General features: G+C 40.2%; 2 protein-coding genes and 1 long non-coding RNA gene across 6 annotated transcripts; all 3 read left to right on the forward strand.

The window, feature by feature from the left end:
• Nucleotides 1–22,753: 22,753 nt before the first annotated feature.
• Nucleotides 22,754–45,638, forward strand: OBI1 (ORC ubiquitin ligase 1). 2 transcript variants are annotated; one of them, XM_069008558.1, is made up of 6 exons: nucleotides 22,754–22,884; nucleotides 27,394–27,529; nucleotides 28,507–28,598; nucleotides 30,243–30,491; nucleotides 33,654–33,742; nucleotides 43,295–45,638. In XM_069008558.1, exons 1-6 carry the CDS (start codon nucleotides 22,813–22,815, stop codon nucleotides 44,796–44,798), a joined length of 2,142 nt encoding a protein of 713 aa, XP_068864659.1. In that variant the 5' UTR covers nucleotides 22,754–22,812; the 3' UTR covers nucleotides 44,799–45,638. The 2 variants fall into 2 exon arrangements, with proteins under 2 accessions (XP_068864659.1, XP_068864652.1); XM_069008551.1 differs by lacking the exon at nucleotides 22,754–22,884 and adding an exon at nucleotides 26,961–27,114.
• Nucleotides 45,639–54,642: 9,004 nt separating this feature from the next.
• On the forward strand, nucleotides 54,643–56,665 carry POU4F1 (POU class 4 homeobox 1). Of its 3 annotated transcripts, none has more exons than XM_069029704.1 (3): nucleotides 54,643–54,765; nucleotides 55,616–55,877; nucleotides 55,971–56,665. In XM_069029704.1, exons 1-3 carry the CDS (start codon nucleotides 54,643–54,645, stop codon nucleotides 56,663–56,665), a joined length of 1,080 nt encoding a protein of 359 aa, XP_068885805.1. The 3 variants fall into 3 exon arrangements, with proteins under 3 accessions (XP_068885805.1, XP_068885813.1, XP_068885796.1); XM_069029712.1 differs by having other exon boundaries at nucleotides 55,616–55,875; nucleotides 55,975–56,665; XM_069029695.1 differs by having other exon boundaries at nucleotides 55,616–56,665.
• A 19,438-nt stretch (nucleotides 56,666–76,103) lies between these two features.
• LOC138118612 (uncharacterized) lies at nucleotides 76,104–90,933 on the forward strand. Its single transcript, XR_011155228.1, has 3 exons — nucleotides 76,104–76,211; nucleotides 86,147–86,210; nucleotides 90,575–90,933. It is a non-coding gene; the product is annotated as an uncharacterized lncRNA (long non-coding RNA).
• Nucleotides 90,934–144,179: the final 53,246 nt, after the last annotated feature.

Genomic DNA, 144,179 nt, shown 5'->3' on the forward strand with positions numbered 1-144,179 from the left:
TTAAGTAACATAGGGAAAAGGAATAAAGTTATTAAAATATAAATGACTTCCTCTATAATGGTATATGCAAGGGGGTCTCCACTGTATTAAAGCATATAAAAATAATGGAGAAGAAAATTGAGCTGTGAGTACTGAGGTTTTCTACATTTGATTATTTTTAATGTAGAAATCAGGCAGGTGTATAAGGCAATATACTACAGCTTCATATATAAATGAAGCAATAAGTTTCAGTAACTTGAAAATAACTTAGCTTAAAATTGAAGTTAGCTCCAAATGGAATCAAGTTGTGAAAGAGTCTTGTCAAAAATGAACAGAGATCTAAATTTAAAGTTACTATTGGCTAACAGAATAGTGGAATATTGGTTAAAGACAGTGATTTGAAGCCCATACTTACTTAAAAAATAAACAAAATCAAGTCTTTAAGGAAAAGCATCTGGCCCAAGTAAGACATAATTTCAACTTGTTGCCAAGTTAGCAATATTTACTTTCCTTATTAGTTTTATAAATAAAAAATCACCTTTAAAATGCAACCATAAAAACTTTAATCTGATTTTTATAGTAATGTTTTGAAAAAAGGTCAAAAAATTAAATATTTCTTTATCTACCAGTAATGTTTTAAACTCTTTTTCATTTAAAAACAAGCAAGTCAAGAACCCCTCAGTTTCCTTATGACAGTAGTCACCAAATCATTTGGCTATTTTATTAAAATATACATCAATAAGAAATGTTAAAAATCAGAAGTGACATTGTTTTGGAGGGTGAATTGCTAATAAAGCAACACAGATTTTCATCCTGTGTGAAACAGCTGGACCATGACGAGATCACATTAGCACTAATTAAAATGATATTTTTTTGTGCAGTTTTTGTTAATCCAGCTTCATTGGACTCAAAAGGATTTCTGAAATCTGTAATAAAAGCTATTATGTAATCTTACTCCAGTTCTCTTGCATCAGGTTACTGTGTGAAATTTCCCTATAATAAACAATATTTTTTTAAAACTCTCACTCAATAAAATCAATATTAACTTTTTACTATTATAGCTGGTTTTTCCCAATATATGAGCCTCATTTAATTAAAAAAAATTAAAGCTCTAATTTATTTTTGCTTGATGAACAAGAAAAATATCATATTAAAGGCAACATTTTGCCATGTTTCTCTTTCTCCCTCACTTTCCCAGGTCCCTGTTGTTCCCAATGTATAATTTGCAAAACATATTGCTTCAATACTTACAATGAGAGAGGCGGCCCAGCTGTGGGAGGGAAAGGACAGCAGTCTCCAATATTACCATAATAATCTGCCTAAGGTCCCATGAGCCCTCTGGAGTATACAATTCTCTATACTGCAGGCCCCAGCTGGAGAATGTTCTCTTGACATGTATGCCAACCTTTGCCTGCAGGCAAAATAAAAAAAGGCAGAGAAGTAATCATGAAAATAAAAAATCTTGTCAACTGTGGTAGGATGCAGTTTCCATGTTTTTTTTGCTCACGTAGGCAGTCATTGTGCTAACAAAATGATAGGAGACTTTAAAAGACTGCAGCTGGTATGTGTTTTGCTGGAGAGGGGAGAACATCATATGCCACACTAATTCTGCAACTCTAACTTTGGGGGGAAAAATGAGCAGTGATATTGTATTACTGTCAATATGCATGACAGCTTTATTTACCTCCTTTTCTGATAGCTGCTCATTACAGGATTTAAGCAGGAAAGTGAAACCCTGACAGTGTTGAGCTAATTGCAAAGGGCCAGATTGTGATCTCATTGTTTTGTGTTGGGTGGTTGGGGTTTTTTCATGGTGATGAGGGCTCTCAGGCAAATAGTCCTGCTGGCTTAGTGGGACTAATTGGGAAGTAAATATCCATCACTGTGAAAAGCATGCAATTGGCTCAGCAAACTTTCTAAGAAAAAAAAAGCATGACTTTAAGACAAATAATGAAATAAAGGGAAAAGGTGGTTGGAAGACACATGTATAAGATCAAAGACCTAATATATAATTTTGTCCTTCAGTTTCAACCTCAATTTGTACCAAAGAACCCAAGACCTTTCTTCTGATTTCATTCAAACAGAAGTAAGAGGAACACCAGCACCACAGAGCTCAAAACAAGTCCAATGTTGTGATAGATTTCTAAAACATTAAAAATAGTCTTCTCTAAAGAAAGACAAAATCTGTGTGCACCAGTCATGGGTCAGAGGCTGCATTTTCAAAACAAAGTAGGACAAAGAGCTATTTACCATTTTAATTCTAATTAACACCTAAACAAGATTTCCTTTTACTTTCTTTTCCTGCTAGAGAACATATTCCCACTCAAATGCATGGTATTTCATCCCACAATAAGATCATGGATTTTACAGGTTGTACTCAAGATGGAAGATCTTTGGTACTAAACCAGTATTCAAACTGCTAATGTCACCCCTCCTGCCTGAATGAGTTCAGAATGTACCATCCACCAAAGAGAGTCAGACATTTTTTAATCTAAACTATTTTGGACAGAGCAGATTTGTGTAACCATAAACCATTATGTAACTGGAGTGAAAATGACTGTGGTAAGTTAACAGATCAGAAGAGAGCTGCTCCAGGCTGAGAGGACACAGGCATGGGAGACACCCAGAGACAGGAATTGCTCCAAGCAGGAGAATTTTTAATGCAGTCACCATCTCATTCCTTTCTTCCTGCTCCCCACTAACCCACAGTTTTTCTTTATGCGATGAACAATAACATGCCTGTTAATTTAAAAGTACTTCTTTTCCAAGCTGCCTGCTGGGAATCAGAGGTGCCCTTCATAATCTCCCATATCATCCCCAGGAGCAGTTTGAGAAAGCGTAACTCAACATGGGGCAGAACCATGGGCAGAAAGATGTCCAATGCTATTTACCAGCACAGATGTAGCATGAACACAACTTGCTCATATTTTAAATAAATGCAAAGAATTTTTTCAGGTTAGTGAAACCTCCATGAACATTTTTTAATGTAAAAACAGTTATCATCCTGCAAAGCTACTGTAAGTAGTTCAAAAAAGTAGTTTGTAACTGGGTTACAGATCTCTGCAAAGCATTCATGCTTTATTTGCTGGCTCAATCATCTAAAAATAAATAAAGTTTGATATTATATGTCATTGTGAAATAAAAGAAAAAAAAGAGTTTTCACAAAATGTAACTTGAATATATGCTAGCTTTAGAAAAAATGTGTTTGGTTTATGTCTGAAACTGTTTTATGAATCCAACTCAAAAAAAACATGAAATGTATTTGCATTTTCCTTCAACTAGAAGTACTCATTGATATTAGGAATGGCAGTAAGTATTTTGGTTGATAAGCAATAGGAGTAGAACAGGAGGCCAGTCAATAGCCACAAAAAAAACAGTCTGGCAGAAAATGTTTTTTAACAAGTTTAGCCGTCCCTAATCTCCAAATGGCAAAATTGCACAATTGCATGGTTTTGTCTTGATAGTAGTAATACAAGAAGGGTTTTTGCAAATTAACTTTCTCTTACTTTTGTCACCTAGTGGGATATGAGAGACTTGTCTAATCCCAGCTATTTTTGCTTGGGATGAAATCTGGAATTTCTTGTCTCTTGTTAAGATACAATTAGTGAGACATGCCTCTGCCCAAATAAAGATGCAAACAAGACCATAGACCAAAGTCTATAGTATGGATTTAATTTAACCATGAATGTGAGGTAGAGAGATAGAAAGAAAAAGAAAAGAGAGGAGAGAGAAAGAGAAATTAAGCAGAAGATAGTCATGACACATGGAGGCAGCTGCATCCCACGAGTTCTTCTCCACCGTGGGCTTCTTGGTGGTGGAGGGTCCAAGGTTGTTCAAAACTTTTCACTATTTATACATTTTAGCAAACAAAGGAATTAATGCTCATTGCCTACACAGTTCTCCCATGCCATTGGTTAAATTATTTCCTTGACTCTAATGCTAATCAATTTGCACGTTCAGTCTTTTACTTCTTTTGAGTTGGTGGGTTTCTTGGGTAGATGGGTTGAGAGTTGGTGATCATGGTCTCCCCCTGCTGGAATTACCTTTCACCCAGTCTGATCTGATTTCAGCACAGTTGCAGAGTTGACTTTCCTTGTGGCCCATAAATTCTCATTCTTTGTGTCCATTATCAGTGATGCATTCTTCTCCCCAAGCTTTGTTATCCTCCCCCTAGGTCTGAGATAACACTCAGACAATTGTATCACCTTTTTCTTATCTGTGGTATCTTATCTTACAGTCCAAGTTCCAGGTATCCACAGAGGTATATTTGAAGGGGTGGGGAGATGGGGGACAGTTCAGTGGTTGTTGGTGGTCACAGATGCCATCTGTCCCATAATTTGGGGTGATATTTGCTTGATTGGTGATGTGTGTGCAAGCAGCTGCTTCTCTACAAATTTTCCACAGTGGGAATTTTTGTCCGGATGAAGTACCCAGTATATGCTAACCAGATCTCACCTCTGCCAGGCCTGTAATCAGCACCACCCAGTCATTCTCTTCTGTGCTTAAATCATGACAAAGTCCTTCTGTGGCCTTAACAGTGTTTGAGACAAGCAATCTTTCAAGTCCTTACATTTCTCTGCAGAGAAAGTCTAGTCAGCCAGCTGATTAGACAGCCAAAGTTAGGTAAAACAAATGGCCTGCTTCTGTTGCTTCGAGTTGATTTGGAAAATCTCTCTATGCAAGAGATAGGACAAGTGCCTTAAAAAATCCAGCTCCAAGTCTCTGCAAAATCCCAACCACATGTGTTATGAGCTCAGTCTGCAAGTACTTTTTTGCAAGTACTTTTCCATGCTTACCAAAGTCCCTTGGCTCATGTCAGCAGAAAACATTTGCCACCAACCCAAACAGTTCAAACTGCAGATGCTGCTGAGAAGCTGGCTCACCCCTGCAGGAGGAGGTCAGATGACACAATAGCGCAGGACACTGACAAAAACATGTACATATGCAGCCAAGAGTTACCCAACAGCCCTGTGATGAAAGGAACATACTGCTCAAGCCTTCCCAGCACATGGGATTGGGTAGTCCACAGTGGCTACAGACCTGATGCTGAAAAGCTTTCTGTTGAGTGTCGTGGAATCATAGAATGCTCTGAGTTGCAAGAGACCTTAAAGATTATCTAGTTCTAACCTCCCTGCCATGGGCAGGGACACTCTTCATTAGATCAGGTTGCTCAGAGCTCCATCCAGCTTGCCCTCAAACACCTCCCAGGATAGGGCAGACACAGTTTCTTTGGAAAACCTGTTCCACTGTCTTACCACCTCATAGTAAAGAATTTTTTCCTACTATCTCATTTAAACCTACTCTCTTTCAGTTTGAATCCATTCCCCCTTGTCCTATCTCTACATGACCTTGTTAATCATCCCTCTCCATCTTCCTTGTAGGCTCTCTTCAGGTATTGGAAGGCTGCAATTAAGTCACCACAAAGCCTTTCCTTTTCCAGGCTGAACAATTCCAATTTTCTCAGTGTTTCCTCATAGGAGAGCTGCTCCATCTCTCTAATCATGCTGGTGGCCCACCTCTGGACTCTGCTCCATCTCTCTAATTATGCTGGTGGCCCACCTCTGGACTCTGCTCCATCTCTCTAATCATGCTGGTGGCCCACCTCTGGACTCACTCCAACAGCTCCATGTCCTTCCTGTGCTGGGGACCCCACAGCTGGGTACAGCACTCCAGGTGGGGTCTCACCAGAGCAGAGCAGAGGGGCAGAATCCCCTCCCTGGCCCTGCTGCCCACACTGCTTTGGATGCAGCCCAGGACACATTTGGCTCCCCGGGCTGCAAGTGAACATTGACAGATCATGTCCAGCCTCTCATCCTCCAGCATCCCCAAGTCCTTCTCGGCAGGGCTGCTCTCCATCTGTTCACCCCCAGCCTGTGTTGATACTGGGGATTGCCCCAGAGCCAGGTGCAGCACCTTGCACTTGGACTTGAACCTCAAGAGATTTCCATGGGCCCACTTCTCAAGCTTTTCCAGATGTCTGCCTAAGGAAGGAATAGGAGACCTGAACATCCACACAAACAGAAAGATGAAAAAACCTCAAGCATTTCTGAAAGCGAGAATAAATATTTCTACCCTGCATTGAGAAAGAATCTGAGATCTGTTACTTTTCCCACTGCAATGGGCCTTCAAACACCTGAGCTCAGCCACACAACATAGCTGTCCAACAAATCCAGTTGCTGCTTTGGGGATAGCTAGCTTACCGCTTTTACTCAGAGAGAAAGTAGCAGACAACTATGTACTCATCCTGGAAGAATAAAAGCTTTGTTCCCTACATTATTTTGGATATAGCTCAGGACCAATCACTAAGCCTTAGCAGGTTAAAAAGAAAAAACAAAACCAAAATACAATTAATATCTTCAGTATTTGCACTGCCAAATATTCCCCTGTCCTCTCACAAACTTTTGGATGACTCTGAAACCGCTCTAAATCTCTGTTACGATGCATATCCCACATCAAGGGACTATATTTGCTGAACACAACACACCATTCAACACATGACTAGGAAAATTAGATTTTTGAGTTGCTACTCACAAGTTAGAAACTTAGCAATAGGATTTTAAAAGTACACTTCATATAAAGAGGAAAATAAGCATTAACTGCCAGGAAGAACTGACATAACAGAGACACTCCAAAGATGCAGAGATCTTTGTTTGGATAAAAGAGAACTTGGACAATTGAAGAAAGCAGGATTATGATGTTAATACCTAGGTGAAAAGAAAGCTGTGTCAGGTCTTACCGTCTTTTCTGTTTCTGTATTGTCTAGTATCAGTACATTTTATTCTCTCCTTCTCTAGGTTTCCTAATGCTGTCACCATGCTGTGCTCAGTTCACCTCCAGTTCAAGAATGAGATCATGATGCTGTGATTGAGCTGGTTACAAAAGGAAAACTGACTGTGATAATTCAGATTAATGTACAGGCATCAGCTTCCTTGGCAAGCTGTTAACACAGATGCAGGTCTTTACAGTTGCTCAGTTCTCTTTTTTGCTTCCAGAGTTTTCCCTTCTCTGATTCCCTGTCTCCCAGTGAAAATGAAAGGGACAGTGCCATTGCAGGTGATTTTGCTTCTTAGTTGTTTTCCTTGACATCCACTTACAAGCCTAAAAGCATATTTATTCACTATTTGTTTTGCTGTCACAACTAAAGCCTTCCATCAGATACAAGAACCTCACTATGAAATACACCAGAAGATTACCTCTGTCTCAGAAAGCTCTAGGGGGCAAGTCTAATTTACTTTTGTAGAGTCAAAGGCAGGGAAGAAGCTAGTAATGGAAATGTCATTCACTGGAGGGCCAAAACTAATAAAATTCCACAGGAATGGAAATATAAGTCTTTCCAAACAGGAAACATAGGAATGCAACTCATACAACCATAATTCAAAACCAAAAAATGACAGATCTGGGAGTAGAACAATGTGGGGTCAATTTACTACTTTGTCTGAGAGATACGACAAAAACAGTGGCAGGTCCTAGGTAAGTTATTAATAAAATAATTTCTAGTGGCACAGAAGGCTGAACCAAACAGCTGAATTTACAGCATCCCAAACACAGGTTTGTAGAATCCACTAATTCAAATCAGGGCTGTTATTTTGGTATATGGAACAGTGCTTCTATGATGGAGTCAAGGTTAGGAAACCATGGCTACAGAGTCAAATCCAGAAAGACACTTGAGGAACTCTGTGACAACCAACACTGAATTAAAATTCTTCATAAAAAGATCATTAATTCCGAATACCAAATTCAAAGGCTGAAATATCAAGTTCAAAATATGTGCAATGTTCTGCTATCAGGAAAATTCCAGAATTGAGAGTCACTGGGATTCATGTTGTACACAAGAAAGTGTAAGAGTTTTCAATTTCAATTTCCATGCTTTAGAACTCCTTACAAAGCAATGTGCAAAGACAGCAAGTAGCATAAGGGAGTTGGAGCCACAGAAAAAAGCATGCTCAGGTTGTTTGCCCTTACACTGCTTAAGCCAGAACTTACAGGAAGAAATCACTACCCATAATAGCAATGTCTATTATTAAAGTCCAGGGACATGTTCTGGCTGTATCTCAACTACACACTGGGAGCACTAGGCCACTGCATGCAGCAGTCTTATACATTTTTATGCTGCTATTATTACCTTGAGTTCAATATAAGGAATCCCAGACTGCTGCCCAGGCAGGATGTACTTGGATCCAAACTATAATCATAGAATCATTGAATCATTTAGGTTCACAAAGACCTTTAAGTTCTTCAAGTCCAACCATTAACCCCGCACTGCTGAGAGCACCACTAAATCATGGCCCTAAGTGTCACATCTACACACCTTTTAAATACCTTCAGGTGACTCAACCAGTTCCCTGGGCAGCCTATTCCAATGATTGACAACCCTTTCATTGAAGAAATATCCAATCTAAGGCGCAACTTGAGGATGTTTCCTCTTGAGCTGTCCTTTGTTACCTGGCAGTATTAACTTGCACAACCATGTAATAGGGAATAGTCATGTCATATTTGCCTTTAAAAAAATTTTCACCAAAAGTGGACTTCTACCACAATTGCAAATGTCCATAAGTCAAATGCAAAAAATTCATCTTAAAGTGATAACATTTTTTTGTGCATAAAAATGTTAGAGTTTTAAGCACCATTTCCCAACCTGCTCATGCTAGAAATGGTAGTTTTCAGAGAACGAGAACCTCGACTTTTCAAGGGAACATTTCACACATTTCTCACCCTGTATTGTGATGTGGTGACATAGTCATAAATGAAGTGGTGACATAGTCATAATCACGCAATGATACATATTCACAGAAGAGCTACTGAAGGTGACCTCACAAAGGGAAAAATTTCAAACATACTGTCAATAATGTTTCATAAAACACTCTAAAATATTGAATTCCCCTAAAATAACTTGATTTAAACTCTTTCCCAATATGTGACTGCTTGGTGTGCTCCAAACATTTCATTGTTATTCATTTGCAGGTGACCTGCACACCTTATTTTGAGGTTTTGCTACCTGCTGACTCTGCACCTACACTAAACGCAGGTTGACAAAATTCCCCACTAGATCATCCTGCAGTTTGTATATATAATAACTGACAGAAGAACTTCCTTCAGGACAGATGTAGTTGTTGGCTTCCTCACCTGGGGCATGTTTGCTCACAATCAACAGCATTTCACTCTCTAATGGCACACCACTATTTCAGTTGTTCACTGCAGTCAAAGAAATTGGAACATCAGCATTGAGGGGGGGTGCTTTAATCCTTGACAACTGATCTCTAAAATAGATACACTGAGGCACAAAAGTGTTCCAAACGTGATAGCTGGCATCAGTTCCTACTTATTTACTGACTGGATTATTTTTCCAGAGAAGGTTATTAGTTTTCTTTTCAATGAATATCACCTTCCTAATGAACACCTGAATACAGCATGCTACTTCCCCGAAGAAATAAAACTTTTCTCAGTGCTATTTCATGGATTGCAGGGTTTTGTCCACAGTTTCTAAAGTCTCAACAGAAACATTTTAAATTATATAAACCGGACTGAGACCCAAACTGAGCAAAACACTAATTTTTCTTGCTTAAGGTCACCCTCAAAACAAATGAATGGGTCTTTCTTGACTGAAGTGCTATAGAAATAGTACAACCACTTCTTTATTCTTCAGACTAGGCACCCTACTACCCATTGTAAACTTATCCTACTTATATGGGAAAATTTTGGCATTTGATTTTTTTGCTATTTCCCTGTTAAAATGATAATGAAAAATATCTTCTTATTAAAATGGTAGGTACATATGTTGGAAAAAATGACTATGTGAAATATGAGCAGTGACAAACTTGAAAAGTGGTCTCAAAACATGGCTATTAACATATGGCACCCTTGGCAGCATAAGTGGTCATTTAATGAAGCCCATTGTAGGCTGTGCATGTAACTTATGCTTTAACTTTTGTAAACAGCACCTAGTTGCTATGGCTTGAGGCTCTGTATAAATCATTAAACAAATATATTCAACAATTTATACGAAATCAAGAAGCAGGAAATCTCCATTTCCATATTTAAATCTGCCTGTATGGACATCATTATTTTATTAACTTCTCAATAGATGCCCTCCATCTGCATACTGCATTGACAACAGTTGGCTTTTTTTTAGCCTATACTTACAGAATTTTGTATGGAACTGTAGAAGAATAAGTTATACTGCAGTTTTTAACCTTTGTTTAAGTAATCAAGCCAAAAGGGGTCCATGACCAGATTAATAAGACGGCTACTTATAAGGAGATGAGCTATGGCTGCCAGTCACCATCAAATCAAGAATTACAGAGCAAGTATGTACAATCTTTTCCAAGCTCACATTGGGCCTCTTCCAGAAATTGAAAGAGACAGTCCTACAGAGGCTCAAGTGCAGTCTTTAAACTTAATATGAGTTATTGCATTAGCATCAGTTCAACTTCTCTTGTGCTTAAACACGTCTCAGTCTTTGTAGTATTGATATCTAAATTCATGTGGTTAGATTTTTATGGAATACAGAAAGTACAGAGTGCATAACTCTAAAAAAAAATGTACTTCTATCATTGATTTTACACCCAAACAGTTCAGAGTTCTAATAAAAGGCACACAGAATAATGGTATAAAATTATTCTTATCCCTTATTCTCAGTAGCATCAGTCAATGAGAAGCAAAGACTATAGCCTATCCATATTTAATTATAAAGAAGGTTTCTCTCTGATTAATTGAATCATTAAACATGCACAGATACATTTCATGGTATTAAATATTAGTTACCTTCCAGTATATTAAGAAGTAAAAATCAGAGTGGATTAAATGGGAAGAATTATTCTTAGTGTATGTCTTGTAGTGCATACCACCCCTTACTTGTTTCCCAGGAAACCAAAAGAAAGCATAGACATGCACACAGAACAAGAAAATGCACATAGGCTACAGAACAAGTGGCAAAAATCTTGACTTCTTTTTAATTTATTTATGGTTTTAGCTATTGTGCTGTTTATTCTAGCCTTTACAAAAGAACAAATCCAGCACTACTCATGATCTGGTGCTGGCAGTTAGTCTCCATTAAAAATACAATAAAAACACTACTTTAGGTATTAGGAGATACAGAAAAACATACTTAACCAAAATTTCTGCAGCATATGTTCTTAGTAACAGAAGATTTATCAAAACATTTTATCTGAGAACCCATGTTTTAAGTGGAAAGTAATTGTTAGCAAATGCTATGACTCAGTTCACAGGTTTATATATATATATATATATACAATTTACACACAGAGAATTAATTTCTGTCCAATAACTTCATTAAAAGAGAGTATAAAGGGGAAGATTAAAAAAAAGGAAAGGGAAATTAAACATCACTCAAAGAAATGACAAGGCTGAGAGAATAGTTTGGAGCAGAGGCTTTAAGCTGCCATGCTGTGCCTTTCACAGCTGCCTACACTTCATGTCATTAATAACCAGTAAATAAGATCTGCAGGTGGGCATATAGGGCACCCTGAGCCAAGAAGCTGTAGCTAGGGCTTCTGTCTCTAAGATGGGTGGCCAGGCTCATTTGCACAAGGCTGCTTATGTTTCCATACAGAAGTGTAACCCTACTTAGCATAGCTTCAGGGAAGCTGCTACAATACAGAGAATGCTAATTACTGTAACCAACTGGCAATGATGCATCCAAAATTAAATGGCCTGTAACTGAGCAGATGAACAATTTTTATAGCCCTAAGTTCAGGGAACATGGATATTTTGTCAAATTAACACACAGTCTATTTGGCCTTAATAGGTAAATTGAAGTCTTTTAAAACACATTAAGATGTGCTATTGAGTTATCAGTTATTAAATACAGTTCTCCTTTCAGCTTAAAGGTGTACAATTTGAATCTAAAATACCTGTAGCCTATTACATTTAAAAAAAACCCCAAACCACAAAACCAACCAAACAAAAATAAGCCTGCAACATTTTATAGCCCCTATAAGCTTAATTTTCTGGTGGAACTGCAACATTGCCTCTGCTCCCACTCTTAGTTCCTTCTCATTTCTTTGTACTTAGGCAAAATTCCCACTGAAGTCAGTAGCAGCTCTGAGCACAGAGGTCTTCAGGTACAGACACTGGAGGCTGCCTCCTCAGTCTTCAATTCCAGGGAAAGTTAGAATTTTTTTTTTTCAGAACACTGTAAGATCAAAGTTCTCACTTGACTTCCTAAAATGAACATTAACAAGTAAATCAAAACCAAGGCCAGACATAACCAGTCCTTGATTTTTCCTCATTGCACTTAGCAAATTAATTATCCATATATTTCAGCAGAGATGATACAGCAGTCCAGCTTTCCTACAAGCATTTTCAACAAATTCATGTATTCATCAACTAACTTTATTATACTCTTTAAAGTTACCAAAGATCTTTCTCTGAATGCTAGAAAATACTTGCTAAGATGAAAAAAAAACCTATGTATAAAAAAGTTCCAGAAGAGAAATTTTATTGCCAGAGTACAGTCCTTTTTAAAGGGTGTTTTGTAGCAAGTAAGATTCACAAAGAAATCTATTGGTGCAGTACACCTGGTGAAATGGTTCATTTATAGATTTGTCAGTAAGCAAGACTGATTGCTCTCAGGAAAAAGGAATAGTAAGAAAGTCTGCCTTAGTGTCTCCCCAGATAATAAACAGCTGGATCTAAAACCCACTGCCCTTAAGATATGAGTACAGAAATGTCACTGAAATCAAGATCTTTAGTTACTGGTCAGAATTCCCTTTTTTTGTCAGTCAAATTGAAACACAGATGTTTCTTCACCCAGCTTTCTAATACCAAAGTGTGGGATTCACCTTGTCAGCCCTAAGACAAATCTATGAAGTCTGGCCAACTCAGTCTAGCATCCCTTTATAGGCCCTGGATTAAAACTAGGCACTTGTAGAATACAATTCATCAAATTTATTTAGGATGTTTATCTGAAGATGTGATATATCATATCTTAGAAAGCTCTGTTTCTTGGCAGTGACTCCCAGGCATGGTTGGTGACATCTGCTAATATGTAGATACCTCCATCTTTTTGTTGGGTGAAGAGGAATCTAAAAAAATTTCTTACTCCTTTTTCAGATAGCCAAGATGGAAGTTGTGCACCCTGCACTCCCTTCAAAGGGCTCTTTATGGGTTCCTTGAAAAGAGCACACACACCAAGAGATCCCCCCTCTCATGGCTACTGGGACACCTCCTCCTTCACCCCCATGAGCACGGAGGGGTGAGGGGAGCTGTGCAGAGACGAGCTGTAAGGAGCAAAGCTGGCAAGAACAGCTGTAGCCATCATTCAAGCCAGAATTGATGGATATTGATAACATCATCACAGTATCTACAGTTTTCTCACTGGCCCCTCTCTCCGCCTATTGGTTGTTCATTCCAATTACTTCTCTCTTTACTCTTCCGTTTCTCCATTTCCCTCCTAACATAACTCCCCCCCCCCCCCCCCCGACAGATGTGAAAAACAACAGCACAAAGCTTAAAAAACTCCAGCAGTTCCTGGATATATGTTACATCCTTCCCTCTCTTCTTCTTTTGTCAGATCTGTACAGCAGTCTACTTCTTACTTATGTTTTTCCTGAAACTAGCCTCACAGGCTAAGTCTACATTTACCTGAACTGTGGTGTCCCAGGAGCACTCTGAAGTCTCTGAAGTCATGTCTGACAAGCTATCATCAAATACCAAAAACAGGGTGGGAGATTTCTGATTTAATCTGGTGACATTACCATGACAGACAAGAAGAAAAATTACTTGAATATTGAACATCTTTGTTAAACATTCTTGCAATGAAGAGATGGAGAAACTGGGATTACAGATTTCAGAGGTAAGTAAAGAAGGAAAGATCTGGGACTGATGGATCAATAGCATCTTTTATATCTTTCTGGCAAATGCCTAGTTCTGCAAGGAGACATGTACAATGCCCCGGTTGTCACTTCACTTCAGAGGTCTCTGAGCCGAGGATAACCATACATATATTAATAAAATGCAAAACTAAACTTTTTTACATTTTTAACAAAAAAAGCTTTCAAAGATCAATTGAATTTAATAAATTCAATCCAATTAATGCAAAATTGAGTGAAACATATCTACTGCATATACTCACAGGAAATACATTGTTTTTCTCTTACATTATTCTGAAGTTCAAACAATTTCATTAAAATGCACAGCTTTTCATATTCTAGACTAAAAGAATGCTGCATGTTTAGGGAAAGATTGAATTTTTAAAAAAAAGATGCAATTTCATAAGCTGGTAGCTTATATTCAACTACCAGATTCATTCTCAGAAGTGCTGAAGTTGTTGAGCAGTGAATTAGTGATACAATACTTCAGTGGGAAAACACCAATTGGGCCATTTTGCAGGTGTCTGCAGCAAAAAGCCAGGAAGAGCTGGGGCACTGTTACAATCATCTCTCTCTATTGCTTTGCAGCTTTTCTTTTCTTCTTTTCTGCCAAGAAAGATTGTCCAGGATTACCGAACTCGGTACAACTTAAAACACTGCTCAAATTCACAGTAGCATCTGTCAAACCACTGAATAAACTGGATAACCTGGATAACCTGGTTCCAGCCATCACACAATTGAAAAGAACTGGTCAGAGGGTGATATATTTATTGGATCTCCTTGGCATCCCTCCTGTTTGAAGATGTTAGCTGCAACTGGCCTGAGAATCCACTTCTGATAATACAATACAGAGAAGAGACAAACATTTTTTAAGGTTACAGCTGGAGCAATTCAATATGTCCCCCATCACATACACTTGCTAGCATTTCTCTGCTAGAAATGACTGTGCCATAGCAGACAATGCCCTTCTAGATTTTCCATAATGCAAAACAAACAAATTATGTCCAGCAAGTTGATAGCCCATGGATAATGAAGGCAAAATCAAGTCTAACTGCAGCAAACAGATAAGAACGGAAGGAGCAAACAGCTCAGAGGTGGAAACATCTTAAATCTTCACAGCTATTCATAAAACAAATGAGTTATCTGAATGCCCCCTGCACGTGTTTCTGACATGATACTTACAGGCTGACTTTTCTGAAAGTGCAGAGAAGCACTGTGTGTGACTGAGATTTAAAGGAAGGGGTCTCATAACTTGCTGCAGCGTGATTTCATTTTTTATGGTAAATGAGTAGTATATTCGGTTGGGGAATAGGACTCTGGAAATTACATCAGCTTTTTGCAACTTTAGATAAATGGATAGTCACAAAAATGATCCATTCTCTGTCAGCAAAAATAAGGAATGCTCACAGGGGTCCACAGGACTCCATACTGATGCTGAAGAGCACACCAGGACACTCTGCTGCTCATGATTTGAAGCTGTATTTCAGAGCCTCTCAGAAGAGCTGTGCCAGAATAAATAAGAGTTTTGGAGTGACAACAATGGGCAACAAGTTTTGATGTCAGACATTAAAGATGAATCATTGGATTTTTCAGAGTTGTAAAAGATAATAGTTGCTACATGATCCCATTACTCCAAAGTCCTCAGTCAAGTGAGATTTTAGGGAACATTGACTTTGACATGCTTTTTTACCAGAGCATAGGACAAAGAACCAAATGTACTGCAGAAGCCAACCAAGAAATTTGTCATTCTCAGCGTGAAGTATAGCATTCATAGTAAAATACAAAGTATGGGGTAGAAAATGATGCATCCTGTGTGGGGAATGCTTCAGGTCACTCTTCAGATATGTGTTCTTACCCCTAATATGTCTATATCTCTGTTTCTTAAACTACAAGATCAAGCATAACCACAAACACACACACAAAAATATATATTTAATTGTCAAGATGGAGATTATTAGCTGCAACTGGATCAGAAACGTTAATAAAGATTGCTTGCATTGCTTCAGTATTGCTTCAGGTGTGATGAACATGCTAGAGGAAGGACTGTGCTCCCTCCAAATGCTTGGGATCAAAGAACCCTTCCTCTTCCTTGCAGCATCTCACTTCAAAAATTCCTAGAATTTCTGTTTTCAAGCACAACTTCTTCATAAGTAAGTACTGGATTTTTTCCTAGGCAGAAGAGAGGCAGTAGCAGGCCCTGCAAGAGCGCTCCCAGGTACCCTCACCATCCTAGTATGAGTCACCAGGTCATGTATTGTCGCAGTTGTTAAGTCCACTTTACACCCCCCAAGTTACCCTAAAAGTGATCTCTCCCTACAACACTGTCCTAGAAAGTTCTCCCTTTGTCTGCATTCTGCTGGTCACTTTCCCTTTCCTCCCTCCCATCTCTTTTCCCAATGGTCCCTGTTATGTCACTCAACCTTGCCTGTGCCCCCTAGCCCTCAGACTATTGGTTTTGGATGCTCTGCCCAGCTTCGGGAGTTTTCGGGATAAAACCGGTGCGGGCTTTCAGTTCTGGGTTCTTCTTGCCTCTGCCCCCTTCAGGTGTGTTGCCATTAAACACCTCGGAGCTGCAGCAGAGAGCCCCTCTCGCCTCTTTGCCTCCGGCTCGTGCCTGGGCTGTGTGTGTGAGCGGCTGTTCGCCACCACCTGCGCAGGTGAGATCGTGTGCACGCGTGGGTGCTGCCAGAGCGCCGCCCGAGCGTCTCCACCAGGGACCCTGTGGAATGAACGCGGCATCGATCCACCGAAGCTCTCATTCAAAAATGTATGACCTCCGTGACAGGGACTGCAGCAGGGCTGAGGACATTCAACCTATGTACCCACAAACACACCCCTCACATGGCTTGTGGGATGTCTGGCAGAGGCCAAGGGGCAGCCAAGTGCTGTATGACAATCAGGAGGACACCACCATCTGTGATGAACTACCAGGAATCAGGACATGGTCACTGAGGGTGGGAAGAGAAACATCAGAGCCCTCTTTGTTCCTCTCAGAAAAATCCACACTTAGTCACAAATTACTCCTGCTGGGATGAGTGGTGTGTATCTTCCACATGAAGAGGTTTATGGGTGACAGATGCCAGTCAGTAAGCCCTACAGGATGACTCGTGGGCACTCAAGACCTTTCAGGAGGAGGTGAAAAACCTGCCAAAAGGTGGCACAATGTGCAGTGCACTGTTGGCTGGCTGCTCAAATTAAATTTTAATAGAACTTTTAAAAATAATTTCAGCGTAAACCACATTGTATGTGAGTGAGCCTAAATTAATAAAAAACTATCTTTCAAGAATGAAGAATAAACGTAATCTGAGATCAATATTTATGAAGCTGTGATTAATTGACTGATGACCAAATGATTACAAACTTCTGTCTGAGGCAGCTACTCAAATGTATTAGCTTTGACAAAAAAAAAAATTAAAAAAATACAAACTGGGTCAATGAAAAAATGCATTCCTAATCAATTTTTAATAGCACTTAAGATTTTATGATTTTTTAAACTTTCCTTTTAATAATTAATCAGAAAAATGAATCTAATTTAAACAAGGTGGTGTAAGGTGTTCTGTATCTGTTTGATGGTGTTCTTAATGAAGAAATTCAATTAGGGCTGACTTTTCACTATAAATCTCTGGTTTTAAGGAATGCTCTGATTGGCTGGTAAACATTTGAGAGTGGGAGAATAACGGAGGTGAACCGCACTGCTCAGCACAATCTGCTCATTAAGATTTTACACTGTTAATTCCAGCCTCCACTTGCTTAACAGAAAAGGGAAGGGAAGGGAAGGGAAGGGAAGGGAAGGGAAGGGAAGGGAAGGGAAGGGAAGGGAAGGGAAGGGAAGGGAAGGGAAGGGAAGGGAAGGGAAGGGAAGGGAAGGGAAGGGAAGGGAAGGGAAGGGAAGGGAAGGGAAACCATGATTTCTGTAATCTCTGCAACTTTATCAAACTTTTCTGATGTTTTACAGTGTTTTGCCTCATTCTTCACTACATCCTGAGGGGACAGATCCTCTGCTGGCAGTAGGCACCCACCACAAGGTGTTCTGAAAGGCTTTCGTAATTACGATTTAAATCAAGGCCTGTTGCATCAAACACTAGGAGCAATGCTAGAGATAAAATAGCAACGAAAATTTTCAGAATAATGGCCCTTGAATATATTCCCTGCAGAAGCACTGTCTCCTAAGTCAGTTAAATCTATGCAGATGGGTTAGAGAGAGACCTTATATACATAAAAGGTAGCTAAAATTCACCCCTCTTTGCTGTTATATTGCCTATTTCACAATGGCTCTGTATGTACTAGCAAATAAAATAAGATTAAAAAGTCTGCTTATCCATACCTCTTGATGGTCAGCACCGCACCTGGTACATCTGTGGCTCATTGCAACCAGCCCTCACCCAGACAGTCTCCTGTCTGGTGAAAAGTCCGTGCAGACATCCTTAGGCTTAGACATATGGGTGGGGTAGAGAGTGCCTGTACCGCACAATACTTGTGGAGCTTCTTCCTGCCCTCAGATGTCATTCTAGTATAATACAGTTTGTTTAGATAAAATATCTGAACAAGGGTCTAAAGAGAAATCAACCTCTTTCATGACCCTCAAAAAGAAAAAATGGTACAGCATAATGTCCTAAGTATAAAATCTGCACTGACTTCAGGAATAACCCAGCATCATCTATTTACTTGCTTGGCTCCTTGCTGACATGTCAATAAAAATGGAAAACACTAGAAGCACGAGATCAAAAAATCTAAGAGAGATAACGAAGAATGACGTTTTTCTTACTGAACTTTGGATGCCTCGGAGCAAGATGTCTACATCTGAGCTAGTCGCATTGAATTCCTTTGTGGGTCACAGAACTTGAGAGCAGGTATATTCTTCTTTAAGAGGATAAACTTACAGTGGTTAAACTCAAAATAAAAACTATCTTTGAAAGTGATTTGTCATCTTTTGCTATTTCTTGTGAAGAAGACTAATTGCACCGAGTTTCCACAAGACTGTCGATCTCAAACATTATTAAATCAACAAAGTTATTCTCTTTCTCTGTCCCAGTTCGCTTACCCAATAGCCAGAGATTAAACTTCTGGCCCCTAGCATTCCTTTTATTTCCTTTCTGGAAATACCAAATTATTTTCACAGCCAAACCCCAAAACACTGTTTTAAAGAGAGAGATGAAATTTACTTACATTTTAAAATGAAAGCCCACATGTGAACTCCCAAAGAGCAGGTGGCAAAAGCAGCCTACGGTCCTCAGGCAGCATAGGCAGGGGTATCTGAGAGCCACATATTTCCACTGAATGGCCTCAGAATGGCAGCCAGTGAAACCCCAAGACAGTGTCTCACAACAGGAGCCAGCGAGGCCACCACTCTGCAGGGCTCATCAACAGTAAAATCCTGAGCAGGGGGAACCTGTTTTCACCATTTAATGACCACAGGTCTGATTTTAGGCACCTAGATAGAATCCAATGCTTCTTTACTCAGTTTTAGGCAAATTTCACTCTGTATTCCCCTAAATCACACAAAACCAGCTGGGAAACCCTTTTATAAAAGTTGAAGATCCAGCCAGTCTTGTTCTTGAACAGGAAGCTCTTCAGGGCCAACTTGAATAGACTTCACTGTTGCAGAAGTGGCCATTGAATTATTGGAAGCAATGCAACTGCATTATTTATCACTGGGCTAATCAGCCAAGAAGACAGATATTTTATACCTTCACCTGCTCCTTCCTCTCTCTGCACACTGCAGGAAACATGTACAGATCCAAGATATAGGAACTTATGTACTTTAAGCTAAAAATATGGTAACTTTATTCATCTTTATGAATCAAACAATATATGTCTCAAGCAGAAAATACTTAATTGTCTCAATTTAGTACTCTGACCACTTTTTCTTTTCCGATACTGGTTCAAGCTCTCATCAAAGAACTTTTCACATTTTGTGACAGATGCTATTTTCGTATTTTCACTATTAATCCTCTCATATTTCTGAGATTTCGGGAGCAGGTAGTGAAGTGGCTGAAGTGTTTCACAAATGAAGCCCTAATCCTAGGAGATCATTCATGGTTGGAGTCTCGACTTTTAACCCATCCTTTCTCTATAGATTTACCAGCAGTGGCCAGATTGCTGGAAAATTCCCTGACTGTTTGATCCTTATGTCCCAGTGCCTCAGCAGAGGCATGCCAGGCATTCCAGGAATTTTTTATCTGTTTCATCCTGGCTCCAGCCCTCTTGCAAAAGTATCCTTCATGCTACGTGGACTGTGGTGTTCAATAGCCTGGACCTGTTAAACATTTGTTACATCCTGCATTTACATGGTATTTCTCAGCTCCCCTCAGCTGCAGCAGATTGTTACCCCTCCAGCTCCTTTCTCCTTGCTCTCTGAGGTCTCTCTTTCAGTACTACAGAATTAAGTATTTTCCATACCCCTGAAGAGTTGGTAACATCAACCCATAAATTTCAACAAAACCTGAGGCACTACTAGATCACAAATAATTTTTTAAGTATTCCTTCACTGACTAGGCATACAACTGCAGCAGAAATCCGCTAAACAAATACGTTTAACCTCCTTAAGAGAAAACACGTTCCTTTTAGCAGCTTATTCAGAAAAATAAACTCCTTTACACGTTATTTTCAGTTGAGAGAAAATATATTCATCCCAACAGACCTTGTTCTCTAACAGGTCACTTTCCAGTTACATACACTTTTTTGAAGCAGTGAAAGTCATGTCTTTGAAAGGGTTCCTGCTTTATCCCAGATTCATTTAAAAGAGTTTCACATGTCAAATGTAAGATGCATTTCCTTGCTTTTGATTTCTCTTTCATGCATTTACCCTTTCTACTCTCTGTATTGTCTAGTCACATTTTTTCAATAAAAGTCAATATAAAAATAAAGCTAAGAAAGATAAATAACAGGGATTCATTGCATTCCCATGTAGTTTGCTGGCTGCACAATAAACTCACTCAATGAATTTCAGGCTCCAGTGGTTCTCTTTAAAGCTCAAAAACTCAAAAATTTTACACTTCTCTTGAAAAAATTTCTCTGAGCACCATTCTACCTAAGAGGCACATCAGTAGTGCCAGGACTAAAAGAATCTCCTCACAGCAGATGCCCACTCACTCCAGCCTATATTAATTAACCTATAAGGTTAATTAATTAATTAATTAACCATTAATTAATGGTATGTCCATTATGTTGGTAAATGGTTCTTTTCTTATTTGACAATAAGTAATTTTTCCTGAAGCTTACTAAAAAGTGTTGTAACATGCAGGCATGTAATTTTTATCAAGCACACCTTATTCAAACCCGTCCTTTCCTACCCAAGCATTGCATCACCACCAAAGGCCTTGTCTATGCTGGAATGTCACCATGCATTAGTTTCCTTGCTTTATTTGCAGTGACTTACCTATATCAAATTGAAATGCATCTGTACAACTCTGCTATGTCGGTCTAAGATACTTTCCTTGTTAATCATTGCATCCACAACTTTACGCTTGTTTGAATTAGCTGCTCAGCATCATGAACATTTATCTTGTGGTGCAATGTTAAATCACTCAGGTCTATAATTTCCAGCATGCTGTGGCACATTTACAAGAAACTACAGGAATCCTGGGACTGAGGTCAAGCGAGAAGACTCCTAGGAGCCTCATATCCCACCAGCACTGCTTCCCAGATGCTCTCCAGCAGCCCAGAAAGTGCAACACAAAGGCTTCACGATTTGGAGAGTCATTGGCACAAGCTGGGCAGGAGATGCAAAACCTTCATCCTTGAATTTGGCTCCTTGGTTTCCATGGATCAGCATCTTCCACTAGGCATCATCAAGCATCATCACACACAGCACCTTTCAGGGCTTGGGGGCTTATCCCAGTCCTCATTTTCTTGTTGCCCTCAAAGCCACATGGGCTGTGCAAATCCCACCTGAGCTGACCAGCAATGCTGTGGGCCAAGAAGCAAAGGCTGGCCCGAGCTGCCTGTGCAATGAGAGGGCAGCGTGGGGACCCAGCAGTGATGCCAGGTGTGAGACTACAGCCGGGTTTGGGCTGCTGCAGGTGGATTGGAGATGATGAGGAAGGGGGGCTCATGCCCTGGGAGTTTCCTGCAGAACATATTCTGGGAGAACATGTTCCCATGTCCCAGGAAGGACAATGACTTGTGGAAGTGAGACCAGAGGAGGCCACCAAGTTGATCAGAGGGATGGAGCACCTCTCCTATGAGGAAAAGCTAGGAGAATTGGGATTGTTCAGGCTGGAAAAGGCTTCAGGGCGACCTAATTGTGGCCTTCAGTACCTGAAGGGGACTTACAGGAAAGATGGGGCAAGACTACTTACAAGGGCATGTAGTGACAGGATAAGGAGGAACGGATTCAATCAGAAATAGGGTAGGTTTAGATTAGATATAGGGTGTTGAGGACCTGGAACCGGTTACCCAAAGAAGTTGTGGATGCCACATCCCTGGGAGTGTTCAAGGCCAGGCTGGATGGAGTTCTGAGGAACCTGCTCTAGTGAATGGTGTCCCTGCCCACGGCACGGGGGTTGCTGGACCAAGATGATCTTTAAAGTCCCTTCCATCCCGAGTCATTCTATGATTCTGTAATTCTATGATTCTGTGATTCAGGGCAATTAACAGAATTAGAACAGCCGTTTATTTAATTCAACATGATGAAACCTGAACACAGCATAGGTTTTGCAGGGGAAAGATCACCCTTGCTACCGCGTCGGCCGCCTCATGCGCGGACACTGCCTGCCCTCCCCAGGGTGCTCTGCTTCCCCGCATGAGTGCTGTGCGTAGGCTGAGACCTCCATGGGCCCCTGGGCCACCTCCTCGGGGGGCAGCGGCGGCAGAGCAGAGCCGTGAGGGGCCGCGGCTCCCGCCCGCCCTCCAGGGGAGCGTTGCCAGAGCGCGCGGCGCTTCCCTCCGCCGGGCGGCGGCTTGGCCTCGCCGGCTGCCGTAGCGGGGCTGGCGGGGAGCCGGGGCCGCCCGCCCGCGGGACTTCCGTGCTGCTGGCGCCGGGCCGCGCCGCTCGGGGCCCGCCATGGCGCAGCACGGCCCGAGCGTCACACTGTCCCTCACGCTGCCCATCACCTGCCACATCTGCCTGGGCAAGGTAACGGCGCCGCCGCCGCCCGGCCGCCGCGGACCGGGGGTGGGTGCGGGGAGCTCCGGCCGGTGGCGGCAGCTGAGAGGCCCCGCCGCGGCTCGACGCTCTGACCCCCACCGGCGTTATGTCTTCTAAGGTTCTGCGGCTCCGTGCGGGGAAGGAAATTGGTGGGGCAGGCCGTTCCCGGCGGTGGCTGAGGTTTGCTGGCACCCTTGGGATGTTGGGAACAGCGCGCTGTCCCGGAGCGTCCCGGGAGGTGTTGAAGGGGCCTGGGGGGCCCGAGGTCGCTGAAAGGCGAGTATGCGGCTCCCGAAGTGCAGGTTTTGAGGTTTGGGGGGTTTCTCCCGGTACCAGTGGGATAGTCTGTTATAAAATGCGCGGGGAGCTTGTGTTTAAGCGTGGTGCTGTATCGCGGAGGACAAGTGAAACAAAGACGGGGTGTATAACCAAGTGGATTTAAAAAGTATTGAGCAAAACTGCAGCAGTCTGGAGAAAAAGTTTCCGTTTCCTCTCTCAGACCCTTTCTCAGCTCCTTTCTCTTCTCCCTCGGGAAGCAGAGGGCTCTTGCTAGTCTGTTCATCTCTAAAAGCCCCAGAGCTAATTTCATGGCTGTCACTAATTGCTTCTCAGATTCTTTGCTCGTTCTTACTACTCTTATTTTTCTTTCCCTTGTTTTCTTTTCTTAAAGCACAACAATAATTACAAGGGGAGAAATAGCATTTTATGTTTGTACTCTGGCATTTATTGTCTGGTTTGTTTCTACCTCACCTGGCCTTTACTCCCAGACCTTCTCTGCTGGAGTGATAACAAAAGAGCACATTTGATGTCTGAAGTAGGTGTGTCGCATTGATAGTGAAACTAGTCAGACATCTCCCTTTTCTCAAGTCTCATAATTCTGACAGTGTGTTACTTTTAGCAACCATGCTTACTCATTTCTTGGCTTTTTTGTGGAAGCCTAGCAAGACTTCCTGGCTGTTGTCCTGTTACTTTTTCTGTTTGTCTGTCTAATGGAAATGGAGGAGAACCCAAGTGTACCGTGTCTGTAATGCAGAGTGGAAAGAGTGAAAAGAAGAGAGTGAAATCAAACTGACAAAGATATTTGCTATTTTAATCCAATCCTAGTTACTTTCTGATCTAAGCCCTTAAAAGGTTGATTAGGTATTCGTTCATATCTTGCTATAAAGCCACTGAGTTCTTTCAAGCCACTGTTTCATACTTCCACTTCCTTTCTAGATGTTCCTGAGTTTGTACTGGAAGAGGTTTCCACACTCTTTCTTGCTCTCTTGCACTGAGATAATACATTAACATTATGTAAGTGAATCTTTTGGTGAGACATGTGATAAAGATATTTGAATGCGCTCATTTTTACACATGTAAAGCTGTTTAAATGTTGGCAAAGCTGACAGCTCTGACTGTCCTTTCTTTTTAATGCGCATCTTTGTCTCTAGCTTGGAACTTCATTGAAAAACTTCCATCAGAAAAACCAATCTTCTCAGGATTAAGGTTGGAGGAAGGAAGTTATTTAGTTTAAATTAAGGAAGAAGTCTTGTCAATTTTTACTATCTTTTAATGGGAAGCAGGGAGTATCATGGAGGGTTGACATAATCTGATACCCCTGTGGTTTGTAGCATAGACTTCAAATCAAGTAGAAGGCCCACCCTAAACTCATAATGTATCTCTTGCTATCCCTGCAAAATTTGCAGAGGTGTGACTGCAAAATACAAACTATTCACTGTGCATAATGGTAAGGGGGTAAAAAAGGAGATATTGCAGAGAAATTCATTCAATGAGTTGGCCACTCATTGTTTTTAATGAAGCTGAAATCTTGGGCAGCAGGGGCATGTTAGCCCATTTTGTTAATTGAACAGTGTCAGAAAGTATATCGGCAAAATGTACAGATAACCCTTTAAAATAGGAGTGAATTGCTTGGATCAATTTCATGTTTGTTACCTGAATATTCTTTTAGCACAGTCTGGGCTGTCTTCTAACATACCTGTATTTTTTAATTAGGTAACATATCAGAAGCCATCTGCTTCAGACTGTTAGGTTTACTTGTCCCAGGATGTCTGCAGGTCCCTCTTGTTGGTTTTGGTGTAGACAGGTTGCTTGGACTTGAGACAAAGTTCTGTGTTGGCTGAAACAGTGTAGGATGTCTGGGGATTGGTTCACTGGAGTGTGTCTGATTTTCCATGTGCCTGCTCCTCTGTTAGGGCTGTGTGAAGGCCCAGAAGTGCCTTCAAAGTGACAGAGATGTGTACAGGATTGGATTTTGATTTGCATAGGAATGGGATTATGTGGGAGGGGAAAAATTAGGAAATTGCTCAAAATCACCTAGCTGATCAAGCCTTCTGAAATAAACTATAGCCTTTCTAGACATTATGGTCATTTAAGGAACTGAAACTGTGCTGTAATTCAAGTGTGTGTCCTGATCCCCCACCCCCTGGGCTTGTCACAGTCGGTGAGAAGGGCAGTGGCAGCCCCAGCTATTGTGTGACATTTCAATAGCAGCTTCTGCTGGTGTGGCATGGGTTGCTTTGTGTGGATCCTGAGCCAACAAAAGTGTAAAACCCCAGCCCTGAAATGAAACTTGTAAAGGTGTGTAAATCAGAAGCACTGTACCCTGGAGAGTAATAAATGTGACTTACTATTTTGCTAGAGATATGGAGTAATCATTCATGTGCAAGAAGTGTGCTTCTATGTCAGGTTTGGGGTAACTGAGGGTCTCTTGCTCCCCAGGGGGGAAAACCTGCACTCATGAAATGTCTTTTCCTGTTTGGATTATTTTATGTTATTCTGCTCTGTATCTTATCATCGCCATCCATATAACTATTCTCGGGCTGCTTCAGAGTAAGAAAGAGGTATGGCTAGAGAAAAACTCGTTTATTTTTTTTTTTCCTGCTAGCTGCAGGTGAGAAAGCTCTTTTTCTTGTAAAGGAAAGCAATAAGTAGCAAGATTTTTTAGATTAAAAGTAATGGAAATTGTAATATTTAAATGTTTCCAAAGCATTGGTGTGCTAATGCTTGCAATAATCATAAAAAATCCTCCTTAATTAGAGGTGAAAGTTCAGTCTCTCTCTCTTCATACCTTCAGTAACTTGAGTTTCTGTTTATGTATAAATAATTTGTTTGAATCCCAGGACTGTCTTATTGAAGGTCTTAAAAATACTGTGAATCCTGTAAGGTAACAGAGGCACAGATAGTGAATTGGAGAAGAAGCTCACAGATCTGGACCTTAATTCATATCCATGAATATTTCAGTGGTAAAACACTTGGGTTTTAGTTCATGCAATGCTGATGTATGGGTACGATTGCTACAGGACACGTCTTACCTGTTGGCCCAAGTGATTATTGACTGTCCTTTTGAGGTGCTTGCTTCTCGCTGCTAACATTTCCTTTTTCCTTTTTAGTTTGACTACTTTACTAATAGAATGGAAGAGGAATATCTTGGAGATGATGAGGCCTTCCATTTAAAGATGAAGATTCTCTTGAACTTGTGTTTTAAGTGCAGTACAGTAGAATCTAAAGTAATACATATTCTGACACTTCTGTATCTTAAAATACATTTCTAGGAAAAGGAAGGAGTGGAGGAAAAACAAATAATTATTTTAACACCCCTAACACAAATACTAATTTTAACAAGTAAGAGATTTGAGAGTGTGTATTGCAGTAAGCTGTAACAAGCTGCAATAAGGCATAAAGTCTTTTTCTTCTTCATCATATTTAGTCCCTCTGTGCACATTTACTTTCAAACAGGGTTTATAGTTAAATGACAGGAGAGAATAATGCATTGTCATTAATATTTTCTAAAAGTTTGTTTACCCTGCCGTTTTGGAAGGGGAGGGAAAGCTTGAAAGAATCTGTGTCTGATTGGAATATTTAATCCTTCAGTTAGCTGCCCCATTCTTGGGTAATGACTTATTTAGTAGCAATGCATATCTAGCAGGAGACTTGAATTAGTGATTGCTGGTTCATGTTTCAGCCCTGTGGTTTTGGCCCTGATCCTTTTTAAAGCTGATTTCTTTGAAGCTGATTATCTGCAGGCTAAAGTTAATCTGTAACACTTTATGTTCCAATGATACCTCTTCCACAGGGAAGTGCTGGATGTTGCCAGTAGAAATCCCTCCTTGCCTCACTTTTGAAAATGCACATACATTGGTTGTCTTCTACCTTGGAAGTCAAATGCACTTCACTGGAGTGGTTGGCTGTAGTTCTTGGAGGTTGTGGGGTAAAGGAAAGGTACTGCTGCTGCTCTGGTTATTAACAAGGAAAGAAGGACCTCTGTTCTGCAGAAATGGTTATAGCTTTGGTGCCTTCAATAAGAGGGAAATTCAGTGTTGTGAGTCAGGAGGCTGCTCTTAGCTAGCCCTGTGAAACAACAGTGTCACTTTCCTGCAAGACCAGACTTGCACTGAGAAATGGAATTGTATATTTTCATATTTTGCTACTTGAAGGAGTTTTAAGGTATTCATAGAGTCTGTTTTTTTTTTCTTTTTATTTCCTCTTTAATGCTTAAAGGTCCGTCATCCAGTTATCTGTGTGAACAACCATGTTTTCTGTTCCATTTGTATTGAAGTGTGGCTGAAGAACAATAATCAGTGCCCAGCTTGCAGGATTCCCATCACACCTGAAAATCCCTGCAAGGAAATTATAGGTAAGGACAAGTTTAGGCTTTGAAATAACCTTCTGGTATTTACTGCTAGAGGAGATTGCTTTGAGTCCAGAAATGTCTGGATGCCTTTTCCTCTGTGTGTTTTTTACCAGCATCTAAGGAACAATTAACTAAATCTTTAACCTTGTAGCTATTAGGTGTGTTACTGGAAAGTTCCAAAGACATTGTGTATATTAATGGCTAGATTATTCAAACACAATAAGTACCCCATGGCTCTAATGATTGTTTTTAAATCTTGGTTGGATGGTGCATTTAACTGAAAAAAATGCATTAAAAATGCATTCTTATCTGTGCATTGCAACCTGTTGACCTAAGAGAAGAGCATTCAGCTGAGAATTAGTGTACTTCAATCCAGAACCTTGAATGAGTATGTGGTATTTTTTGTGTTTGTTTTGTTTTGTTCATCAGTTCCTTCTGGTTTTTTTATTTTTAAGAAAATTACTCTTAGCACAGAAATAAGACAAAGCTACAACACCTGCATGACAATCTTAACTTCCTCAGAGCTGGGTGATACTGCTGTCTTTATTTGACATAAAATATCAGCTCTGCTATTTTATTCTAAGAGAAAAATATATCTGAATAATCTCACTTCAAAAACTTACACTAACTTGTACTAGTTACATGTATGCTTGATACCCTGCCCCTTCCCTTCAGCTCTGTTTTATTAGCATGGTCTTAAATAACGTAGGATTCTGTTAAGGAAAAAAAAAGTTGAAAAATGTAGAAGTTTTCTTCCTGTTGTGAATCAAGATTTTGACTTCTAAATATCACTAGTAGGTACTCAAGTTGAACCTGTTCTGAAAGTGAAAGGACTTTAAATCTTCCATGGTAGCCAGTTGGTCCAATATTAGCTGCATTTGTAGTTGATAATATGAAAAGTGCTGTAAGGTGGATAACTAGTATTGAATTGAATGAAAAAGAAACAATATCAGTGCTTCTTTCATCCTATGTTGCCTTAGGAGGAGCAAGTGAAAGTGATGCTATATTTAGTCCAACAGTCAGAAAACACCTGCGTAAAACAAGGCTTGAATTGCTCCACAATGAATATGAGGTAAGGACAGGGGGAGTGTTGTGACTTTCCAGATGAACTGCAGATGTTAAATTACAACATACAAATGGTCCTTTTGCTTTGAGTCCTGCTATTTTTAATTTGAATAAAGGTGTATACTGTATCTACATGAAACTCAGTTGCATTAAAATGCCACCTTTTGACTAAGGTTACAAGAGAGCATTTGCTGCTGCTTGAAGTGGTCCCACTGATTTCACAGTAATAGTCTTTCTAGACAACAGGTAGCCAAGTATAGCCAATTATTTAGTTTTGTGGGAATTCCACCCCCAGGTGGTATGGGAGTATTTGCTTTATGCATATTAGGTGTAGGGAGCTTTTTGTTTTGTCTTCAGTACAAACACAAACATTTTCTGAGGTAAATCCCTGTTACTCAGGGAGACTAAATTCCTTGTTAAAGAATATTGCCCGCTGTAACCTGGCATAGGTTAATTTTTAGCATTATTGTTTTATTGTTTTTTGAAAGTGAGTAAATGCTTGAAGGTGGAGCTGAATGCTCCAGTATCCTGCTGGAAAAATACTCTCTTGGGAAGAAGATGAAAAGCTGTTAATAAGGAATGTGCTTAGTTTGTTTTCTCAGCTGTTGTTTCCTCAGTAGCAGCAGTGTGAAGACATCACATATTTTTTGGAGGAAACCTGTTGTGGGAAGGAGAATGAGGGAAAGGAACTGGACTCTATATATCCTTAACACTGGGGAAGTAAGAGCTATCTTTTATGACAAACTTGCCTATAGCTCAGGTTCTATTACTCTCTCTGAGAGAAGGAATCAGGAAAAAGAGGCTTCCTGCCTTCCTGTTGAATCAACTCAAAATTCATAGAGTTAGTTATAGGATAACGTAAATTTCTTTTAAAAAAGCCCTTAATTCAAAATGTTTGTTCCCATGCCAGGTGCAGGGGTGGGCATGATTATTTGTGAAAATATGCTTATGTAAATGCTGTGTATGGCCTCCCTAAGTAGTCTGACCACAAACAACTCATATACTTTAATTGGTGAACAGTGTAGAAGACATGTTTTCAGGATAAATTATTTCTTTTATCCCTTTAACAACAAGCTTTGGAAGGTTTTTGCTTCCCTGTGGCTTCAGGCTGATGCAGCTAAGAGCTTTATTCTTTGCATTTTGAGTCTTTCCTTAGATGTTGCTGCTTTGGTGTAGCTGGAGCAGCCTTTTCCAGGCAGTGTTCTGTCTGTTTTGAATTTGAAGACTTTCAGCATCCTAACATGTGACGTTTCAGAATGATATGAGAGAATCACTCTTAAATAACAGCAAATGAGTCAGCAGAGGATGACCTTAACACTCTTGATACAGGAAATCCTCCCACAGAGTGCCCTAATAATAGATTCATGTTGCTGAATGCTTTATAGCTTTTGGTCTGCCCAACAGTTTGTTCAGGGTCCTTTATGTAGTCAAGAGATTCCCTGCACTAAAACCTTCAGTATGCTTGAGTGTGCAGGTTGGTTAAAATCCTGCCTAAAGCACAATACATAAGCATACTTAGATATATGTGTAAGTGAAGGCATGCATCTGGGCTTGCCAGAACCCATGTTTCTAAGTGCTGTGGGAACTTGCCAGTATTATTTAATTAATCTCACAATTTATTTTAATTCCTCTGAATTTCTGACACCTTTAGGATGAAATAGAATCACTGCAAAAAGAAATAGAAGATCTGAAAGGTAAAAACCTCAGTTTGCAGATACAGGTGAAATCTCTTCTGGATCCTGCAGCATCAGCTTTGTCTTGCCAAAATGAGGAAACTAGCCAGTCAGCAAACGAAGCAAGTACCAGTGGCCCAGAAACCCCAGAGGAATGGAGCAAAAAGCTGAAAACTGCCAATGATATGTGCGAAAAATTGATGGATAATGTGGAAAAGCTAAGGGAGGTAATAAATGCAACAAAGACATTTCTTCAGCTATTTTGTAGCATAACTGTTTTGTGTTAGCTAAATGGGAGTGAGAGCTACCATGACCTTTGGGTACTTCATAGATCTAGAAGAAAGAGGAAAAAAATTGAATTCCAGTGGCTGTTGGTGTATCATAGTATTTCCATATAGCCCTTGCAAGTGTCAGATGTTATTGCTTGTTCTAGTGAGTCCTGTATGTGACTCTTCTTCAACTCCTCTGTCACTCTATGACTGGGTAATTGGATTATAGTAGCACTTGTCGACAGTATTGATGACCAGATTTTTCAGGCTTGCAATAATCTATATAATATATCTATTTTACAACATTCAGTGGGCAGACACAGTACAGTTGGCTGAGGCAGATTTTGCACTACTGCCCTCCCTGCTAGCCGATATTTTTGGTGCAATTTGCTGAGACAGAGTAACTTGACCCTTTGACCAAAAATAGGCGAACTTCAGCATTTTATGACCAGAAGATCCTTTACTGGAAATCTGCGGCCTTTTTATACATCTTGGTGTAATATAAAAGTAAATCTGATACTGCAGAAGCAAGGATGAAGGAGACAGGCATGTGAAAATACATCTGAATAAAATTATCTTGCAAAATATACCTGCAGGCACAAGTAAGATCACCTTAAACATTGAAGAATGAAATTTCAGATTAATTTGAAATCAGAGTGGAAAAAACTGGACTTGTATTTATTCAAAATGCTGCCTTTATTTCTTCTGTTAACAATCCTGGGTTACTTCCTGCAAAACTGAAGTGTGATGTGTTTAGGACTTTTTTTTTTTTTTTTTTTTAACTTTTTAAGCATTAATAGTGTTCACACTTTTTCTGTGCTATAGACTTGGAGGCACACGTTGTACTCGTCTGCCATTTTGTTAATGGGACGCCTCTAGGACCCCAGGAGCTTCAGATTCATTTGTAGATGGCAAAAGAGGAGTTGCAGCAGGAAGTTCTTGTCTGCCTTTTTTTTTGTTAGGTTTTTTTTCGTGAAGTTAAGCTGTACTGCCTCTTTTTTTTTTTTGTGATGACTAAGTTTTTTAACATTTTCCTAGGTAAGTAAAAAGAAGAATTTACAGGAACTGAAGAAGGGATTTGCTTGAGTATTTTTTCAGTATAACTTTAGCCTTAGCAAGAAAAGAGGTCCAAGTGTAGGCAATCTCTGAATTTGGTGAAGAGTTACAAAAAAATAGAGGCTTTGATAGGTTTTAGGGAAGAAATCTTAAACTGGTGTCATAGAATCATTTAGGCTGGAAAAGGGCTTTAAGATCATTGAGTCCAACCCTTTTTTCCCATCCGTTCCCTGGTTGACAGCTGCTCAATTCCGTACGTACCTAAAGTCAGTTGGCTGGTTTAGGCCTTGTCTCACTTGTAAGCATGCACTGCCCATCCCCGTTCTGAACAGCAAGACCTCTTCCCCATGCACACACTATCTGGAACCAGAAACCTTCTTATGCCTGAAAGTACCTGACCCAAGAGTTTCAACCAGACATCACTTCCCAGTGAGACAAGATCCCTCAGCAAATGTGGTTGCCACCACTTTTTCGAAACTAGACTGAATTAGGAAGTAGCAACCACCTTTATCATTTAATGTTCTAGAGCAGACAAATACAGGAATGCACAAAGTAGGCATTAATACTTTGAGTGGAGTCATAAAAAGTATGGGAGTGGTAAACGAACTCCAGAGGAGAAAGCCTAGACTAAGTATACTCATTAAAAATGCAGTTACATGAACTCATTAATGTAGACATTGTGCTGCAAGTAGGGATCCCTTGCAGATTACTGACTTGTAGAGTAGAGCACTCTCTGGAAGGATACCAGAGGGGTTCAGTCCTTGCCGTGTGCCACATGGATGCCCTGCCTACCTGGGCTATGCAAGTAAAGAAATCTTTTACTTGGTTATGTAGCTGGGGGAGATGTGTCTTTGGAAAGAGAGAAAGGTCTTGGCCGTGTTGTCAAGTGGTTTGATGATGCTTTGAAACTGAGCTTTCCTGAATTCTCATTCATTGCTTTCAGGATAGTTTTTTGTGCTTTTATTTTTTGAATACCAAGTAGTTGACAGTCAGCCCTGAGCTCACCCTTCAGTTGTTTGCCACAGGTCTCTAGTTATTATTTTTGTCCTTAGGAATATTGTGGTGTTGGGAGTGGGGGTGTTTGTTTATTTTTTTCTGTTCCTTTTCCCCTCCTCCTCACCTGGCAAGGTTGCTAGGGATTTTTGTATGAGCATTTAAAGTTCTCTGCCTCTCTTCTTGCATTGTTTGATGCTTCTGAAAAAGTACATTTCACTCCTGAGCCCAGTTGCATAGCTCTTTCTTCAGATCTAGCTCTAGATCATACTTTTATTATGCAGTGGAAGCATTACCTAATTGAGGCTATGAATTACGAGTCCTGGACTGGTGCTGCTGTTTTTAGCATAGGGAGGTTGAGCAGACTATGAAGTGCAAGGAGCATATTCTGCTTGTTAGGATAGTGGCATTCATTGTTCTGAAACACGTGTGCAGGAAAACTTCTTTTTATATGAAGTGTCTTGTTAACGAGAGTGTCTCCTGAACTAAGAAGAAGGAATTGACCTCAATTCAAAGAGTAGGAAGGGTTGTGAATCAGGAATCTTAATCACAATGTCTTGGAAGAAAGTGAAGAAAGACTGCAAATAGCTTGTCGTAATGGATTTACATCCACAGGATAACTATGCTTTAAAAACAAGCCAAAAACCCACAAAGTAACCTTGCTCTAATTTGGAATGGGGGAAGCTGTTCAACATTAGTTTTGCTGATACCTGCACATTGTAATGTTAATGTACTTAACGTATTTAGTCATGTAGAAAAAAAAACATGGAATTGCCATTAGTACATCTCCTTAATGACTTTCTGTGCTAACTAACATAGCTGTGTTTATTTCCCTAGATAGGACACTTGCAATGTATTTTGGGAATATAAATAAAAAATGTCTGTTCACTATTCAGTTTTGCAAACCATTTCCCATGGTGATTTTTAAGTGGTGTCCCTGTCTGAAGGCTGTTTCCTGCCTGCACATTTCTAGTTCTGTCTCTTTAAAAAGGAGAAACAGCTTGTCCTATAAATATTAGAAGTCATTTCTGTTTCACTGTATACTTATTTCTTTCCTTTTCTTTTCCTTAGGCAAATAAGAAACTGAGCGTGGAAAACAATAGCCTTTTAAGAGAGAATTTGCGACTAAAAGCTGAAGTCGATAGTAGATCACCCCAAAAGTATGTGAATATTTTAAAAGCTACTATCTTTTATTTATAGACTGTTTAACTGTTGTAGGACTGTTTAACCTAAAACTGTGGTGGTGTGCATGGTGTTGCGTATGTGTCTCCAGGTAGACTTTGGAATTTTTATCCTCATGGACTTAGGTGAAGAATGAAACTTAGAGAATAGCGGCAAGTGGGTGAGAAATGCAACTTAGAGAATTGCAGCAAGTCCACAGTGAAGGAATATGACTTTGCTACAAGTGCTGTGCCTTGTGTTACGTGGTACTTTGGAAGTACTGGATTCATTAGTAGAATTCTACAGCTGTTACTGGGAAATTTCTAAATCTGGTATATGGTCAAAGTAGAAGGTCCATTACTAAGTGCTGGTGTTGCTGGTATTTGTGTTTTTGTTCTTCCTTTTGCTGCCTTCAAGGTGTATTTTGTGGGCTTGGGCTCCTTGTTCAAGGAAAGCACCTGATAGCTTTGTGCCTGGGCCACGTATGTAGAATTGAGCTTCTGCAGCATGAGAATATCATTCCCAGAACTGACGTCTGTGTTTAATACTCTGTCTTAAACAGTTAAAACACCAATGACAATACCCTCAAACAGAAACTTTGCCATACTCATTAGAGCTGTGTTCTAAAGTACCTCTTCTTGGGAGTACTTTATGAAGCAATATACTGATATTTTTAAAATTATTTTCCTTTCTTTCATTGGTTTTCTACCTTTGTTCTCTCGTTTGTTTAGATATTAAAAAGCTAATAGCAATATTGGCCAAAGGTTTATACAGAGGTTTTGAGGAAGGGGGTTGGGAGACACCTGTGTAATGTGAGAAGAAAGCTCTCTGGATTTTTTTCTAGTTCTGGCAACACACCTGCTGCAAGAGAAAATTCATACTTATAGAAGAGCTTACTTGCCAGACTGCTTGTCATTAGAGACAACAGGAAAGAAGATGCATGATCCTTGTGCTGTGGGTACATGAAAGCACGTTCTGCCCTCAAGTCCTCTAATAAGATAGAGCCCAGTTTAAGGTCTTGGCAATGGCTTTTATGGCATGGATTATGTTTTCCCGTAAGACTCAAGAGTGACTTGGCAAGGATGGCAAACTTAAAAAGTAAATAGATATAACTAAATAAATCCTAGAAAAGAAGAGCTAGAAGAGACCAGATAAACTAAATTGATTTTTACTTTTCTGATATCAGGTAAACTCCGCACTGGAGACAATTTCCCTTTCTTCTAGCTTGTTCATGCTTTACCATGGTCAGAAAAAAATATATGTCAGAGGGACAGGGGCGTGAAGAACTCGTCTTTGTTGCAAGCCAGTTACTTTCCCATCTTTTGACAGTGTTGCCTAAAACAATAGCTTGTCACTTTCTTCTTTAGAAGCCCAGATATAGCCAAATGTTATTACAAATTGGACAGTGCTGGGGTCTGTCTTGCAATCCAGATGCCCACTAGATTGGCCTGTCTGTATCTCTCCTATTATTTTTTTATTATTATTTTTTTAGTCTCCTGAACAAATACCACATCCTGCCTGCCTATTGGGAATTATCTTTGGCCCATACTAACTCCAGAGCTGTGCATGGGATTTAGGACATGAATTGAATCAGGCTTAAACTGGGCTAGGAACAGTTCAAGCACTTCAGGAGTTTGTGTGTCTGTACCCTGATTCTCCTATACTGAATTTTTCCTTTTCTTTGAGCCCAGTGGTGTGCTACAAGAATTTAGGTATGTGCAAGGAAAAACTTGTCCTGGAAGAAACCCTTCAGCACATTAAATTTAGCAATTTTGGTTCATCCAGCCTATACCCATTCATTCCTCATCATGTCTGAAATACTGAATTTGTCCAGGTCTTCTAGGTACGTGCGACTTGAGAGAGAAAGTAAACTTGTGTTTATTTGGTTTTGCTCTGCATTCAAGAATCTCCAGTGTCGTTGGTTTTCTGAAGTCATAATGCTTAGAACTGGTACTAGACTACAAGTGAAGTCTTGGTAGCACTAACTAGAGCAGAAAAACTGTCTTCTGTCTTCTATAACATCTTATATTTGCAATACCTTTTTTTGTTGCTTCCTTTTACCTGACACTTCTGCCACAAATGGCCACTTCTGCCAAATTGCTGTTTAGAAAGTTACCTTCCTACCTCATTTTGCATTTGTGGTTTTAATGTCCCCTTTCAAAGTGTGGGAATTAACCCATTTATTGGCTTTCTTCAGGTTGATGTTTTGATGAATATAAAGTTTCATTCTTTCAAATCCCAGGTACATCCTTCAGATGGTGAGAAGTCTCTCCAGTGTTAATGTTGGTAGCAGAATTTTTAAATTAGCTTTCATCCTTGTGGTCACTAGTCTGGTCAATATCCAAATCAGACCTAACATCAAGACATTTTTTAAATGTTGTTTCAGCTCTGATGGCAAACTTTGATAACATTTAAAAGGTCTTTCAGCTAGGCTTCACACTTTGAACAGGGCTTGCAATAAATGGGTTTTTTCACTTGCTTATGAAATCAGAATTGAAGGCATAAATATCAGAGCCCAACAATGTCACTAGAATGAAATGTTTCTGTGCAAGTACATGGATTTGACAGTATAGTTATGCCAGTGGGCTTTATTCAGAAGTTTTCAGAAGGTAATTTTTGGAAAAGTTTTTGAATGAGTCTCTAGCGCAATTTAAAATAGCTACTGAATTGGATCTTTGTAATTTAATGTCACCACCGTTGTTTCATTTTTCATACGTTCCTTACCTTCAGATTCTCAGGTATGGATTCATGCTTAAACAACTAACTAAAGTAACTGAATAAAACTGGTATCAAAGTATTTTGTAAAGGTTTTGTCAGTATTCAGTCCCCGTGTCCCAAGTGTAGTGCATTTTGCGCATGATGACATTGGAGCTAAATAGTACAACATAAATTGTTTTAGTGGACTTAGCTTTAGAGAAGAGGGAACACTAATGGCAGGTGAATGATCCCTTTGTAACACAAACTACCTCCTGCATCACAGGGAAAAGTATAATTAGCCTTCTTCAGTGGTCAATAAAAAACTTTCCTTTTATCATAGACTTGAATTGTTTTTTCTTTGTTCTTATCCATTAAAACCTGAATGTCATGTATGTCAATAAAATCAATATTTCAGCCATGTCAGGAATTTTTATACATGTTTTAAACTGATGATGCTGATTTATTGATTAGCTTTTCTTTTTTTCCTTGAAACATTTTTGAGACTAGACTTTCACCAGAATACCATACCATCATATAGTTGGGACACAGGTCTGAAAGACAAACAAGGGTAAGTTTCTTGCTCTGATTCTTACCGAAGACCTGCATTAGTCTTCCATTTCTCAGGCAAATCAGACTGATTTGTGGTTGGTGTGTGTTCTTTCTTTACCTTTTCTCCTGATGAACTTTCAACTACTTCCGTGTTCCCGATACAGAACAAAAAAACTTCTAAAACTTAAGTTTTGCCGGATAATAAAGCCCTGTTACTTCCAGCTCTACTTGAAATAGAAAACTGTTAGGTCTGTTGGCAGGACACAGTGGATCTAAAAGCGTTTTTGGCAAAGGGATGTTTGCTTTTTACCTGAAGGAAAATAACTAGCAAGTCCATCTACTCCCGGGTATAGTGTATTTTATGAATGGTTAGATTCAGATTGGCTTGAACCAGACTTCTAGGCTTCCTAGGAGTCTTTTACCTAAATATTTAATTCCTTCTGCCAGTTAAAATCCCAGTCTGAAACTATCTGTAACATGCATAAAATTGTTGCATTATCTCTTTTCTCTGGTTTTGTGAGTTGTTTTATTGTTGCAGTTTAGGGGGGGAGGAGCAGTCCTTCTTCACTTTTACTGTTTATCTTGTCTAGATTTGTGATTTCAAGTACACTGAAATTTAAAGCTGTTGACTTTCTAGGCCATTCTGTACAACGTTCAATTTTCACCTAACTCAAATACATTTCTGCACATACCAGGCTATTAAATTCAGTCTGCATTTCACTGGGCCTACAAATAGATTTCTAAAAACTTGTGTCCAGGGTGCAGAGGGTAAAAGTATTAGTGTCTTCCCTGATAGAAAACTGGGCTATGGTCTCCCCTCTGTGCAAGTTTGCTGGTCCAGAGGAGTGACCATTTTTGAAGACTAGCTGCAGTGTGGCCTTAGAAGTAAAGTAAGGGAAAGTACTATATAATAGCCTTCAAAATAACTCTGAGTTCTTGAGCATTAAATCCTGAGAAAGTGCCCACTTCAGGCATGAAGATCTAAACCTTAGTCAGGTGGGCAAGGACATTCAGATCACACTCTGGTTTTGTGGGTTTTCCAGTAGGGATTTTTTTTCAGTAGTTCTGAAGTAATTCTTTCTAGCTTGTGCTGTTTGCTGACCCTGGTGATAATCTGCCTTTCTTACATGGAAGACCAGGGATGATTCACTGAAAGATGTTAAAATGCTTGGAGAGGCTTTGCATATTTGTCTAAATTCAGCCAATTCCCTAAGTGAAAGGAGAAGCTCATTTCAAACAATGCACCTGACTTGCCTGTTCCCAGTGGATGGTATGTCTTGACTTCTTGTGTTTGGGTTTTTTTTTTTGCTTGTTAGGAAAAGGCCCTCATCTGACAGTAACTGGTTTTTAGTTCTGATGTCTATGCAAATATGACATACTTTTAAGGCAGTTGTGTAAAACCTGGGATTTCTGCAGATCACCTTTCATAGGTAATGTAGAGGAGAATTGCAGAACTTGTACAGCTGGTACATTACATCACCAAAGAACTGGAGAAACTAATAGGTCTTTCAGCTGGTTTGTTCTTGAATATCCTGCCTTTCTTCCCATCTAACTGCAGAACCCAAGGGAAAATCTGTATTGAAATGATGGGACTGGGTTTGGTTATACACTCTGGCATTGCCCTTATCTCAAACTGTAATAAGCCCTGACTGTACCTTGTTGTTTTCCACTTTCCACCCTTTGTTTCCTTTGGGGGATGGATCATGCTCATGCATCCTGAACTTCCGGGTGGTCCCCAGCCTGGGCCATCAGGTGATTAGAACTGGAGAGTCAATTTCCATAGCACCTATGCAGCCCCAGTCTTCAGGAAGTGGTTATACAAGAAAATTGTTTGTTGCAGCTGCTTGCTGTCCAGAAAGAGAAGAGTTTGTATGAGGTTGTGTGGTTTAAACTGACTTAAGGACTCAACCTGACAGACAATGCTGCAGTTAGTGGTCACTGATGTGTTATTTTATGTGTAAAATAAAACTCTAAAGCTGAATTTGGAGAACTGATAGGTAAGAAGAGAAGAAACAACTTAAAAATTGGTTCAACTTCCCAAACAGTTTCTAAATGGACTTCTTCAGAAGTTGTCATGGTTTAACCCACGCAGCAACTAAGTCCCACATAGCCTCTCACTCCCCTCTCAGGGCAGAGAAGCAGAGAAGTAAAAGTGAAAAAACACATGGGTTAAAATAAAGACAGTTAAGTGGAGAAAGAAAAGCTGTGCACAAGCACAGCAAACCAAGGAATTTATTCACCACTTCCCAGAGGCAGGCAGGTGTTTAGACATCTCCAGGAAAGCAGGTCTCCATCTGTGCCTAACAGTGACTCAGGAAACAAACACCATCATTTAGAACATCCCACCTTTACTTCTTCTTTTCCCAGCTTTATATTCTGAGCATAATGAGTTGTGGTCTGGAATATACCTTTGGTGCGTTGGGATCAGCTGCCCCAGCTGTGTCCCTTCCCAACTTCTTGTACACCCCCAGCCTCCTCACTGGTGGGTTGAGAGGCAGAAAATGCCTCAGTTGTAAGAACTGCACAGGAGCAACTAAAACATCCCTGTGTTATCAGCATTGTTTCCATCACAAATCCAAAACATAACCCCATACTAGCTACTGTGAAGAAGAGTAACTGTATCCCAGCTAAAAGCAGGATAGGAGTACTCAAATATAACTGAGGGAGCAGTTGTGGAATAATGCAAAGGAGGATGACTCCCACAATATTAGTTCTTGCTCACTGTAGATGAGAGATGACTGCAGCTTTCTGATTCGTGTCAAGTTAGAATCATGCTGGGACAAGAAAAAGGACTCTGACTGAGGAAAGGTCCTGAAATATGAGCTTCAAATATTCACCTAGACATCCAGTGTCACCTCAGACACTGTAACATACTCACTACGCATTCCTGGGGCTGGTAGCTGTGATACAGGATCTGTAGATTCGTCCTTCCAGGGTGATATCTGGGGGCCAACAGTCATATAAAAGACTTTAAGCGATGTAAAATACTGTTAGATGTGTTGAAGGATCCAAATCCCACCTGAAATGTGTTCTTGTTCACTTTATGAGGGACAATTTGTTTTTCTGAGCTTGCAGTTTTCTGTATGAAGGATGTACTTGAAATAAATGCAGTGAGATCCAAAGTTATTGTTTCAGTGATATGACTAAAGAACAAGACCCTAACACTCAAAAGTCTTTGTCCATGTGTGAGTAAATGGCTTTCCTTTTGGTATATATATGCTTTTTATTGCATGTATACTAAATACATTAAGTTCTACTGAAGAATTTAATCACCTTGTTACCAAGCGTGACATAATTCAGATGCTTCAGGAAATAAAATTTATCTAGATTGTCAGGCGAAACTTAAATTTATTTTCATGTAACTGTATTGCATTCTGGTGTTACTATCATAAGTCCATAATTTTTTGGCTATAGAGCAGCTCACTGTGTATCTGTAGGGAAAAGAAGAAATCTCTTATGGGGGGTTTGGTTTGGGGAAATGGGGAGGGTTCTGGTTTCTTTAACCAAAATATGAATGTTTTAAACTCTCTTCTGACTTGCTCGGTCAGGCACTAAAGCACCTATATCTGGAGTAATTGGCTGTCATAAAATCTATGTCCTTGAAAATTTGGGAAATAAATATATGCAAGTCTTAAAGCAGGAACAGAAAGCAACTGCTATTCTAATGCCTAACTGCAGAAGTAACTTTATAGGCAGCTTGTCATATGTTACATTTCTGAAAACCAAAATTCCCAAGCACATCCCTCTGCAACAATTAACATATTAGTGATGCTGTTTGCCTTTGAACAACATACTGTATTTTTTTAACCTGAGGACACTTGTTATAAAAGTTACACTTGAGAATACAGTGCTTCTTCCTCATAAGCAAATCTCAGGCTGTCACTAATGCTATTTGCATTAAATAAACATATTACACCATTCTTCCATTAAAAAGGAATTACCAGGTATGCATATAAATGTAAACATGTTTTAATTTTTATGTCAGAGTGTCTGCTACAGCAGACTCCAGAAAATCTTGCTTATTTTACAGAAGCATTTTTCGCTTTCTCTCACTTGGCTATTCAGCTAAACTGTATTTTTGCATCTTCTGTCTTTTATTAAGGAGTGTAGGATTTACTCCTGTAAGACTGTGTGAATGTCTGTTAGAGAAAGGCAAAATAAATACGTCTGGATCACCTTAGGAAGTGGAAAAGGTCTTGCTTGGACCCTGCTGCGCTACAGTGACTCCTTCTGTATCTTAAACCAAAATCTGTGTTCCTTTAACTGAAGGAGGAAGTAAGCCAAAACGTGTTGTATGTAAGGATGCTTAGTTCATGTAATCCCCTTCCCCTGAAAATATGGTAGAAACATTCTTGAGCTGAGATTCTGCATTTACCTAGTTTCATAGGGGAGAGAGAAAGTCTTCTGTGCCTTTTCTCCTATTTCCCTCTGGTGTGCAGCTAGAAATGGGCCAACTGCTATAAGCAATTGGGAAAATTTGTTTTCCAGAGAGTAAGCAAATTAAAAACAGTCTGTCTTCTTTTTTTTATGAAGGTGAAGATAATTGGGTAGAGGTACTGTGGAGGTGAGGGGGTCCTTGCCTCGACTGAACTGCAGTCCAGATAGCTTCTTTTAAGGGAAAAAAGAAATCTTACTAAATATAAAACTTCTACTTTGCCATTTCTTGTCTACAAGGAAGTGAGTGGCATACACCAAAACTGTGTGAAGCTTAGGCTGATCAGATTTAAAAAGTGGTCTGCTAGATGTGGCAGAAGTGACTTAGGCTGTTGTGTGAATCTTACCCATCCCTAAACCATCTATACCAAAGTCTTCAGAGTTCTTTAAATATGCAGAAGCAGTTGAACAGTGAAATATATCAGTAGATCTGGTCACTCCTGCCCGATTCATTTCGGGTTTATAATAGCCCTCACTGCTTTCCCCAGCTGTCCAGTTAATTGTATTGCAATTGTTAATGCACAACAGCTTTCTACTGCTTTGGGCTCATGACTTGAAGAAGCAGAATATGGTTTGATTGCTGGAAATACATGCGTGGATCCATGGCTATTTTGCCATCATAGTTGCAGGCCACAGATAACACCACCTTCAGATTTCACTGGTCCAAGAGTTGCAGTGGGAGCATTTTGTGAAGAGCGGAGGTGACAGAATGGGGAAAATGGAATATGAATTCAGTGTGACTCTGAGGGAGGGACAGGCAGACAGACAAACAAGGTAGAAATTTCAGGCAGTGTTTGTGTGGAAAGAGTAAATATAAACCTGTGCTGTAACATGGAGATGCAAGATGGAAAATGGAAATTCAGTGTAAGCCCACATACAGAATTGTCCTTTCTTTGTGATATGCCAGAGTTGTAGGGTGGCTGCAGGTCCTTCCCTCCTTTTTAATAATATCAGGACTTTAATTGTTTTTTCTTTCTGTAAATTGAAAGCCTTGGATGGAGCAGGGAATTCCCTGGTGCTCACCTGTCAGTGACAGGTTAGAATTAGTCAGAGCATGTAGCTGAAACCTTCACCTGCCCTCTGGGGAAGGTCAGTCTTGAAAGCTTGTGGAGGATGAGGGGAAGGCAAGTCCTTGTCTTGGCAGTTGAAAATGTGCTCAAGCTGGAAACCTCACGAGCACACAACTTTCACAAACCACAAGCAGCAGGTTTTTGTATTGGAGTTGAGATACAAAGCAGATTGTTCTGGTTGTAAAGCTCAGAAAAACAGGTAACTCTTAAATAAGTGGGTCTACCATGCACAGGATGGATGGGGAAAAGCTGTGTATCTAATGGGAACATAATTGAAATGGTCTATATAAGTATTTAAACCACCTCAAAGGACTAATGCAATTTCGGCATTTTGTATCAGCATTTTGTTTTTGACAAGGTGACATTGTGAAAGAAATGTATTGTAAAACACTGCTGTACTGTAGGAAAATGATTGAATGTAAATATTTCAAGATGTGGACCACTGTTCAAATGTTATCATAAATCTTTGCCATTGTTTTAGGGGATAATTCTTCATGCATATTTGAGTTGAATTGATAGAACCAACCCCTGGAAGGGTAATCTGCTTGTTATTGCCTTGCTACCACTAATACTTTCATTTTGTCTTTTCATGTATCACCTCCACCTGTATGTTATTTGTGATGCTTGGTTATATGTGATGATTTCAGTAATTTTTTCATAACTAGCAGAGAAAAGTTCTGACTTTTGGTTTCAAATTACAGAGTGTTTAATAGCTTTGTTCTGTCTTGAAATGAGCTTGCAAACCTTCACAAGAATGTTTTTTTCCAGCTTAATATTTTCTTTCTTGTTTACTTACTGCAGGTTTGGTAGGTTTACAGTAGCTGCGCTTCATTCCAAGGTGGAACAAAGTGAACGTGAAATAAACCGTCTGAAAAAGGCACTGGAAAGAAGCGATAAATATATAGAAGAAATAGAGTGTCAGCTTTTACAGCTGAAAAATGCAGGCGAAGGAAGTCAGACAGTGAGTGCTGTTAGTGAGAGAGTGCTTTCCACAGATGCTGAAGGAGGTGAGAGCAGTGAAGATACAACTTGTTTGAAAACACAAGCTGAGGAGAAAAAGTCTTTGAATACCAGTCAAAGTCCTGACAGTCTTGAGCAGCTGACAAGTGGTGGAACTTGTTTAAGCTCTTCTAGTCACAATGGCTTGAATAGCTCAAATACCCAGTGTGCCCCAAAGAAAGGACTATTTCCAGGATGTCACAGGGTTCTCCTGGATGAAAATAGCACAAATATGGATGCCTGCTTAGAAGACCAGTGGAATAAAATTGAGGAATGTACCCCATACAAAGATGAAGAACTTTATGATCTTCCACCACCATGCACTCCTTTTCTGTCTCTCAGTCGCCTTCAATTGAACACTCCTGATGGAAAAGAAAATGCAAGAAAACCGTCAACGTTCCTGAGAAAACTGAAATTTGAAGAGTTTCATGACACTTCAGATGATTGCAGCAAAGATTCTTCCGAGCACAGCACAAGCAGCTGTAATAGCAGAAAGAAGCTAAACTGTTTTACTGCGGGAAAATCAGGGGTTTGGGGCACCTGCCCAACAAATTTTGCTGAGAACTTAGATTTTGATGGATCAGAGCAAAATTCAGTAGCTGGTGAGTCAGATGAGACAACAGCAAAGTCCAGTGATAAAACAAGTTCTTGCTTACCTAAGAGGTTACATACTCTCTGCTGTTCCGAAATGAACCGCACAAGAACCTCCAGCGAGGCTTCTATGGATGCTGCCTACCTCGATAAAATTTCTGAGTTGGACTCAATGATGTCTGAGTCAGACAACAGCAAGAGTCCATGCTATAATTTCAAATCCTCTGATCTTGAAGGTTCTTCAAAGTCAACAGAGAGCACTAAGCTTCTGAATGGAACTGAGAAGAATCTGGAAGAGATGAATGAGGAGCAGAGTATGAAGTGTCCAGAGACAAGCGATCTGGCAGCTGACAGAACTGGCTGGAAACGTGCTATGTTTTCCAACCTCTCCCCATCTGACCTAGATATGAATGACCACTTTCCACTGTTTACGGGCCAGAATGTGGTGGCTAATGATGCCAAACCTCCAAACTCTTTGTTTCAAAGGGACTTTTCCCCAGATGTACTGTTCAGTAACTCACAAAGGTTATTTGAGGAACAGAAGTTTGGTTCATGTTTTTTAAAGATGCCATCTGATCTGCAAGGTCAGATTATTCCTCCTTGGGTGTCTTCCTTTACAGCTGAAAGGAAAAGTAAAAATGTCAGTCAGTCAACCAAGAGGAAAATTCAAAACAGCCTTTCCAGTGCTAGTCCATCAAAAGCCACCAAAAACTGATTCTGCTTGGAAATCAAACGTGACTCAAAGTTGTAAACCTGCAAATGTTTAATATTTACAGATGAACTTAATTTTTAATGACTTCCATGCCATCCGATCCTGTTGTTTTCGGCTGTGTGAAAACCGAATGTTCCCCTGCCCATTTCAAACTCTTTCCTAAGGAGGAACCATTCCAGATTCTTTTCTTTGACTGGGCATTTTATTTACCTGGGGGCTTGGGAGTTTTTGATGCCCTTTAAGTTTTCAGATTACATGATCTTCCAATTGTCAGCACAGCTAATGGCTTCTTGACAGTTCTAAGTGGTCTTGTCAAATTAGTCATTTATGTAAGAATTAGTTTTAAAGGTTACGTTTCCCATTCCTAAAGATTACATTTTGTGTATGTAAGGCAGCTACTGGCCATATATCCTATGGAATCATGAAATTGCTATAAAACATTGTCAGTTTTGCCATAAAACTTGCCTCCCAGAGGAAATGTTCCTGCTTGGACTGTTTCATAGCGCTTTACTGTACTGAAACTCTTGTTTTAAGTGGGTGTAAGTAGCAGCCTCTTTCTTTTCAGGGTCACAGCACTTCAGTCAGAAAACATCATTTCTTTAACATTGCAATTATGTCTTGTCTTTTTTTGAAGTTAGGCACAATTTTTAATTTAGTTCCCAAAAAGCATTGTTATTCTAAATGTGTTTAGTATGCCTGTATAGACCATAAAAATGGGTTTGTATGCTAATGATTTGTTTACCTAATGTGCACTGAACATCTTACATTAATACTGTACCATTTTACATTAATACTGCATGCTTTTCTATGTGAATTGAATAAAACATGTTATAAGAACTGTAATCCTTGATGTTGCCTCAAATATTGAATTAGCAAAAAAAAAAAAGGGAAACTTTTTTTTTCGTAATTTGGAAAATAGATAGATTATCTAAGTTTTGTAAAGCATAAATGTGAGCTTATTCACAAAAAAAAATCTCCCTTCCTCCTTCTTGTTAGACATGCTACCATTCCAGTGTCAGCATCAATACAGTTGATGGAAATGGCTTTCGGCCTCTCTGGAGGTGACTCTTCCATAAAGTATTGCATAGGTCAACATAATGTGATGGCCTGCTACAGGCAGGAGACCTAATTAAGCAGCAGAGCAAAATTGGTTTCTTTGCATTATTGTGTTTTAAGGTTTTTTTAGGCTATATTTAATTACAAGATGCAGGGTTTTTTTTCTTTCTGTATAGGCCTCTGATGGCATTTCTTAGAAACAGAGGTCCTCACTTCATCAATACCTATGATATGAAAAATCCATACGCTGCCTTTTGTCCCTTTAGAAAGAGTGATAGCCACTTGGAAAATTTCAATACACTGGCTCATCTTGTAGAGTTAAGTTCTGTAAACTGTGAACAAGAACTACACTTCATGTTGTAATGTGAGCATAAATTTGTGCAATTGATGTGTTCATTCTAAAATGGGACTTTCCTTTTTTGAGCTTTACCAAAACATCATCATTCAAGCCATACATGCAAGGACCCTTTCGTGGTGAGAGGCAGGATGGCATTGTGCTTGCATATACTGCTTTCAGTATACCACCTGAGTTTTAATCTTCACAGAAAAATCTAGTTGCTCGATTTTAATATATTTTTCAGAAATTAGCTCTCAAAACCATTTGGAAATGATCTGTTACTTGATGTGCTAGTTTTACTAAAAGTCAAAAAATGCTGCCATGCTAAAACTCTTTGGGAGAAGAGACAAACACTTTATTAAAACATCCTTGGGTTGCAGAGCAATCACAAACACACAATAAGTAAGTGCTGTATGTTGTGGGTTTGTTGTGTTGTGGCATGGGGGGAGTGAATTTATGGGCTTCATTCTATACCCTGATTTTTCATGTTTCACTTCCAGTTACAGAAGCATGAATACAACTGGCGTCATGCCGGAAATCAAACTGTAATAAAGGAAAACGGTGGAGTTTTTTCATGTAACTTGTCCTTTGAGCTGGAACACCACATACAGGCTTGCTTTTCAATATGGATGTTTTGACCACACATGTCTTGCAAGCTGATAGAAGAGCCAAGCCTAAGGTTAAAAAGGTTTCATTCCTCTTGGTAGTGTGATCAGTGCAATGTCAACTCAAAAATTTCAACTATACATGAAGAACCCGGGATTTCTTCACGTTTAAATTTCTCTGTCGTACGCGGGGTTTCAGTTCTCCAGGCTCCAGGCTGCATTCTGTCAATACTGTGCTTGCCTAATCTGCAAGTGCCTTTCTGCACTTGATAAAATGGCCTAAACTAGAGTTCATTGCTGTTAATTTTTCACAGTAGTTACCTAGTTACGTAGTAATGTAGAACTGGAATACACAAGATCTAAAACTTTACTATTAGAATTTTTATTAAGACAATAGACATTTCAAAGTGATGTACAGATGAGATCTATGATGTCTAGTTATATTTAATAGCTCATAAAATTTTTACTTCATCTAATAATACCTACTGTACTAAATACAAGGCAATTTGCAGATTTTTACACATGAGAACGCTCTCCAGGGCTATAAGTAGCTCAGGCAAGTGAGTTTGCTGCCAACCTAATTTGTTGCTAGTGAAATCTTGTGGGTTATTTTTAAGAGTAGGGATGCCAAAGTCAGGTTTTTGCTTAGTTATCCACAGTTTTACCTACACAAAGTCTGGCAAGTGACCTGCTTATCCATCATTCCCTGAAGGCCTTGTGAGAGTCCATTTCTACTTGGTATTGCTTCCTTGGGTGAGGGGCTACCAGAACAGCTCTGCCTGCCGGCACCCGACACTGACTTGGGCTGTGTTTGGTTTTAAATGTGCTCTATTGTCTCTTCTGAAAATACCTTTAAAATGGGGGAAGGGGGACAATGCATAGCTTGTATATGCAGTACAAGGTGTGCTAACTTGGTCTCCCATCCTTCAACCTTCTTTATTTCACAACTGTTTCCATCAACCAATAATGCCCTTTCAAGGCAGTTTAAACTGACTGAGTCTGGTCCTAATTCTTGCACAGCATCCAAGTCATGCCTCTGACTCCCAGCAGCTGTAGGCTTGAAATACAGTCCTTACACACCTCTTTTGTTCTGTGGTTATGGTTAAAGTTTTGCACTCCATGGACACTCCTTCCTTGCTACTTTTTGGCATAAGGCCATCCCCATGTAAATGGACTAAGGCTTATATGCTTCTTCCTTCCCAGGTTTGGATCAGGGAAAAGCAGCTCTGAGGTAACTCAATATAGGGGTTCGTGGTTATTCCAAGAATTGCCTCTCTGGCTACTAATCCAGGTCCAGCCCTCCCTGTGCCTTGATCCCTTGCAGCAGTCCTCTACTGCTGTGATGAGCCACCTGCTTGTCAGGCCTGGCCTAAACGGGTGGTCTGTCTATCCTGCATTTGTGGCCTAGCGTTGAGTTGTTGCCTCAGTGTCCCTCAGTTCTAACTGGAAAAGCATCTTCATTAGCTGAAGGGTGGAGGAAAAAGCACAGCTGGCAGAGGGGAAAGCTTATGTGTGCTTTGACAGCTGTGAATGTAGTGAGAGAACAGGGGAGAATGGAACTGGGCTGTAAAACAAATGAAGTTGAGTATTCCTAGTTTTTTCAGCTTTTCTCAGTAGAAAGCGTTATCTCCTCTCTAAAGCTCTTACAGGCTGTGTGGGTGCTGTCTGCTGGTTTTCAGGGAGGCTAAGCAGACAAGTAGCCAAGCTGCTCCTACCTAATGCTCTTGGGGCCATCGGGTTCCAAGCCGGCAGAAAGTCCCGGGGGAACCCAGGGGCCGGATGAGAGGAGTCCCTGTCCCTTTCCCGAGTCACTCTCCCCTTAGTAGCATGCCTGGGAAAGCAGTGGGGACCAGCTGCAGGGCTGGGCGGCTCCGCGGCCACACGCATCTTACAGAAAACGGTGTCGGGGATGCTTTTTATCGCGGCCGCTTTAGAGCTGTCGCCAGATTTTAGGGAGAGAAGTGTTTGCGCTGGCTGCCAGCCAGGAAAGCGGCACGGAGCCCGTATGCCCTGCCCAGAGGGTGTCGTGGGGATGCGCCTGGCCCATCCCTTCCCGCCCGGGACTCGACTTCCACCTGCTCGAGCAGGATTACGGTCCCCAGCTCGGAAAAAAGGCTGGGGGAGGCCGAGGTGTCCCCCGTCCGTGGGCTGCGGGCTCGCTCCTCCCCCGGTGCTGTCCTCCCCGGGCTCCCCCGCTCCACGCAAACCCTCATTGCGGTTTTTTCCCCACCTTCACTGTTAACAAAACCCGGTGATTAAGACTCGAAACTAACAAAGAGTTTTTCTTCCACCTTAACCTTGCACACAATCCTTTAACAAATTAATTAATCCTAATGAATTAACACTTCATTTATTTAAACGCGCTACAGTTCATGAATTAAATTTTCATGCAGTGATTAAAGGCTGTTAAAATATGCATGATTTCGTTAAAATTTTATAATAAATCAGGGCAATGTGTTACATGACAAGGCAACTACTTCCCAGCCCCTCGGAAGGTGCTTTGATTCGCACGGGGGGGCGGGGGGAGCCGAGCGCTCCTCTCCCTGTTTTGGCAGCGGAGCGGACCCCAGAGTGCTGTGGGACGCGGCTGGCGACCGATCCCTGCCCCCGCGGAGCCCTCCTCTTGCCTCCCTCGGGGGAAGGAAGGCTGCGTTTTCTGGCTACCCCATCGAAACGTGGCGTCCTTGCAGCGCGAGCGATCGTAGACGCGGGTGAAAGGCAGCAGCCGGTTTGCCCACGGAGCGGGGGGGAAAGGAAGCAGGGTCTGGGAGGTGTTTTGCTGGAGGGGCTTCTCGGTGTGCTTTTTAATTCCTCCGCATCACTTGAAAGAAAGAGCGAGAAACTTTACTACCAACAGGACCTGTGGTGTTTTCCACCGGACCTCTACCAGCCTAGCTGCTCCGGTCTCCTTCCTTTCCCGAAAGGGGACGTTGTGAATTACCTTGGGACTTAAATTACCATCAAGCGTTTCAATTTTTAATATGACAACATTCTACACTTTGGTTGCAAAAGCAATTATTGCGGCTTGTACATCAGTAATTAGCAGGTCTTTGCTGATGTAAGGAAAGTCCTCATTAGGACAAGGAAATACTTTTTGTGCATTCACCCAAAGGGTTGGTTCTGTTTTGTTGTGGGTTTTGTTTTTTTTAATTCTGAAGGTTAATTTTGATCATTTAAAGGGAGAATAGCTTTTACTTTAAATGGGATATTGACTTTCTGTGAACTTCACCAAATAACATATGTACTGTAGGTTTTGTCTCAGTGCTCCCAGTGACACTCAGGGTAGGACAAATACCGCGACTACAAAATGTAAAGCTAACATTTGCTGAGATGAAAATATCCAGAAGGTTTAGAGGGAGCAGTGAGATCCACATTAGCTATTTTTTCTTAAGTCGGGATATATAGCAAACTATGATAAGACATTAATGGTTAATATCATAAGCTTTAGTATATTCATCTTTGGGGAATCCTAAAAAGAGAAATCAAATACAATGGGTTACAGTAATTAATTTATAAATCGTTTCACTGTGGGAATAAGGGGTTACTTTATTGCTTTCTCGAGATAGGCAGTCAGTCAATTAAGGAATTCTGCATTTCTTTCTTGCATTTGAAGCCGGAGAAAACTACGGGAGACAAGTAAATGTGTATATATATACATACATACATATATATACATATACATATACATATGTGTGTGTGTGTGCGCGCCTCCCTGGCTTTATTAAGCATCTCGGGCCTTAAACGTAGGGCTACAGCATGGTCGTGTCGCCAATGAACTCGAAGCCTGCGAGTTTATTGCCATCAGTATTCATGAGGCTGGACGTACCCACGAGGAATAGAAATAACAGCGAACATTAAGATAAAATCTATTACTAGGCCCGCGCGATTCTGAGCCTCGCTGAAGCCGTCTGCCCCGGGAGCTGGCAGTGTGTGGCAGGAAGAGGGGGGCCGCCAGGGGCTGGTGACAAGGGGTGCTGGTTCCCGGCGGGCCCGGGGAACCCCTTCGGGCAGCAGCCCCTGCACTCGGTGTGGCGAAGGGCAGGGCAGCGGCGGCGCCGGGACCAGTTGCAGCACCGCAGGAGCGGGAGTTGCGGTCAGGTTGTAATTTTTAGCGTTGCTTTAAAAGTTAGCGTAAAGTTACCGCTTTAGCTCTTAAAAAAAAAAAAAAAAAAAAAAAAAAAAATGTCCCAAGAACTGCGAAGAAAAGTTTTTCCTCCGGGACTTGATAAGTGACAGACCAAACGCTGCTCCAAAAAAACCCCTCTTGTCCTTCTCCTCCCTTCTCCTGAAAGACCAGACGGAGGGAAGACTTGGCTGTAACTCCTTACGGAGGCTTCTGCCTCCGGGGAAGCAGAGGGGAGCGGGCCGGGGCCGGCAGCAGCCTCCCCAGGAGCCCCAGGAGCAGCCCGCCTCTTCTTCGGAGTCCGGAGGCTTCGCTCCCCCGCACGCCGTCCCCCCCGTCCCTCGGGCGGCCGCGACCGGGAAGTTTCAGTGATGGAGCGAAGAGCCCCTGACAGGGGGTGTGTCTCCAGCCGGGCGGGACTGCTTCGCCCCCGAGGAGAGTCCAGTAGGATGCACACCGCAAGCTGCAGAGACGGCGTGCCCACCCCCATCCCAGCGTTCAGAAGACACCTTGGAGGTGGGACGCTTAGAACTTCTAAAAGTCCTCACCTCCTCAGCCTTCGGCTGGCGCCGAGGGCGGAGGTGGGAGAAGGGCTGAATTCTCTGTCTTTTTGGCCCCAAAAAATAAGCCCGTGAACAGAAGGGGTCATTTTAAAAGTGCCAGTGGGGGTTGGTGTTCCTACAGCCAAGGAGAAAGTCTTGCCCAGCAGCACCTGCCATAGCCGTATGTTCCCATTCCTCTGGTGGCTGCCTGCCCTGCCTGTCTGCACTTCCTGCTTGCCCCCGCTGCCCCGACCCCAGCCCCTGACAGCTCAGAAGTTAAAGACGCGGCCCCACAGGCAAAGCAAGTGCCCGGTGGTATGTGGGCCGGAAGGCAGGTCACCGCTTACCCCAGAAACCCTCCTCTCCGCTGCCTTTGCCACCGCTTGCATCATTTTCCCTTCTCTCAGCGTTTTCCTTAGGGAAACCTGATGAACTTGGCCGGACAGCATCCTGGAGAGTGGGGTTCGTGGAGAGGCACACGGATAAGCACCCATGCATCCCAGGAGGAACAGCATCCCACGCCTTCCTCCACAGGACGAAGACGTGGTCCCGGTTACCCGCCTCCCTGCCTAGCCGGGCTCAGCCCAGCAGCACCGCGGCTGTGGGCTGGATCTCGCCGTGGTCGGGAAAGGCAGCCTGCTCGGCTCGGGCCTTGCTCCTGGAGCCGGGTGCTTTTCAGCAACTTTGGAGAAAATTTGTGATCTCTCCCACTTCCTTCCTCCTCCCCATCCCTTCCTCAGGAGAGTTTTCCTTTACAATGCATGGTAGCTGAGAAGTAGCTAGAGTAACTCATGGCTTAAAAAAAAAAAGTCAATAAATACACATAAAGTATGATTTGTGGATTCTGATACAATGATTTCGATAAATAAGGAGAGCCCAAGCCCAGTTTCAAGTTCACCCCCTTCAGAGATGAAGTTGCATTCCGCCACCCCAGGGGACACGGTAATGGATGGAGACCTGGCTCCCTCTCGCACAAGTAATTGGCAGACGTTCCCTCCTTCCTCCTGGACTGGCTGGGGAGCTAGGGAAAGGCTTATGAAGACAAATGTGGACTTCACTTGGGGTTGTGGTGGTGCTATGTGTGCGCGTGTGTGTTTTCCTGCGTGACCTTTCGGCTGTGTTTATGCGCATAAATAAGAGGCGTTCAGGAGAAACAGAACAATTCCGATGCACTCCCAGGCTGTCACATCCCTGATCCAAACACCCCACTGCCTCTCCCTGCTGCCTGCTTGCCTGCAGCCCTGCTGAAACAAACAAGGCAGCATCTGGTCGGTCACCGAGGGACGGCTCCAGCGTGCCCCAAGGGACAGGATTCACTTTGGGCCGTTGGCTAAGGATTCATACTAATCTCACAGGCACAGTAGCAGATTCACTCCTTCCATAGTTTTGCCTTCGACTTCGTAAGCAACAAGAAAAAATAGAATCTACTCTAAAACTCTAGAAATCCCAAATCACTCATAACACCAACAGTGTCACTCCTTAACTGTTTGACTCAAAGGCAAGAGTATTCTAAGGATAAACCACAGAAAATGGAGGGAAAGAAGAGTATGAAACAGAGAAGGAAGGAAGGAAGGAAGGAAGGAAGGAAGGAAGGAAGGAAGGAAGGAAGGAAGGAAGGAAGGAAGGAAGGAAGGAAGGAAGGAAGGAAGGAAGGAAGGAAGGAAGGAAGGAAGGAAGGAAGGAAGGAAGGAAGAGAAGAAAGGAAAGGAAAGGAGAGGAAAGGAGAGGAAAGGAAAGGAAAGGAAAGGAAAGGAAAGGAAAGGAAAGGAAAGGAAAGGAAAGGAAAGGAAAGGAAAGGAAAGGAAAGGAAAGGAAAGGAAAGGAAAGGAAAGGAAAGGAAAGGAAAGGAAAGGAAAGGAAAGGAAAGGAAAGGAAAGGAAAGGAAAGGAAAGGAAAGGAAAGGAAAGGAAAGGAAAGGAAAGGAAAGGAAAGGAAAGGAAAGGAAAGGAAAGGAAAGGAAAGGAAAGGAAAGGAAAGGAAAGGAAAGGAAAGGAAAGGAAAGGAAAGGAAAGGAAAGGAAAGGAAAGGAAAGGAAGAAAAGAAAGAAAAGAAAGACTGGTTTTGATTGTTTTCTGCTTTCTGCTTCAGGCCACTCCAGTGCAACCTGGCTTTTCGCACGGAGCAGGAGTTGGGGTTGGGCAGCAGGAGGAGATGCAGAGTCTGACCTCCGCGGCGCTGCCCGAGCAGAGCGCACACGCACAACACACGCCCCGCGTGGGCGCAGCGGCTGTCACCTGCCGCGCCTGGCACAGCTATACGTGCAATAAAACTACACGGGGTGGGGGAAAATTAAATTACAGGGAAAACAATAGCCTCTGAGTGGTTCAAACAAATGTCTGCCGCCGCAGGTCTTCTCCAGGAGCCGGTGTACAATTCGCGGCAGGAGTGGGCAGCGGCCGGAGGACGCCCCTTTCTGTGGCGGGGCTCCGCGGCGCGGAGGGGCAGCGCACCTTTGTGCTTCATTGCCCAGGGTCGGGCCGGTTCCGTCCGCCGCTCCGAGGGCAGGGAAGGGGCGCCCAGCCCCGCACCCCGCCCATCCCCGCCCCATCGGGGCGCCCCGGGCCGCGCTGGCGGCCGCGCAGCGCGCACGTGTGGCAGCCACAGGTGCCGCAGCCGCCCGGTGCTCGGTGCCGCTCGCTATAAGAGTGGCCCTGCCGCCGCCGCCCCGGCGAGACGGGTGAGGGCTGCGGGAGATGCAACAAGGCGCGGGGAGGCAAGGACCGGGGGCGGCGGGAGGAAAAGGAGGAGGAGGAGAAGAAGGAGGAGGAGGAGGAGGAGGAGGAGGAAGGGGGGGAGACAGCTGATGTCTGTCAAAGCCGGAGCCGCCGCGCTCTCGCGAGAGCCCGCCCGGCGGTAGCCACGGGATGCGGGGCTCAGGTGCGGGCAGAGCGCAGCGCAGCGCGCCCGGCGCCGGGCAGCGGCAGGCAGAGAACTGAGTGAGGGAGGGAGCGAGGGAGACGGTGGGGGCCGGAGGGAGCCTTGCCGCCCGCTCGCCTACCCAGCCCAGCCTCGGCCACCGCGGCAGCGGCGGGGGCAGGGTTCGCTGCGGCACCGCCGCCACCACCGGCTCCGCCACCGCCACCCGCCGCTGTCAGCGGCTTCCCCCAGTGGGAGGAGAGAGCCCGGAGAGCACTTTTCCCCCGACTTTAGGAGTGTTTGTGGATTTACATGCCAAGCCTTCAAGATGATGTCCATGAACAGCAAACAGCCTCATTTTGCCATGCATCCCACCCTACCTGAGCACAAATACCCCTCTCTACACTCCAGCTCGGAAGCAATAAGAAGAGCATGTCTACCAACTCCACCGGTAAGGGACAGACAGCTGCAGCTCTCTTCTTTCTTTCTCTCCCTTACACACACACACACACTTTTCTTTCTTTCTCTCTCTCTTTTCTGTATACTGCATGTATGTGTATGTGCATTAATAAAAAAACCGCTGCGAGGCACATTTTGACAAGCGGCGCTTAATGTTTTTTTCATGTCTTCCTCTGCAATCATCTGAGTGCCTGTGATCTTTTTTGAAAGCGGTGTTCACACGAGTCTCCGACTTCATCCACTTTCTGTATTAATTTTTATGACTCGGCCTCTGAAAAGGAATGCGTTTTATGTGCTCTTGTGTTTGACACAATTCCCCAGCTGAGAGTTACAGATCCATTTCTTCTCCTCCTTTCTCTTCTCCTTTCGTTCCATTTCCCCCCTTTTAATTTATTAATTTATTTGTTCCTTTCACTCCTTCCTTCACTCCTTTTCCGATCCCCCCTTGCTTCCTTACCTTTCTACTCTTCACCTCTTTTCCTGTTTTGCTCCCTCTTCTCGCTTCTTCCCCCTCCCATCCCCCCATTATTCTACCCCATCCCCCTGTTTCCCCTCACTTCCCCGGGCTGTCGCCTGCTATACCACGCTTCCCTCAATCTCTCGGCTCTTCCCCCCGATCCCGTACTCCCTTACACGCTGATCCTACTGCCGGCTTCTCGGCCATCACCCCAACTTTGCCCACCTCTCTCTCCCCTCCCTCGACTTTCCCCCTCCTTTTCCACGGCGCTCCTGCAACCCCACGCTGTCTCCCCGCCCGTTCCCTTCCCCCTCCGCACTTTGCCCCCTTTCTGCCCCCTTGCCCTCCTCTCCCCGCACCCCGCTCTGTTTTGTGTCTCCTGCAGCTGCAGAGCAATATCTTCGCCAGCCTCGATGAGACCCTGCTGGCGCGGGCCGAGGCTCTGGCCGCCGTCGACATCGCCGTCTCGCAGGGCAAGAGCCACCCGTTCAAGCCCGACGCCACGTACCACACCATGAACAGTGTGCCCTGCACCTCCACCTCCACCGTGCCCCTGGCGCACCACCACCACCACCACCACCACCATCACCAGGCGCTGGAGCCCGGCGACCTCCTCGACCACATCACCTCCCCCTCCCTTGCCCTCATGCCCGGCGGAGGCGGCGGCGGAGGGGGCGGCGGCGGCGGCCACGACGGGGCGGGAGGCGGCGGCGGAGGGGCCGGCGGCGGCGGGGCTGGCGGCGGCGGCGGCGGGGGCGGCGGCGGCCTCATCTCCACCTCGGCCCACCCGCACTCGCACATGCACGGCCTGGGCCACCTCTCGCACCCGGCCGCCATGAACATGCCGTCGGGGCTGCCGCACCCCGGGCTGGTGGCCGCGCACCACGGCGCCGCGGGGCAGGTGGCCTCGGCGGCGGCGGTGGTGGGAGCGGCCGGCCTGGCCTCCATCTGCGACTCGGACACGGACCCGCGAGAGCTGGAGGCCTTCGCCGAGCGCTTCAAGCAGCGCCGCATCAAGCTGGGGGTGACCCAGGCCGACGTGGGCTCGGCGCTGGCCAACCTGAAGATCCCGGGGGTGGGCTCCCTCAGCCAGAGCACCATCTGCCGCTTCGAGTCCCTCACCCTCTCCCACAACAACATGATCGCCCTCAAGCCCATCCTGCAGGCCTGGCTGGAGGAGGCCGAGGGTGCCCAGAGGGAAAAAATGAACAAGCCCGAGCTCTTCAACGGGGGCGAGAAGAAGCGCAAGCGGACTTCCATCGCCGCCCCGGAAAAGCGCTCACTGGAGGCGTACTTCGCCGTCCAGCCCCGGCCCTCCTCCGAGAAGATCGCCGCCATCGCCGAGAAATTGGACCTCAAAAAGAATGTGGTGCGGGTTTGGTTTTGCAACCAGAGACAGAAGCAGAAACGGATGAAATTTTCCGCCACCTACTAGGGGCGGGCGGGAGGGGCGGCCCCGGCACCGGGGGCACGGGGGGGGCCGGGCCGGGGCCGCGGGGGACGCCCACGCACCGCCACCGTCGCCTGAGACGCCGTGGGAGGCTCCTGGGGACCAAGGGACGATGTAGAAATTAAACGCGAACTACTCGGGGAGAGGGGGGGCGTGCGTGTGGGGGGGTGCGCTATCAATTATTAAAACAAAAAAGACACCGGGACACCAACGAGAAGAAGGAGGAGAGAGGAGGTAAAAACGCTCTAGAAGCCCATGGGGGTCACTTCCGTGGCCCTATCCCCTCTCTGCCCCCCACCCCCCGACAGAAAGCGGGAGAAAGAGCAACTTAAAGCGTAAACACACACAGACACCCACCAATAAATACCGTGACAGCAACAACCACAAACCGAGAAACCTAAGTCACAATTTTCCGAAGGAAAACAAAACCGACCAACAAACCCGGAAGGCGAAATTGTCGGTGATGATGATGCTACGTTTGGTTTGGGTCTCTTTTCATTACTTTCTGCTTTTCTTTTTTTTCCCCTGGCTTGGTAATGAATAAGGACAGCGGTGGTTTGGTGCGGGGGAACTTTTTCTTTGGTTGGCTTGGGTTTTTTGTTTGTTTTAGGTTTTTGTTGTGTTTTTTTTTTTCTGTTGTTGTTTTTGATTTTCCCTCGAACGCGGTTTTGCGCGAGGCTTTGGCCATGGGTCTTGTCTGTGCCGGGGGAACGGTGCGAGCGGGGCAAGGGCCGGGACCGGGGGAGCGGCCCCCCTAGGCTAGGGAGCAGTCCCTTTGCTCTCCGTTGTTGCCTCAATAATCCTAGCTAGCTCAAGGAAAAAAGGAAAAAAAAAAAAAAAAGTTACTCCACAACCCCTTTGTTTCTCCTCCCTCGCCTGCGTGGTTTGCGTTTCCAGCTGTGTCCAAAGACAGGTCCCTCTCTCTGCAGAGATGCATCTGGAGGCAGATGCCAAACCTGCCAGAGCGGGGATGCTCTCCAAAAGATTATGTTCAGATTCATTAAGGCTCGTGGTTAACTACGTTCTTTCTCCTCCCTCCCTCCCCGCTGCTCCCAACCGTATGCCCCCCCGGATCCCCACCAAATCTGCTGGATTTAGGTTAAGGTCCTCTCTTGGTTTCCTCCGAGGGCTGGAGGTTATTGCACCCGGTAGGCAAAAGAAATCACTGGTGATGGGTCTGAAATGACATTTGTTTCTGAGGGGTGTGCATGTTGGGAACAAACACAAGACAAAAAACCATTTGGGCTTAAAAGTCGTTTATTGTAAATAATAAACGTTATGTAGAGGGTGGCTTTTGGGAGGGATGTGTGGGGTTCAATTTGCACTATCACAGTCTCCTGGATTGGAAGTGATGATGTTATTCCGTAATAACGATGCTGGTATTGCTAATAATCGTCAAGGTCTGTTACATGTCTCGCGGATTGAAAACAAACAAACAAACAAAATTATCAGGGCTTGTTAGGTAAAAAGGGCAGCGACGTGCAGAAGGCATCTCTGACTCTGGCTCTTGCCGAGAGACTGCTGAGGCTTTCAAATAAAAAAAAGAATTTCAGAAAAGAAAATACCATTCTGTTTAAATAAAAACAAATAATAGACTGAAATTATGCATGACACGACCTGGAAAAAAAAAAAAAAAAAAAAAAAAGGGAAAGAAAGAAAAGGAAAAGAAAAGAGGAAAAAAAAGGCTTAGAAAGATCCGTGATAAAGTCTCGATATTATTTATTTATTTATCTATTTATTTATCTATTTATTTTATTATTAATATTATTATTATTATTATTTTGTGTATCATTGTTTGCAGCGCAAACATTCTATGCATTTTGAAACTGAGCACTAAATAGACTAGCTTCTGGTAGAATCTTTTGTGGATGGTGTAATTTCACAGTTTAACTGCCTGTTTTCACCGAAAACACAAACGTTCTTGTCACGTTCTTGTATTTAGATTTAAAAGAGGAAAAAAAAAGAAAAAAAAAAAAGAGGAAAAAAAGATAAGAAAGACGATTGTAAATATTTTCTTTAATGCACAAAACAACAACAACAACAAAAAGGTTACAAACTGCAACCACGTGTGGATCCTGAAATGTCTCACTGAATAATCTACCTGTCCATGTATGTTTGCTGAGCTTTCTCCTTGGTTGTGTCTTTACTCTATTACTTTAATTTATATCAGAAATATTTCTGTACGCCAAAATACAACAGGGAGATGTGTCCCAGCATACTTACAAATAAAACAAACGTGAAAACAGAATAGTTATCATTATTATTGGGTGCATTTAAAAAAAAGAAAAATATTTCCGAGACACGGCTGGTAAATTCAAGGTATGGCCGTTAGACGATAAGACTAATTCTACCAAAAAGAAAATAGTGAGAGATGTATTTTTCTGCTAAATCCAGAAATCATTACTTTGAGATAGCTCTTATGTGAAAATCGGTGCTCCGAATAAATTAACTATATATTAGCTGCGTGTGTTTCTTGAAGTTTATTCTATAACTGCAGAATATAAATCAAAGTAAAATTTTAAAAAGGACTTCTGAAGTATTTCTTTTCAGAGTGCTGGAAAGGATTATGCACCTACAAAATATGTATAAAGAAGAAAAGCTTGGGTGGTTTCAGGTTTATATGTTGTTCTGACTGGCCTAATTGCACTTAATTATGTAACAAGATACTTTATTTTTATTTTGGGTTAATAAATATGAAAATCCTAAACTGATCTCTCCTTATGTTGTGAATGCAATTGTTCATTAGGAACGTATAGGATGCCACCTACTGCTTCAAGTGATCAAAGAACCTCTTTCTATTTTCTGATGACCTGTGACTAGATCAGATGCCAAATGTAAAAAGTTACTTAATAGCTGGGATTATTTCTTCTGTAGACATATTTTAGCCAAATCTTTTTAATTTTGCCGGTAAATCTGTGAATCAAGACACGTGATGTTCAGAAAAGAATAATACGTTCAAAAAAGCTGTGATTTTAAACAACTGTTGATGTTAAAAAATAAGCACTAAAGGTATTTTTAAAAAAAACCATAGATCTCGTCCACCGGAAATTGACTTGTTTCTGTTGTTATTAACTTGAAATGTCATCAGAATTTTTAATAAATGCATTTGTAAAAATATTATTTTATAGAAAAGTATTACCGGATATCATTTTTTTGGAGAGTCAGGAATGAACAAATAAAAATAATTACAAATGTTGGGTTTTCTTTTTCATCTGCCCCAAATGATTGAAATGTTGAAATTGATACCAGATTTGTATCATTCAGTAATGGCCGATGTATGTATTGAAAAATTGAGGAGTTTGTTTTGTAATAAGTACAATCTTTATCGAGTACGAAGAAAAAACCAATATGTTAATAAAACAGATGGTGAAAATAAAAGCTTTGCAGAGTTCCCTATTTTTCATGGTAGGAAACTGTGCAAAACCAAAACGTCCTGCTTTCCGTCAGATGAATCTGAATACTTCATAAAACCACAAAATTCTAGTGAGGCCTTTTTAATAAATGCCTCGTTTAAAATACTCAAAGAAAGAAAATCGAGTGAGGGGGAGAGAGAAAGAAAAAGAAAGAAAGAAAAAGAGAGAGAGAGAGAGAGAGAGAAGAAAATAAGAAAGAGAGAGAGAGAAAGAAAGAAAGAAAAGAAAAGGAAAGGAAGGAAGAAAGAAAAAGAAAGAAAACAAAAAAAAGAAAGAAGAATTTATAAGGTTTAACCTAAGGACTGTTAAAACTTTTGCATCCGAGGAAAAAAAGTAAGATAAAAGACCAAGAGGCAAAACATGTGTTCGCATTTATTCCCCAACAGTAGGCAACCTCTGGCATAAAGAGCCATTAGTGACCAAAAAAATACAAATATTCCCCCCCACTCCCTCTGTGCCAGGGGCTGAGGCCGCTGCCGGGTGGCGGCTGCCACCTCTGACGACTCCTGCACTCCAGCCTGTGCCCCTTGCCGAGAACGTTTCGGTGCTGTCATCCCTTGAATGGTCTTTTTCTCCACAAGCGAGGCATCTCGCCGCTTTCCTAGTGTGATTTTCCAGTCCTAAGTCTGCTAGACGAGGTTTGGCTCCCGGAATTTCTGCCTAACACTTGCTCTCCGCTTGCTTTCAACTTAGATTAGGCCATCATAAGTGAGTAACAGACACCCACTGCCACGGTCGTATTGATTTTTACTCTCTTGTGATATTAAGACTAATTCGGTCCTGGTTCAACAAGTAAAAAGGCTCCCCAGAAGGAGAATGAAGTGTCCTACAGCACTGACTTTATGGTTTATGTGCCTCCCTCCCCGCCTCCCCGTGTTCCCCCTTTCCTCCGAAGAGAAATAGATTTGTCGAAAGATAATTATTTTAACTCTGACGGACTAGAGCGCATAAAGCTTGATAGCGCCGGTGGTGCCCTGTGTTATTCTGGCATTTCCCAAACGATTTTAAATCCCTCCAGTTATTTATATCTCGCTTTTCAGCCGGCGCTATTTTTTTTTTTAAGCTTTATTATATTTACCTGCTGATTCCAAAGCGGAGGCAAGCCTAATTGATTTTTAAAAGATCAGCAGCAGAATTCTAATCCGCTTGGGAACGTGTTTCCACCTGCCAGACGAGGGTCTGATTATCGGTAATTATGTTATTTAAGAGTTGATAAAATCGCGGGGCCCGGGCAGCGCCGGGCCCCTTCCCCAGCCGGGGCGCGGAGGGGACCCACGCGGGGAGAACCGCGGCGCGGCGGGGCCGCCGCCATCACGTGCGCCGCTGCAAACACAATTACGGGGCCGCCGTTAATAATTCATGGGCTGAGATTTAGAAAATTAATAAAATGAATTATAACAAGAGGCTAATTAAAAACTTTAGTAATTGTTGTCAAGACAGCTTGATGGGAGGCGTGCTGCACGACGCTCCCCCCCCAACCCCCCCTTCCCCTCCTTCCCCCTTCCGCTTTTGGAAAGCTTTTTATTTTTCCTCCTTTGCAACCCCTTCGCACCTGAAGGAGGCTCGGTTTGGGAGAAAAGCAGTGGATGAATATATAGGTCAGCTGAATATATAGATCCCAGAGATGAGACCGAGGTGGTAAAACTGCAAGCAAGTCTCTTCGCATCGTAGCAAGACAGATAGGCAGGCGGCGGGTGGGTGGGTGCGTGGAGGGATGAATGAAACCCAGGGCTCAAAAGTTAATTTAAAATAAGATGTCACATATAAATCTTTGAAGAAGCAGCCGTAGCAGAAGGAGCGCCTGCACAGGAGGGCCCCAGCCCCGCCGCCGGGCGGACGGGCAGCGGCTGGGGGCAGGCAGGGCCGGACGGGGCAGCCAGCGCCCGCGGGCACAGGCGCGCACTTTCCGCCTTTGCTTCCGCACCACCGATGGCAGCGGCAGGCGGTGCGGGGCCCCCACCGCGCCTCCTGCTCGCGGGGGGGCGGAGGCGCCGCGGGATGCTCGCTCTCCCGCGCCGAGTCCCTTTCCGCCTGCTGGTTTAAGATGCAACTTTGAGGCGGGCTCAGCGCGGTGTTTCCGCGGGCAGAGGGGGCCAGGGAGCCCGCTCTCTGCACGGTGCGGATTTATGGCCGTGTCGCCAGCCAAGCCCTGCTCCGGAGCTCGCCGTGGCTGGTCGTCCAGGGACAGCTGCACATGCAAAATCTGCTTCCCAAATTGGAGTCACAGCCCCTCTGGGAAAGCACGCGTCCTGCTTTGAACTGCATTTTAACTCCTTCAGCCTGCTTACCTAAGTGTACCAAAGCATCTCTAACTCTGGGGGAAAAGTGGTTAAACACTTCTTTTTTTATATATATATGAAATTAAAATTTATCAGCAGTCGGGGGTTGGGGGAATTACTTTTAAAAAAATGTTGTCGTAAGACGTTAATCACTCTGAAGTATTTAAAAGGCTTGATATAAAAACGAATTTAATAATTTTTTTAAAAGACACTCGGCCCTGGTATGGTGAAGATAAATTGTAACTTCCCACTGATTTCTACAAGCGAGCCATAAAAGACTCCAAAGTGCCGCCTTGGGTGAGAATGCCGACCGACCCTGCCGCTCACACGGGCTGTAGCACGGGGCGGGTCCCGGTGCGGGGACAAACCGCCCCGAGCCCGGGTCCAGCAGCGGGAGCAGACAGACGGCTCATGCTGCAAACACCGGCTTGCGGAGGGGGTTTTTCATCCCTTGCCCGGGTGGAAGAAAGAAATTTAAAATTGTGCGGCAGAGCTAAAAGATGTAAGATCTGCGTGTGTGCCTTTGGTTTGATTTTCTGTTTGTTTTTTTACTCTATTTTAAAAAAGGTGTTCCTTGACAAGAGGATAGCAAGTCAACATGAGCACATCTTTTTACGGGCTGTGTGGAAAGAAGACGATAAGCATAACTTAGCCCTTGATTATGGTCATTATATAAACCGAATTACTAACAAAAGTTTGTTTGGTAACTAATTATAGCTCACTAAATCTCTGCCTCTCTTCACTTCAGCATAATGTATACAAACTTTTGTACACGCGGATCAGAATAAAACAAAGTGTTGACAGCATCCAGCAGTGGAAATTCACTTACACAAGACTTTTTTTCACTGAAGTGTTGACAATAAACATTTAATGAAGGCAGAGACTTGGATGTCTCCAGACAGTGTCAGAATACTTTAAACAGACCATTAGCATGGCTTCTTCTACTTCAAACAGAGCACACTATACCATAACATTATAAAAATACAAAGTATGAAACAAATAATCTGTTTATACAGATATTTTAAGCTGTTTTCACCAGCTCTGACATCCCCTGTATTTAGTAACAGAAACTTACTCATTTCAGATTACTCGCGCTTAAAAAATGTTAAATACAGTTAATGCAATATTAATCGCCCTTTGGTGATATAAAATGCAATATTTTCAGGCAGCTATTGAGCTTTTCTAGAGGAAGAGCTGATGAAAACAGTCACAGCTGAATAGTGGAGAGAAAAAAGCTCTGTATTTATTGCTTTTGTTTGGCTTTTGGCTACAGAGACAGGAACATTCTAATGGGGTAAGGACATTTATTTTATCTGCAATCTATTGCTACTAGAGCAGGAGTGGCAGATGGGGTTTGGTGTTATATTCACAGAGTAATTTAGAGCAAATCCTAATAACTAATAATGATTTATGTTAATTTCAATCACTTATGTGACTTTATTAAAGCACTGCTGTAAGAGGAATAGAAGGGGAGGGGGTGAGAGGAGAGGCTGGAGAGAGACAAGCTGTGTCTGTCTGAAACCGAACCGCATGTTTGAAAGGTTGCTGTGGTGGGCTCCAGAGAAATTTCTGACCCGAGCAAGCAGGTTTTGCTTTTGAGACTCTCCATCGTCGTCGCTAATTTCTTAAAAGAAAAGCCCCGTGTAGAAACCCCGGCCACGGACGAGAGGCGAAGCAGAATAGAGAGGGAGCAAGAGAAGAAGAGTGCGTGCGAGGGAGACTCGTGTTATGCAAAATGTATTGATTGTGTGTGAGGAATCTGCTATGCTGATGTGCTGGGCTCCCGAAAGAATAGAGGAGGCTACTGGCGAAATAGCTAAGAAAGCCCCAAATGTACATACAGGATAGAAACTTTTATTCCAAGCTACTTCAGCGTGGTGGGGAGCTACAGTTCTCTACTCACGTTGCTTTACTCCTCACTGAAAATCTCTAGGAGGCTTTACCCCAGGGGATTTTGTATTCTTATGAGGGAAAAAGAAAATAATTATAATAAAAAACCAGCTATGGCAATTATGCTTTCGTATTTCCCCCCCTAATCTTCAGTTTCATTAGCAACTGCTAATGCTGAAATGTGCACACACATAAACACAGGAGCACACGTCGCCGTGTGTGCGTTGAAAGAAGAGATATTTGTGAAAGCCAGGAAATCTCAAAACAGCTAGCGCTGCTGTGCATAGGGTCGGTTTGATGTAAGAGAGAGTACTTACAGGATTCTGAAAGGGGGGATGCTCTTCGCTTCTGGCGATTTACTTTCCCAGGTACCTTTACGCGCTTTTCTGCCTTAAGGCATACAGTCTGAAAGTAAAACAACATCAAAGCTCCTTATTAACACTATTTTCCTGAAATCAGAAGATGAAGATACCTGAAACGTTTAATCTGGTGTTGGCATTTATTTTCCAACAAAACAGGCAGAACAAAGTTAAAGAGAGCCGGGGCAGTTACCTACAGGAGACTGAAAGGCAAAGTGCAGGGAGTGATGTATGTTTCTGTCAGAACGCTTGAAATGGATTAAATAAACCTCAGGTTTCTCTGCATTCTAAACCACCCTTTTGTCTAATATAATTCCTCCTTCCAAACACCACGGCTGGGAATAACCTCTCTCCCACATCGCCACGTGCATTAAGTGCCAGTTCCCTAACTTTTGGATCATTTGCAGAAAAGTCTTTTCTGCACTGCAAGTTGGCACTGCATTTTATATGCGACTGGATTCCACAGAAGGCAATTTTTGTGTACTCCGTGGTAAAGGGGTTATATACCTAGCCACACCTTTTTTAATCTAGAATTAAAAAAAAAAAAAAAAAAAAAAAAAAAAAAAAAAAAAAAAGAGAAATCCCTAGATTATGTACAAGGAGTAATGTCGATGTTGCTTTCCACCTCTTCGTTTGAAAGCGGCGCAGGACTTTGAAATCCGCCTGGGCGTGCACGCTTGCTTTTTGAACTCCACCACGGCGGAGACGCCGCGGGCGGGCTGCGCGCAGGCGGAGCGGGGGCTGCGCGCAGGCGGAGCGGCGGGCGGAGCGGAGCGGAGCGGCCCGGCGGAGCTTCAGCACCACGGAGAGCTCCGCCGGGCCGCGGCGGGCGGCGCGGGGAGAGCCGGCTGTCTGTCTGCCTGACTCTCCCTCCGTCCGTCTGTGGCTGCACAGAAGCCTGTAATATGTTAATAGCCGTAGGGTACGCCCGAGGTACCATCTCAAGCTGCTTCGCACACCATATGTCAGGCCGTTAGCCACATGGATCTATTAATCAAAGGGGGAGAGAGGGAAGAGGGGAGAGGCGGGGAGGGGGGGAAGGGAGCTTTTCATACCCCACTCTGTGTTGCTGCACACTTTCTCCTTTCATTTCTCTCAGATATAAAGTACCTCGAATAGGCAGCTGTAATTCTCTTTTGATCTGCTCTTTTATACCCTCGGTGTAACCAGCTCGGGTCAGTCGGTAGCGATACTTGAGGCAGGAGCGGGGAATATGTCACGTTTCCCCCGGCAAAGGATTTGGTTTTAAGGTGCTGCTCAACTTCTGTGACAAAGGGGGTCTCTGTCCGCCCCTTCAGCCATCTCCTTGCAGAGGGTGTGTCTTAGGAGAAGGCTTTTTCTAGCGAATCAAGCATCATCTCCCCAGAGTTCTGGCCATCCTTACTACTTTTACATCTGCCCTATTACCTACCTATTGCCTCACATGATTTCTTCAAGCAAGGTTTGTCCCACGTGAGATCCACAAAAGTATTGGATCCACAAAATTACCGGGAAAAGGAGAAGAAGCAGTCTGTGTAGGAGAGTGCTGTAAAAGCCCTTCTGTACGTGAATTTTTCATGCAGCCCTCAGAGCGTGCCCACCTAAACTTCTGCTTTTCAGGTTCAGCTCCCGAGAAGATGCACGGGCTCTCAGGTCTGGTTTCTACTCTTTCTTTGGAGGACAGGGACTTTGTCTTCAGGTTTAGAATGAACATGCTCACACGGGCGTCTCCTGGACCTCCTTTACCAGTCCGTAGGTGACGCTTTGGGGCACAGCCCCGGCAAGAGACACTCCCGACCACTGGATTTTTTTTTTCCTTTCGCGATGAACGAGAGGAAACATTGAAGAGACTGACCTTTCGTTCAGGTACCTGCTGCATAAAGTTTTGAAATTCTAGATTATTATAAAAGCAGCAGTTCAGGAAAACAGCTCAGGCAAGTTACTGAGTGGTGGAGGAGGGAGGGCAGGATCATTTCAGTGTGCCAGGATCCTGCAGCAGGGACCGTGTGGGTGGATGGGGCAGGTTCCCTACCCCTGATCTCCAGGTCAAGTGACAACCATGTGTGTGATGCAAATGATGGAAAACACCTAAAGAAGAGGAAAGGATGCAGGCTACAGCTAATACAAGGATAAGCTCTGTATCTTGGCAGATTTATATAAAAAGCACAAGATCCTCTAGCTGGTTGAAATTCCCTCTGATGGTACAGAGTATCACAGAGAGGCAAGTTAGAGGGAAGAGGCGCTTGAGACTATTTCTGCAATTGCAGACACAGGATAGTAACCCTACTGACATGTATTGTATGGCGCAGTGCATAGGTTATGTTGGTCAGTCTTTAAAACTTACTTTCGCCTTATTTTCTAACATTTTTCCTCTTTCTGTGGCTGGAAAAATAATGAGTGCATCTGTGCTTAGATCTAAAACTGGCACCCATCTTGCAGAACATTTCCTTTAATACAGATTGTATTAAACCTGCAAAAATATGAATGCCTTTCAAAGCAATACTTTACATAAAGACAGAGGTAAATACACGGGCAGTTGATTCTGCATTTCCACCTAGCAAAGAGGCTCTTATTACCTTCAAATTTTGGTGCACATACCACCCATCATTTTCTTCCTCTATTTAAAAGGTAACCCATATATCTGTCGTTTTAGGTTTCCAAAGACTCGTAACTTAATTCCTTCAGGCTATTCATCAGCACAGTAATTAAACTAGCAAATGGATGTAAATAAAGTGAAATTGGTTTCATGACAGATGAGCCAAAGAGGCCTCTGACATGAAACAAGCCAGGACAATAATTATTTCTGCACCGGGCTATATGAGGAACTCCATCTGGATTTATTAGGTGCTGCAAGTTATTTGCTGGAAGAAGGCAAGACAGGAGGACTCACTTTAATTTGACAGGATTTTTTTTTTCCTTTTTGCATCTTAAGTAGGTTAGAGAGATAAAAATCTAGAATTAACTTTGGCAATACTCTGAGACGCCTCTACCCAATGCAGAAACACGGCAGGGAATACAGGTAGTACAGGAAAGGCTTATTAAACAATTTCTTCCCAAATGCTTAATAGAAGAAAATCTATTTAAAACACCCCTCTCGAACTATCCCCTGTTAAAAAACAATCCAGACCACCGTGACAGCCAGTGTGTGCTTCTCATTTCTACAAATATGCATACGAAACAGTGGAGACAATAGAAAGAAGGCAAATTTGGAGAGCTTGGGGATTCTGAAGAGCTTCTCTTAAAAAATAAATAAATTATAATCTCGACTAAATGGTGTCTGTTAAAATCACCCCACTCCCTCTTCTCTGCAAAGGAAAAGTTTATTGCTGCGGAGAAGAGGAGAGAAGAGAAAAGGGCTGTGAAAGGGAAGGTATGGATTCTGCAAGGCTCAACTGTAATTGGAGCCATCAGGTCCAGCTTGGAGTGGAAGTAATATACAGAATAAATAAAAAAAGGGCTCTCACAGCAGGTGCAGATTAGTCCCTTTTCCCCTGAAAAGATTAGAAACTGACTGCTTTATGCTTAAACGTACTCTCAATTATTTAAGCGCCCCTTCGTGATTAGCAAGTAAAAGTAACGCTCCAAAGCGCTGAAGAAATGAAGCAGGAATAACATCGCTTTCGCCCAGCTCACGCACGCTTTCCAGCACACGGCTTGCTCCCTGCCGGCTGGCAACGCTCAGGCCGGGGAACTCGCTTAGATACACACACCTGTAGGGTGGGAAGGCGGGATGGGGGGGGAAGGAGGGAGGGAGGGGAAAAGGAGGGAGAGGGCAGGTTCAGCGTGCTAAAATTTCCGCTGTCCAGGCTCAGCAAGCTACAGCCCAACCTGGTTTCACAGGCGATTGGGATCCGTGGACAGATTTTCACAGGAATGTCGAACCCTCAACATCTTTTCCACTGGGAAGGGGAAAAAACCCCAGTCTCACACCAAAATCCCAAACACAACCCTCCCCCCCCCCCCCACCCCCTCCCCAGGCATTCTCTTTGAATGGGCTGGAAATGAACCGCGGACGCCTGTGTTTGCATACGGCGGTTTGATCAGAGCTCACATCTTCCTGCAATCAAATCAGAGGCGTTTTTCACCCTTCCTCATGGAAGGGACTATGATAACTGCAAAGCCGAGGAGAGATCCTAAAGGGACTGAAATCCCCTTATGTCTGAAGCTGTCCTTTTTAACACACACCAGACTAATTATTTAAAAGTTCTTGTAAAATTAGAAGACATAGCCCAGTCCTTTAATTAGAATACACTGTGAATAGGGATAGCATATGGAGGGGAATGTCAAGAAGAGGGTGCCAGGGGCAGATCCTAGGAAATCTGTATTCATTTCTGCCTCCTATTTGTTCAGTAATCTCTACCATCATAACTAAATCTTGGAGCACTGATGTAGTTCGAGTTGTTGTTGACTCAACGTCAAAATTCAATCACTGGGGGTTTTGCATCAGCCGGGCCACTTATTTGTCTAATAAATCCGTCATTTTGTAAGAAAAATATTTGAGCAGCCGTACTTGACCTCTTGGTATCCACAAGCCACATTTATTTCTACCAGTTTACAAATGCAAAATGGAGATGATCATCTTAATGCCTCGAGGTACTGTGTTGATTTCTGATTGGATTTTAGATGGAAATGTCTATTTTAAATACCCCGTGATTAAATTGTACATATAATAGAATTCATGCCTCTTCAAATGAAATCGTGATTTGCGAACCCCGACTTTATTTTAAAGGAAATATTATTTAAGCAAAATTGTTTTCTTAAATGATTTGTGGCACCTCCCGCTGTAAGATTTTATTATAGCCGGACATCTTTCTCGCTGGAAAACTTATTTTGACCCTGGAGCGTTCGCATGTGATGGAAAGGTGTCAGACGGGATGGGATGGATGCACTCCCGTTTGAGAGCGCTGCCTGGCCCGTGCCATCCCGCGCTGGGTGATTTGCCGCCTGTTTTTATGCATAATTCTTCCGAAAGGGGGGCCGCGCTGCACAAGTGTAATTGCAGCTGGGGGGAAATAACTTTCTCAAGAGCTTTTGTGTTGGGAGGAGGGAGGTGGGGACGGAAGCATGGGACGGAACAAGAGCAGTGTCAAGGGAAGGGAGGTTTGGGAGCCTTCCGCCGGGGGGGGGGGGCTGCCCCAGGAGCCCCCGGGGGCTGCCCGCACCCCCAGCCCGGGCCCTCCCGCACGGCCCCCGCGGGGCCCCGCTGCCCCCCGCGCCCAGGGAAGTGCCACCGCCCGGGGCCTTCCCTCCCCGGCCAGCGGGGATCTCCTACATAAGCCGTTTTGGGGGAGGGGTGGGGGACGGATTGTCTCCTTCAGGAAACACCTCCCCAACTCGCTTCTCTGACTCCCACCCCTCGAGTTTTCCCCTTGGGCGGCTGTCGGGGTCTTTCCGTCTCCATGGAAATCGAAGGGGCGGCTGTCAGCCCGGGCTGCGGTCATTATTCCCGCATTAAAGGCAGCTATCGATTCGTTCCCCAGCACCCACTCGCGCCGGACCACTAAGGGCCAGGCTGGAGCCGCCGGCGCTGGGGCACTTGCCCGGAAGCCTCCCCCGACAGTCACCCCCTGCGAGCTCCTGCAGGAGTACCCGATGCAACGAAGGGGGGAAAAGGGAAATATTTCAGCATATTGGAAATATTAATGTTGGCTTGTAGGAATTAATGTAATGGGTCATGGTTATTAACAACTTATAAAGGCTTAAATCAATATAAATTAATTTAATTATGATTTCTAATTGCATTATGCATGATCAATTTGAAACACTACATTAAAGATAATTAGAGCAGGGTGCTAGTCACTAATCACTTCCCTAACAGCTTAATGAAAAGGAATGCCATGTATTACCTGTGGGGTGGACCCATGAAATAATATAAATGCTTATTTTCCAATGGAAAATAATTGTACTGTTTAATAGATATTTTAATCACTTTATTGTAAGCACAGAATGGGTTTGGACTTTTTACATGGCCTTGGTTAAATTTTACTGGTGTTGATTGAAGTACTGATGTATTACGAGTCCATCTATTGATGACCTGAAGAAAGACTAACTTTTATGTGGAAGTGTCATGCTGTCCTCAGAAGCTAGTGCCAAGAGGTCACAGTAGATGGAGGTCCTAGCTTAGCATAATGGGTTTAACATTTCCATGACATCATCAGGGAATCTGAAAAGGAGTCTAAGGATAATCAGAGTGGCCATTCAGAAGCAGAGTAAATATTTTATGAGGATATATAGAAGACAGGAAAGAAGGTTGTCAGAAAGGTGAATCTCTACTTCTTCATGCTCTATGAAGAAGGTTTTTTCACTTGGTACAAATTTTGATTGAAAACTCTTGTATTGTTAATAAAAAAAAGAGGCAGATCATGACAGTTGGAGAGGTGAATTCTCTTTTAGTGGGTGATCTAAATAAATTTGCATTCATGGTTGTCTTTAAGGGTTACAGATTATTTCTCTCTTACTTTTTTTTTATAAATACATCCTTAATTGATTGTTTATTTGCCCTGCATATTGTCACTTACTCAGGGATTTGTTCCTACATTAACAATAAAAGTTCATTTATTGTTAAAATTAAAAGCAACCAACATAAATTAATGCCTTGGAAATGGGCACAGTGAGGCAGATTAATTGAAAATGCTTTCCCAGTGATTAGCTTTATTTTCTTATCTTTGCTTGATAACTGAAGCAGTATGTGCAGCATACATCTTGGTTAGACTCATTATATGATTCATAGTATTCAGAGAAGTAATATGTGATTAGGGAAACTGAGATTTGAGGAGGACAGTAAAGAACAGTTGCATAGAGTACTCACACTTGTCACAGCAAGCCTGTTTGAAGACTTTTCCTTCTTTTAAGGCCTGATTGAGACCTAGAAGCTTTGGGACTCCTGAGGATAACACTATCTAAATAAAAAGGAGAAGTGAAAAGGAGAGCTTAAATGTCACCCAAGGAGTATAGCCCTTTAAGGCTAAGTTATTAGGAACATACTGATTTTAGTACTGAACCACGACTGCAGACAATTCTGTGGATGGAAGAATTCCAGGGATATACAGTTGGTTTTTTTTTTCACAAAGATTCCTGTCTAAAAGTGCATAGCAGAACAGCTGTCCCCCCCCACTCCACCATGTCCTGCCAAGGGAAGGTAGAGGCAGAAAAAAGCTAACTTTGCATAAGAATTTCTAAGTATTTCAGTGAAATGGGACAAACTGCAGGATGAATCTGGTCATTCCCTCTGTTGTTCACAGTTTGAAATGATGTGGCCTCATACTGCCAAGATCCAGGGACAAGATCTGAAAGCAATTTATGGAAAGTTTTAAAAAGCACAGTTCTCCAATCTCAAACTTGTTGTTTTTCTTAACAACAACAACAACAACAAAAAAATCCTCTGCAGAGGCCCTTGGCTCCTGGAAGGAAAGTTCTTATATATTGCAGTAGAAATAATTCTATATGGTATCTAACACCTCAAACTAAGGGTGGGATAACATGGCTTAAAATGTCCCAATGACAAATGCCTGATAAATACTGGTACAGATACACTCTTGTGGCCTCTGTGTCCCTTCAGCTCCAGTAGATATGCCAGCTGTTGTGAATTTCTTGCATCCTGGTCTCTGCTTTAAATAAAATGATTTCCATGACTAAATCTTGTGTCGTGAGTGAGGAGTCCCCAGGTATGAGTCTTCTGTAGCCAAAGAGCTCACAAGGAGAAAAATAGTTACTGGATTTCATAAACTGGCCCAAGGATTAAAGCTTGTATGTAAACTCATCTTGAGATACACCTTAATCTTCTCTGCCTTGAATAAATATTGCACCAGCCTATGTTTTTCCTTTCTGCACCGAAGCTGGGGAGGTCTTATCTACCAAAAGGTGCAAGTGAGGTATCAGTTTATACATCTGCTTCTGAGAATATTGATTTTCCTCTTATTTTTTTTAAAGTACAAACATAAAGAAAATGTTTGCTTTTGCAGGGGACCCTTGGTTAGAAAAGCCTCACCTCTACGTTGTTGGAGTGGCTGGATTGAGAGCTATCTGGAGTCTGTGTTTTATGCTGTTTTTTTCACACAGCAATTGATTTCAGACAGCACTGAAAACCAAGGATGGGGCATGAGTGCTGCTTACATGCCAGGGAAAGGAATGAAAATAACCCTGTGAAATATAGTGACAACTGAAGCAAATATATTGCTTTATAGCTGCAGAACTATCTCACTAAACTAAATCCAGTTGTTAATAAAACAAATACCTTAGTGGTTCAAACACATCTTTGCATCCTTTTGGAGACCTTCTGAATGATTGGCATATTTGCAACTGTGGCAATTTACCAGAGCCTTAAGATTAATTTTCATAAATTTTTCCCCAAGCTTTTTTTGTTGAATGCAAAATTGATTTTTTCCTCACCTAAAATTAATGGAAAATTTTAATTAATTTTAAGTTATTTTTAGAGTTTATAGTTATTAGAATAGTTTATATTTTTAAAAAATATGTTTGCTGCCTGGCATTTCAAGACTTCCCCTTTTCTGATTGATGGATTTTTTTTGTAAAATTCACTGACAGCTGCAGGCAAATATGTTAGCAGAAACTTTAATAAAGTCTTTGTTTTTTAAATCTTCAAAACTAAACCTGGAAGTTTTAGTTTTCAGTAATAGAACTAAGCACATTTTGATCAGCGGCTATTTTAGTGCTACAGGTAAGATAATTGTGTCTGACCAGGCTGTCATTGTGATCTTGGTTGTGAGCTGTCACATTCAGTGTGAATATGTTGGGTTGCAATGCCATATTTAAAAAAATTTAAACTGTTCAAAGATTGTGTCACAGTATCAGCTAATTGGGCACTGGGTACCATGAGTTTTTGAGACTACCCAGGGTTGTGCTAGAGAAGTTTTGAAGTAATATGAAATAAGGGAAGGTCTTTTCAGCATCCATGGGAGACTGAAGAAGATGATGCTCTTAGCATGTAATTAAATATTAATAATAGGGAGAGGTTGGACTTATTTTTATTCTCTATAACATTGTTAATAAGTCTCAGTCTGGCATTGAAAACATTAGGCACATTATGGTGTGTTTCACCTTTTTAACCCTGTTTGCATGTTCAAGTAAACATATTTTAAGTATTTTTTTGTGATTAGTGACAAAAATAATATGTATGTTAAATCAGTGCTGGGCTTGGGAGAGGAGCACATTCTGGTTCAAATTCATCTGTCACAAACTGAGTAAATCAGGATAGCCACTAACAATTTTTTCTGTATTTGAACTGCACATGGTTTGGCTGTCCATAATAAAGGACAAGAAAGTGGAGCTTAAAGTTATCCACAAAAAACATGTAGAAACATTAAAAAAATAAACTGGGTAAGGAAAAAGATGAATATAATGACCTTCCTTACTCTCAATCATATGCTGCCAGATAAGTGTTTGAGTCTGAAAAATTGCACTAATGAAGCTATTTGAAGGCTTTTGTGGACAACTGCTTACTCTTTGAAGATTAAATGAATGATGTTGATGTGATTAATCTTAGTACAGGGAGTGATGCAGCAGCCAGAAAATACCTTGGTGATTTTCATAATTAAACTGAATCAACATTTCAAAGAAATGCCAGTGTTATCACTTGTATATTAGAATTACATTCATTAGACAGAAGAAACAAATAATTTGAGCAAACAAGATTTTCCTTTTGGTGTACTGAGACTTCTGTCATGTCTCAGAGTATCTTACTATAAATCATCATTACTGTTTAATTTTATCCTTGCTTTTTCAGTTACTTTTTTTCTGTTTATTTTTTCTTAACAGCACTAACGATTCACTGCTACTTGCTTCCTGATTACTTATTTCACTATTAAATAGCCTTTCCTGGTTTTCCAGTTAAAATTGCCTGTCCACTGTAGGGTTTCAAATCATTGTCACTGAAAAATAATGTGAGTAGTTGCTGGTTTATGTGGATGAGGGACTCGGGCATCCCAATGATCTCTAGCTTTACAAGGGTTTATCTATAAAGGATGGGACAAACCATGGAGTACAGAGGTGGTAACAGACTGCATAAGACTAAGAACACAAATAGTTGTTTACAGTGATCTGTGGAAATAACAGGTTGGGTCAGATTCTGCATAATTAACTCATTTCCTAAGAATCTTATATATTTCAGTAGGACTGCCCAAAGTAATACTCCTTAACAGCTGCTAAACTGGCAGAATCTGGATTCACATAATTGAATCACCTTAAGTGGTCTTTAAGAGTGCCTGTTTAAAATATATGAATTATATATGCACACTATTTTGTAACGTAAGGGACTTAGGGTATTATATGTTTCCCAGCAAACATTCACAGACACATAGGTGGACACACATATGCACATGTATACTCAAAGAAAGTAAACTTGCCAACCTGCTAAACAGTTTTGGTAAGGTAAAAGCAATGAGCATGAAAATACAGTCATCTGCTTCTTTAATGCAACTCCAAGTGAGGGTGTAGGGTTAATGATTTCTGCATCGATACAAATTCACTGCGTAACTCTTCCTATCACCACTTCAGATTATTGGAAAGGTTGCTCTGTGACTTTTGGTAACCTTGATATTTACAGTGTACTTCTAGTTGTTGCACAATCTTTCCTCTCACAGTTGCTTAATGTAAAAAAAAACCCCACTTCTTTAGTATAGTGGATAAAAACCTAGCTTTTCACCTTGAGGACCTCAATTTTAGTTCATTCCATAATCTGAAGTGGAATGATCTTAATGGTCTCTACACAATGTCTAATGGGCAATAATCACCACAACCACCAAGCGGTAGTTTTCTCACAGACTCATTTTAAAAGCTGTACATGGACATGGAATGCCCACTGACCCCAAGGAAAATGTTTCTGTGTTACTGCCGAGATACAACATAAAGAAAATGCTCCCTCTCCCCATCTGACCTTCAGTCCCTTCATCTAGCCCTGTCTTTCTGGACAGAATACTCCATTTACCTGAGCTCATTCTTCCCATCCCACCCCTTGCTTCTTCATACAAGATACACTGTATTTGCTATCTCTGCCCACATTATTTTGTCTGTATCTTTTCCCATTCTTCTTTATTCTGTGGCGTGCCCCTTAGGTCTGGCACTACTTGGCACTGTGCTTTGTGTATGGCTTAGTGCATGTTCCTTATTCTCAGAATAAATGTGATTACCAGCACTATCAAGGCACCCTCGGGGGGCAGACCCCAAGGTACCTGTTGTAATTAATGGTCTGAAAGTGAATCTGATGAAATTCACATATTGGCTGATTTCATATGCACATCTGTCATGGTGGGTGACATCTCTGTGTTTATCATCACAGAGGGAACCTCATGACCAAAGAAAATGGTCATTGAGCTGTACCTTTATCTCACCTACCTTTAACCATAAAAGAGACAAATTGCCTAGTCTAAGCTAAGAGTTAGATTTCTGCTATTGTTCATGAATAGAGAGGTGGGCATTTCTGAGTGGGGATTTATTTCACCTGAAGACAACTGACTAGCTGAGCTGAATGGCTCTCTGGAGGTGCCTATCCTTTTCATGGCACTAGCACAGACATAAAGCCTCAGCTAGTTAACCAGCCTTGGAGAGCTGTACCTCCTCACCTTGTCTTTGTGGCCCAGGTCTACATGAATTTCAGGTGAGTCTTAAAAGAGTATGGGAAAACAGGAAGTCTCTTCATTCAGGAATTTGTTTTGGCTGCAGATATGTGAACATGAGAATGACTCCATAGTCATTCATGTGGAAGGAATAACAGCAGATTGGTTGGTTGGGCTAGAAACTTCCCTCGCCTTCTCAGAGATCCAGCTTGATTTCTTTGCCTTAAGTGGGATAGTAGAGAGAAAAGGAGAGAAAAGGTGGATAAAAAGAGGAAGTGCCATCTACCCCAGGGTCAATAGCAAAATGTATTTTGTTTGACTGCATCCTTAGCTGTTTTTTAAATTTTTGTTGCTTTCTTCTACTCTTAAAACCTAATGCAGTGGGCATCCTTCGTTGTATTTCAGAATTTCAGATATTTTAAATACAGTCTGCCTTTTTCTCCTCTCCCCTTCTCACCCCTGAACTTGACCTGCTAGCCCAGAACTGGGGCTGCATGATCCCAGCAGAAGGCCTAGGTAAGATCAAGGCACAATACAGTGCACGTGCTGCCAACGTGAGGGTACTGGTCCTGGTCAGGATGGTGCTGCACCATTGGGCCTGAGAGTTTTAGGTGATTATCTGGCAAAGGTACAGACAGGAACGGAAAAGTAGCTGTGGTGGTTAGCCATGATAGGCAGCTCCCACACAAAGGTGGCAAGGAAGCAATAACAGAGAATGGGTGTAAGAGCAATATTAATCTTCTGTTATACCATACTAACTACATGGATGTAATCAATTCCTTTAGTGTAGATACAGTAATACTGATTTCTTCCTTTGGGACAGAAAAATTAATTAGGGTGAGATTCCCTTCAGCTGGCTTTAGACATGCAAAAAATAGGCATTGAACCTGAACTGTTTGTTCAAGGTCTCTTTAGAGTCAGTGTAAAGATATAACACCTCATGGGAATTCAGTCCACCTCTGAACAAGTACCTCATGCAGGATAGATGAATCACTCCTTGGAGGTACCTATCTCTCTTCATTTTTAGAGGGTTACAGCTAGGGAGAATCAATCCTTTTCCTCCTGTAAAATATTTATGTGATTTCAATAGTCATCTGACCATAAAAAAGGCAGGCAAGAGCATATTGTACAACACAGATGTGTTGTATGCATACACCAATATACATACATGGGCATTCATAGGGCTCCAGGAGCCAGAAGTACAGGGCCTTAAATATGTCCATTTAGGGGAGCAACACTATGAAATAGTTCCAGTGGAGAAGATTTAAAGGCAAAACCTGCTTCTTCTGTTGGAGATTTCCAGTTTATTAACCCTGTTGGAAGCTGGGAAAACTACACTTTCAGACTTTTGAGAAACAGACAGACTGGAGAGGATGGTAGTTATAGGTAAGCCTTTATTAATCCCTGACAGACTGCTCTTGTAAGCAGGAGTTATAATGACTATTGGTTGAACCATACTATTTGTAAAAAAATATTTAGTAAGTATGGATAGAAAGAGTTTTAACAATGAAAGCAATGAAAATATCTTCAGAAAGAAACACTTTAAAAAGGAGTTAAAAACATGTTCCTACTCATGATGAATAAACATCATGCTCATAAAAACAAGGAAAAGGGTATTAAGGAATATCTTTTACTTTACTTTCCTGTATAATGAAAATTCATAGTAAACAAGAAAGATACAGCATATAAACCTTAATTTTGAGCTAGTTATTCCTGAGGTTCCTTTATGTACCACTTTAAAGTATAATATATATTTTTATTTCCGCTTAGTTTTAAAGGTATGAACAAATAATATACCTAAAAAGATATTGTTTTATAACTGGTTTGTGATAGAATATTTATAGTAGTTGTTTATCCATAATAATGTTGTATATTTAACACAAAGATGAAAAAAATACAACATTGTTGGCTTAAGGTAAAACTATGTGTTTTTATGGTTTACATTTCAGTATTAATAATTAATGAGTATACAGATGATTTTGTTTCCCTTTTAAAGGAGCTTTCTAGGACAGTTACATTTCAAAATTACTAAAGAGCTAGTTTTTAGGTGTTTAACTGTAAAATGGTTTGTGATGAAATACAGATGGCTTCATTTTTTATAAGAATGGTCCTTAGTCACATTAGGTGGTACTGCTAAAAGTTTTTCTTTTCCAGACCTTCAAATGCCTTTCATAAGTGATGATATGGAAGTTTCGGACAGACTAGTGAGATGTGATTCTGTTCATTGGATCAGGAGACTCAAAGATCTTGGTTACGTTTCTTGCTGAGGTGCCAAGTGCCACTGGAGAGGTGGTAGGATAACCAAGATATCTATACTGTGTGTTGGATGGACAGATACAAACCTGGACCTATATACCTGACTTATCAAGGCCAGGAGTGATATCTTATGCTGCCTAGAGTGGCACTAGATGCTGTATTTAGGAAAAGGAGTCCCTCACTTACCTAAGGAGACATTGATTTTATGGAGAGGTGACTTGCACCCTTGAAGTTGCCTTTGTCAATGATAAAGGGAATCTGGAGTGACTTGTCCAGTCATGGGCATTTAAGCTGTAAAAGTAAATTTAGGTGAGCTGAATTTTACTTTTGAGATCCAAGTCCAAAACCTACTTCTCTAATCTTCTGTTCAGCTGCCAGTTCATCCTGGAAGGCCCATAAAATATTTAAGTTTCTAATTCCTATGCTTCCCCTGAATTTCATATAAAAGCTGAGAAACAAAGTTAGCATTTAGGACCATAAATTGATAGATCTCCAGCGCCAAAGCCAACAGCGTAGTGGTGTCATACCAATGAAACAAGGAGCCTTAATGCCTTACAGCTGTTAAGTATGTCTGTTAAAACACAGCTGGAATTGATCCTGCTGTTTTCTTTAAGAAAGTCTTATCATTATGATTAAGATTTGGGTTCAGGACTTGTTTCAGCTCCAGATAACTTGAGGTTTAATTCAGGTGTTCATGAATGAGCCCCTAGTGCTATTCGAAACATCCCAGGTTTATTTGTCTGCAGAGCTGGTGGACATAACACATGAACTAAATAGACCTGTGTTGTCAACCAAAGGGCAGCTGGAGGTCTACCCTGTACACATTTACAGCTCCAGATGCCTATATATAGGCAACTGGATGAATTTCCTAACGTCAATGTATAAACTTCAGAGGGAGGCAATGGTATAGCCAGATTCTGTGGCTGATGTTTCATAGCTGCTATCTCTACGTGAGTCTGCTCCCGGTAGGCAAACTCTCTGGACTGCTCTTTGGTGCTTAGCTCTCTCCAGTAATCAATTAGGAAGCCTAAGTACCCAATTTAGGCAGTCTGTGACTGCCTAATTAATGTTCTTAATTTTCCTAACTCCTGAAAGGGAATTAGGAGATGATATAAGTCTTTGAGACTGTGCCCAAACAGCCAGCACTTCATTATTGAAATTATCCAAGAGTCTAAAATCTGCTTCTGAACAATCTGATACCTACCTAAATCTTGATCCCCAGGATATATAACACATGCCTATACAATCTTTAGATTTTGTTATTTTATCTAACACATTTATTGTATATGTAATGTGATAGGAATGTGTTTAACTACTGATATACCTTGCCAAGTTCTGTGGCCCTGTAAATGAATGGGGGATGCCAAGCCCTTCAGGATTTGTTGCATGAAACTAGAATAGAGCATATGCTTTAAGTTTAGTGTGAACTTGTTTTCATTTAAAGGTAGAAAATTCTGATTCAATTCATTTTGTTTTGTTAAGGATTTGAAGCCACATCTCTCACCAAAATGTTCTAAGCATCAGGCTAGTAGATTTTCTGGGGTTGGCTGCTCACAGCTTCTCCTTTCGAGATGTGATGTTCCACTTCACAGAGAGTGATTAAATATTCATTAAGCTAGTGAAAGAACAAGCTTCTCAGAAGACAGAAAGAGTCTGGTACTTAAGGCAGTCACCTGGGAAAAAGGGAGATCTGGATTCCAGTCACTGCTGTAATGATTACTCACTATAAAATACATACACTGGTTCACGAACTGGAACCCAGCTTCTTTTTTCTCGTGGGGAGGGGCGTTGACTATCAAGTACTTCACACTTTCTGTCTGTTCCAGTGATTACTTAATTATCCAGGAAAGATGTGGCTGGGGAGAACAAGCACTTCTCTAGGAGGTGGGAGATTGTAGTTCCATGTGGCAAAGAAAACTAAGTGTGCATTTCTTAGGCCCTTTTATAATCCAAAAGCTAGAAGAGGAATGCTGTAATTCAGGACTTTAGAATCATGGAATCCCAAGAGGAAGACAGCATCTCCTCTAATTCAAAAGTAAGTTGCAGCACGGGAAAGGTTTAAGGCATATGCTTAATCTTGACATTTCCTGAAGTGCTTCCTTGCCTAGCATGTTTTTGAGGATTCCATCTTTTCCATACAATCTATAAGGAAACAGACTAACTCAGGACTGCAGATTTTCCTGCAACAGTACCTCTGTTGGACAGGTGCTGTGATATTTAACTTGCAGATCTGTCCTCTAAAGTAAAATTCTCAATGACATTTTGCATTGCTTTCATAACTCCTCTTGAACTCTGTGTAGTTTTTACCACGGACTTAAGAAGGGGCAGACCTGTACCAGCAGAGATGTCTTTTATGTCCCATTTTCCCCATGCAATTTCAAAGGAAAAAGAGCATATATCCTGCTAAACACATGTTTCTATAATCATTTAATTCTTGATGCAAAGACAATGGATATTTCTCTTTGATTTTTTTTAAACATGTATGTTGCTATGCTGACAAATGTAAACTTATGTACATTGATGTGAATAATTTGAACTTCTAATTTGCCTAATGGAGATGTGGCTCTCATTTATTAACAGATGACCTAGGAAGTTTCAGGGTTATGTTGCATGGGGTGAATCTGAGCATTAAGTTATGTCTATGAAGTTTCTAATTCAGGACCTGAATTACCCATATCTGCCCAAGAAAACACCTATTGGATGTTGAAAACTTCTGGCATTAGGCATGAGAGAAACAAAAGAAAAATAAATATTGACTCCCTTATAGAACACATTGAAAAAGAATTAAAAAAACCAACCAGACAAATCTTTGCCATGTCACAATATGAACCAGAGTTAAATTTTCACCTGGAAAGATAAACAACTGGTTTTCCTTGCCTCAGAAAGTAGATGGAAGAAAGGATTCGGGAAAAAGAGGGGGCTGCATAAAGATAAATCAAAGTAGACCTTAAATAACCCCTTCTCATTTTCTCCTTGCTTTATCTCTCTCTCTCCCTCCTTCCTGCCTACTATTAATTCTTTACTGTTTCCTTTTATCTTTGATTTCTTCCCTCTTTCCCTTCTGCTATTTTTGCTTCCTTCCTGCATTCTTATCCCTCTATCCAACCACAGGCATTCCAGACTCACTTGCACAGAATATTCCTCAAAACCATCCTTAAATGAAGGATTTGGCTGCAAACTCACTCACAGTTACTTCTTTCTGTCCCAACAGAACAAAATATTTATCCAGAAAGGCATGATAGGAAAGCTAGGATCCTCTGTCTCTGAAAATAGTCTTTGAACTTTTCAGCCAGAGGAAGTTTTCTGTTGGCTATCACTTATGAAAAACTGTTGGCTTTGTTCATTTTTATTCTTATTCGCTAAAGTTCAACAACCTAAAAGAAATATCTGGGCCTTGATCCTTGAATCTATTGAAAGCACAAAAGAGAAAGAGGGGACTAGAAAGGAAAACTATTAGGTTACATTAAGTGTGTGCTCTTCCAGACTGAAAGAGAGCAAGATGAAGGATGAGATGTGGATAGGATGAGGCAAGAGATACAGAAATTCTCCCTAAAGCCTCTTACTTGTCTGCTGCTAATAACCCTTTTTTAGCTTCAATATGCCAGCAGCTCTCTGCACTATCTGCCTTTCTAAAAAATAAAAGGATAAAAGACATTTTAAATAATTCCAAATTTAGTCATGTTAAGAAAAAAGAAGTGAAGGAATGAGAAGCCAGCAAGCAAGTGGGCTCCTTGGTGTGGCTCAGAAGTGCTGGAGGTGGCTCACTTTGAGGGGGCAGGCGGCACTATACTGGCTGGTGTTCCACTCCTGCCCTGGCATCTGAGATTCATGTTCCAATTAGACCCTAGACTGGGAAGTACTCAGGGATGCTGCTAGGTCACATTTTAATTAACATTCAGAAGATTCTTGGAACACATTGGGAAGCTCATAAAATAATTTTACTTGTAACTGTTTTACTATTTTCCCTGTTCCTCTTCACTAAGCCTCCCTCTTCTAACTAAGGAATGAGACACAGGCTTCTCATCTTGCAAAGCAAAGCCTGGTTCCCGCCACAACCTGCTGATGGTCATTTTAAAGGAGTCACTCTAAATTAATTTATTAATGCCAGACTCTTCCTGTATGTGTGCAGCCAATGCAATCGTATGGAAGGAAAATCCATCAGGGGCTTTAAAGCACCTTAAAGCACTTTAAAGTTGCTTGAGTGTCAGCAGGCTGGGTAAGGTGTCCTGCTCAGGTATGCAGAGTGGCCAAAATAATTAGACCCCTATTTAGTGATTCATGAGAGACTTCATGCAGATTTCTGTGATGTCAATGGCAATCAGTATGAAAGGGGCAACAAGGGGCAATTATGTATCTGATTGCTTTCTCTTAAGTACTTATGCTAACCCATGACAATATCAGATCTTCAATTAGCAACATAACTCGGTGTTTAAAGCGCTTCATGAAGAAGAAAGGCAAGTATTCCACAGCCCTCTCAGTCTGAGGGTAAGAATTTATAGATATGCATGCCCTAATTTTTCCCTTTGGACCTACTTCACCTACTACACACACTGAATATACGCCTATGAGGTGGAGGATCTTTGCAGGGTGAGACCACAGGCTAGGGTGCACATAGAACCTGGCTGTTCCACACCTGGCTGGGGAGTTTAGCACCAGAATTACTGCATAACCTGGTTAAGTGATTTAGCCACCAGACTAGTGTGTAATATTTGGGAATCACAGGGGTGTCGTACCCAGCAGAGCGCAAACGATTAAAGGTCAGTCTGAACAGATCTAGCAAATCAGGTTCTTCTAGGAACTTCTCTCTCTCTCTCTCTCTCTCCTGTTAGCATTCTGAAGTGCTGATAGATGCAAAGCTGCATTCTGAAAAGTCATCCCAGTTGCAAAAAGAAAAAAAAAGAAAAGATGATAAAGAAGGTGTCTTAGTACACCTAGCAGTGTTATACTGCTATGCTATCTTACAAGCTTTTAAGAAATCCACACACTGTTAATTCTAAACAATCCAAATCTAAACAATTGAAGTCTATGAAGCCTATCTTGGGGCTGCATGAAATTTATTTTCCTTCTGGTAATTTTCTTAATAGCACTTAAGGCATTAGTCACTATAGCCTAGTCAGAGCTCCCGATACTCTGGAGACACTCCTGAAAGACTGAAAAATTCCAAACAGTTTTTATGGCAGAAAAAAAGGCAGGAGGTATAGACAACTGTAGTTTTACTGGCCATTTCTAATAAAACAAAGTCTCCAGTTTTGAGAAAAGATTTGCTGAAATGCCATCACCATCCCCTCCACCAACTCAGAACCCTTTCAGAATTCACCCTGCTGAGTACTAATCAGAAATAATGAGAAACAACTGTGAAATTAACAGCAAATTACTTAGTTTCTAAGATGTGAAAAGAATTGCAGTCTACATTAATGAAGCTCTTAGTTTTGAGAGTGAAAACCAAGTCCTGTAGTTCATCATCACAGAAAAAATGAACTAAAAATGGTATAAAAGCAGCCAGACAGTAGAATTTTGGAAATATTAATTTGTGTACCATCCAGTTTGGCATAATATCCTGTCTTTATTCTATTTGTAAGTGAAAGGAAGAAAAGAAAATTCAAGGTAGAATAAAAAGAGATGTGGTTTCAATATACAGTTGTTATTAGTGTGCACGCTTAGATGTTTATCTGCATTGACCATTTAGATACTGTAAGAAGAAATGGACAGGAGGGAAATATTAGACACTACTGTTGTTTTTCACAGTCTCAAGAAATTCTAAACCTGCCGATGTACATCTTTAGGACCTTTTCTCCCTTTTTCTTTATACTTTTCCTGACCTAATGCATTTGCACTGGACTCCAAGATTCAGCACATCTGTCTGCTACTTCTTTTTTTTTTCTTTTTTTCTTTTTTTTTTTTTTTGTGTGCTAGGAGCCTCCAGAGCTCTCTCTCTGCTTTCCCGTTGTTATCAACCAGAACAGAGGCCATGCACAAGTTTAGTTCTCTTGCAGATCATCTCACTTTCAACAGCAGTTTTCCTTGGCTCTCACTACCACCATCCTCTTGGCACAGCTGGTACAGAGTCCTCACGCACTGGATTCCATGTCAGAGAGACTCTCATCCTGACATGGATGGGTCAATGTGACATGTTTAGAGAAACCAGTGTAAAGCCATGTTTGAATTACAAGATCTTAGGTGGAAGACACTGCCTTGCTTTCATTTCCTCTAGTGGGTTTATACGTAGAAGAAAATACCTACCAGTTTATACCAAGAATGTAGGAAGGTAACAGATAAAATGAATTCATTTGATGGAGGTTGGTTAGAAGACAGCTCATTCCTTTTAAAATATTTTGGAAGTGATGGTGACCAAAGGCAATGGAAACATTTATATCTTTACATGAGTTAGGATGGGATTAGCTTCAATCAGAGGTAATTTCTTAGACTCCTTTTACAGGCAACAAACAACAACAAAAATATGCTTCTGGGGAGTTATACTTCTCTTCTGAAAGTAGATGTCCAAATACATCAAATGAATTGAGATCTACAAATGTGTAGTGTTCCTCATTGCCTAAATATCTAGACAACTAATTTATATGTAAATGTACACATGTAAAACATCTCAGGCCGGCCAAGAGGAACCTCACACATATTATATTTTTTCAGGTACAGATTCAGGAAAATCACTTAAAATGTACATCTAAAATATATGGAGGCACTTCAGCACTCTCATCAACTGGACCTCCTAGTACAAAATTCAGATACCCAGCTTTATTATCCTCACACATCCACTGCTGAGATCCTCTAGGACAAACTACTTTTTGAAGGAGGTATTGGAGTGATCCAAAATGATACAAGGGAGTTAGTAAGTTGTCAAGTGTCATGGATAGTCAGAGGCACTCAGACCTGTTCTGCTGCTACAGGGTTGAATGGTGCTTTAGTCATATAACACTATGGGACCCATATATTTATTTGTTTGTTTGGTGTAGAAAAAAAAAAGAGGAAAGTATATGAAACCTTTAAAATTAACACAGTTGTATTTAGGCAGTAAATAAATACTTTTGGAAAAAACTGTTTTAGGAGAAACATATTTCTAATGGTCTTTTGCATTTTAGTGCATTTTTATGGCTGCTTTGATATCACTTTTAATTTAGTCTGTACCTTTTGTACACTGAGCAACAGAAAATATTTCTTTCAAGAAAACACTCAAATTAGGATGAAAAAGAACACAAACCATTCAGTTTGTTTCCTTTGTTTTCACATGTGTCATACCTTGGAAAATATTGAAGTGATGATGTGTCTCTGATTGAAACTATCTCCACGGCTTGGGGAATTCAGTTTATTTGAAGGAACCTATCTTTGCTTGTTCATTGCATTGTTCTCTTGATTTTCTTTCTCACCATCTCTTTTTTTTTTCATTTTCCTCTGACTAACAGGAAATTGATTTTTTTCTAAGTAGGATGGTTATTTCTGTGCTCTTTAGCTAAGTATTTAATTTGATACTTGATTTAAAAAAAAAATTCAACTGTTGTTGGTTTGTCTTTACTATGTGTTGCTTTAATGATTCTTGGTAAGCTTCCTATGCATTGATTAATGCAAATAAATAAAATGCCAGTATTTATGGTAAGAAGGAATACGCATACGTATATTTCCTGTATATTAGTAATCTGACTCTTTTGTTCTCTTTCTCTCTCTAAATACTATTCCATCACAAAATTGATTTTTCTCCTTTCCAATGCAGTGCTACAGTGAAACAAAAAACCCCAAAGTCTACAATTAATGGGAATCCTAATTACTTCTTACAGGTAAACATTTAGAAGGAAAAATTAATTTTCTTTCAGTCTGCACAGCATGAGTATTATGTGTCATAAATGTAATAACTGTTCTTGCCACATGCAATTCAAACAAATAATTATTTGTGAAAATCTGAAAAAAAATGTTCAAATCCATTATTTGGAGGGAAAGCTGATGAAATATTTTCTCATTTCATTTGTGAGGAGCTCTGTTTTGCTAGTCAGAATAAAATAGATATCTAAAGTAAAGAGCAGCAAGACACAATATCTCATCAACTGAAATGAAAAAATCTCATTTATCTAATCATACACTCCTATTATATTTGCATTATACCAAAGTGCATCAGTTCATCTAATGTAAGACTGGGGGAAGGGAGAAAAAAATAGGTGATGAAAGAAGAAAAGTTATTCACTTAATTTGCTTGCCAGGAAAATTTTTAAGATGCCATCATATGCTGTGAGAATAATCAGAGTGCAAAGCCAGCTCTAGGAGGGGTAGAAGTGGGTATCTTCATGATGACTTATCTCCTGAGGACACTACAGAAGCTGCTGCCTCATCCAGAATAAATTTTCTGGAACAGTTCATGCTAGACCATAATCATGACCAAAAGGCTTTCTCAGCTGGCTGATAGGTAGTTACCTTTGCAGACCCCTGTATCAGGACACAATACTTCTTTTGCAGGTATTTACAACACTATTGACAATTCAGGTGAATTTGTAACTTCTTTGTTGGGGGACCTGTTGTCCTCAGAGTTCCAAAATAACTAGCAAAGGCTGTGGATACAAGCAAATTGTCCTTTTCTGCTACTTCACTTAGGGTTCTCTGCTGTTAAATACCCAGGAGCACTTGGTGATGCTGGCTTGACCTGCCAGGATAAACTTTTCCTTTAATTAAAATATCTGCTTTAACATATAATCTGCCAAATAGCAACATTAGTCAGAGCTTTAGAGAAAGGTGTGGAAGGAAGAGAGTAAGAAAACAAATATTTACTAGAAAATCCCAGTTAATGAATGTTTGGAATCAGACTTCAGGAATTCGCAATAAAAATACAACTGCAATCTGTCGTATTAAAGAAGTCAGTCAGTAGAACTGGTTGCAAAATGAAGTTTCCATTTCATAGGAATTTTCACATTTCCAAATGCACTCGTCTTTAAAATATGTGAAATGCTGAAATCTCAAATTATTTCCTATCATAGAAAGCCTGCAATATTTTTTATTCAGTAACTTCAAATAACTGTATTACAAATAATTACTTTGATAAAGCCAAAATGTTTTATTTATGAAAAGCATAATATTATCATCTGAAATAGGTATAACAACGTTTAAAACTCCATTTTGATTTTGATCTACTCAGAATCATCTAGTGGGTCACAAAAGAAATTTTTTAATGAACAACACCCTCAAAAATGTTTAGAGCCCCTTTGAAACTGACACTGTATATGCAGCAATCGAACATGGGAAGATACAATAGCATACATCCACAACTTCAATTATGAATTGCATGTTTCAGATACCCCTCCATGGCAGTACTCACAATCCAGCGGAGCTAGCAATATAAATCACAGGGCATAATGTAATGGAAAGGCAACTTGATAGAAAAACACCCTGCAATTTTAGCAAACAGCATGTGCACAGTGTTGGTTTACAGCATAGAGGGTGTTCAGTAAAAGCTGATTAGCTTCTACACAAGCTGCAGAAGCCTACTGAGTTTGACGTGACATTTCTCCAGAGCCACACATGCTGCTTCAGAGGACTTTGGCAACAAGCAAGAGCTAATCTTAGCTGTCGTCATTATGTCCACTGGTATGGACTGGGCCAGGTGACCATCTGGCTAATGAGTGCTTAGATTTGGTTAAAGTAATGAATCTTGCTAAGTGTTTCCTAGAGGAGGGTACAGGAGGATTCTCCCAAGGGCCCCTATATCCAAAATCCTGTCTGTTTGACAATCCCTGTGGTGAACTCTCACACATCTCATTTCTCTTTCCTGCTAAAGTTTTTCTCAAATTCTCATAGTGTGCTAACTTATCAGGCACCACCAAACTTGTCAGGCACTCAGGGAACAAGCCACCATTAAAAAGGGCAGGCTGTTAATGAAACACAGCAAAGGAATTGCATCTTCCTACAGTCACTGTGATGAGGGTTTAGGGGATGCAGTGGATGACTGTGATGTTCACAGTGTGATATCCTCTACTGCCAGTCAATAAGAGAAATTGAAAGAATATTTTAACAAGTTTCAGTGCAAAGATTTTACCTTCCCAAGGGCCCCTACCTTCCTCTCCCAGGCTGAAATAGCACGCGACCATGACATTCCAGCTGAAACCTTACCATGAAAGGTGACACAGCTTCAGAAAAGAGAGGTCATTCTACTCAGGAGCCAGAGGACTGTGGTATCCTCCCTGAAGCTGTGGATTCAAATTCCTTTAAGCAACAGAGGGACTTAATCTCAGCCTTGCACAACATGGGTTACCACTTCACTGAGATTCACCATCATTCATTCTTCTGCCAGTATTTCATAGGGACCCTAACCTTTTAAATATGTTAGAGTTATGAAACAGACACTTCACAGCAGTGAGACACTTCTGGAATGGGAAAAACAAGGAGATAGTGTTCTTGGGCAACCTTGAGTGACAGCAACTGGGAGCATGATGGGTGCAAAGGCCATCCGGGATCAACCAGGTTTCAAACAGAGACCCTAAAGAAATAGCATTTGGATTTAAATATATAAAACAGTAGTTAAACATTTCAGTGTCATTTAAATCCCTTTGTGTATCTCTCTCCTACTCCCTCTATCACTCTTTCTTGTTCACACATGTCCTTGTGACTACATTTAAGTATCAGTATTCTCTATTAAAGAGATCACAGTATGCACACTTTTGAGGACACTTGCCTGTCTTTTGTCCATAATGTCTGTGCTCCTCAGTCACAGTTTAACTTTTTCAATAGTGAAGCTGTAATACAGAGCACAGATAGCAGATGTGTGCTCCTATGCCACCCTGCAAAATCAGGCATTTTCTCTACACTGACTGTCAATACTGCTTTCAATTTCATGCACTTTAACACTGACTTTGTTATGATTTTCTGAATAAATTAAATGGATGAATTAATAAATTTGGAAAAAAAAAAGGAAAATAAAAGCAAAACACTTGCTGAAATTCACAGGTGTGCTCATTTTTGAATGCTAGTGATAAAATTGGAAATCACAGTTAGTCTTGCTGCAGACCTTGCTTGGAATTGTTAGCAAGAGTCTGTGACCAGCTTCAGTGCTTGAGGTATTTAATGAAAACCACTGGAAATCTTCATACCTAGATTTGAGTAAAGCCTGTCCTTGATGGCTTCAATCAGAATTGTGTGTTTAACCTGAATATGCTTCAGGTCACTGCTCAAAGTTGCCCTTTATAAGAATACCACTTCCAGCTTCCCTTTCTAATAGCTATAGAATTTTTTTCTAGTGCCTGAAAACATATGATCTCTCAGGCAGCTTCTGAGTAAATAACCTTTACTATGTCAGCTTCTCTGCCCAATTTAGTTCTCCAGTGAAGTCCACAATTTTAATACAGATTTTGTTAATGGTTCTTTGTCTGAAAAGATTATCTTTCCTCCTGCAAAAGCTTTCCAGTTCTATTTTGCTTCACTTTGGATTTCAAGACAGTCATTTGTAGAATGATTTGCATTTTGTAGGATTGGTCTTGACACACCTTTCTGATAGATTTTCCCTCAAACATGAGAGTTCTTATGGAAATGACACTTGGCTTTATGCACTTTCCATTTCTTATCCCTGACAGTCTGTTCAACTCATACAAGCCGGCACGTTCTCAATCTGCGGCACCCAACTGAGATTATCATCTTTGTACAACTTGTTAATGTCAGTGGCATTTAGAAGTCTCTGCACTGAGCTATGAAATAATTCAGATGCAGAGAGAATCCCCCAAAAAGGCATTTGAAAAGAGTGCCTGCAGACAAAAAAAATTTAAAACATCCACTCTCATGAACCTTCCCGTTTAAGGGGATTTTGCCAAACAGATCTGAAGCTCCCCGAATAATAGTAGGGGCATTGGCCAGCTCTCTTGGGGCGGATGGGCTAGTTAAGATGGCATAATACTCCCAGCATGATGTCAGTTCTTAATTCCAGATGTTTTACCCAGAAAAAAACTTCACCTCTCCCTTCCTATACCCTTTAAAAAGTGTTTATTCATTATGTGGTTCTTCAGTTTTCTGCTTACTGCTCTTGATGTGAGGTACTGCCACTTATTGTTTGGCCTTATTCTATCCCAATGGTTCTCTAAAAGCTGTCCATTTGTTGTAAACTAGGCTTTACTCCATGAAAAGAAAGTAGGCTTTAACTCTGTTCCACTTTATCCCTTTTATGACATTCAAGTGGTGAAGAGGCAGAAGAGATTCGTAGGATATGAAAGACATCCTTAGAAGTTTTCTCAAGAAAAGGCAACTTAACTTCAAGTATTTCTAAAGTTTTCTTTCATCCTTTTTTTTTTTTTTTTCCCCATCACCTGTATGTTTAGTCCTACTGGAGAACATGTTTTTGTAAATTCAGCTTTTTACCTTAAGCCTGGCTGGACATAAAATCACAACCTGCCTTCACTGGGTACTAAATTTTGAAGATAGTAGAGCAATGTTTGAAATGGGAGGGTGAGAATTTAATTCCACAGCTACGTCAAACATGTAAGAGAAAGTGTATATTGACAAGTGTACAAAATACTTTAAAATTTTGTAGCTGGTTGCCTGTAAAATGTAAGGTGCTGCTCTAGTTATTTTAGCACCCCAAATAGTGGGTGTGTGAGGGCTGCAGATGCCCTCCCAACCTTGTCTTGGGGTATTTCCGAGTGCTCACCTGAATGTCTCCTCTGGTTGGTGTGTAGATTTAGGGTTATACTCAGCACCATTTGTGACCATGAAGTATAGACAATATTAAATCAGATCATGCTTGAAGAATTGCCTTTTCTATCCTTGTAACATGCCCAACATGAATGTTATGCACATTAAAAGAATTTTCTTCTGTTTGAATGTTGACAGACTGGTATTTTTCCTGAAACAGCATTATGCCAATTGATACTGTCTAATATCAGAAATCTCCAAATAAACCTCGAAATTTCTTGAGGTATATCTGCATTAGGCAATCAGATTTATCTGACTGCCACTAATTGCAGCTGTTACTGCTGAGTGAGGCAGTACCATGCAGAACAAATACAAGCTTTGGTCCTGGAAACAATATGCCTGGATTACAGCACTGTGGCACTTTAAACGAGAAATCTTCCTCCTCTGCAGGGCTAATTAGTTCGGTTCAGGATTGCATTCCTGTGATCACAGTGTTTCGTGTCATAGGGCTATCAAGTATTATGTGTTGGTCTCTATACTGTAAACATAAGCAGTCAATAACTAAGCTATTATTTATTAACAAGGTACAGAGTACTAAATTCAAGGAGATTTCCTGTCAGGTTCACGTTTCTATTTGGATTTTCAGTTGTTGGAAGCTCATTTCGCTTCAGTTTTTACTGCTCAGACTGTGTTTCAGTGGGGTGTCGGAGTGTGGGATGGGCTAAGCTCCCTGCTGTTACTAAGTCCTGTTCTTCTTTCTGCTGCTACGTGGGCAATACTCCTGCTCACCTTATACCACGGTAGATGATCTGGCTAATCTCATCAGTCCTTTGAAAACTATCCTATCATAACACAGCAATAGCATCAACGAGTATTTAGCTTCTGGTAGGTCACCAAACTGAATCAGTCTGATAAGTGCCAGGTTAGCGAGAAGGAGAGAGGAGGAACCATGTAGCTGTTACCTGGGGAGAAGAAAGGCAAAACCAGCAAGGGGTGACTGGGAACTTCTCCCTCTTTTTGGAGGTAGCTGTTAGATGAGGCCAATTTCTGGAAAAGCCATGACCTTATCAGGTAAATTAGCTGAATCCCAGACTAAATATATCCGTAACTGGGCAAAGCCTAAATCTGCAAAAGCCATGGTTCCATGCTACTATTCTCTCTTATTTGTGGCAGGCAGAGGCAAATTCATCTTAGCAAGATCCAACCAGCCCTTTTGAAATTCATAGCTCCTGAGGTATGAGTACATTAAATCACACCTTCAGATGATCCACTTAAAATAAAATAGGCCTAAAAGTCACCCAGATTTTTAAATAAATGGACAAAATTTTCCATACTGTTATGAGCAACTGAAAAGTAGATACTGTGTGGGAAATGCTTTTCACCATAGAATCATAGAATGATTTAGCTTGGAAATGACCTCTGAGATCATCAAGTTCAACCATTAACCTGACACTGTCAGGTCCACCACTAAACTGTATCCCTAAGCACCACATTTATGTGTCTTTGAACACTTCCAGGGACAGTGATTCCCTTGACTGGTCAGCCGTTTCCTGATGATTTTTTAGTGAATATTTTTATCCTAATATCCAACCTCAATGTCCCCTGATGCAATTTGAGACAATTTCCTCTTGTCCTATCACTTATTACTTGGGAGAAAAGACTGACTGACATGGTCTCCCTATCATGGAGAGGAAAGGAAAGGGATGAGACACACTGAGTGTCCAGGTATGGAGATGCAACTCTGGATAAATTTTCTAATAGGAAGAATGAAAGGAGGGTATTTTTGTGATAGAGACTGAAGATTTGGGAAGTTTATCAAAGACTAATTCCTATATATTAAATGGTAGCCCTGTCTAAAAACCTGTATTTTTATCTCTGGCTGTGAGTAACTGTAGTATTTAGTGTATATAAATATTTGATGATTTACTTTGGTTAAGAGCTATGCTATCTCTGTTCCTATCATAAATTCAAGCTCTGAAGCAATAGCTCGGACAAAACACTAAGGACTCAATTGTGCCTTGAAGGCATGGCACCACACTGGGGATAATGCAGAGGCACATCACCTCACCAGGAGCTCCAGGAGGGGCTGTGCCTCAGGCATGCACTCTGCCTCCTGCAGCTCCTGGGGAATGCAGCTAATGCACTCCACTTACATGGGCTGCAGCATGTACTCCAAAGGCAGGAGACTCTCCTGGCCTCAGAAGACCTGGAGCTTGAGACCCTTCAGGCTCATGAACCTGCCTCACTTTTTGTGAAACAACTGCACCAGCAAAGGTCCTAGCAGCAATTTTGAAGGAGCCACCATGAAGCCAAAGAGTTGTCTCTCCTCTGTACTTAGCACACACGAGTGCTGTTTGTGGCAGCTCTTTAGAAATCCAGCTGGAAGACTGTAGAGGTGTCTCAAAAGCACATTTGCACTCTGTTGGGAGAGGTTTACCACTCTGTACCTCATGTTACATCTATCCTGTCTAGTGCTGATGATATGCCTTAAGATTGCGCTGGTCTGCATGGTGTCCCAGGATGTCAGCTCAGGTATAGTATAGAGGCTGATGGAAATATTGTCCATCAAGAAGAGTACAAGGACTGCAGTGAAATCTGCTCCCCACCAGGAAAGTGGTTAGCAGAGAGGTTCATGCTCTTCTATTCTGCAGGCCTGAACACAGTGTCACTCTGCATCTCTGAAAATAGCTTGCAATATTCATATACTTGATGCTATGCAGAGGTGACTTGACTTTGAAATTGTTTTCTTTAGGGAGCAAAAGTTTGCATGCAAGGGGAATTTCATCATTTGCATAATACTGTAGGACACTGGCAAATGTAAGAAATAATATGCCTGATTGATAAAATTGGAACTCATTTTTTGCTTGCTGTTTAAAATGTGCTAAGGATGTTAGACATTCCATTTATGTCTCTGTTCATAGAGTACTTCCTCTTAGTCCTTGTTCTGTGAGCTCTTCATACATGCACAAGGTTCATATATGCTGCTGCAATTTTGTGTGTCTGCGAGAGGGCCCTGGTTGTGGCTGTGAGACTCTGGTGGATTACTGTGGTTACTTTATCCTGACAGGTAATTGCATAGCTTATTCTTAAATCCATTCTCCCCTAGGCTATCTATTCTTCTGTTTGTTATCCTCATTGCTAGAAAGTGACTAATGGCTGAGTGGAACTTATGGTAACAACTTAAACCCTTTTCTTTTCCACAGAACACTACAGAGAAGTAGTGTTCTGTGGAAAAGACAGAACAGGCATTTGTTCTCTTTAAGATTGTTTTACCTTTATTAAAAATACTTAGAACATCAACCCACCCCCTCTCAGGACTTCTCTAGAGTGAACAACCTGATTATGCCAATCTTTTCTTGCAGTCCCTGTTTTTCTTGCGCTCTGATCATCATTGTGCTTTGAGCTCCTTCCAGATGTTGTGCATTTTCACTGAAGTGCACTGACCACCATAATGCAGCTGAAGAGCCACCAATGCTGAATAAACTGGATTGACTTGGGCTGTACATATTCTATTATCACACTTCTCTTTATTATGCAATTCATTTTATTACATGTCCAGGATTTGGTGTGGTAGACAAGGCTGTAGAAAGAACAGCACTTTTAGATAGCAACCCAACTAATATGGGAAGACTCATTGAAAATCTGATGATGGAATAAAAGTTTGGGTGAAAGGGATCACAGGCTCATCATGCTGAGAACAGGAAGGAGGGAGAACAGCAGAGTAGGCATAATGGAGTTCAGAAAAGCACTCTTCAACAGCTGAGGAAACTGGTAAGTAGGGTCCCTTGGGAAGATAATATAAAGGATAAAGGAATTCAGGAGACCTGGCAGTTATTGAAAGAGACTGTATTAAAGGCACAAAGCAAAGTATTCTGATGTGAAGGAGAGCTTGGAAGAGACAATGCGGCTGAATCAGGAACTCTTTAAGGAGTAAAGAATGGGAAAAAAAGGAGATCTATTAAAAGTGGAAACAAGGACAGCTGAATAAGGGTGTGCATGGAGGATAATAGCACAAGCATGGAGAGATGAACTCAGAAAGGCTAAAATGCAAAATGACTTACAACTAGCAAGGGAGATGAAAGGCAAGCAGACACGGTTCTAGAAGTACATTAGGGAGGGAATAGAGGGAAAGCAACAAAAAGTATCATATCAGTACTGAACAGGGAAGGGAAGTGAATAACAGAAGACACAGAGAAAGGACACTATACTATTTCTTTCCTGCTTTTAAATTAACAAAACTAAATGAGGAGGTGTTAGAATAACATGAAAAAATTCACCCCCAAATTCATAGGATGTTAGCTGAAACAGCTGCAGAGATATCACTTTTTGGAATTAATTGAAGCTAAGTGAAGACTGGAAGAAGGGCACTAAGGCTCAGTCTAAATTAGCAAGTTGTGCAGCACAGCAGGAGGGGCTATGAAGAGGCAGAGTTGAATACTTTAAGACTACACAGTGCCTTTTTTCAAACTGACTTCCATTTGGTTCCATGCAGCATGTTTAGTGGGCTTTTGATGATTGTTTTCCAGTTTAGTTTAATCCAGGAGGAGCTCATGAGACTGAGTGTGAACTAAAGCATAAGGACTATTGAGAGATTTATTTCAGAGGCATGTATTTGATTTGAATTGAAATGGTAATGTTGGTGTAGCCATTTAGAACTAAACTGGGAGAAAATGAAGGAACAAGAAATAAATGTGCCTGTCTTCAATAGCAAGTCATTCTAACCTCATTTTTAATTGAAAAATAGAAAAAAAAAAATCAGTGTTTGATGAAATGAAAGATAAATATGTGACATAATTTAACTTTGGATCAGTCTGAGCATTTTCATGTAGGACTTTCAGGAGCAAATCAGAAAAATAGCTGAATAAAATTACTGCTACATTTGTGTGTGACAGGTGGAAAACTGCTGAAGATAACATATGAACTTTATTGTGAGGAGAACATTTCAAAATGGATTCTGAAGAAGTATGTACTGGGCAGGATATGGATTTATGACTTGGGTTATGGAAGTGAAACTGTATTTATGTGTTTTGTTCATGACGCTAAACTTAGGACTTTTGTAAGTGAGAAGGGAAACAGGATCTAATTGCATTAGATTGAATTCAAAATACTTTTGTTATGTTAAAGATATATTTATCAAATCAACATAATGGATTTGAGCAAGAATCTCCAGAAAAAAAAAAAAAAAAGGAGTTCCAGAGCACACAAGCTACATGGGGAATATCTAGTCAGGCAGTAGCACAGCAGAAACAAAGCAGAGGTGGCAATCAGCTCTGGTGAAAAAGAGGCAAATGTCATTCTGAGATGTGTGAACAAGAGAGTCATATTCAAGATAGAGAGATCACCATTTTACATTGCATGTGAGTCCTCAGAGGAAGCCTGTTCTTAGATTTGGGTTGCACACTTGAGCAAAGATGTTGACAAAATGCAAGAGTCCAGCTGAGCACAAGAATGACATGACATTTCAGAAAATTAAGATCTAAAGAAAGGTTGCATAAATCCATAACACAGGTGAAAAAAAAGAAAAGGAGAAGATGAAGGAAGTACGTGAAAACATGGATAAGTTGCCTCTTCATGGTTGCCTACCCAAAGAAACCCCAGGCCAGTGGGAGTAATTTGGAACATCCCAGTTTAATCAGATACTTGGTGATACCAAACCAGCAGCTGTAGCTTGACTCAAGATAAAGGTTTTTTAGCTAAGCAAACTAAACAGGAAAACAAGGTTTATTCTAAAAACACAAACGGTCACAGAATTACAAAGTTAGAGTTATCTGCCAACTCCATTTGAATGTCTGGGAATTCTCTTGGGATATCAGTTAGCACTAGCTAGCACCTATATTTGGGCATCTGAACTGACACCCAAAAACCTGTGGTTTTACTATCATGTGAAGTGTTTTGGCAAACAGATTTGAGAAAATTTTTATTTTGTCTAGGCAAGACCAGTGATTCTGGTTGCACAATGAAATGCATCTTGAACAGACACATAGAATAGGCAGTCAACATATGGCCAGTCACTATTATTTAATATATTACTTCCTTGTTCTTTTTATTACAACACCATCTTCAAACACCTTAGAAGGCAATCCACTTGTTTCATTATAGGCACACTTTTATGGGAACAAGGGATCTGGCTCAGTGCACTGCAAATAAGTGAGTTTTAATGAAAGAGTGGGTGAAAAAAATGTTGATGACGCAGGCAATATTGAGTTTGCTGAGCTTAAATATGGTATATATGTGTGATACTCTATCAAATGGATAGAACAGAAAAAGAGTTCAGAAAGGGAGATTCATGACCAAATCAATGGGAAAAAATTGTGCACTGGGATTTATGTGTGTTGAAGAAAAACAGGGAAACAGGCAACAGATGTAAAAGTTACATATCCTAGGAGATCTTAAGAATGGACTTTACATGTAAAATTGTTAAAGCCACCCTCTAACAAAGCTTGAACCATGCCTTCTGTAACCTCTTGATCTAAGAAATACAAGCACAAGTAATCAAGTGATTCTGTGATGCTGTGAACCAGCATCACGAGCAGGCACGTTTTCCTTTTATAGGCATCTTTATACAGCGTTTTAAACAACTGTACAAAAATAAACAAAAATTCTATCCCAGTGCCCTATTATTTTTTAAAACCAATATGTAGGAGGAAGTAATGAGACATATTTGATCTGATTATCAAGCATATTTCTAAAATGGTTGTAAGACTTTATTCATAAATGTCATTTAAAAATTATTTCAGATGAGTAGAAATGTCTGTGAAATGAGTGTTTTCACTTAGTATCTTTTGGTATTAATAAAAGAGAATATTAACATAAGAAAAACGTGAGAGTTCTCTGAGTAGTAGCAGAAGTTTGGTAATTTACCAACTTTTCAGTAAATGATACCAATAATTGAAAGTCTAGTGCTGCTTACCTTAACGTATTTCAACATATTTTATTTAAGGTTTTACCAAGAAATAATCCTCACATGAGAGGAAAAAAATCTAGCTCTCCAAATTCAAAGTACTAGTATCATTTACTCAGTGAAATTTATCAATCCCGAAAGTCAGCTTCCACTAATGTGCTCATTGCAACATTATTGGTGATAATATACTTAATTAGTGAATCTTATATAAGATTTATTTTATTCACAGAAGCTTGGTTTGATAAAATCCTTTATTGCAATTCGTTTAATAGGTAGACTATAGAAACTACATTAATATTACATCCATGAGCAAAGAGATTACCCCACAGTTAATGACTCCCTTGGGTTGCCCTTTTCTGTCAAAGGCACAGAGCCAAAAAATTCTATTTTCCTTCCCTCTGAAATAAGGAAATGTTGCTATGTGAAAAACCAAGTGTGGTTCTTTTTATAACATCTGGGTTGTGAAAAAATGAGAAGTGACAAAATAAATTATGTCTGAAACAAATGTTGCTCTGCTTTGTATTGACTAAAATCTGGTTTAGGGTAAAAAAACAGACTCCAAAGGCTGTTGATACATCTGCCAAATGACTCATAAAACATCTAGAAGTGATTGGGGTCAGAAGAAGAATTTAGCATCTTAAAGGATTCTGCAAGGGAAATTTTTAAGTCAAACAGTGGTGTCTCTTGGTGTATTCCTTTTGTGCGTGAAAGCAGTGACAGCTGCACACCAGTGTTCCAATGGTTTCCGCAACTTGCGGTTCAGAAGATCTTACATTTGTTTGCTTTGCCTCTACCCTTGCTTCACAAGGGCTGAAGTGTCACACAGACAATATGTGTTATGACAACACAACTTTCTTACCACTGTTCTAACACTTTTGTGGGGCAGGAGGAGGCAATTGGTGATCACCGTCTGCTGCAGATCTAGACCAACAGCTGAACATGAATCCTGCACAGAGAAAAGGGAGGGGCGGCTTGTAAAAAGTGCACTTGGTGGTCTTCCAGAAAGACTTGAATATACTCTCATCCAGCCACATGATTTCAGTCAGGGAGGTAAACATTGTTGAGTGCAGTAAAAGATTACAGTAGAAAAGAAGAATTGACAGCTATACTGGTCATGGGCATCTGCCTAATTTTATGGATAGCAAAATAGGCATACAGAGATGATGCCATAACAGGAGACCAATTGGCATTTCTTGCTATCAGAAGGCAATTCATCCCATTCTAAAATGTCTAGAGAGGTGAGTACCTACTCAAGGGAGGTACCTGCAAGTACCTACTATCCTTCACTCAAGAGACAGGTTAAACTAAATGTCTAACTTTTAATAAAAAGAAATCCTGGCCTTAGAGTCTGAGAACGTGTGTTTTGTCCTGACAACAAACATATCTTAAAAATATTTAATGTTCAACCTCTTTGAATTTCTTTTCCTTGCTCTCCAGTTCCCAGATCTGCCCAAGGCACATTTTTATTCTCATTGGCTTGGTTTATACTTACAAACAGAGCCCAGGCTCAGACTTGAGGAGCGATACTTGTTATCCCTGTCCACCACGGTTGTGGACTTGGCCCGTGCTGACCTGTTCTTCTCTGTGGATGCCTGGGCATGGTCTGGAGCCATGGGCAAGAATTTCTCCCTCGAAATCTGCATGGCAAACTGGTTGGAAGTCTGAATGCAAAATGTGAGATGCCAAAGCTGGCACTAAGATCCTGGTCTGTCCTCGTTTTAGTTAGTTTTATATCCTACAGTTTCTGAGCCACATTAGCTTCCCTCTCACTGGAAAGGATGATAAAAAGCACTTAGACTTTTTCTACAGAAAAGAATAACAGTATCTTTTTTAATTTCCTTCTGTTTCATATTTTAGCTCATAGAATAATACTAAAAAATCCCTGTTGCTTTATAATAGACTCATAATAAGTGGCTTTTGTGACTGATTAAGTACCTCAGCTTCACTCCTGTGTTAATCAATTGCAACATATGGTTATTGCTTCATGTACTGCTGCAATGGAGTGGATCATTTACCATATAAAAGCTCCAGCCCAACTGTGTCTGCTGCTCTGGTTCTAGACATCAGCTTCTTTTGTGATAGTGTTTTCCATGACTGTGGAACAAGAATCATATCGTGTTTTGTGGTCATGGGAATATGGAAAACGGGAGTAAAATGCATAGTGACCTACTTTTAAGAAAATAATTGGAGCATATCACATATGTTTGTAACATAGAAAGCATATTAATATTTATGAGGAAGTACCTTTACTTTTGAGATAAATTAAAAAAAAAATTTTGATTTTTTTTCAGGGACCACATCTCTGATTTAAAAGTAAACTATGTCAATTCTAATTATCTATTTCTAGTTTAAAAATTTTTTTCATATAAGCTGTAATATATTTAATGGAGAGTTAAGAGTCTCATCTAATTTATTCCGTAATATCATGATGAAAAGCAAAAACCTAAAGAAACCTGAAAGTATCAAAAATTGTATTTTCCACAATTTTTCATTTTAATGTCTTCAAAACCTTTAAAATAGTCATGATTTGAGTTCCATAGTCAAAACATTTCCTTTGTAAAGAAACATGAATCAGAATATAATTTTTAAGCTTAGCCGTGTTTATATGCATAAGTGATTATTGCATAAGGAGATTAATAATAAATCACAGAGAGATTTATAAATAAGTTATCCATGGGAAACTGTGCTACTGCTGCCAATTTACTCCTTTACTTTGTACACATTGGATTGTCATTAAACTATTTAGATATTAGATATCTGGTGACTAATTCCTTATATTGCCATTTTATGAATTGGGGTAATAGACGTGGTGAGCTGCACAGCCACTGCTCGCTGGCCTGCATGGACAATACCTGTGCTTAGGAGACTCTCTGGAGATAGTCACCTCAGCAGACACACACACACATAATTATCTATCTATCTATCTATCTATCTATCTATCTATCTATCTATCTATCTATCTATCATCTAATCTATCTATCCATCCATCCATCCATCCATCCATCCATCCATCCATCCATCCATCCATCTATGTATACAGCTGCATGCTTATTTTCAGTCACATTCTTGCCCTGACTTGGGCTAAAGTTGCAACAACCCTCAAGTCCATGGCTGCACTGATTAGGACCACCATTTGTCAGCTAATATTGGCAATTCCATTAAATTTCTATGCTGAAAACCCCCCATTTTTTCATTATAAATTGATTGTGCCCTTATTATGTGGATGGATGCGGTGGGAATTACTATAGTGGTCATATATGATCTCTAGCTAAAGGTGTTATCCATCAGCATTAGGTGTAAACCAAAATAATATTTCTGGTTTTGTGAGTGTTTGTTGGCAAAGTGTTCATCCTGCTCGTTTTTATGAAGGTATTTGTCATTAGGAAAACTTAAAAACAGAAAAAAAAAAAAAAGAAATTAAGTGTTATGCAAATCATACCACACAGCTGTTTTATGATCCTATCACTTTGAAAAAGAGGGTGAGAAGCTCTTTTGAGTCTAATCTTACATAGTCCATCTGTTGCAGCATATGACAAGAAGTCAAGCATTTGAACTTTTAGGAGCCGTTATGGATCCTTGACATGGATCTGGCTCTCATCATGCAGCCAATGTTGATACTTCCACTGATTGCACTGATTGACTGTTGTGTCATATTATCCTTGGCCTTTCCGACTCCCTCACTTCGGGGGATATCAACACTAGTAATCGTCAGGCAGGGCTCAATTGATTATCTTCAGAATTTTCTCTGGCTATTGACCATAATGGAAAAAAATTGTGCCTCTGAATTATTCAAAATGAAAACATACACAGAAGAAATCAATAAGGCACATCTGATATTAAAGACAAATTAAAGCAGGCAGTATAACGTGTCTTGGGGCACCTGCTACACACAAAGAAGAAAGCATTTTAGGGGTAAAGAAGACTATTTTCCTCCTTTCCTTTCATTCTTTTGCAAGTAATATATTTTAGCTGTCAAAATTAACATCTTTATGAATTAGGACATTAAGGGTTTTTTTTCAACTTGTCCTTTACAAACATTGGAATTTAACTTCAGACTCTTTCACAATAATCCTTTTTTGTATCCCCTCAGTCTTTTTAACTTAAATGTAACATGCCATGCTGGAGGGATGAAATTATAGAAAAATGTTCAGGTCAGAAAAATCACATTAACACATATCTAGAGTTAGGCACTAAGCCTCTGCAGACTTTCAAAGACTAAACTGGTAAAGACAAATGTGCCTCTCTGTGAAATATCTAACATGTTAGCAGTAGGAAAATGTTCCCTATATGAATCACAGACAGGATTTTTAAAAATCTCTGAAAGAGGGATGGCTTCATTTTTGGGGGACAGTATTACCAGAGAGTCTGCAAAAAACAGGCAAGTTTTCACTCTGAGTTTCTCATTCAAGACAAACTATATGTAGAACGGTGATGTAGTGGATGTCATGTAGCATCTCTAGTTTTCCATCGTAAGAGTCAGGATTTGGAATCACTAGAATATTCTCTGATTGCAAATCTGCTATGAATGTGGTCAATTTCTCAGCAAGGGCTGCAGAAAAAGTGTTCCATGTCTGTAGTTTGAAGCAATCAAGAAAACAACACAGCACTTTTGTGACAATGGATACTATTAATACCCTGAACATTTCTAATGTTCATTTGGAAATCTTTATTAGGATTTGATTCCTTGCTTCCTCACTTCATGGAATGATAATTTTTTTTCAGTATTATCCCACTGTCTTCTTTATAGCAAATTTTTATTTACGTGGAATTGAAATATTAAAAAAAATGCAAAAAAATGTCAGTAATGTAATGTCTTTTAAGGAATTGAAACCCTTTCCTAAAAGTCTGAAAGAGGGGCAGTTGCTGCTGTAATAATTAATGCTCACAGGAAACACAGTCATACCCAGGATGATGCAACAGCTCCCAGGAATGAGAGCATTGATGGCTGAGTGGTCTTTCAAAAAACTCACACAACTGGAATTTGTTTTCACTCTTCATTGAAATTCATACAGGCAGTTGAACCCTATAAAACTAAATGGGTTTTTATTGAGGCTTTTGGGGGACGGAGTAAAATATGTAAGGACACTAAGCTGCTGTGTAAAAGGAGAAACCTGAATGATTTCTGCTATTAGTTTGTCTTTTACTGGAAAATGTGAATAGGCTTAAGCTGTTAATACCAGTGCATTTTTACTGCAAGAGGTAGGATTTCAAAAAATATAAATTATTGAGAGATGCAGATAAAATATTTAAAACTACTTAATGTGTTAGGTGCCCAAGTTCTCTTGATCTCAGTGGAAAATAGGCACCTAAGCTGCTTAGCAGTTTAGAAAAATTATTCTGGTATCCCATCCTCCCATGTAAACACCTAAATACAGCTTAAATTCTGGATAAAGATGCACAATGTTCTATGGAGGGACTATACACTATGCTGGTGTTCTTGTCTAATTTTACACACTAGTCAGAAATTTAGGAATGTTTTTGAAACAGAAGTCTTTAGTGCCCTCAGAAATATTATAAGATATGCAGGAAAAATCCATAAGATTACTAGATATGATATAAGAGCCAGAGAAAACTTATTCCCTCCTGGAACTGCCAGCTGAGAGTAGAAGGAAGAGCCTGTGTTGCTTCAAACGGGACCAGATGTGTATGTTCAGCATGGGGGTCTTAATTTACTTTGTATGGCTCTGCTCACATTTTCCAGGTCAGAGAGTATTTCTGAGGTCCTATATATGGCTGTGACTATGTGGTGTAGCATTTCCTTCTTGTTGAAGTTTGACAAGGAAACTTGTGACCACTGGTTGAACAGGAACCATGGAGAACTACCACAGACAAGTCTGAGAATGCCCCAAGGCACTCACCTAAATCTCTTCACTGGCACATCTCAAAGCTGTCAGCTGAGATTGATAAAATGTGAGAAACATGAGATTAAATGTGGCTTGGAAAGGTGGACTGGGTTTCACACTTACATTGCAAAGTTAGAGTTTTGCACTAACCTGGTGGTTACTGAAACCACAAACTGTAATAGTGGGTGATGTTGAACTAAAAAAAAGTTCAGAAGTATTCTGCTTGTCCAGAAAATGGTATTGCACATTGACAATGGGTGGTTGCCAGTTCAACCATGTTGCTTGAAGCTTTTTTGCTTATTTCTCTGTCAAAATGTAATCATGTGTCATGACGTGGCATTCCTGTGACAAACTGCTCAAAATCTGTGCTACTATATTTAAGATACACACAAAAAATTGTGTCTCTGTTTATAACTTTGCCCAAAATTTTGGATGCTGTTTTTGAATTTGGATTAAACTTTTTGTTCCTGAAATGGAGGAAAAAATATCACATCATCCAGGCTTGACTGAGTGACAGGGAATTACTAAAAGTGTTGTTGCTATAAATGAGAATTCTGATTGTTGAACCACGTAAAATATGGTCAGCTTTACAGAGTCTATGAAACTAGTGAGAACTGCTTAGCAAAATTTATTTTGAAAATATTTAATGCAGTTTCAAAAAGTAGAATTATTTTTTCTGTTCAGTTCTGCTGGAGATCTTAAGTTGCTTGGGTAGATGAAACTCTAGATATTGTCCCCATGACTACTGAGACACTATTATCCATGGGAACACCAGACTCAAGATTTAGATTATTGGACCAGTAGGAAGGCTTTCTGCATCACAAAACCAGTGCACGTACATGTGTAAAATGTATCTGTATTCTCTGTATCAAAACTTGCAATTCGATAGTTTGCAAAAAAATATTTTTTTCTCAATATATATTTCTTCTCAGGAGGTGTGAAACAATAAGACATGAATAAAGCTACAGCAATATTTACAAGGAGTTGTGAGCATTGGGAAAATGAAATAAATGTGAAAGAATGTAGAAGAGCAATAGTGCATGTAAGCATGGTCTTGAGTAAAAGGGCTAAGGGACTCGATGCATGGCTACTCGCAATTCCAGTTTGTGTTGTCAAAGCACAGAGGTGTTGAAGAGGTTCTCTTTAATCTGTGGTGGAAGGATACGAAAACAGAGTGAGAACAGGTCAAAGCAGAAAGAGAATATGGCAGGAGATCTCTGTAGTTTTAAAATACTTTCTATGCTCTCACAAAATTGAGTGCCGCCTCTGTTTGATTCAGGTATCTCTTTCAGAGCGACCAATTAGACCTTGTTGAAACAAACCCCCAAGGTCATTTTTGGTCTCAAGATGTTGTGGTGAGCCATGGCTCTCGCCAGGGTGGCCTGGACCCCATTGGACAAAAGGTCCAGTGGTTTAATTCTCATGAGGCCCAGGAACCCTAAGACAGCCGCCCGCCACAACATGGACACCCTCAGGCTGTCTGGCAAGAAAGTTCGCTGGCCAAGGCGGGAAAGACGTGGCACCCTGCCCGTCTGCAATGGCCACCGCGCTCCCCTCCCTTGGCTCCCCCATCACTCTGCCACTGGCCCCTGCTCACCCTCTTCGCCTACCTCTCTCCCTATTGGTTAAGTTGTATGAATCCCTGCCTCTGTAACACCCCTCATCTGTTCTGTTGTTGGATGTTCTCTGGTTGCTCCGCCCTGAGCAGTGGGGCAGAAAATCCCCTGTCAGAGACTTTGCTTTGCTCTTATGGGTCCCTTTTTCTTTGGCTCCAATAAACCCGTTCCTGTCCCCCCGAGAAGAGTCCCTCGTTGCTTCATCTCTCCTTGGGCCTTCTCCATCAGTGGCTAAAGCGAGCCTCGCCTGGACCTCGCTTAGCCTCCCACTCTCCCTTGGCACCCATCCTCTGTTACTGTGGCACGCGGGGCTATTACCTGGTGCCCGGCCCCTGAGTCAGCCGCGGGCATCACGGCATCAAGACCTGGCCAAGGGTCTCAAGGCATGGAGCCAGGACCAAATGTCATGCACTGTGAACGTGGCCAGTTGGCCTTAAGGGAGTTATTCCTTAGAACAGATGCAAGCCATTCTATAGCACATAGCCTATAGGGCAGGATGATTCCTGGGAGTGGCTATACTAAACAATGTATGTGTAGCATACGTTGTCTACATTCTTGCAGAGGAAGTGGTAAGAACCACTCAAGTCTTGATAGCACTGTACAACACATCTATCTCATGTCTGAATCCTAAAAAATTTCATATTTTCCTCTGTTTTGCCTGTACTACCTGGCAAATGTCTCTCCTCATATGTTTATGGGATTTAAATCCCATAGGAAAGGCCTGGAATCCTCATATCCTGTTTCTCAAATGAGCATTACCTTTTACACAAAAGAAAGCATCAACATCTCTTTTCATCACAATAAAAACGCTAACAAGGAATATTATACTCACAGCTGGCTTCAGGATTATGAATGCCAAATGGATGTGTGTATCCCTTCCAGTCTGAACATACACACTTAATATAAAAGATAAGGTTACCACCTTCTCCATGGCATTTCTCATTTAACAACCTGTACATGTACAGGCTTTTAGGCACATCTTTCTTCCTGTGGACTGGATAAGTAGCAAAATTGCTTGAAGTTATAACTGCAATGCTAATCTTATACCATGTTTGTGATTTCCACCAGTAAGTTTGCTATTAAACTATTTTGAATAGTGTAAGGCTGATAAATTTTAGACTGCAAAAGTAGATTAGATGATAGACTTATTTTCTGTTTTCATTGCATGTCTAAGTTACTGTAAACAAATAATAAACTGTGTGGGGAAGTGTCAGATAATGAACAGCATTCACCCTGTACATTTCTGAAAGCTGAGTGTGGAAGCTCATGGAAGTGCATTCTTGCTTCTTTTCTCCTGAGCAGCCCCTTCTGACAACTGTCAGAGGCAAAATAGGAGGGTATTTTGTCTGAAGTAAAGCAGACACTGTAAATGTTCCTAATAGACCTGCAGAATTGTAAAACTATGAACTGTCCAAAGAAAAAAAAACTGGTTTAAAAGAAACTGGTGTACCTCTGGGGTATTGTTGTTATAAGAAGTACAGTTTTAGATTTTTCAGTCTAAGTTCTTACATTGGCACTCTCCACCATCTTCTGCTTGACAGAAAACAAGTATACCCCACAGGTCTTCTATACCAGCTAACAGACTTGTCTTGTGTTTTGCCAAGTTAAAAGCTCATTCTATTAATTTCAGTAGAAGTCTATGCCAGGGATTTCTCAGGAAGTCCTACAAAAAGGTATTACATGGAACAGGAGGGATGGAACATTTTAAAGAAATTTATTCAAAATTATTTCAGAACTGACTTTTGTTTGAAACGCCTTGGAAAGATATTGGATTATTGTCACATAGAGATGTTCCTGTTAAACAGGAAGTGATATTGGATGGCTGCTTTTATATGGTACTACAGACAACATCTAGTTACAAAGCAGGAGTAATGGTCTACACCAAGGACATAAACTGCGTGTTTCAAACCTATAAGTAAGGTGCTTGGAGATGAAAACTGAACTCAAGACCTGCATGGTATTTCCACGAAGCCTTTCTCTACAGTGGGGAGCCCTTTACCAATATGGCCACCAAGTTGAATAGAAGGTGGGAACAACTTTGGTTTTTACAGCCTGGAAAAGGCTTCAGGGAGACCTAATTGTGGCCTTCCAATACCTGAAGGGAACCAACAGGAAAGATGGAGAGGGACTTTTTTGTAAGAGCATGTGGTGACAGGACAAGAGGAAATGGATTCAAACTAAAAGAGGGTAAGTTTTAATTGGATATTTGAAAGAAATTCTTTGTTGTGGGGGTGCTCAGAGAAGCTGTGGGTATCTTGTCCCTGGAAGTGTTCAAGGCCAGGTTGGATGGGACTCTGAGCACCTTGGTCTAGTGGGAGGTGTCCCTGCACATGGTGGTAGAGTTGGAACTAGATGACTTTTCAGGTTCTTCCAACCCGGGCCATTCTATGATTCTATGATTCTATGATTCTGTGATTCTATGGGTATTGGCACTCTGCAAACACCCCAATATCCTGCTCCCAGGAAGAAGGTTGTGAGCTTTACAGAGCTTTATGTTTTCATAAGAAAAACAATATATTACAATTACAGGTGTCATTAAAATAAATCACATTGAAAATATTTCCATGACGTACAACAGGGCTTTAGGGCAGTTAGAAGATAACAATATTATTTTATCAGGTGATACAGTGCTGATGATTGCAGAAAATTTAAGAAGGTAATTTGTCAATGAAACATGAAAATTACTGTCTTCAGAAAAGAAACAATATTTTGGGAATATTTTGTTATTATTGACTATGAATCCCATTTAGCAATCTGTACTTGCTAAAAAGTTGTTGTCAAATGCAATAATTGAGGAAAAAAATGAACTAAATTGAATAAACCTAAATGATAATTCTGTCTTTAATAGACAGTGTAAACAGTCCAGAGTGAAAGGAACCTCCTAGCCCCAAGAATTACACAGTTGTATTGGTAAAATTTCAAAAGCAGATGAGAAGTAAAATTGATCTTGGAAACAAACCAAGAATGACATCGTCAGTTTAGGGACTCCAATTTACAGTGTAATGTGGAAGTGGTAAAAAGAATTATACAAGCACAAAAGCAGAAGTGGTTGCAATAAAGATAAATAAGTAACAAGAAATTTCCTGGATTTGAAATGGTTTAACTTCATATGCCATTAAATTTGATTATGACTTTTTTCTTAAACCAGAGAAAATGAAGTCATGTGGCTGTGTCTTATTCTTTTCCGTTCCAACATTCTCCTACCTCTGTGTACTGAAATTCATCATTGCTAGGTTCCACAGTTAATTTAAAATAGTTGAGCTAGACAATGTATCTACTAATTCAAAACCCATCAGTTTACTAAAATAATTAGTTTTAAATGAACACTGTGCTGATGTGGCTTTTCATGACATCCTTCAAAGCTGCATATAAAAGTTTATATTATGAACTAACTACTCTCTGTCCTGTGATTAAAGGGCACACGATGACCTCATGAACCACCCTTTAGACTTCCAGTGCTTCTGGCTTTAATATTCTGTGCTAGATTCACAGAGCTCTTCTACAGATGCTAAGCGTTCAATCCTGAAGGCTCCACTTCATCATCAGGTAATTAGTATTTTCATTAACTTGCTTATTGTCAAGGAAAATGAGCCTTGATCATCTAATTTTTCCTCAATGAGTTGAATATTGTAATATATCTATAATTAATGTGTTTTATGCCACAAACGTGTAATGGAGTGGAAATCTGAGCCTGCTCCCAGCAGTCACTGTCAGTAAATGTTTGATGAATAAACAGAGACTTTCTAATGGGAAATGGTGGCGACTTTTATAAGCAGACACAATAAAGACTTTATTAACATACTTAAGAAGCATTCTGGGAAATAGAATTGAATGCATTATTACTGTAGGCTCCTTTTGTGAAAAGTAAATTTTACTGTCCCCATAACAAATGTTTGCTTGTTTGATGTAACTTGTAGTGCCATTCTTTTATGGAGCATCTTTCAGTGTAAATCTGTGATACATTTTAAAGCTACATATTCCCTATAGGTCTATGATCTTAAAAAAAAAAATCCCACTGAAATTTGCATAAGCTAATTGCTTATACACCTGGTTGTGACAGAAAAGGAAATAGAAAGGAAAAAGAAACAACACTGAGCAGGTATCTGAAAACTCAAATGAAAGTGAAAATCTTTTTAAAATGAAAATTTATTGTAGGTGTTCAGAGAATGAAGGGAAGGTAGGGTGGAATGGCAGATCATTTGCAATGCCACATCTGCTATAAATAAGACTAAATATATCTTTAAAATGTATTATTTAACAGTTCCAGATGTAATACCAAATGCTAGAATAAAGACCCAGCAGTGTCTCTGAGCTAGTCAGGAATACATTTAGCTTCTTGACTGGCTCCAGAATGGAAACTATAACTGTACTGGTTCAGTTTTCTGAGGTGTGGTACACACAGCCCATGCTACAGTCAGTGGTGACTACAGACTGTAAAAACATGGCCTTCAGGAAAAAGGAAAGCCTTTTCCCATTTGTTTTTTGTTTGTTTTTTTTTTTTTTTACAAGCTGGCATGGTGTTGCCTTCCCAGAACACACTGTATCTGGGGAACAACAACTTACCTAAGCAAGAAAGACACTTGGATTGCATCTACTGCTGTTACTCAGCTAAGTGCAAATTCTGTGTCCTGATTTGCATGCAGTTCAGAAGCTTTCTGTGGTATTGATGTACTGTGATGGAGAGGGCAGTGATAAAAAGAGTGGGAGAGAAAGCAAGAAAAGATAGAGAGTAGGGAATCTTCTCCTAAAAGAAAATTAGAGAGGACAATTGTGAGAGCAAGCAGAATGGCCTGTGGTTATTGCCTTTCTCTACATCCCTGTCATGGGAGCTTCAAATACTCCCCACTTTGAGCCACCAACATCTACCACCAATGCTTTCAGTGAGTGGCTCTGATACTCAAAGCCTTTGTCTGCATGACTGGTAGGGCACAAGGACAGGCTGGAAAAGGTTGCCATGCTGCCTGTCCTGCCATGAGCAGTCCAGAGACATCTGGCAGGGTCAGACTCCAGAGTATGCTCTGGGACAGGAACTATAGATATAGCCATGGGGAGCTGGCTCTGTTTCACACATCTGAATGGGAACTTGTCCCCTGTACCTCATGGAGAGGGCTCAGCGTGCTGAGGGTGTGATGCATCTGTCCTAAGTTAGATGTATACCATAAGATTTCTGAATCAAGCTGTAAAGAGTTATTTCAACTTCGTTTGATTTTGAAGGCAGAAGTTTTAATTTTATGTTTTATTAAGAAATTTAAAATACTATAGTAAAATTGAAAATTGTTTAAAGTGTGATGGGCCACATGTCATTATTAAAGAACTTTATAAGGAAAGCCAGTGCTTTACCTTTTCATTCCAGTTTGGTGGAATGAACATCAGACTTGCCTTTGGAGCAATTTTTTTCATTTCCAATTTTCTCTAGTAGATATAAACTCAGAAAACTCAAGTTTTGATTCAAGAAAACCCAAAATTGAGTTATTTTCTAGATGCATCCATAATTCAGAAGAGAATTGCCTACTTGTGTGTTGTAAATGACCAAATGTAGATGATTATTACATTTACATTTAAAGTAGCTGTTAAGTTCCCAGAGCGATCCATGAAGAGACACTGTCACTTACAGATTATGATTTATCTCGTCCTAACAGAGATCTCAGGAATAAGCCAGATGAATCTCAGTCTGAAGTTATGTATTTCTTGTCACCACTAAGCAACGTGACTCACTCAGAGGTTGATGTTTACTTAATAGATACTTGGTAGACTTAGATAAATGTCCCTTTGGAGACAAACTAGTCAAAACATTAAGAACCTGACTCATAGAGAGTAATTTAGAATGTCAGAGGATGAAGATTTGTGACTGAATTTAATGTTTTTTTTTTTATTTTTTTATTTTTGGTCACATGTGCTCTTGACTTAGTACAGCACAAGAATTTCATTTAAAGTGTTTTGGAGGGGCAAGACTGAGAAGAACTTATGTGGGGAGTTTTAAATCTGGCCTACAATTTTTTTCCAGTGGGCATGTTCTTCATCTCTCCTGCAAAAAAGGAATTTAGTCAAATCAAGTTGTAGAACATAATGCTAAGAAAATTCAGTAATGTGGTTGAAAGCTGCGTTCATTCCACCCAAATTTAGGCACCTAGATAGGTGCCCAGAATGAGGTGTATAGTCACCACAGCTTCATATGGGGAAAGACCAACATTTTCATATTCAGTTATCTTGTGTGGTGTATTGCCTCAGCTCTTACTAACTACAATGGAAATTAAAATATCCGGAGTTCTGAAGTTTTAAAACCATGACATCTGACAAGTCTAATTTGATATAAAGGTCACAAAACAAATCTTACTTTATCTGAAGCTTCCAGGTTTAATTTTTTTTTTTTTGGGGGGGGGGGAGGGGAGTGGTAGAGATAATTAAGTCAAGATCAACATAGAAACTTTCATTATATATTTTCTATATTCACTGTCTGTTGCAATTATTCAGATGAATGAGGTGCTTTACAACAGATGGAAAAACCCAATGCCAAAATCATAACACCAAATCTCTCATAAATCAATAGATAAGATATATTTTAGTGCTCTCTGGTATCATCAACAAGCCCAGCTGATTTAAACAGTGGTCTGATTTCCAGCATGTTGGAGAAAAGAAAGGTATGGTCTCTCTTAATGAGTGAAAAACAGTTAAGTAAGATTTTGTGACATTTCTGTCTTCAAGCCAGTGTCTTTGGTGCAGTCTGGATTGTTTTGAAAATACAGGGAGTTCTGGCAGGGTTTTCCACAACAGCCAGGATTATATTTGTTTTCTCCAGTTTGGTACGTGGCAGCATACTGAACAATATAAGAAATATCTTAGAAATCTCCCCGTGCTTCTCTAAACGAAAAGATTATTATTTTGTATCTGAAATACAAGAAGGCAAGAAAGTATTTTGCAGGGCAGAGTTTATTATTACCACAGCACACAAAGTTCAGTTACATCCATTTTTTCCCACAAGAACTCCCCAAACTGAAGACAATGCACCATTGAACATCAGCAGGACAAAGTGGGAGCGCAGCACTGTTCTCCATTATGCTGCTATTGATCTCAATATCTACACCTTTTTTCCTAGTTAACACTATCATTGCAAAACTAATATTTGATCCAATCTTCTAATAAGAGATACACATATTTCTACAGACTTCATTGATCTTACATATATTTCTGGAACTATCTGATATTTGGTAAGATTTATCTTTGGATAAGGTATTTGAATCTTTACAAAAAAAAACATTATTGAAAGTGCAAGTTAATGCCTTTTATGAAAAATATTAATTATAAATGGATGAAACAAACATGGCAATGAAAAACCAAAGTAATATGCTGTTTTCTATTTCACTACAAAAGGATAGAGAAGAAAAAGAGTTTGGCAAAATAATGCATATAAAGGCCAGATATCCATGTCCTGAGGCCATCAGACACTTCCCTAATGGACTACACAATGTGTAAAATAATTAATCATGTGGAGAAGGTATTGCCAGGGTTAGAGATGGGATCTTGAGCTTTTAATGGAAATGCTCTGTGATTGAGCTGGGAAAAAAACTTCCGTAGTTAGAAAAGGAGGGCATCTGTCATACTTAATTCATAATGGTTTAGTAGCACAATAAAATACGAGACATGGTTCAGCACTCCTATTTTGTGGGGTATTAAAACTATATATAATACAGGAATGGTACAAACATGCAGCGAAACGCTCTTCATGGTAGTGTTCACAAATATCAGTAGGAGGAGTGCTTAAAAGGTTAAACTCAGACTCTCTGGGGTCAGATTTGTTCCCTCACTAGCAATACATCTACCTTCCTGACTAATCTTTCTGTATATACTTTAAAAAGAACCCATTATCTTTTCTACCTGCCTGTTTCATAGGTTGCTAAGATAGAACAAAAAAGAGTAATTTTATTTATTTCTTTGTTAGAGGACTGAACACAAGGATCTACCTTAAAATAAAGAAATAATCAAATAAATAATAGACCATACTAGTATTAACATGCAAGTTTTACAGACAAAGAATGGTGTCGGGAATGAAAAACTTCAAAGGGAAACACAGTTAACATTACTTATACACATGCAATCTATCTGTCCCTCTGGTGGAGACACCTTATGGTACAGTCTTTAGTAATATGATCTGTAACCTGTTTTTTTCCATGGATTACCATCCTCATTTATTGTGTGGGATAAACAGTGTTAATTATTTGACCATTTCCTTTAAATTTTCTTGTATCCCCCTAGGTCAAGAAATGAATCTAACTCTTTACTTCTGTGCTACTTCAATCACTCTTCCAACAATTTGGGAGTCCAACATCCATGTTTTACTCAGACCTTGAACATTGTGCAGTATGAGGGGATGCTACTCTGTCCTCCCAAAAATTGAACAGAGAAGCTTCAAGTTGGTTGCTCAGAAAATGAGAGTATAAACCACTCATACAGTTTGAGATGTTTAGTCAACAAAAAATTATAAGTAGCCAAAAGGCTTGGAAAAACCAAGATGTGTTTAACTGTGCAGGAGATTTGTTAGGGGAACCACAGGAAACTTTTAAAGGTTCTCATCTGAGTTACTTGGTGCAGGTCAAATATACACACAGTAAAGAAAAATGAGTTCAAACTGAAATAGTGACATAGAAAGAATGAGTGAGCTACACGTGTCAATTGTCTTTGCACTTTCTGAGTATGTTTGGAATCAGTAATAGGGGAGTTGAAGTGTGCCCCAAAAGGAATCTTTTGGGTTATCAATAGTCAAAGAAATATTTCAATAATCAATAAATATCTGATATTTTCAGTACTACTAATCATTGAATTCAATATATGCAATTATACCCTAAAAAAATCTAAATTATGTCAGTACTCATAATTTCTGAGGGATTTTATTGAAACATTAGTGGTTTGATTCCAGTCACAAAATGTAAATTTTATTTTAGGCAGCTAAAGAGAAAAAGAACTAACTGGGAAAGCATAGTATATTAATATATACCTATTAATCATAGAAACATAGAAAGGCTTGGGTTGGAAGCTACCTTAAAGATCATCCAGTTCCCCCCTTCTCTGGCAGGGACAGGAATGCCACCCAGTAGACCAGGTGGCTCATGACCCCATCCAACCTGGCCTTGGAGATTTCCATGGGTGGGACATCCACAATTTCTCTGGGCAACCTGTTCCAGTGCCTCATTACTGAGTTTCCTCACCAGGAGAGGGAAAAACATTCCCATGTAGCCAAATTTAGGATGACATAGAGTGTCAAGTGGCACCAGTTAGACCAAAAGGACATATGAGAGGAGATGACAAGAGGACACAAAAGTATTGTTAACTTTGCTTTCCAGCAATTTTGCCATCAACAAATACCTCAGCCTCAGAGGCTGTACATTTCTCAGTCCTGCTAAGTTGGATGACCTCTGTATGGAAGAAAGGATGTACTGGCTGCCATGAGGGCGGCATCTAGAAGTTCCTATGAGGATTGCACTGGGAGGAAAAAGGAGGTGAATAATATAAAGGATCTGTATCCGACTCTAATAGAAAGTTAGAAGGGCTGGACTTCTGCCCACGCCACTTAATGGGAGTTTTGACATTCGTTTCAGGAGCTGTAGTGTCCGGCTTCTCTGAATTAGCAAGGGCTGGAGCACAGGAGAGAGGAAGTAAATAGGCTGCCCAGAGCAGTAAAACTGTTTGTGCCTAAGGGTATGGCTGGGCAGTGATTTGGCGTGTGTATACATATTCACACTCCCTTTAATCTTGGCTGAATGGATACTACTGAGGGTGAATAAGGCTGTGACAGCAAATACTCCAACGTGGGCAGCACAAGCCAACAGAGCACCCAGGCATTTTCTCAAGCAGATGCCGTTCCCTGAAGCATGTGTTGCTGCAGCTTTACTCAGACCGAGCTGTGTCTCCTCCAACCCTCAATCCCTAAGGCACTGCAGGCATGATGTAAGAATTTGGAGGGGCTTTAGATGCAGGGTCTTTCAACACCTCTACCATATGGCTGCAGAGAAGGTAGCTGATTTTAGAGCATGAAGCCTGTGCCATGATGCAGTTTCCAATGCACTGATGAAGTAACTAACTTGTTACAAAACACCTAGGTGTGAGTGTATGTGCAACTGTGTTTGCTTGAGTTCTTAACAAAATAATTATATAAAGGAGAAGCTTAAAGGACATGAAAGCACTGATGGACCCTTAAGTGAAATGAGTTAAGGTGGTAAGAAGGGGAAGGAGGCTGCGTGTCTGAACGTCACAGCTGTGGCCCAGTGATAGACAGGCTGAGGCAGTGGAGGCGAGAAGAGTGGTCATATGATGGTAGTTGCAGTGTCAAGGGGGTACAATTTATTGAAAATCAGATCACAAAAGGGAAAATCCTTCTTGCATATTATTAGGGCTATTGATTGATTTATATAGTGCATTTCTTAAGCAAAGCTCTTTACAGAATTACAAACTATTAAAGCTGAGTGAATAACTCACAATGAATAATTTATCCCATGATTTAACCTTTCTTTCTGCTCATGAAATAGCCACAAAGAGATCACTATTTCCTTAATTATTCAGTGAATTTTCCAATGAACTTTTAAACACTATGAACTCATCACCAAGAATGTTCTCGTAATACAAGATAACCAGGGATGCTTTTGGTGCTGATTGTTTAGAGACAACAAAACTTGTGGCTAGAAAAATCGTGTGCAATATCCTATGCAAATCTGGTGGCTTGCAGTTCATGCCTACTACACAGCTCAGTGCTTTGCAGAGACAGCTGAGTGCTCTCTGAATAGGCCCTGTTTTAGAACAGAAACCTGTTGGGCTGTGGCAATGTGGAACTCAAACCCTGCTATCCATTCCTAAGTAGAAAGAGTCTCAACATGGCACAAGACACTCTGCAATTAGTTTTGGGTGCTGACAAGTGTGTGTGCACGGAGATCCAGGACCTTGTGGAGATGTGGAGTGCCAGGATCTTGTGGAGATGTGGGAGCCCTCTGGAGTGCCTCCACAGGGGTGTGCAGCTCAGGAGAACCTAGAGATACTCCCGGTACGCACCAAGAGAGGTTAAGCACTCGAATACCGGGTGGTTTTTAAATCGAAGCCTAAATCCATTGTGACACAACATAATATTTTTTCCCTGACAGAATGAGTATGTAAAGCTCTGAATGTCAAAGCTGTGCTACCCTCAAATTCATCTGCCATGAATATTCAGGTAAGTACCATGCAAGTCTACTCTTTGATATGTTTTTGCCAGGATTCATTAATCAGTGAATATTGGTAGAAAGTGAACACAAAAGAGAGGACTGCAAACTGTGATAAAATAGGTGGAGTAGTTGTGCAGACTTGACCCCCAAAACAAATTCTTCTGCTTCATTGTATCAAACATCAGTCATTCCTGAGGATAAAGGGAACTAAGCAGCAGTAGGAATGGCATAAGGACTATCCAGTGGTTTGGAAAGAGGAGTATGCTTCTGAAAAGAAGTGTGGACTGAAGTTTGATTAGGAAATATAAGGAGGACGGAGCAGCAGCTTGTTCTAACCTATCGTCTCTAACTCAGCCATGATTCTTGGAGGCTAGGGGCAGATTCTAAAGTTATGTGTAAATGCTCTCCATCCCACACTTTAGCTCATTTCCTTTCAGGTTATGCCATAGGACTTTTTAAAGCTGTTTCACAATTAAAGTTTCATGCTGCACAGATGGAGAAAAATGAACTTCCAGCATAGCTTTGTGTTCTGGCAGTGGACAATCCTTTTTTAATAACAGAACAAACTTTGAGATATTTTCTTGACTGCTGAACTCTAAGGCAGTAGCAAACAAGGCTGAGGAGCAATGTATTTTGCAGCTGCTACTGAGTGTCTTAGTGCTACACAGTATTAATACCCTCAGTGGTGCAGCAGATTAATAATTCACCTGTGACCACACACTGCAGTCTTTAAATAAAGTAATTTAAAACAAAATATTAAAAAATATCTATAGATTTTATTTTTTTAAAGGAGATCTTGATTTGGCATAAGGAAATACAAAGTGCTGCTTTCAGATCTCTCCTGAGCTTCTAGATGGAGAGCAGGCTGTCTAGGCCTTTATTTGTCAGTATTGACTCCTTTTGGATTTGGGAGTATAATTTTACTGAAAGACGGCATTAATTACTCTGAGTCCTGGTTTCTTTCAGCCCTTTGGCCACACTCAGGGGAGCTCTTTTGGAGAGATTTCCAAGTGGTTAGAGCCACATCCAAAAGCAGCTATGGTGTACACACATGAGATTCTTCCAGAGGGAAGAAAAGCAGAGTAGTTCTTGTATTGTACCTCCCAGGACCAGTGCAAGCCCCTTTCCCACAGTGAATACAAACTGAATTTCGGGTTCTCAGCAAAAATGGTTTTGATCTCTAAATCCATTCCTATTTGTCCACTCTAATCAATAAGGTAGATATAGGTTCAGTTAAGGAAAAGGCCAATTACCTAACTTAATTTCAGTTTGAGGCAGTCTGGATGTCCAAATTGGAAATATGCAAACAGAGCTAAAACACTGTTCTGACTTTGTTATGAAGTTTAAACCTCTTCTATCAGATTGTTATGCAACTTTTAAGAAAGTAACTATGTTATGCAATTTTTCTAAACCACTAAATGCTAATTATGATAATAATTAGTCATTGTCATCTTAGCAAGCTAAACAATCTCTCTACCTTCATGATATTTAAATAGAGTTAGATCATTCTGGATAGCTGATAACTGTGCACTTCAGAAGTTTAACAAATATTATGAGCGTAAGTGTGCATCTCAAATGTATATTTATATTGTTGTGCATAGAATAATGTGTCTTCTGGGTCCTACTGTAAACAAGCTGTCAAGCTTAACTGGGTTAGCCTGTAAAAATATCTTTCCATAAATAAATTGAAAACAACCCCAACCCAACCTAACAGTCAAGAAGCCTCTTCTAATGGGCTTGATCAGAAAATGAGGAGAAAAATATAATAACATAATGATGCAATCCTGTGCAGATCGCTTCTCAAAATGTCAGTATTTCTAACTTTGGGATATAGTCAGCTTTTGGCTACTTTTTTTTGTTCTCTGCTTGCTGATGTGGAAAATTCCATATTCAGTTATGTCCAGTCACTCCCAGTTTGTTATTCATCTGTTCTAGTTCACTCATGTCCTGCCAACTTAGATATGACTAAAATTATCCTCAGAGAGCTCAAGAGTGCATTTGCCTGCAACACATTCAGTGTTTCAGCAGCAGAACGGGATGATGACAGCATCAGACAGAAGTGGCTTATACAGACAGCCCAGTACCTGAGGAGGATTAGAAGTAATACACAAGAGCCAGAGATTATTCGTGGTGAAATTATAACAGTGTTAACAGAGATCAAATATAGTTTATTTTGGCTCCTTTTCTAAGCATGAAATCTCTGTTGCTGTGGCTGTTTGTCTCTTCTCTGTCACCCTCTTTGATCTACTTTGTTTTCTCATACAAATACTGTATGTAATTATGACATTTATGCCAACCTTTGAAATAAAATCACTCCTGTTTTGAGGGGGGTTACATAGTAGTACTACCAGACTTCTCAGAAACCGAGAGTAAAATGCTCTGACATTCTAACAGATGAAAAAATAATTGGTTTTGTAAAATTTATTCTAGAACTTGCTTATAATGAACTGCTGCCATTAAGAACTCTAGCTATTCATTCTTTTAAGGAATGAAAATATCTGGATTTTAATCATTGGTATGAAAATTGTTTTTTTTTAATGCACAAAATATTTTGTTTTCTGGAAATTGCTGATGATGAAGTCAGTGTAAGACACAGTTATCTTTTCTCCCTTTTCAAAAGGGATTTAAAATTGAATAAATAATGATAAAAAAACCTAAAAAATCCTCTCCACTGGAAACATCCTTCAATGAGGTGATGAGCATCTGAAACTTTAAAATTACTTATTTGTAAGATTTCTTAGATTGCTTTTAGTATATATTAGACCATTTTCAAACAGAAAAGTTCCTGTTCCTGTATCTCTCTTTAGCATGAACTCATACTGAGATTTAGTTTTGCAGCCTCCTTTGCAATCAGAGCTGGCTGCTTCATTGCCTTCATCTTGGACAGCCAACAATGCTAACGCTTAACTCTAAAGAAATCAGCACGCCACCATTCTGACTTAGTAAACCCCTCTGAAGGAAAGATGCATAAATTTGGGTCATTGTAGAAAAGAACTACAGGGACTCAGCTATTTTGGTAACAAACAATGAACCATAACCAAAAAACACATGAGAGAAAGAGGCTGAGGTTTTCACACCCATCTCTGTATTCTTGACAAACTTGAATGCTAAAATGCTTTATTTATAAAAATGAAGTTACTTAACGGACTAAAATAACACTTCTTCCAAGTTCATACTATTATGCCTTAAAAGTTCTGTACAGAATAAGAGACTTCAAGAAAAACATTGTTTTCCTCTGGCATTGGCTGGGATTCAACACCAAGCTTCACAAGTTATACTGAAAGAAGCTATACTTTGGACTGATGCTTGTTGACATCTTCTGGTAGATTCCTGCACATATCAGCAGCACAATTTTTACCAAAGTGGTGTTGTCATGTACTGCTGTATAATATTGCACTTTAGAATTAATTCTAATAATTTTGTGCCACTTTTGTTGTCCAGTCTTATCCCTGGCTCCCCAAAAAACTGTCAAAAATGAATAAATTCTTCCCCATTGTTCTCTACTCTATGAATGAACAGCTGTTTGGAAAAAAAATCTTGAATATCACAACTTTGATAAATACAGATATCAGCTCCTATCCCCTTCATTAGTAGAATGCAATTATTTCTGCCAGTTCAACATTTCAGTTATGCCCTGATGTACTAATGTCATTTGACCTCTTTTACTGGGTAGGTGGAATAGGAATTCATCTGTAGTGTCAAGACTCATGAAATGTTAGTGCAATGTCTCCACTCTAGTTGCTGGTATTTAGATGTTTCCAAAATACAAATGGCAGACCTTTTTCTTCAGACTACTCACCCTGTGTCCCCAGCTTATATTACCCCCCTCTAAACAAGCAGTTCCTTCCCTCTCCCCTGCTTTAAACTTCTGGCTGATTACTTCACTCTCCATCAAATATACAGTAGGTGTATCTCTCTCCAGATGAACTAATAGAGGCAGGCTGGGAAACTCTGCTGTCTTCTCACCTTCTTTCTAATTTCTGAGTGATTTCTTGGTGCATATTTTGAAGGGTACAACTGCAAGCATATTTTGTCTGCTATCACTTTTGAGCAAGTACCTTTTTATTTCTCCACCTCACATGCATCTCCATGCCAACAATATATTGGTGATGCATGTGAGTGCAAAAAGGAATTACTACTAGGATAAAAACCTGCCCTGATTGTTTCTTCTTTCCTGTTGGAATTTGCAGTCTGTACCTGACATACTCATAATATATTTTATCAGCACTGTTGCCACTATCTCCTTTTGCTGTCTCTGCATCTTTTCCTCTTTCCTTGTCCTGTGTTTACATCTGATAAAGCACATACTGCTCCACATGGAGTCTGCTGCTTTTGTTGCAGAACACTAGGGACGTGACCTTAAAATTAAGCCTAGAAACAGTGGAACCAACTAAAACGGGTAAGAGAAGGAGGGTTCCAGACTATTAGGGAGCAATTAATATTGAATAGCACCAGACCCATGCTGACATATTAACAATAAAAAGGAATCATCTGTGGAGGCAAAGATGGTAAGTCACAGAAGGCATATATAAGTGCAGCCTCAGAGCTATAAAAGCCAGACTGACATTTATCACTCTGTGCATATTGGAGCTGTCATGTTGGTCCTCAGATGATCGTGTTACTACCTTCAAGACATTTTTTTAGATATGAGGCAAAGATTAGAGAGGGACTGAGAGAGAAAGAGGTTTGCTAATAAGTATTGGGTGAAATCCACGGAAAGGAATTAGCATTTATATTATTTATTGTCCCTTTTTCATCAACTATACCCCCCCTTCTTGCTAATTTTTTTCCTCCCTCAGATTTTTCTAACTTTGCACTAGAAGATCCTTGTACATTAAACCTAGTTCAGCTTCAGGATGGATTAAAATCAGTTTGACTAAATACTATGTTCAGTGAAAGACAAATTGTACAGCTTCACATATTATTTGTGCTAAAAGCTATTATGTAAATATATGGCTTATATAAGCTTAAGTAGGATGACATAGGAATGCACAGGTTGGGCATACATACAGATCTATTGAAATGATACTCTGTGAGCATCTCCTCTAATAGAAAATTGCTTACTCTCACTCAGAGGGCAGAAAAGAACCATATGTCTATTTTAGTGGTTACGTCCTGAAATGATGCACTTATTCCTTTTATAATATTTTGAAATAAATACATATGGGACCGGTCAGATGTCAACAGTAGCACTGAAAGGAGTATGAATTAGTCACACTGGCACACAGGGCCCTGGAACAATGAACACTGCTCTGGAAGACCCTTGAATGCAAGCCTATTTGCCTCTTAATCCAAATGAATAATTAATGATAATTATCATGCTGCAGTTATTATCTGTGATAATAATATATCCGTAAGGTGAATAAATTCAATCTGCTACTATGCAGAAATGGCAACTCATAATATTCTTAAGAAATACAGATATAATTATCAGTATTAACGGTCAAGGAAAAAAATGGAAAGTTTTATATAAAGAATTATAGCAAAAGGTCTAAATTTTAGTGAGAATGAATTAGATTGCATTATGTTTATTCTTTAGCTGTCATTTCTGTGGTACCAGTTGACAATCTGTTAGCATTTTTTTCTAAGACCCATTTATTAACAGCTGAAATCTGCGTTTTTTCATTGCAATCTATCAATAGCTTTTCCATCAGTCCACTGATAGAGAAGATCAGTCTGAGGATCTCAAAAGCATCCGTATGCAAATTGGTCCATTTGTGTAGTTAACTATGCTGACTATTTTCCTCAGCTAAAAAACTTTCAATCAACAAAACCAAACAAAACATTAAAAGGTCAAATACACATTTGAATTTTGTACAAACCCAGCCACAACATTTATTTTTGAAAGCATGGTAGGTGAGCTGTCATCGAGGCAGAATAGTAGGCAATCATATTTAATTTGATCTCCCTCATCGGGCTTGTTGTGACAAAGAGAAATGGAAGGGGGATGGGTCTATAGGAGCAAGAGGTAGCAACTCCCCGCCCCTGCTTTTTGAAATTGTTTTTACATCTTTTTATTTTGGTGATTGAGATTTTCAGTCATCTAATTTAAAGACTTTAAAGTCTACTTAAGTTGAACTAAATTAATGATTGAGAAAAAGCTTTGAAATTCAAAGTTCATGCAGACCTTTAACTCACACCAGGAAGGCCTGGTTTTTCTCTCCTTCTTTTCATCCTATGATTCGAGAACTGTTTTACTCAGGGGAGTGGTAATGAGATGTTGAATTCCTCACCTCTAGGTCATTGCTTCAAATCTGGCACAGGCTGGTAGGAACCAAAATTCATTATCTTCTACTTATGGTTCAGCAGCCTATGTGAAATGGGTTGTTGGTCTTTTGGTCTAGTTTTCAGCAGGCAAATGTCCATGCAGTAATGAGCACAAATTAATTGTGGAATAAGGTTGAAAGTTGTATTTCTAACATAACATTTGGGGATTATTGTGACAATCCCTCAAATCTCTGGCAACTTATGGGACTGCTTTCCAGGAGGGGGGGTTAATTCTGCCATGACTGTCACTATGATTCACCCATTTTTAGTTCTTTTCAGAAGAAATGGGCAGAAGAAATTGCCTTTTTTTCACTCCCTTTTTCATCCGAAAACAACAGATTTCCCTCAAAGTGGATCCTGACAGGTGACAAGAATAATAACGTGTAAGAGTCAGTAAAAGAATGCATTATTAATCACCCTGGGTTTCATTTAGACCATCAGCTCAGTGGGTGAGCTCTGTAGAAAGAAGAGTGGAGATATTATCATTATTATTTACTTGTCCACGTAGGAGTCATGAACCAGGACATCATTGTATTAAGCAATGTGCAAACACAGAGGAGCAAGCTGGTCCTTGCCCTAAAGAGCATACAATTTTACCACAAAAAAAGAAACAGTATATACTTACTGGTAGATGGACATAGATGGAGCAATACAGCTATGCCTGCCAGCTTAGTGCTTATTTTTAATAACAGCATGCTCTTTATAGCAATGAAGTGATAAAATATGTTTTCAAGATTTTTTTTTTTCACAGAAAAGAGGAAATCTGGAATGGAGAATTAGTAAAGGAAAAGTTACATTTGCAGATGTTAAGGCAACCATGAAGGGCAGCTTGGGGGGAAAAAAGCTTATTTGAAAATGAAACAAAAGAACAAGTCCTGATACTGGCTGTGCAGCCAATAATCAACACAGAATTCAAAAAAGTAAAATATGGAAAGGGTGAACAGTGTTCACAGGTTGCTATTACATCTATTGTGTCAAGCAAGAAAAGAGACAAGAGAAGGAAAGGAAATATTACAAAAGCACTGAGCTGGCAGATGGTCTTTTCTACAGCAATCCAACAGCAACAACAGTGTTTATTAATGGCGGAGAAAACAGCATTACAGTAAGCTAGGTAGGATGGGATGAAGGACTTGATTTGTGTTCGAGTATTAGTGTGTATGAAGGGAATAACTGAGTGAGAGGATGAAGAGAAATTCATCTTGAAAAGGCTTTGCCAGAAGTCTTAGAAAACTTAGGCAATGTCTAGATAGGGTCTACAATATATGTGTTGTTAATTTATTTATTTTTACAATGTGTTTCAGCTGAATGAAGATGAAAACATGATCCAGTTATTCAGAAAAGTATTGGGAAGTATCTGTTAGAAAATAATTAGCCTTTTTAACTTGCAAAGAAGCTAGGGGTCTACAAGCAAGTAGAAGTCCATCAAGCAGAGTTTCTTGTGGAGTGGAAAAGGTGGTCTAAGTTAAGGAAAGTATGTGTTTGAACACCTGCAATTCATTTTCTTATATGAATAATATAAATCTAAAGGAACAAGAGCCTTTTCATAACTCCTTTCTATATGGGGAAGAAATTTGTTGTGGATTTTTCTCAGGATGTGACAAAAGCATGAAGAGAAAGGAAGACTAGTAGAAGACAATATCATGAGAAGGGAGCAGATAATCTTACATAAAGAAAAGGCCAGAGAGCTTCACAAAAGATGGTAGACATGCCAAAGAGAATGAACAAGAATGGCCGGGAAGAGGATTTGAGTGTGCCCAGCAAGAACAGTTTCCACACAGGGCAGGGGGCAAAAGGCTGTGTTGGAGAGGGTATGGGTTGAAAAGAGAGGAGAAGAATTACCAATTCTCATTGTAAACAAGCTATTTGATGAATTTACAATGAAATAGAGCAGGGAATTAAAGCTGTACTTGGAGAGGAACGAAAGGTCAGAGGTGATACTGTCTAAGACTAAAGCATCTAAAGCATATTGTACCATGAGGGGAAAGTCAAAATGGAGTGCGAAGGTAAGGAGAAGAGTAAAAGAGGGGCTGTCTGTGGGAACAAAGGATGTGAGAAGCTGCAATAGAACAGGAGCATGAAGATGGAATTTGGAGGAGACAGCAAAAGGGAAATGTCAATGTCTATGACAGAAAATAGTGCAACCTCTGTAAAAGGGGGAGGAAAATGGAAATGTATACCAAGGTGAGGAAGGAAGGTCATGACTTCTGTTGTCTATGATTTCTTGGAAGCAGAGCAAAATTCTAGCAGAAACAGAAGACAGGAAAAAGGGGAGATTTCAGATATAAATTAAAAGTCGTTAATTTATAAAAGTGGTTTATTTATGGGACCATGGGCTGGGGATTCAGTTAAGGTAGAGCAAGGTCTCTAGGAAGGCATCAAAGAGGAAAGGATGAATATGCAGTGGAGCTTGACAAGAGACATTGAATATGGTTCAAGAAAAAGAATGCATAATGTGTATGTTGGTGGTGAGCCAGGAAAAGAGAATGGATTAGTGGAACTTGAACTGAAAAAGAAGAGCCAAAAGCACCAAAGTGGAGGAAAATAGAATAAAACCTGTAGGGAAGAAGGCCTGCTGTTGGACCTTCAGCAGCAACCCAGCCATACAAAGTGAGAGCAACCATCTTACTTGGTGTTAACTGGTGAGAATGAAGGGTGGGGTTTGATTCCTCAGGCTTTAAAATTAATTTCCTAGACCCTGGGAAAAAGACAGATGAAGCAAGCTCACTTGCCCACTTTTCTGATGATGTAAACATTCCTACTGCAGGGCACCTGCTACCTCAGTACCAGCCCAAAAAAATCCCCTGTCAATTCAGCTGCCACAGAGATCATAGTGCAAACCCCAGAGTACAACATAAACTGCACTCCTTGATTATTTCATTATAGTTTGTACTGCAAACTACACAGTAAATATATGCATTTTTATTTCCTTTTTTTTTGAGTAATTAAAATATCTTTTACAGGTGGTGATAAAATGTAACATGTAAGATCAATCAGGATAGCAGTTTTGGACTTGTTCACCACTTTCTGGATATGCATAGATTCAGCCGTAGCAACTATTTACATAGATCTTTTTTTTCCCATAATAATCCTGGCCTCTTACATCTATCACACTTTTAAACTCTCTTTCAGGTAAATCCCGAAGATATCCCCTTATGGGGGATATTTTAATTTCTTTTACTTAATAATGTATCTTTATTAATAATTTATAGTTTATCTATACTTAAAAGTACATTTGGAGTATGCTTTGCACCTGTTTTTTTGTAAAGAGAACTAACTCACAGTCCGTGCAAATGATGATACCACAGACTGTGAGAGAGTCTTCACATAATACCAAGTGAGGAGGAAACAATCAAGATTGATGCACCTACGGATGTAGCAGGCAGGTGTCAGTGGTTAATAACAGTGATTAATTTTAGTGCACTAAAACTGAGTGGTGTCAGGAGTCCTGTGGAGAATCAGGGTGAGTTCCTCTCACTAGGTCTCCTAGGCAACTTCTCCAGTTTTCAGTGGGACAGTATTTATCTTTGTCCGCTGCATCACTGTCATGTTTTATTCAAGCTTGGTATTGTCATGTCCAAACAAGAAACAAAAGTTAAATTTTTGTGGAAGTAACTAAGAAATAAATAGTTCCTATAAGTAATTTTTCAGTCTGATACATTTAAGTAAATATGTCATCCTAACAGTCTTACATCCTAGTAGCCTTCCAGTCCTGGTAAGTTTTTTATCTTTTACTGTTGCTTATGCTACTTATTGATTTAGTGACAGACAATCAAGAAGCAACAGTGACACATTAATGGGTGACTATAAAGAAGGAGCAAGATCTGTGCTAGAAAGAGATTCCAGCCAAAGCCTGCTGAATTCAGGGGTCATCTGCTCAGCCAGGATGTGGTTTGGCCAGTCTGCTCAGGCCATCATCCCAGGAATCCCAACATTGTGCTGCATTCCTCCTGGGTAAGAGGGAAGAGCTGCAGAACTTGTGTGTGAGAGAACTGTGGGTGCAAGAATGTGAGAGTAGGGCTGCAAGCAGGGAAACAGAAAGTTTGAGAAAGTAAAATGGGCCATAGGGCAATGTGGGAAGGAAAGAATTATAGGAAAATCTTCATGAAGCCAGGTTTAGCAGTTGTATCATATGTGAAAAAAATTGTCATGTTATTTCTCCCCTCTTGCCTTGAAGAACTTTCTGAATACACCTTTTTCCACTCTAGGTACCTAGATCCCATCTTGGCAAAGCACTTCAACCTATGCTTGACTTAGCAAATAAGTTGTATGCAATTCTTAATTGACCTGAGGATCTAAATGGGTCTCAAGGTATGCTTAATATTAAAGCTGTGCACATGTGCTATGCTGAGTTAGAGGCTAAACAATGTGAAGGGCTCTGCCATGCAGAACTGAGAAAAGTGAGAGTTATCCATAGATAACAGAGTATGAAATGTTCACTTTTTAAACAGACACTGCTTTTGAGACCATGCTATGATACAGGCATTTCTTGTTACTGGTAGAAATAGTCAGTAGAATCACTGAATCATAGAAGGGCTTGGGTTGGAAGGGACCTTAAGGATCATCTAGTTCCAACTCCCCCATCTGTGGGCAGGGGTGCCACCCACTAGATCAGCTTGCTCAGTACTCCATCCAGCTAGGACTTGAACACTCCCAGGGATGGCACATCCAGAACTTCTCTAGGCAACCTGTTCCAGAGCTTCACCACCCTCTGAATAAAGAATTTCTTCCTCACATCTAATCTAAAATTCTTCTTCTTTAGTTTAAAACCATTCCCCTTTGTCCTATCACTATATGTCCATGTAAAAAGCCACTGTACCTAATTTTTACAAATTGCCTTTTAAGTACTGGAAGGCCAAAATGAGGTCTCCCCTCATTTTGCAGGAGCAAATTGCAGGAGCACACAATATTTGCATTTTCTCATGAAAACATAGCTACTCCAAAGTGATTTAACAGTAGCTGCAGTTAACTATTGAGAGAAAAATCTTGATACTGCCTCTTTGAAAAGTCCACTTTCTATAATATTGTACTTAAAGGAACTAGTAGTTTTCACACAGTCAAGCACTAGGATTAGTTGGTAGGATATTCTTATGAAACACAACTGATGGAAATGCCTATTCAAATTGAAATATCAATAATAAGCCTGAATCCATTGTTCTGTTCATTCCCAAGAAAAGATACACAGCGTCTTTCCTTGAAGACCTCAGTGTTTGTCTTCAGCAGATGAAATTCACCTGTGGGAATGTGGAATGACCAAGCCCCTTTATCTACTTCTGCCCTGACTTCTACTTTAAGAAGGAATAATGGCCTAAAATATAAAAAAAAATATATATATTCTTGTGTACTTTTAAATTTTACACCTGTGTGCACTGGAACATGCCACTTTCTAGACTTATTTCTGAAACCCACAATATCAACATATTTCTCTTGAGAAAAATGGCCTTTTCCTACATTACTTGTATCTCTATGACAATAAGTGCTGGTGTGATCATACTGGAGAATGAAACTGTTCTTCATTATGCATAGGTATCCAGGATGCTTATCAGCCTAGCAAAATTTCTCAGCTAGGACCTGAGGAAAATAGCTTGTCACATAAGATGAGAGATTGGTTCTGTCTTTATGGCATGTCTGCCCTTAGTCTATATCTCCAGCAAAGTAGGACTACTCTGCATCTCCAATAACAAGTTTTCAGTAGTCAGCATTTTGAGAGTTTTGGTATTTGGTGAGCATTGCGTTATACTTTGGCACTTAGATGACTCTTACAGACAAATGATTTCCTGTCCGATACAGAATCATCTGTTCAAAAGTCTAGGCATTTAGAGGAATAAATGGCAACTTTATGTATTATTTCTAAAATCTGAAGTGCTCATCTCTTTGCAATGAACATTTCTGTTTCATTAAAACAAGTTAGAAAGTGTATTCCATGGTGAATTAGATATAGCTATCAAGAGGACTCTGGGCAGAAATGGTTTTAATAATTTTCATCCATTCCAGCCAGCGAGGCCAATTGTTATGCATTTTTGTGATTTTCAATTGTTACCTCTGACCAGGGGTCCTTCAGAAGCCATCATTATCCCATGCCAACTGCCCTCTTCATTTGCTGTCTGACAGTCAGTTTCCTTTCCTAAAATGGTTAGAAGCATCTGAACAGTTCTCTGGAATTTAGGACTTGTCTGTGCCCATCAAAACACAAGTGAGATAGGCAAGAAAACAGGCCACAGAAAAGTATCATTAACCTCAAAATATTGAAATAAATTCCAATTTATGGTCTCATGAGACCACATTCAAGATTGTGCCTGCTGATTTGTGCTGTAGTGTAAAAATACAGCAGTCTGTATTGTGAGAACAGCAGAAACTTGCATACTGAAATTTTAATCATTTTCCAAAGCAACTAAAATATCCTTTTTGTTGAATTATGTCTTTCTGTAAACAGAAACATTTGACGTGACATACTTCAAAATTATTATGTTGTTTTTGCACATATCAGTGTCAACAGTTTAAATGATAATGAATATCTAGAATTAAAGGAGAGATAGATGAATACCTCACATGAAATGCTGTACAGCTATTTTTAAATTAATACTGGTGTAGGACTTAAGAGCCCCTTTTTTTCCCTCTAGATACTTGCTCTCAGTGAATCAGACTGCAAATCTGCAAATCTTTAAAGAGAGGTAGGGCAAGCACCCATACACTTCTACCGCTTTAGTCCCTTCCTTACTTGTAAAGACTCTTCCAGCTTTACAAGACTAATCTCACATGGCTAAACATTGAGAACAAATGAACACATTATTCATAGCTACAGGTTGTTAGCATAAAAAAACCCAAAATGCCCCTGAATTGTCAAGACAGAGCATTTTCCCAATAATTTTGTGATTTTCATAATCTGCCATTATCCCTCTGTCTAATTTAACATCTCTGATGCTTTGGTGCAATCCTAACTTGCACAGATGAGTAAATGCACAAATATTATATTCTGCGTCATTCCCAAGTATGTGCAGTATTGAATAAAGACATGCTTCCTGCAAGGCTCAGAACAAATGAACATCCATGACCCATTTGCATACTCAACATTTCATTTCTTCCAGCTAAATGCCACTTCCTCAGTCCCAGCAGTTTTACTGCTGAATATCTAGCAGATACAAATTCCTTAGTGGGAGAAACTGTGTACCTTGATAAAGAACACTTGCAAATGAAATACCTTTGTTAAATTATAGCATCAGAATAACATATCTTTTAATACAGAAATTGCCTCAGAATACAGGATTGAAAACTATAGTAATTGTCACAAATCAAAGGGATATCTCAGTGTTATAAAAAGTCTCTTTCAATAAAGAATAAACATAAATCTATCCTCTTATATTCTCAGAGTATGATTCATCTCACTTTATTAGCTCTTGTAAGGTAGACATTTAGTCTTACGTGAGCTACATCCGCAGCTGGTGGATTGAATGTAGAGTTTGCTAGAGGGTGACCTGATCCTTCCTCAGGTAGGTGTCTAGGGTAAACAGGATGAATTACTAGATGCTGTCTCTCTCTGCTGATTACTGATGGATGTTATAATATTAGCTTACACTAGATATCTTTTTAGTGGCTTAAGTTAGAAGCAAAGAATCCCCTGCTACACATATTATGAATCTCAGACATTTCAATTATTTTACCCAAGATGCTTCATGAAGGTCAAGCTTTAAACTTCCACAAAGTAGTTACACTCCCTTGCTGGAGATTGAAATAAAATATGTGTACTTGGTGATGAAACTAAACATTGCCAACAGTTTTTGTAAACCTCTCATGAATCAGATGGGTCTTTAAAGAATGCGGACTAAGTGTTTCTGATCGGGATGATATATAAACTACTTTGGTGCTTTGTGCTTATGTACTATGGGATTGATAGAATTGATATCACTACAGTAAAATAAATGATTCCTGTCTGTTACAATGAACTGTTATCCGTTCCTTATATATTCATCAAGTTCTAACAGTGGCCTGAAATCTTCAGGACAAAATTCTGGGATACAACTGATAAAAAAACTCTTCAGCTGTTTCTAAAAGTGGAAGCTATTATATTAAGTAAACAATCACTAATATACATCTGCTAGAAAATAAATACTTGTGGCCTACTCCTTTAGAAGCTCCAATGTTGCCATGGCTTTAGAAGATGAAATGTTCCCAGCTCTGCCAGGGAGAGGATCCGAGCAGAGTTTGGGTAGTTGAAACCTACTAAGGCAAGGAGTGTATTGACAGATACTTGTGCTAGCAATAGAAGGAAACTGTAATCAGGAAATCATGAAAATATGCTAAAACTGAGAGGAGATTGCAGACTTGACAAAGGGGTGGGGTTAAAATTGACAGTATGCACAGACAGTGGTGTTGGAGCAAGAAGCTTAGGAGAGGAAATTTTGTCCAAAGTGGGTTGAACAAAAACACAGTAAAGAAAAGACTGAGTAATTAAGATCAGGGAGCTAGAATTACCTACGGAAAGAGAATGGGATTAAAAAGGAGTGTTGGATTACAACTGTGATAGCCACATGATATGACTATGGCTTGCAGAGCAACAAGATGAGGGCTGACAATTCAGAGAAAAGCAGCACAGTATCTGAAGAGAGACAGAGAAGGGACAAGACTAGCCTGTAATGAACACACCTTTCCAAAACTCTGAGCCAAATCCTCTTTTTCTCTACAAGAATAAACAACCACAGAAAAAAGCCCTGGTTAGTCTCACAGAGCAGAAATTCACTTTAAAGGTAGTGTACAACTCAGGGAGACCTGTCTTTCCAGATGATCAAAGGAAAGGTTAAAAGAACCTGAAGACAGACATGTTCAGATGCAACATACAATATACATTTTTAATACTGAAAGTTAATATCAATTATAATTTATCAAGAGATATATTTTCTATCAGGGAAGAACTTTCAAATAGATACATCAGTATTTTTCAAGATTTAAAAAGAAATGGTTGGAGAAATTCCTATGGCATATATTATCTAACGAAGCAGCTATCCTCTTTTAATCTATAAATGCCATCTCCAGACCCGCATCCCCATCCACATAGAAAAGAACAAATTCTTGCCATTATTAGTTGGTTACTTAAAGTTTTCAATGGATCCTGATTGATTCTTGGGCTGTTGATAAGGAAGAATTTTCAGAAAAACTTCTACAACAATTTAATGAAAGTTAAGGTTAGGGTTAGGGTTCAAACACATCCACACAGGGAGTTGAAACATGGCTTCTCAGTCATTAGTCACAAATTCATTTTATTAACTGTCCAATCAAATTCTCTTATTAGTGCTTCAAAATAATTTAATTTTAGTTAACAATATAGATAGATATTACACATTTATGTTCCACAAAGCATGGAAAAGGAAATTGCTTAGGCTGAGTAGACATGACCTGTTTTGATAAAAGAAATTGTACTTTTTCTGTATTTAATACTGCTTTTTTTTCTGTGTCGTACTTTATATTGTTCTAGGATGCTTTTTTACAGATGGAATAAAACTGTAGAATAAATAAACCAACTGTTCACAATGATAAAATTAAAAAAGAAAAATCCATATTTTACCTATTGTCTTCAGCTCTAAATACTAGAAAGTATTTTATCTAACCCAAGTGATGTATGCATAAAGTATAAGGTGTTATTTTTAAAAGTTGATGTGCATTCACATATATAAGTAGGTAAGAGTAGCACTTGGAGACTGATAAATCAAAGGAATTCTACACACCTATGTTTAATTCATATAATATTCTAAAGGTCTCTAACAAAACTGATTAAATCCATTGACAGATATTTTGTTAACACAGCATCCATATATAGAGACCACTGAAATACATTGATCAACTGATTTAAATTTATCAGAGCATCTTTTATTTGTAGAATAAATCTAAGTTTTTCTCTAGAAGAAAAAAAAAAATCTCTACTTGTTAAGGTAATGTTCCAGAGTACACAGAGAATGTAAGAATTAAATATCATCTCCAGACAATAGGGAAGACTTCTACATTTCTTTTAGAATCTAAATAGTCTGAGTTCACTTTCTGGAGTTACACCTCTCCACAGGGACTTCAGAGGGAAAGGAAGGTATGCTTTACCAAATTTAGGTGTTTCAAGACATTTCTAAAGCCTGAAGAATTCAACACTTTGCAGAAACACTTCTGGATCATCTATGCTAAAAGTTCATTCATACCAAGATTTCAGCCAGGTAAGAGATTTCTCTTACTCCCCTTTTATCCAGTTTCCTATGACTTATGTGAAGCGACAAGCTAAGTTCCTCCTTTTCTGACTGAAACATATATTATAAGCTATACAACACCACTTGTTTTTAATAGGCTTTTCCTCTGGGTTCATCACAATTCCCACCAATGTCAGTAGGAATGATGTGAACATATGGTGAGAGAAGGTCTGAGAGAGGACAGGAATTCTCATGCCAAGTGAACACAATTTTGCACCACATTTCAAGCGTTTTGTGGGTTGGGTGCTGCCAGAGATGCTGTATGAACAGCACTGTTTGCAGTATTTTGACATTGCATGCAGATAACCTGGAAACACAGGCAAGCAATTCAGCATTGATGAAGGGTGAAACCTTGGAGACTGAGCAATTTTTCAGCAGAAGGATGAGATTTAGCTGAACTAATTTTCTCATCATCTGACAGGCTGCTTGAACACAATAACTTCATTTGTGTGCAGAAATCAAAATGTCTCTCCCTTTCCCTGTTAAGGTTGATTGGTACTAGTAAGAGAAGAGTGACTTTTGTGAAAATAAGAACTGTGAATTTCCAGACAGAAGGTTGCAGTTTGTGAAAGGTCCTGGAGGACTTCTTATTTCAGTGCCTTATATTCTTGAAAGAATTTTTTTTCTTATCTAGCAGTATGTTCCTTTTAAAATAGCCAGAATCCTTTGAAACCAGAAGTTGCTTGTTATAAGTCTTTAATCTCTCTGTTGGGCCATCGAGTATCTGGGGTTTTTTCAGACTGACTGAATGTTATCCAGGATATTTATATTTGCAGGATTCAGTATATGCTCTGTAGTGCTGGAGCCTTTTAGGAAAATTTCAGGAACACTGAATAACCAGCAAGGGATAGCTGGGATGCTTGCTGTCCCTACTATGGGCTCACTACTGAACTGAGGAAACCCAGGCCTATCATTCAGGCAGAAAAACACTGAGATAAAATAAAAAAATCTTACCATGAAGGAGGAGTAAAAGTGGTAAGTGAAGAACATATTTTAGAATTCAGACATTTATCTGTAACTGTCAGGGTAGTCGTGCCTACTTAAACCAAACTATCAAAGCCTTTGTGTCTTACCCATAACAGATTAAATCCTGAGATCTGAATACCATTCCCATCTGCAATAATGTGGGGTTTATCCTTAAAGTCAAAGATCTTTGAAAAGTTATTCGAAGAGGTGATTTATCCAAGTACTGATGTCACAGAGATAGCTAGGAAATGAATTTTCCAGTTGACAGTGCAAACCTCCACAAATTGAAATAAGTGCTATTTTCTTGAGGGATTGTAAAAGTAAGTCTCTATGCCAAATATTTGATCTGTTCTGCTCTCTTGTAAAATATATACTCTGCATAAAACACTCTCTGAAATGGGGCCTGCTTGTCCAGATGAATACATTATTTCACTATGTGGAGAAGGGCTGATCTAGAGGCAAATTACTGAGTGTAATTTATTTCATATCCTTGCTGGAATAACTTGCACTCCTGAGCCTCCTCAGATGTGTAGTCAATAGGGAACTCTCTGGCTACATGAGGTTTCTTAATACATCTTTCAGCTAAATCAGAGATTCAAATGCAAAATCCAGCACTCAGGGAGATCATCAGAATTTGTGATGCTCCCTGGAGAACTGGAGGTCTATAAACCAATGAATGGATTACAATGAGATGTAAATTCAGTATTTCCAACTCTGGGAGAAATGACGATACTCCAATATTTTTCAAGCTGTACTTATCTCCCTCAGTCAAACAGTAGAACCTCTCAGCATTTATTAAGTCCATAATGTACCTTGGAAGAAAGTTTAAGAGCTGACTGTATTTAAAAATACAGCTTTGATATATTCTTTTTTAACTGTCTTTGTATTAGGAACTGCCTCCCAGTCCCAGATATGCTGAACTGAATGTCATTACTGAATGTCAGTAATGTGCTCAACAGTGGTGTGCAGTTTACTTTCGCCATTTGTTACAATGAAGTAGTTTTTAAAGACTCATTCTAGACTCGATGAAATATCCTAAGTGAAACTCAACAATAAGAAAGGGGATGATTGGTCCCTAATGGAGTCTGGAGCAGACGATGTCTGCAGATTGTTTGAACAACTAATTAAAGAGATGCTGAGGTAAGGAACAGAAATTGTTCACTTGCAGTCTAAGGGTGAAGAAGGGGTACTTTATTCATTCAGCATGTTTTAAAATACCTGTAAATGTTATGTAATTTGAGATCTGTTGTTGTCCTCTTGTTGGCTAAGGTTGAGCAAACTAGGTCATACTAGAAGGGAGATCTCCTCAGCCCCAGGTAAACTGCTGCAGTGCAGTAGTTGATCTTTCTTCTCCTATTCCTCTCCTGCTTTTTTAGTACCAAAGCAGTGTGATAGTTTCAGCTATCAGATTTGTACTTGTCAGATCAACTCTTTTACTTCAAACTTGTCTCATTCCTTCCAAAGATGTTGTTCAGCCTTTTTCTTCGTCATTTCCAGACTCAGCAGCAGCACAGAGGAGCCCCTCAGCTGCCCTTCATCACCATATGAAAGAGAACAGAAAGTATGTGTCTACCTTACTGATAGGTGCCATGCGCAGACAGAGGGACTGGGACTCAATTTGCTGCAGTGTGCCACAGTTCTGGGATTACAGAGCTATAGTGTGTCTCTCCTGGTGTTGAAGCTCACACTTGCTGCAAGGGTAGGCAAACATCAAGCGAACATAAAAAGTTAACTTTTGTAGGACCTTAAGCCCACATTGCAAAGACAGTGCATATATTCCCCCATGAATAGCTTCATCTGTGGTTCCACCAGGAAACCAACCAATTCACACAAATTCATGGTGCATTTACATGTTTACTGCATGACAGCAAATACAGGTGCTACGTTTCAAAGATCCCTAAGTAGCTAGATTTCAGAAGATGCTTTATAACCAGGGAAGTGATCGACATAATGAAATTTACAACTGACACACGTATGTGATGAAAAGTTCAAAGACAAAATAATTTCACTTCTGTGTTATGCCACTAATGGCACTAACTTATAGACCAAGCTTTTATCTCAGATACTCCAAAGAATCTCTAGTTGACTACAGTGTGTACACACAGTCTAAGATGGAATCTTTTGCTATTGAACTTCCTGGGGGCTTTTATTGATTTTGTTCCATTTTACTATTGGAGGAAGTCCATTGAATTCTGACCTGGGCTCTACAATAATGTCTTTGGGCTCTGACACCAGGGCAAAGCAAGAATTACAAGAAACAGAATTGAAAAGATAGTGTGTTCAATGCACGGATTCTCTACAGTTATGTATTCACCCTGGAATCAGTGATCCACACAGAAGCTCTCAACACAAGCATAAAAATGTCACAATCAGTTCCTTAATCTTGATGCAGTTTAAATATTACTTCTGGCTAAGTATTACATCTGAACCAAACACATGATTTGAGCTTACAGACACGAGTTTGTTCCTGAGCTGATTCATGTCAGTTTTATACTCGTAAACATATTTTGATTTCAGTGGCAATAATTCATATTTTCTCAATGGCAACAGAATATGGAGTAGTCTTAGAGTGTCTGTTCAGAACAGCCAGTGAATTCCCTCAGTACATAAAGAAAAACTTCTATTTTCAGCATTAAAAAAAAAGCCAGTCAGGATACAGTAAATGGCTTCACTGAAACTAATACAGAAAAGAAATGCACAGCTCCTTGAATGAGGACACCTTCTTGAAAGAAACAGTATTATACAATACATAAAGGCACTTATTCCATCACTATTTCCACATAAGATGGGATGTACAAGATAAGCGTTGCATACAAGGGCCAAGACATTAAACTAATTTTAATAAGATCCCTTTATGTTAAATCTGAGAAGAGGGTGGATTGAAAAAGAAGGTGCAAAGGTATATTTTTCATATTTTCTCTCTCAAAAGTTTTCTGAGGTGAAGTGAAATAAAGAAATAAGAACAGGAAGGTTGATGGAAGGTTGAAATATTCACAAAATAAACTTGATTTATTCTAGCTTTTCAAAGTCCCAAGAAACATGTTTAATGGGAGCCAAAAGACTTGAAAAGAAACCTTATTGTGGTGCACAGCAAAGTAATGTGGAAAAAAAACCCCTCCATATTTCTTCAGCCTCTAGCTTAGCTCTCACTGTGCGGAATCTTGCTGTGTAAAGATTAATCACTGCTGCTTAATAGTATCTCTGCTGGTTGCTCCAGGATAACAACTAGCTACATAATGCAGCAGATGCATTCTTCTTTTAGTGTAGCATCTAGAGTACCATGAACAGGCCAAAGGGTTTTCAGACCTACCGTGATGCAAAACTGACCAGCAGATATTGGAAGCATGTTACATGGTTCTCCAGAGAGAACAGATTCTGGAAGAAGATGAAATAATCTCTTTTGTCCCCTCTCCTTGTTTTTTTTATGGAGAAAGCAGAGGAATGGCCTCCTACAAATCTAGCTAGCTACCAGGCTACTTCCAGAGAAAGGTCTTAAAGATTTTCCATTTGTTTAACCTAGTCCTTAGACTGCAACTTCATTAGGGACTTGGTCTTGTCTTGATCCTCACACTTTTTTCCCTTCCATTTGTATCACTTGCTTTCCCTAGAGGCAGGAAACAGGACCTTTGCTTTGATGCAGTAATTGTTGGTAGTTGGTTACATCCCATTCTCTATCAGTTCTGCTTAGTTCTTCTTCTTGCTAGTCCCAAAATTTCTCTAGTTCCTTTCAGTCCTTATTGGCCTAAACTCTTCAGACTATTTTCTCTTCCCTCACGTCTCCATTTGCAGGTCTGTCATCTCTAGTTGTTCGATTTACAATAAAGAAAAGTCTAACAAAGACTTAACAAATGAGGTCTTGTATAACATATCAAACAGGGAGATTGGTACAAGGAAAAGTACTTGGCCAGTGACACATCCTTTCTAGGATGGCAAAATCAACCCTCTTTTGAGTTTCTTCTCCCATTGCATCAAAACTTCAACAGCTTTACCTGAATGCTCTTCAGAGTCTGTGGTTCAAAGGTTCTGGCTTTAAAGGGATTGCTCTTTTTTTCCATTGGCAAGAAAAAATGGACAGGTTTATCTAAGTTAAATGCTTTTCAAAGATATTTTCACAGAAGCTTTCATCTCCTTTTGTCTTTGTTTCTAATTTTCCCGAAAATAACTTCAGTGACACAAGAGCAGTCTTTTTGATCATTTCAGTGTTAGTGATGATGCAGCTTTGTGAACAGCAAGGAAAGTTATCTGAAAAAGCCATCTTCTACCAGAAGCAGCACAGGAAATTGGATAGAGCAACTGGCAGTCTTTCCCTCACATCAGTCACCTGTCACAGATCCTTGTCCAGCAGGTAACTACAGGATTGATAAACTGCTGCCTCTGGAGACTTCCACCATAGAAAGACTGACTGTTGCATGGGCAGTAAATGTACTTAGAGTAAGCCAGATGCTTAAATTCAGAGCAAAACTGAGCTTGAGGAAAGGCTGTTTGGTTTTGATTAGAAGAAAAGATGAGCTAGTATCTGCAGCTCCTTTTTTTCAACAAAATGTCCTGGAAAGAGGATAGACCAGCACACTGCTTAGCAGCAGTAGTCAGCAGAGGTGAAATTAAACTCCAGAATCTCTCAACCCAGAAAAGACTTAAATGTAGCTATGTATATGTCATGTAGGTGTTTCAACTACTATTGCATTCACTGTGGGTTTAGTAAAGTTGCCTAAAAATGAATGTGTTCTTCCACATGAGACATCCCAGAGACATCCACTGCTGTGTCCAGGGCTTTCCCCTGATGTTCCCTGTCTGGGCTGTTCCCTACTAGTGGCACAAAGTGACCAGCACTTTGTGGGCAGGTGAGCCTAAACAAAAGCTCATGATCCTTGCTCCAAAGAGCAGACAGTCAGAGCTCAAGCAAGGCACAGCGAGAGAGATGCACAGGGTATACAGAGGGTCTGTGCAGAAAAAAGAGAAGGCAAGTGAAGCCTTGATCTAATTGCATCATTTTCCAGAGATATTTGTAGTCAGAGAGAACTTTAGGGAGGAATTTAAAGGAGATTGGACACTGTTTTTCAAGAGTGGGGGATCTTCTAAGCAGCAACATGGAAAATTTGTGAAACCGTTAACCTGAGAATTTACCTCAGCATCTGGCACACCATGTGAGGGATCTTCTTGGTGAAAAGAGGAACCTTTAAAGTTGATGTGACTGGCAAAACATTCCTATGGAACAAGCCAAATGTGGTCAAAATTCCAGGTAGGTATGCTTTCTGCAGCAAATATGTAAATAGAGAAACATTCTGTTTGTCAAGAACAGAGATTAAAAAGTAGGAACAATATAGAAATGAAGTGATAAAAGGCTTCTCTGTGTAAGTGGGCAGGAAAGGACTTATCTTCTGCTGTTTAAAAATAAAATCTAAAATATATTAGTTTAGATGACAGTACCTAGGCAGAGATCCAAGCTGAAGACTTGTTTATGGGCTTGAACCGTAAGTAGGATGATGGTGTTTTCCACAGCAATCAAGTAAGAAAGTAGCAGGGAAGGTGTGGGAGAAGAAAGATTAGAGAAAAATGCAAATAATCATTTTGCCTGTCTATTCAATTAACATCTAGGCCTACTTTGTAGCTTCCTGAAGCCTCAGTGAGGCATTTGGTAGGTGACAAACAGTCAAAATAAGCCACCCGCCAACATTTATTCAGGTAGAAATTTCAAATATTCTGGTATGTATTTCTCCACTATAAATAACTTTCTGCAAATTCAGTGTCCTAATTTTGTGTTCAAGGTAAAGAAAGGAAAAAAAAGAAATAGTTCAACAAAAAGTTACACTTTTTGTTTTAATGTATTGGTGTTTGGGAGATTAAAGTACCGTATTGAAACACAGGCAGAAATGCAAAACTACAACCTCTTTTTTTTAAATCTCTTTTTTCAATCTTCAAATACATATGTATTTAGTTAATTCTTGCTCAGTTTTTTTTAATATTAGGATTGGATATTCAATTATATTGCTCCAAATTAGTTTTGTTACTCAAAACCCCCTGCACAGTACTTATCCTACCCCTAATAAAAAGATTTTGGAGATGGCAATTTTTTTGGTGTTTAAGTAAATGACATGAGGGTGACATGCTTGGTCTTTCTTGGCTGTTCACAGGTTAGAGAAAAATTCGTGTCATTTTAATTTTGTTGCATTTAATAAACCATGAGCTCCAAGGAAGCGTTATTGTTTATGGCTTGTATATTTTAACCGTGTATATGCAAAATAGTGTTTCACTTTTCTGGTACATAGCTGCTTGATTAAAAGAAACAACTTACAGTGGTGACTGTAGACACTTTACCTTGTAAATTGTGTTTTAGAATAACTGAAACAAACAACATGTTTACAGCTAAGAGATACTTATAAAAAAATCTGGAACTTTGATCATGGGGGATTTTAATTTCACAGATACTTACTGGGATAACAAGTATGCAAAACCTGTAAGGTGGGAAGCTTGTTTCCAGAGGCAATGCATAATTGCTTACTTACTGAAGTCAGTTTATTGACTGAACTTCATGATCAGAGGCTCTTGGCACCCAGAGCTAGAAAATCAGCCCATCTTGATAAATAGAGCAGGGCTGATTTAGGGATCACATATTCACAATACAGAAAAGAAAAGAGGATGAAGCAATAAAATTAGTTTTGGCTCAGTGGAAGTTTTGCAAAACTTATAATACTATAAGGTTTGTTGATGGAGCTAACTATATAAATTAAGGATGTTTTTCTGGAAGATAAACAGGTTTTCATTATATGTCACAATATAAATTGCTTACACTTTCAGTTCAAGTAGAAGGAATAGCTTGTGGTAACATAAACAACTGAATGATCTTGATGGAAATGATGCCAGATCTTATGACTGTGTAGGAAATCTGGTGCAGAAAAAAAAATGGGAATTATTTAAGAAACAGTTGGACATACTGCAGTTACAATTCATTCAGGCTAAGTCTCAACAGGGGGAATGTAATTCAGACAATGTGCTTCAACAGAGTGACAATAACAACATTTTTTACATGTCTGCTTTGGGAAGGGGGGGGATTTCCACTTTCATTTTTTTAAAATTGCAAAATCTTACAGTTAATTAGAAGATCAAGAGGAGATATTGACTAGAAGGTTGCAGAGTATATTCTAAGTATGAACAAAGGGTTTTCTTGCAGATGGTATATTTTCAGCAGACAGCAAATAAAATGGAAATAGTTACTAAAAAAGTGGTTGTTTTGAGATTATTAGGCATAGGGAGTTAAGTGATTTATCAGGGAATAGTACATTCCTTCTACTGTCACACTTTCTAGATGGAATACAGGGAAGACTTGAGAAGAAATTTTAGGTCTTGCTTTATTTATGGAAATTTGTCATTGATTTCAGTGTAGCTGCTTGTGTGTTTAAGCCAAGTAAGGGCTGGCCTTTAGGATTTTCCACAGTACCTATAATTGCCTGGATGGAGGAATATGGGAAAGGAGCTTCATAGCAGTATAATCACTGCAGCTGGATGTGATAAGGGAGCAGGTCATACTGTTGAGGAGGGTCAGAAGCTTCTTTAACTTTGTGGTAGAAGTTCATACTTTTATAATATGCTTCTGGAGAGCATGGAATTTGTCCAAACACTTTCATTGTCATGGAAAAATTAAGACTTTGCTTTTTTTATCTTAACATTTTCAAGTACATCTGTATGTAGAAATCAGACTTTTGGGTCACACATGGTGGCATGGAGTAAACTGTTTTTCAGGAGGCAGTCCTCCCTTTTTATGTTCACTCTTCAACTCTTATTTTTTGGTTTCTATTTTAGCTATGGGTATGTGTGTTAGGGATGTGAATCTCTTCGTAGTCTTGCAATTTAGGGAGGTAAAAAAGTTCACTGGAAATAGAAATTGTTTCGTTTTCCACTGAAAATTCCCTATAATTTCTTCTATTAGGATATGGTTGCCCATAGAATATACTGAGCTTGGCCTGAAGCGCTTTAATCTGTGTAGGAACATTACATCTCAATCCATACAATTATGCCATGTATATACAGACAAAAGACAGGACTTTTTAGTATAAGATCATCATCTTACATCTGCGTTCTCAAGTGAGAGACAGGGACACAAGGAGGAATAATTAAAGCTATTTGTAAAGCATGGTGGCACATACAGGGAAAGAGAACACTAGAGCAGGTTGGATAAAGCAACATTTACAGCTCTGTATGACTAGACTTTGTGCAGACAGGTGAACTGAATTTTGTTCCTCCCTTTTTATAGAGCTCTGAGAATTTATAGTGAGTCAAGATGCACTTGTATTTAGCAGAACTTCTTCATGCCCAACAAATAAGTGTAATGTCAGCCAGATACTGCCATGTGTAAAGGTATAAAATCATAAAATGATAAATCTATTGCTTTTAAATTTACTTTTCCATTCTTAAGGACTCTCTTTGGAAAGTCATGTGTAATTAGTTGCTCTTTATTAATCCCCCTCTAGTCTTTACTTATCTATAAGAGCTGCTAAATTAAAAAAAAAGACAGAAAAGCATTTCAACTGAAATGCAGCAAATTGATCACCTGGATTCATTAAAAATACTCATCATCATGTCACATCATCACTGTTCCTGTCTTAAAATCAGTATGGAGCATAGAGTACCATTAAGGGCAAATCTCCAAGCATTTACACCACCATTTTTATTTCAGAACTGAGACCCATCATTGACCTTTTCCTTTGTCTGATTTACCCGGCAGTATTTTTATCTGTTATTACCAAGCTGGTCACAACATGGCATTAGTATATCCTGGGCTGAGAAAATACACCTCTCAGATCAGAAATGATGCTGCTTTCCCTGGTACTTAAAATCCCCAAACACAAAGAAAAACCCTGGTAGGAAGGCAAAGCGTCAGTGGAGAATGTTATCCTCTTGATAAGAGTAATATTATTTATGCTGACAAATTTCTTATTCTACTGAAAACAAGACCTCACAAGGTCTGTAGTTGCTCCCATTTAATTTATCCAATGGGATCCACAGAAAAATTTCTATTCCCCTTATGTGTTCAGTTTCATCTGTGGAAGGGTTACAGTGAAGGGATAAGTTATTTTGAGATGAGTCCACACAGTGAGACTCAACTATGAAAAGAAGGGGACCATGAAGCCCTTGAGCACTGGCTCTGTGAAGTAGCATATATAAACAGAAATTCTCAAGCTGGGCAAAAAATGTGCTGGTCTTCAGCTTAGAGACAGATTAACCATGATCCTTTTTTCCTTCTGTATAAATTGAAATTTTCTTCAAATATGCAGTTTTTGCATTTTATTTTAAAATACAACTTATGTTTTAGTTTTGCATTTGCACAGTTTAGCCTTTAGGAAAAAGTCTCTTCTTCAATATGCCCATCATGGTCTAAGAGCTGGGAGAGTGCTCAATACAGAATCTCAAGACCAACCCACTTGATTTAGAAATTCAAAGTAGCTCTATTTTCCAGTTTTATCCTAGCTTTTCAGGGTAATATAGTGACAAATGTTTGTAACAATAGAAAAAAATTTTGTGAAAAACCTTTTTACTCCAATAACAGTTATCAGAATAGAATATGTATTCACAACTTAACATAAAGCTGTCTCCTAAGCTATTTTTGTTTCTAACAAAGGATTAAGGTGTGTCCACGTGTGTTCCATTAAATTTCTCTTACCATAGTAAGACTATGTTAAGGGTAAAATGGCAACAATCTTGCTGGCTCAGCCTTCTGGAGGACCACCACTGGGCTTCAGTAAATTGCTGCTTATCAAGAAAAAGGGATGTACTAAACTCTGACAAAGAGGGAGGAAGAAAATTATACATATACATAAGCAAATCTGACAATAGAGCAGAGCTATGTTACGAGCACAAGGCCAGTGGAGCACAGTGATTTCATTCAGCTGGAAATTATATCTGTTCCAATATATATTCACTGCAGCAAATGTGGTTTAGTAAAACTTTTATTCTGTAAGGAAACCTCCATAAATGCAGGCCTTTTGCATTTTACTTGAACTACCATGTAAGCGTATGTTGTTGAGACATAACTTTAAATAGCTTGTGAAGACATCCCTATGAATTCAAAATTACTGTACTTGCAGAAAAAGCAACAATATCTGCCTGTAAATCCTTTAATCATAAGCATTAAAGAATAGTTCTTCAGAGAATCACAGGCTGCT

Source organism: Aphelocoma coerulescens, chromosome 1, assembly GCF_041296385.1.
Source record: "Aphelocoma coerulescens isolate FSJ_1873_10779 chromosome 1, UR_Acoe_1.0, whole genome shotgun sequence".
Lineage (NCBI taxonomy): Eukaryota > Metazoa > Chordata > Aves > Passeriformes > Corvidae > Aphelocoma > Aphelocoma coerulescens.

Excerpts from the sequence above, each read along its gene's own strand:
- OBI1 (XM_069008551.1), top strand. The coding sequence starts at position 26,980 with ATGTTGCCAGTAGAAATCCCTCCTTGCCTCACTTTTGAAAATGCACAT. Across the intron at positions 30,492-33,653 it reads ATGTGGAAAAGCTAAGGGAG|GCAAATAAGAAACTGAGCGT; the intron begins GTAATAAATGCA and ends TCTTTTCCTTAG. Across the intron at positions 33,743-43,294 it reads GATAGTAGATCACCCCAAAA|GTTTGGTAGGTTTACAGTAG; the intron begins GTATGTGAATAT and ends TACTTACTGCAG.
- POU4F1 (XM_069029695.1), top strand. The coding sequence starts at position 54,643 with ATGATGTCCATGAACAGCAAACAGCCTCATTTTGCCATGCATCCCACC. Across the intron at positions 54,766-55,615 it reads CATGTCTACCAACTCCACCG|CTGCAGAGCAATATCTTCGC; the intron begins GTAAGGGACAGA and ends TGTCTCCTGCAG.